This window comes from Cryptomeria japonica, chromosome 9 (assembly GCF_030272615.1).
Source record: "Cryptomeria japonica chromosome 9, Sugi_1.0, whole genome shotgun sequence".
Lineage (NCBI taxonomy): Eukaryota > Viridiplantae > Streptophyta > Pinopsida > Cupressales > Cupressaceae > Cryptomeria > Cryptomeria japonica.
In genome coordinates this window covers 477,974,064-478,118,242 of record NC_081413.1, presented here as the reverse complement: position 1 = coordinate 478,118,242, position 144,179 = coordinate 477,974,064, and the positions used below count along the sequence as shown (strand labels likewise).

The 144,179-nt window shown below is 35.7% G+C and overlaps 1 protein-coding gene across 1 annotated transcript; it reads left to right on the top strand.

Annotated features, from left to right (window-relative positions):
• Positions 1-23,626: 23,626 nt before the first annotated feature.
• LOC131075977 (uncharacterized) lies at positions 23,627-77,378 on the top strand. The gene is made up of 8 exons (XM_058012988.2): positions 23,627-24,025; positions 25,028-25,966; positions 26,163-26,466; positions 26,622-26,901; positions 38,033-38,140; positions 38,363-38,641; positions 46,133-46,276; positions 76,864-77,378. The coding sequence occupies exons 1-8, from the start codon at positions 23,731-23,733 to the stop codon at positions 77,050-77,052; spliced, it is 2,538 nt and encodes an 845-aa protein (XP_057868971.2). The 5' UTR covers positions 23,627-23,730; the 3' UTR covers positions 77,053-77,378.
• Positions 77,379-144,179: the final 66,801 nt, after the last annotated feature.

The following is a 144,179-nucleotide window of genomic DNA, read 5'->3' as shown; positions in this document are numbered from 1 at the left end:
AAGTCGTCTAAAGATTAAACAAAAAGAGCCTATTGCTCAAGACACAAAAGACACTGGTTCAATTTTAGTGCACCAATTTAAGTGTTTGCTAGTCTATGAAAACAAGGCACACAATAAAGATAAAAAAACCCTTGCCAAGGTCCTGCAACAAAGATTTATTAGTAGTTTGGATTGTTTCAAATGATCACCCCTTCCTGCAAGCACACAAGTTAGGTAAATTTTAGATCCAAAGGACTTTGTGAAATAGGGACCTTCAACAATGCGTTTTTTTTTTACCAATTCAAAGATCTGATTCATCACAAAAAAAGACCACCTATAAAATTTCCAGAAATGTAAGAAAATCCAAAAAAATTGCTAATTTTCTCCAAAAATTATTTTTTTATGAAAAATCATAAAAAATTCATATAAAATGCAAAATTGATCCAAAAAATCTGAAATTTTTACTGGACACTCCTAATGACCTTCCAAACCTGCATAAAACAATTCCTGAAAAATTTCCAAGCAGTTTGTGAGATATGAGCGAAATAATGTGAAACCCTAATGTTCAAAGATCCAATTTTTTAGGAATGATTTTGCATCATTTTTAAAATCACAAAGAACATATCGTGTGTACAATTTTGAGAGATTTCCAAAAATGTAAGAAAATCTGAAAAAATTCGCTAATTTTCTCTCAATTTTTTTTTTTATGAAAATACATAAAAAATTCATAGAAACTTCAAATATGCTCCAAAAAATCTAAAATTTTTATTGAGCACCTCTGATAATGTTCTTGACCTTAAAAAAAATTTGATGTCATAATTCAAAGCCGTTTGTGAGATATGATCAAAATAATGAAAAAACCCTAATTTTTAAAGATCCAATTTTTTAGGAAATATTTTGCATGAAAATTAAAATCACAAAGAACAGATCCTATGTATAATTATGATAGATTTCCAAAAATGCAAGAAAAATAAAAAAAATTCGCTCATTTGCTCTCAAAATTAATTTTTTTATGAAAAATCATAAAAAAATCATAGAAAATGAAAATGTGCTCCAAAAATTCTAAATTTTGGATTGAGATCTCTTGATACTGTCTTCAACCTATCAACAAAATTTTGTGCAAAAATTCCAAGACGTTTATAAGATCAGATCAAATCTCTCTAAGATCTTGATTTTGTGTCCTAAACTCTAACTGCACAAGGTTATTCTCCAAATTGTTTTACAAAACAACAATATAGGGTTAGAAAAATCTGCAAAAAACATATATCTAACAAAAATCCATGTCCCACGGGGCGTGCCAAAATGTTTATGGTGAAAATGGATAACAACAATAATATTGAAAGACTAAATGAATTCAACCACAAAACCCTAGCCTAACAACAACAAAGATCCACCATAACATATGAAGATTACCTAAGACAATGAAAATTAAATGAAATCACAAAGATTATACCATCACATGTCCAATAGGGTTTGGATCTCCATTCTTCCTATCTCCATTGATCTTACTTGATATATTTGCTCTCAAATTTTATGTGTGCACAAGAGCTCAACAAAGAACGGAAATGTGGTTGCAAGTAGGCTTGATCGCATATGCAAGTTTGAAAGTGTAATGTAGTCAAGAAGTCAACTGATCGGGGGGTTGATAATGAAGGAAGCATCTCCTTATATAGAAGACACTATAAGAAATGGAGGGATAAGATTGAGAGGTGTAAAAGATAAATGGTTGGCTATGATTAGAGGTTAGGTAGAGAAAATAAGAAAATAATGAGAGGGTGGGTAGTGTAGGAATTAAGAGATGAATGACATGTGTCATGGGTAGAAAAAGGCTAATGAATAAATTAAATAAATAAAGATTTATTTAATTAATAGAAGAAGTGGGATCAATTAAATAAATAAAAGTATTTATTTAATTTAGGAAAAGGATAATTTAAATAAATAAATGCATTTAGTTAAATGAGAAATAAGGCTAGAAGACGATAAATGAATTAATTAAATAAATAAAGATTTATTCAATTAATAGAAGAGTTAGGCTAAAATAATTAAATAAATAAAATATTTATTTAATTAGACATGACATTTTTAGGTGTCTACACCAACAATTGGCATCAAAGCAACATATATTTTTGAAAAATTGATGCCCTCATTTCAAAAGGATACTTCAGACACTCCATCTGGGCAGTTAAAAAGTTTGATCAATTTTGTAGATACACATTTTGAGTCTTTTGAAAAGTTTGCCGAGGAGAAAGTCCTAAATAAGTTCAATGCAAATAGGCTCTGAAATTTGAAAAAGATGATTGCCAAAGATAGAGTAACTTTAGATGCCTATGTGAAGAGCATGAAGGATGCATTGTTCAAGGGTGGAAACTTGTACAAATCATGCTTATCTCTGTCCAAGTTCACTGCGAACATTGAAAAGAAGTCTAAGGTACATGAGGATGAGCTTGAACACATATCTCAGTCAGTTGATCCCCTGTCACTATCATTGAGCAGCCATGAAAATCAAGTAATATCATTACTTGAGAAAATAAGAAGTCTGAGCCATGACTAAGAGAGAATAATTGGCAGAGTTGGATAAATTAGGAGTCTCATTACTCCTAAGCTGGGCATTATGCTGAGTGCTCTTAAGGATACTCAAGATGCTCTGGGCAGTAGTGATTTGGAAGATGTAAAAAACAACAGAGGCACAAGCTTACTTGTTTAGTGGACTCATAACAATGTTGGAGAACCTGCAGAAGGGTTGGGACAATCACTTGGACACATTGAATAATTCTTATGCATACATATTCAAATTCTTGTGAGTGTGTAAGGACTGTGTGTACATATATAAATAACATTTTTAGCTTAAATTTTTGGTTTTCGGAACTCTACCTTTGCCATTGATGTCAAAGAGGGAGTGTATAGTAGTGAAAAATGTTGATCTTAGAGGGAGTCTTGATTTTTGGGAAGTCTGACAGTTATATTTTTGTTACAATATGCATCATTTTGGTTTTGGTCCGACACTTAGTCATTTTTCACTAAGTGTTGCCATCAATGCCAAAGGGGGAGATTATTGGAAAGAGATACTGCATTGATGATCAAATGTTGTCATTGATGGCAACTTGAGTTAGATATTCAATCCGCAATTCATGATTCATTCATACTGAAAGATTGATTGAGGTTCGGTGAGGTCCGGTGAGAAGAACAAGTCATCTGACAGAGTGTACAGTGTTCAGTTGCGTTGAGTATTTGATGTTAGGAATCTCAGAGATGCATTGTGGTTGTGTAAATTGCCTTATTCCAGGTTTGTGTTCTTCGATGTTGAGTCTTGTGTAAGTTGGAAGATCTGGTAGACATGTTTTATGTTAGAACAATGCTTATCAATAGTAATGCGTGGAGATCCCTTGTATGAATCATGTGAAGTGATTTTGGCTATTGTTTGTGTGTTCGAAGATTTTGAGATGACATGTGGAAACTATGTGGACAATTTTTTTTGGTCCACGTGATGGTTTTGGATTGGATTGAGCTGACTTAAGCAACACGTTTCATTTGTGTGCTATGCAGCTTTTGGGCCGACATGAAATAAACCTAAATTGATGTTGCAGATATATTAGACCGATTGATTTAGTCATTGTTAATATGGGTAGATATGTGTGAAGTATCTATGAGAGATTGTGTGCAATTGAAGGCTTTGTGCTCCAAAATACAACAAAATATCATAACAGAGTAGTGTTGCAAAACAGAGTAATTTGTGCTTAACCAAAACTGTTTTTGGAATTTTTAGATGTTGTTTATTAGTTCAGACATTCCAATTATTATGTAATTATTTTGTATGGCAGTGAACCTTCCAGAGTTGCAACCCTTATTGTGATTTGAGCAGTGAGATCTAGGTAGTGTGCCTAAATGCATGTGCATTCCCCTCATGTAATATTATTATACTTCTAACAAGGTATATTAATATTGTGGATCTCAATCCCACTGTGGTTTTTCCCTTAACTGGCTTTCCACGTAAAACTCTTGGTGTTATGGTGTTATTGTTATTTGCTTTGTGTTTATGCACTCTACTTTTATTCATTTGCATTAAGTGATTTAGAGGATAGATTAAGAATGTTAAAAATTGCAGAACACTAATTAAACCCCCCTCTCAGTGTTCCTTGATTCCAACATCAATAACATGTAAAATTGAAACATAAAAGAGGACAACATGTAGATTTCAAGACTCAAACACCAAATCGCCAACATATCTGATTTGCCAAACAAATTCACAACAGAGCACCATAGTCAAAGAATAAGAAGCATTTCTGCAAATCTAAAATTTTCTCCATTCAAAAATCTCTAAGAGTTGGAACATAACAATTTTCCACATATCTAAAACCATAGATATTTGTTAACATGCAAAACCTACAAAACCATCTTTGTGCAAATTTGAATCCACCAAGAATGCTCCAAATCTACACAAAGTCACAACGTTTAGTAGAACATAAAAAGTGCAAAACCTTTAAAGGAGATAGGTTGTCCAGAAGATTTTAAAAAATATAAAGGAAATACCATCTTCAAAACCATATACAAAAGATCACCCCACTGAGTAAGCCACAAACCTCCTCACACCATGCAAAAAAACATACATGCAAATCTCTCAACTATCTTGCAACTAGAAATACCACAAGGGAAACATAATATGAAAGATAGCTTGTACAGATCTACAAAACCACAAGTTTTGAATAATCATGTAAAACCTATGAAACCACTGTGTACATGAACATGCATGCAAATTGATATCCACTTATCATCTAGAAGACTGACAAGTTTGAGAAACACCAAAATAGCTAAACTAGAATAATGGAATAACATAGATAAGCATAACCATAGATTTCAAACAAAAAATCTATAAAATCCTCAAATCCAACCAACATGAAGTTGTGGCGTACAAGTATGATCAACCAAGAAAGGAAGAAGAGGTCGAGGAACTCTGGGCCCATTTGTAGGCCAACTCCATAACCACCATCATGTATATGCATATAAAAGAGCTAGGCTATTCCAGAAGCTTTCAGATTATCCAATGATCAACTTCATAGCCTATATGCATTCAAGGGTAATAAAATAGTGCCTTCCAATGCAAGGGACTTAAACTAAGCACCCAACATAAGCACATCATACCATAGTCATCACAATCCAAGTTTCCCCATGTCACCAAAGAGACAAAAAAAGACACTCAACATGAGAAAACCACCATGCATCAAGGTTATTATACACTGCCAAATAGGAGCTCCATATTAATGTCATAATGAAAGAAAGAACATGACCAACTCCATAAAATTCCAACTTCTCCATCTTTCAAATGCCTGTTGTAACCCGAAAACAAGATCAACTGCAATACTTCCACTCAAACAAGGATTATTAATATGTCAATTCCTTCACAACAAATTCCCTCAAGATTTCTAAGCTAAGAAACCTTAACATAAGAAATACCCAAAACCGTAAGCAACATGTAAACTTCACATACAATATGTGCAAGCATAAAAGAAAGCAAGTTTGTAAATCATGGAACTATTGATACCAACCTAATGGAAAATGTAATCCCATAAACACCACTAAGAATTAGTATGAACCTTTAGTATCCTTGATTTATTTTAATTAAATGTTTAATGTCATGATACAAGAACATACTAATATGCCTTTAAAGTGAAAACAAATATAGTTAATTTATTATTGCATTAACCCTTTGAGAAAAGATAATTCAACTCACATCTATCTATGTAAATTTCAACAACATAATGACATGTAATTTAATACTTTAATGTATGAAAGAAAGAAGAATTAGACAAAAGAGGAGAAAAATAAATATCCATGGGGAAAACCTTTTTAGGTAAAAGACCCCACACTCTGAAGCGTCAAACCAATGTATTAATCTACAACAAATAAGTTACAATACACTTTCAAGCTCATAGCCTTAACATACAGACTACATAGATTGCTCTTCGCTGGAGAAAATATGATAGCATAATGGTAGCTTTATAATAATCACCATGTCATCCTTGGACAATAATGAAATACATATCAAACATGTAATGCTTTATAAGCTAGGGGACAAAGAAAGCAACTTTATCTTCAACAAAGCAAAAAAGTTGAATAAAGCACATCATCAATGACTCTAACTTCATCTAGCATGTACAAACAAAGCTATCCTCTTCCTTGGATGTAAATCTTCAAGGAAAACATTTAAATCCTTAACTTAGTCTCCAAGAAAATATAAAAGCAAAAAAAATCTAATTTCTTTTCTTTCCCCATTTAGGAACAAAAAATTGCAAAACAAGTCTCTCTTCTAAACTCAGGAGATTGTCGAATATTTATTTATTTATTTAAAATAAAGTATTTGACTTCAGTCCCCTAAAAACAAGAACTCCAAAATGGGCACCCATTTCCTAAAAAGATAGAGATTAAACCATATCTACTATCCTACACAATAGGAAACATGCCATTGACTTCACCTACAATTTAGGATGCCACCTCTCCAAGAGAACTCACAATATGAATGAAAAATCTAGGAAATAATCAAATTAGAATAAATAAATATGCACCAAAATAATTAATTAAATGCTATAAACTAAATCACAAACCTATGTGAATGGAATACTGCTATTATATATTCAATATTATAAAACAATTCACAAAAAGTAGCATACAAATATATAGACCTTTCAAATGCACGCATGAAGGAGATTACAAGTCCACTTATAAGTTAACTCTCAATCACTTTAAATTGAGAGATGAGTTAATTTAGTTTAATTGAGAAGTCGAGAATTGAACTACTAATTGGTAGATTAGTTCACTGAACCTTACTAAGATTTAGTTTAATTGAGAAGTTAAGAGTTGAATTGCTAATCAATATATTAGTTCAGTCAACTTGGCTAAGATAGACATGTGACCTTGATTAAACAAAGGTAGCATCTAACTACCATCATTCATGAGTTGACGAGGTAGTGGGGGTATTTATGTACCTTAAGTCAAGATGTACTCATGTCATTATTAGCTACCTATGTGAGAATAAACAAATACTTTGATTATCTTAAGTAAACTTATTAAATAGGCAAAATATCACACTTGAGATATAATATATTCAAAGTGAATAAAATATTACACCACCAAGATATATCTATGCTAGGAAAAAGTGCCAATAGACTAGAATACAAGCATAACTTGGTCCCCGACACCATAAATATATAATCAATTTTGTCTCAAATCCTTAATCATTGATCATTTACTAATTTCTAACTTTCATTTATTTACCACATCTTAAGATGTCAAAGTAATTGGCATTAACATGATGTTGGTTGAAAATTTTGTAATAAAAGGATGATTACAAAGTGGTGGTTTCAACCACAATACGTGAGATTAAATCTCTCCTATTTGTAAGGGAAGGTTTCCCCTTTTCTTATTACTCTAACTATCTTAAAAAAACACTAATTATTAATCCTATTCTAAGCTTTGGTGTTACACCATCTCATTCTCTCTTTTTCAGAATAGATGTTTATCCTTTTCTCTCTTTTTAGAAAAGATATTACAATTTAGAGCAATGATAATTTAAACAACTACTAAGTTCCTTAGAAATAACCTAGTAGCATATATATGAAATTTATAAGTAAAGAAACAAAGTTTCTATGAAAGCAGAAAGTCTTTCGTTGCTTCTCGGGATGAGAAAATAGTATTGAAGCCCAGAGTCTTCAGCACACTATTATCCTTCCAACCTTTTTATGAATAACTTCTATAACCCACTATGAAGTCTCTTCAAAATGACACAAAATAAAGCTCAAAGTCTTCAAATTGTTACCCACCTACAAATTTTACTTTGCAAAATCTGAATTGTAACACAAAGTTTACAAAATTGAATTTACTCTACTTTCCAGCAACACTTCTACACATTTCTTTTAATCAATCAAATTAGATTCTATAATAAGAATGACATAAGAACACTCTCACCAAGAAACATAATGAATTCAACTCGAAGTTTTTGATAAGGTGAAACAAGTTTTGAGGGGACTCAAAACCCCTTACAAAAGGATTTTATGAGGATCCAGAACCCAGAAATAGAACATTGTTGCAACAAGAAATGACATAGACCACCAAAAATCAACTAAGAGCCCAACAATAAAGAATGAACATCAAAGACCAAGCTTAACCATCAAAGAAGTCAAAGTCATCAAACAAGAGACCTCAGAGGTACATAGACAAATGGTTTTGCCAGGTACCCATAACCTGAATCAAGGGTTTTTCAAGGCTCCCATAACCTAAAACCATGGGTTTTGACAAGGCTCCCATAACCTAGAGATACATAGACAAAGGGTTTTGAAAATCTCCCACAACTTGAAACATGGGTTTTGACAAGGCTCCCATAGTCACAAGACCCAGAAAAAACTAGTATCATTTACAAAACATCTGGGTGACTAGGTTTTGGAAAGGCTCTCATAACCTTTGAAGTAAAGATAACACCTAATCCTCAAGAATAGACATAAAAATATGGAAGAGAAACAACATAGGGTTTTGACAGGTACCGCAAACCATCATAATGGATTTTAGAGTGGATCCCAAAACCAACACACAAACAACCAAACCCTGCACAATCTGAGAGCTCCACCTCCATATGAACAACAAGGACATAAAAGAGTAGCCAACCTTGAAGCACATCACCAAGCACCACCTCCCAAAATCAATTACAAAACCCATCTCCACCTCAATAGACATTGCATAAGAGCACCAGGGAGGTAGAGGGAACAAAAAAACCCACTCCATCCAAAAGTTCTCCATGTCAATAGGAGAAACCACAGCTGAGAGATAGGAAATGACCAAAAAATCCACCATGAAGAAGTGTCAAAATGAAGGAGAGAGGACAACCGAGGGAGCCCATAAAAAGAATTCAAAAGAGGCCTTCAAGAAAGAAAAACCCACCAAAAAACAACCAACAAAGTAGCCACACCAAACAAAATAGGGCTAGGGGAGGTAGCAAAAGACACAACCTCCACAAAAATGGCAACCAGATCCAACCTAGAGACCCCAAGAAACCATTTATCAACACCACACTAACAAGAAATAGTATAAGAAGAAAAGGGGAGGGTCAACAAGAAATCAGGCCTCCACCAAGAAGGCTCAACACATTGCACCACCAAACGAAAAATCCCACCTCCACACCAAAGAAAGCCTCACACAACAAGAAGAGAGCATGATTAAGAACAAGGTCGAGAGGGGCAAAAGCCACCCAAAAAAGGGCTAGAAGAATTGACAAAGCCAAACCCTAGAACACCTCCACAAGGGTAGGAAGCCACACAAACCCCAAGAGGAGAATGACACCCAGAGCAACAGATGCTAGAGCAAAACAAAACAACACCCAAACCACAGAGTATCCATCATCATCTTCTCAGGCCCCGTCTTTTGAAGCCTCAGATCTAGTAGCACTTTTCTCAGAAACCCTTATGCCACTCACGCTCAGACTCCCACCCATTTGATCCTCTAGTTTCCCCTCTATCCATATGTAAGTTTGAATGCCAAAGATGATTTCCCTTTTTTGATTGAATTTGCAAAAAATACAAATGAACTCAAATTTTCAATTTGCTCTTCACTTCAACGGAGTCTAGTTGCATAAAGTCAAAAGATACCATTTACAAAGAGCACCCTCATATTTATAGAAGAGGGGCTAAGAGAAAAACTAGGAAAAAATAAACTAATTACGACTAAGTCAAAAGTAGAGTTTCATTTGACTTAGGACTTGTGCAACCCTACATGCAAAAATGTATATACAAAATAACACCCGAAGTGTCAATTGAAACCACATAATGCCACTAAACTAGAGATGCATAAAAATGACTAAGTGTTTGGAACCTTATCTTGCACATCATCATCTCCATTTTTCTTCAATAAATCTTCAAACTTCTAGAGAGAAGCCTGTAATTTTGAGTCCTCTGGTTCATCAGCATGGCGTGAGATAACTTTATCTCATGTGATTGAGTCTACCAAGTTAGAGTAATTTTCTTTAGATTTCTTCAAGATAGATCCCAGACTATCCAAGATAACTTAGATTTTTATCAATTTATCAATTGATGAAAGAGTGCAATCTTCTCTCTCAACTTTGACCTAAATAAGAAAATTGAACTCTTGTATGGCCAGATCTAGGGGTAGTAACATGTGATCCTAATCAAGTAAATCACAAGGAAGTTCATCAACCTTGTCAGTAATCCTTTTCATTGTCCTCTCACCCAAGCCTTTTGCTTCCTCTAGATCTTCAATTAGTTGCTCTATAAATTCCATACGATGCTTTAGCAATTCCTTCTACTAAACATACATTTTTGTAAAAGGAATCATATCATTGTCAAAAAAAACATCTAAAGAAAAATCCTTGAGCTTTGACTAGGAATCAAAATTCTTTTTATGTGTAGTCATTTCCTGTAAGAAGACATTCAATGTCACATCCAATTCAGATTTAACACTTTCCATATTGTTGATCAACTTGGAATCAGAGCTCATAGGGTGTGTTCCTTGACTAAGCATCCTATCCATACATTCACCCATTTCTCTACCTCGTGAGGTAACTCGCTCATCTTGTTTTATGACCTACTCATCAACCAATGAAGTCATTGGCTCGATTCCTTATGAAGATTTTGTTATAGTGGTAAGTTGTTCTACTTGTGCCTTAAGCTTATCTTTCTTGATCTTGTCTTCCTGATATCTTGCCACAAGAGCATCATAAGCTAACTGAGCATCTTCCATTGTACCTTCATGGGTTTGTTTCCCAAGTTCAATCATTTTTAATTATGTAGTCCTCTGCTTGGACATCATTTTTATTTTTACCAAGAGGAGGCTCTGCCACTTTTGCATATTTATTCTTAGCATTATCCACCCTAATCCTTGAGATAGTTTTAGCTTTCTTAGCGGCCTTTGGTTTGACAGACACTAGTTGACCAAAATCAAAGTCATCGGGAGAAATAGCTTGCTTCTTCCTCTTGGGAGTGTTAGAAATCAACAAGGGTGGGAGGATGGAGTCATCTTCGGTACCTATGACCAATGTTTGGGAAGTAGTTCCTTGGCCTTGAATAACAATGGTTACAATAGGAGGAGTGGAAGTCATAACAAAAGATGGATTTTCTACAGTTGACACATTGGGTAAGGGCCCCATATCTAACATAAATTTGTCAAAGTCCGCAAGTATGGTTGTAGACACTTCAGACAAATTTGGAAAAGTGGAAAACACATTTTCAATGTTATCTCAAGGAGTATCCAAGACAACTTCATAAGTAGCAGAAGAAGGGACAATAGGAACAGTCACACTAGGAGTATTTAACACATATGAAATAGTGGAATCAAATGGTACGGACTAAGAAACATGAACTTTTGAAGATGTAGAAACTAAGACATGACTTGATACTTGAGAAACATGCTCCTCTGTGTCTTTAGGTTCAGTGCCCCTTGGGATCTCTGGTAGACCTTTCTCATCAAATTCTTCTTCTTCTTGCTCCCCATGATGTTGTTGTTCCTCTTCTAGCTGGTCTACATCAATATGCTCATCATCATACTCCCCTTCTTCTTCTTCTTCTAGTTCCTATTATTTCTCTTGCTGGGCACTTAAGTAGAAGATTTTTACAACTCCTCCCCTTTACTCGTTCCTATAGTGAACTTGTATTTGGGAGCTTTGGGCGAAGCAATAGGATCCTACCTATTCTTTGTTCTTAGCTCCAACCTTTTTCCAATAGGTCCAACAATATCATCCTCTAATCCGGTGGTAAATGGCTTCAATTGGATTACTTTCTATGTTAGCCAAACATTTGTATTTGCAAGAATCCTTTAAAATTTGGTTCTTATGGAAACCACCTCCTTTTGGGATCATTGGATAAGAGGAAGAGGAGTATTAGCAATCTTCCTTCTTTCATACATAGGATCTAGGACATTACCATCATCGACCGATTCATCTGGAACATCTGCCAAGTTGAGATTTATTATTTGATCTTTGGTGAGGCGAGAGTAATCACTTTCCTGATATCTTCGTTAGTCCTGCAATCTACCCAGATATCCTCAATTTTGTGAACATGAGTATATCTCTTTTTTAGCTTATTCTTCATACCTCTATAGTCAAACTCACTCCTAGATTTGAATTGTTTCATTGTCACTCTCCTCATTTCATCTTCCATAGCTCTTGCCTTGAAAATTAAATTGATAGAGTACCTTCCAATAGATAGTGAAAATTTCAAACCTGCTTTATGAGAGCCTGATTGTTTCTCATGTATTACCACCATTTGTTGTGCCAACTCCATTAGAATAATCTTGTCATATGGATATCTTGGGAGCATGAAGGGTTGATCATCATATCATCCCATCCTTAGATAGGCGAAGGTAGGAAATTGCAAGAACATACATCCATACTCATTGATGACCTCCCAAGCTTCATTAGATACTCTATTCTTTTCAAGTCCCTTATCAAACATGCACATATAATAGCCAAAGAAAGAATCATTAACTCATCTGAAATGATGTAAACTTTCCTTAAGAGTTAATTCGGAATAATGTTTCCAAACTACAACATACATTTTGTCTCCATTTGTAGATAAACCTACAAAATTCCTCATAGAAGCAACAACATACACTAGATAAGAAGTCATATAAAACTTCAAGGTGGTAGGTACCTTAGCGAGTTATTCACACAAGACATCACTAATATGCTTTCCCCATAAGATCTTCTTGTTGTTCTATCTAATGATATGAACATACTAATACATCCATTCATAATAGGTATTGGAAGTAGGAAACCCTTTTACCTTGCTAAGAAGAGTAATCAAATCATTCACTTCCTCCTCAAAATCACTTTGAGGGAAGGTCTTGGGCCATCTAGCAATTGTAGGCTTGGGAGTCTTCAACCAGTTATCATTAATGTTACTCTTGCAATTATCTAAATGTTTCTCATAATAGGCCTCAACATATTTTATATCTATGCCTGCATATTGCCCTATACTTGGAGACTTGAACAAAGAATTAGAGAAATCTTCATTCAATATGATCACCTTCTTATCGTCTACATCTTTCACACTTCAACTTATAGGATCAAAATGATCAACCACTGCAAGAATGAACTTTGGATTATGAGTGGACATAGGAAATGCTACAATCAAATTAATGCTACTATTGATGGTAGGTTCCATTAAATAGTAGTGTGGAGGATTCTCAACTCGCCTTAGAAACTCATCAATGTCCACGTAGCTTGTTTCAGTGTCTCTGATGTTTGCAATGTTTGACACCATTTTAGATGGTGGAAAGAGTGGATAGGGGTCTTATTTTTTGAACTTCATCTTCTTCTTCTTTCTTGGAGATGGCTTTGACATTTGTAAATAGTTTGAATTGCAATAGAGTTCAAAGAGGTCCTCTAGAATTAGATGAAATCACCATCATGAGAAAAAACATCTTCAATACTGATAGATCTTCAACAATGGTACATTCTTTATACTTAGATTTTTTTTAATTATTAGTTGTAAATCAGGTCTATAGACCTGATTTGCACCTTGGACAAACTAGGGCAAACAAATGATTAAGTGCAAATCGGGTTCACAAACTTGATTTACACCTATAATGAAAAGGTGTATACTTTGTGTAAATCAAGTATGTGAACCTGATTCACACCTTTGGAGATCAATCAATGAACTGAATTTGTGTGGTTCGGATCCATAGATCCGAACTACACATGGAAAAACATATGATTGAGTGTAGTTCAAGTATGTGGACCTGAACTATACCATTTTAGGTTTAAACTTGGTGAAAACTTGACTTGTGTAGTTCAGATCCATAAGTCCAAAATACACAAGAAAGCATGAAGCTAAGGTGTAGTTTGGGTTTGTGGACCCAAACCACACCAACTGGTTTAAAGGTAAGATTGTGGTGTAGGTCGGGTCAACAAACTCGAACCACACCACATGACATTTGTTAGTCACGTAGTTCGGGTTCGTTGGCTCGAACCACACCTTTGTATAGTGGTGTGATGGAATATGGTGTAAGTAGGGCTTGCAGACCCGAACTACACCATTGACAGTGATCTATCATGTAGTTTGGGTCAACAAGCCTGAACTACACTTTTTGATCGAGTGCAAAGAATAGTAAAACAATAATGGTTCAGATCGATGGACCTGAATCTACACCATTCGAAGAAATCATCGCAGAGAATAAAAAGAGTAAAGTTTAAGGCCACGGGCCCGAACTATACACAAACAAAAACCCTAAAACAAAAACAAAGACTGAAACAAAAGAAAATACCAAAAAAGAGAGAGACAACGACATACTTGGAAAAAACGACTTGAGAATGGTGAGAAGATGAGAAAACCCTATGAACTCCGCCTCTCAATCAGAAAGATACAATGGAAAATGAAACAATAAAGCCCTAGAAATAAATCGAAAGGGATAAAAAGTCCTATTATAAAACAAACTTCAAAACATAAATGCCTCAAATGTGTGCATTAAATATGGGTATTTTGGGTTCACAGGCTCGATTTACACATAGATGTGTATTTTGGGTTCGTAAGCCCAAAATGCACAATATCCCAACCCCTAGGTGTATAGTCGGGTTTAAAACCTGACAATACACTTAGACAACCAAATAATAATTAACTCTAAAAATGATCCATAAATGAATCAATCACTTAGAATAAAAAATGAGCTTAAAGTTAATGGGCTACAATTTGAACAAAAAATATGAAAACTATCCCAAAATTTCGCCAAACTGAAATTGAGATAACACATCACACCACAAACCAAAATAAATTTATTTTCATCTTAACATTTTAATTCTCTCTACCTCACTTTGCTCAAATTTCTATTTACATTTATCTTTCTCAACTTCCTTATAAAATATATGAGTTGACTCAATTTTTATAGATTGTAATTATTTCTTAATTATATTTGAAATATTCTTTTTGTTTCTTAAATTAGATAGCACTTTTGTTGCTTCTTTCATAGATCACCATATGTATTTATTTATTTAATTAAAATAACAAAGTGGTTAGTATTTTGGCACGATTTTGTTTTTTAAGCTTTTGTTGCTTTTGTTCCTTCATGAAATCCGGCTCACCAATGTTTTTTCCCTTAATTCGAGTTGATATTATACTATCATACATTTACTATAATATTAAAGGATGATAATGAATTGGATGCGTGTCCATTGCCCAAATGATACTTTGAAAAGAGAATATATTTGATAATCTTAATTTAAAACATTACATTTAAAAATATTTATTCTATTATTACTTTAATGGCAAAGTTGCTATCATGACAATCTTTCTTCCAAAAAAATTTATTCTTGTTTCCAAAGGTTAAGACATCTTAGCCTTCATTAAAACATTTTTTAAGCATTCGTTTGCAAATGAAGGCACCCATCAATTGAATTCTAATACACCCTATAATTTACCCAAAATTATAGCAAACTACCCACTTAAAATCATTTTCTTTGGATGACTTTCTTCTTACTCCAATTAGCTTGTAAGACAATGGCCATAATGGGATGTTTTTAGACCCTAATGAGGTCAATGAAGTGGAAAAATAAAAACTTGACCATAGTTAATTACAAATCTAGGATTAAATAGATTTGCGATTGAATAATTTATGGCATTAAGGATGGTAATTATATTGTTTTTTTATATTATTTTTTTAAAATTTTGAATCTTTAATTATCAATCTTGATCACAAGTCTATTGTTTTTGTTAGTCTGGTCTTTTCAAGTAGAGTAGTCAAGGAGTCAACTTTCAAAATGTTGGTTTAGTTGAAAGAACTATCCTTATAAACCAACATTCCATAATATAGTGTCATTTTGTTTTCTCTAACCTTACTTAACATACAACAATGATACAATCTATCTACCCAGTTTTCTTTAGATGTTGTCCATCTAGTTTTATCAATCTTGATCAAAAGTCTCTTCTTTTAAATAGAGTAGTTGTCAATGGACCCTTGGTTTGCTGGTGATGTTCACCGACTCCAAATGATCCCATCAGGGATCAAGTTTTGCGGAGTGCAAGGCTTCAACATCATAAGAGATGAGATCGAGATCGTGCCCGAGGCAAATTTGGCAGAATGAAGGTTTCACCCTATAGGCTTGTGCTCTCATATCGAGTGGCTAAAACTATTTTATGAAGGCCTTCGCTACGCTAGTGGAGTCAACTTTCACAATGTTGGTATATTTGATTAATATCATTTCGTTTTCCTTAACCTTAAAGTGCAATAATGATAGAATCTAACTACCTAACATTCTTTAGGTGTTGTCCACCTTCTATTGTCATATCTAAGAAAATGTGAACTAATTCATAACTAAACTATAAACATTTCACTTTTCGTAATTTTACTTTTATGTTTACTTTTATTTATAATCATAATCAAAATCAAATTTCATACATAATTTGCTCTAACTACTTTGTCCACATAATTGTCTTGACTTTTTGTGACATATTTTGATTTATAATTGGAAGTTGGGGAATAGAGATTTGTATTTAGGATTATTCTTAATGCGTGCCATGATTGAAAAACATGTAATGATCAGTTTAGGTGTTGACATGACAAATGAGCTGAATTGCAACCAAGTAGAATGAATGGTGGGGGTGTGAGCTGAATTGCAACCAAGTAGAATGAATGGTGGGGGTGCCCCACACAAGCATATCTTTGGTATCTGCTCTAATGTGCCTCTCAATTCAGGTTAACGGTCAAACATCAAACCTCTGCAATTGCACTGCAATTTTACATCGGTTGGACCAAAAAAGAAAAAGGAAGAATAAAGAAAAGGCTTTTCCTTTCAGATAGGGATTCGATCCTGGGATAAACTTTGAGGGCGGTCCCATAACTTTTTAAAAAGAAGGCTTAAAGACCGTCAAATAATGTCCATAGTTCAGGTTGATTGTCAAATCTTAGAGTAGATGGTTAAACATATTTCTTGTTCCTCTCAAACGCCATGGCTTTTAATAGCAAAAGTGAATACAATATTATGTTTGAAGAGATTCCATACAAACACTTAATTAATAAAGAAGGTCGGATGTATGTTTGGAATGATAGATGTTAATGTGTAATGGTGAGAAGTGTATATTTGATGTATGTTTTTTTTTAATGTGAAAAAGAGATTCGAAAGAAAGGGATAGAGAGGTTGGTTGGTTAATTTGATGTGAGATTTTTTAATTTCGTTTATTTTTTAAGATTTTTTCGTTTCTAAAGTGGTTAACTGATTTTTTTTGTTTTTGAGATGGACAATTAGTGAAAGAGAGAATTTGGTTTTACATGTACAATAAGTTAGACTTTTTAAGATCCCAATCTTGTCCACCAAAATGCCTCTTTAGTTTAGTACATATGGTCCAACTAGCATAGTGGTTCTAAGAGTATAATAAAGCTTCTTGATTGTGCTATAATGTCAATTCAACCATACTTCCCTTTTGTCGAGTGTTATTCCCAAGATTATGTCTTCTTTGACCACTCGCTAATCTAATTTTAACTTGAATAGTGTACTTTAAAACCTAAATTGGAGAGGACTCAATTCTTCTTCTTTTATCAACTTCTTGATTGCAAAGCCACAATGGCCCATATTAAACATGTCTAGAATCATGTTCCATGTCTAAAATATCAATACTAGGTGAATCACATGAAGAAATGATGCCATTGGTAGGATTCCCACAGATACTGAGAGGGGGGGAGGGGGGGTGAATCAGTATCTAACCGGTTAAGAGATTTTCTTAACTTAAAACATGTAGAGCATATTAATACTATATACTGGTAAACAAGAAACAATGCAATAAACAGATATAACAACAACCACATGAAAAATACACCATAACACAGTAGTTTAACGAGGAAACCCGATGTGGGAAAAACCTCGGTGGGATTTGTGACCCACAATATTTACTTACTGGCCAATAAGAGAATATGATTGCTACAAGAGGGGCCTGCACATGCAGGAAGGCCAAGTGCCTAGAGCTCACTGCTCAATTACAAAATGGGAAGTCTCACCGACTTACAAAATGGATTATATAAATCCAATGTATTGTACTGCTTCAAAATAGCATCTACTATGCCAGATCTAGTACCGGTTTATAGCTCTGCTTCATACATAAACCCTTAACCTATAATTCGCATAATAGGTCTGCCTTATTTCACCTATATATTTTCTTCCTTCTACAAAATGTTCTACAATGATCTCTTATATATATGAGTCATTTTACAACTTGCCAAGTCGGCTTACAATGATTTTACAATAATTAACAAAATATATTACAAACAAAATTCCTGTCGGCTTCTGTGCCGGTATGCTTCCTTTTATTGCCGGTGCCGGTGGTCTGTGTGCCGGTGTAAAGTCTGATCTTGCTAGTGCCAGTAAATTGTCTTGCCGATGTCATAGGATTGTAAGGTTGCCATCAATGACAAAACCTTCAATCACCTACAATATCTCATTGGAGTGTGCATTTGCCAACAACCATCACTTGCACCACATGCTTTCTCAAGATTTCTCTGCTATTATCGACCAAGGATATGTTGCAAGTCCTACATGGTCATATCCTTGGTGCTCAATATGCTCTCTAATTAGTGAGAGGTGGAGACTAAGTTTTATAAACTATTGCAAGGCTAGGTGGCTAATCTTCACCACTATATGTAGGCAGCCAATGCATATGTTGTTGAAAGAGCTAAAATCAAATCATTCGATAGATAGAGATTGGAAATGGATTTTCCAAGGAGGCCTTGCAAGTGAGAAGCACTTCCCAAAAAATAAAAATAGTCAAAGAGGCTAGTCAATGCATCTTTGAACTTCCTAAAGTTCTAAAGGCTTTTGTGCAACATCATATGAAGGTCTTTAAAGCTCAAGAATCCTTTCTTGAATGGGAAGAATTGCTCAAAGCATGCATGGATGCAATCTCTTATTATCTCTCCATGACCCAAGTTGTGGCATGCGACACTCCCTTCTTAAGAGGACCTATAGGAAATAACTCTAAGCAAAAATAATAATAAATCTCTTGCTTGTGATGGCTTTCCTTGTGAATTCTATAGACTCCTTCGAGATGATGTTGGCTTAGAATTACATTAAGTTTATCTTGAAGCCTTTCATACCCATTCTTTAGGTTTATAATTAATAAAGGAAGCATTAAATTCATACCAAAAGTTTGAGATCTCAAGTTCATATGCAATTGGAGATCCATCACCTTGTTGAATAACTCCTATAAGATTATTACCAAAGCTACTACCCTACAAATTTAGCACCTCTCAACTAGTTGTTTGGCTTGAGTAAACTAACTTTGTCCAAAGTAGTTGCATCATTGATAAAGTCATTGTGATTTGGGATGGTATAAAATGGGCTAGATAATATAACTAGAAATCATTGTTGATAAAGATTGATTTTGAGGAAGCCTATGAAAAAATCGAATGACATTTCATTCTAACCATGTGTGTACAAATGTCTTGGCTCTAATTCTAACTTTATTCAATCTATTCAAATGCTTTTTGTGGATGCTTATGCCTACCTTATAGTTAATGACATCTTATTTGAACAATTTGGCCCCTTTTGGTCAATTAGGCAAGGGTACCCTCGTGTTCATTCTCTCTATGTTTTAATGACTAAAGAACTTGGTCATTCTCTCGCCAACGCCATTTTACATTACAAAGTCACAGGGAAATATATTTTGAACAATAACAAAATTTTTTTATGCTTTCCTTACTTTGCTCAGGGATGAAGAAAATAAAATTTCATGTGTATTAACACTTTCTACTTCGCTTATGACTTTAGCATTCAATAGGACATGGCACAATTTTACGATCAAAACCTAGCTTAATTCTTTTGGTTGGAAGCCCATTGGTCATGGAAATATCTTCAAATTTATTAGCCCCTCTACTTTCAAAGCATACCAAGCTAAATTATGCTAATTTTATTAACAACGTTGAGAAAAAGTTATCATGTTGGAGTAACAAGCTATTGGTAGGTAAAATTCAAATATGCTCTAAAATATTAAATATCATGTATGTATATTATTATTCTTGCCAAGTTCCTTCCAAAGCTTCACACTTCAAGATTGGTAAGTACTATGAGAATTTTTTTGGACCAATTTAGACCACAACAAAGGATTTCATGAAGTTTCCTGGGATATTTGTTGTCTTTTCAAAGGCTCTAAAGGATTAAGCCTTACTGATGTTACCATGCAACCATGGTATTGTGCTTTGCTCTAAATGAATTATTTGAGCTTTCAGTGAAAATGAGTCTTGCAAAGTTCTATCACACAATTGTATTGCATTTAGCTCCCTCTATGGAAGAACTCCTTGAATGATCTTGGCTTTCACTCTCCTATGATATATTTGGTTCCTATCAAAATCACTATCATTTTTGTTGCCAAAAACATTTGGAAACATTTTAATCCTTAGTTACTTTAGAATAGTGATTGTTTTTGCTTTGGTATATTCATCAACTGATAGTTTATATGTAGTTTCCTACCATCTTATTTCAAGAATTCTTTTTCTTATCCATTGGATACATCCCCTTGAGTTCTATATAAGAAGAGTTTCACACATACAAGATTTGTACTCGAAGGAGATTCCATCTAGCTTGCTTAGTCATAGGCTACGACCAAGTTCAAATCATATTTTTTGGACATGGACACTATTGGAAATATGTCAAGTATGTTTTTCATGTCTCCACTTAGAGTGCAAGTGTTGTATCTAACCATTAAAATTGGGCTTCAACCTTGTTACAATTTAGGGTTCTAGAGGGAATAGACCCTTAGTTGAGGGTTTGGGGATGGGTAACCCCTTAAAAAAATGATTTTTTGGGGAATTAGGGACAAAAGCCTCAGGTAAAAATTGTGGCTTCTTTTTATGGGTGGCTTTCTTTGCCCATAGTTTGGGTGCCCATGGTATTGTAAAATGGATACCAATGTGCATCTATATATTTTCACAAGCATGGGGTCAATAGAGATATTTATTATTGTATTGCAAACGATTAAGTTGATGCAATAATAAAGAAGGTTATTTTGTCAAAAAAATTATCCAAAAGGGCTATCCTAAGTGCATTCTCAGGTATTGCATACATATGTTATCTTTCATTTTGTAATAGCTTAAATATTATATTAGTACTACTTCTATTGTCTAATATTATCAAGTTGTTATTCTCTTCAAACATTTTTCAGATCAGAATTGAGGCAGTGCCACCACAATCTTGCACAAAATTTTTATGTGCTTTACTAAGCACTAGTGGAAGGACTAGAAGTGGTATATTAATTATCACTTTTGTAATTATACTCTTGAATAAGGTTATAAGTGGTTGTTGTCACACCTTCCTATAATTTAAAAGATTGTTTCTAAATGATCTTTACAATCTCTTTCTTTTACATGGGACAAGCATTGCCAAACTATTTGAAAAGCACTATTGGAGCCCAAAGTTGGGCATTTTTACTTGGCTTTTGATAAACTAGGGCCTTCCTATAGGCACTTGCCTTCTTCATTTAGGGGTTTGCAATCACATGTGTGCATTTTAGGGTAAACAAAAACTCTTCTTCATATTTTCTAGTTTTATGCCCTTGCATAAAATGATTGGAAATGGATTCATGACTTCATTCAATTGTGTTGAATTGAGATATTTTTGCATGATATAATATATTGTAAGGAGATAACACCAAGTTTCAAATTGATTTTTTTGAACTATGGTATATTTTTAGACTACAAAATCTTTTTAACATATGGAAAGATGTAATTTTTTCTATATTTAATAATTTTGATGGTGATTTTGATTTTGCTCCTTGTAAAGTTTTAAGAATGCCAGCCTCATCACCCACTTATACTAAATCGTTAAGCATTAAGAGAAATGATGTGATCACTCAAACTCTTCTAAACATTTTTCTCATAGTTGATGAAGATGTTCTACTTAGCCTTTGGTTGGATTCCACATAGTTGTCAAAGTGGATGGTACTACTTTTTGACAATCTCTCAAAGGAATAGGTGGCCCCTTGATGATTAAATGACAAACTCTCTTATTTAAAACTTGTCATTTCCTCACAAAGAAATACTCAACTAGGTGTGCTAGTTTTAAAAAGACCTAGATCAATAATAATGAGATGGATAGGATGAGAGAAAAGGCACCACTCTCCATAGTTGAGAACCTATAAATGAAGGAAAACACCTATTTATGGAGGGGTGGGGTGACCTTGATGATAGAGATCCTCTCTTGTTGCTAGCTTTATATCTATTACTGCCTAATTTTATTTAAATACTTGTTTTGTTATAAACATACAACTTAGTGATTATTTTCTTTTTGGGGTCATTGTTTTGTTGTTGTTTCCATTTTTGGAGGACCATGTTAATACTTGATGATCTATTTGCCAACCAGGCTAGTTTGGATGGTTTTTGAGGCTTGATTACATGCTAGTCATTGTTTTAAAGGAAAGATTATACGTTTTATCCTTGACATCAATATATACCTCTAACTCATGAAACTAGTGCATACCTTCATTTTTATTAGTTGTTTTATGCCATTTTATTAGAGTGCCTCGAGGGTTAGGTCTTGGTATACGATTTTAGTGTTTTGGAACTCGTTGACCCAAATCTTTAGCTTAACTCTCTAAAATAAATTCCTAAGCCTATTTAGACATATTGTAGTCATTAATTTATTCATTTACCTCTTTAGATCATTTTCATGCCATAATTTAAACCCTTGGATGACATCTCAATGTGAAATCAATCCCCATCTTTTTTATATCCAAGTTTTTGAACAAGGCCTATGTTACCCCCTTCCAACCGGTCACTGTGCATTATGTCTTACACCAAAGCATTCAAATTGTGTGTCCAAGACAAGTATAAAAAAATATACCATCCCTACCTCATTTGATTACTAGGAATTCATCTTCCTCCATCAACTTTCCACCAAGTTAGTAGCTTTCCAACACTATAGCTATCATTCCTTGCCACAAGAGGATCTATTTCCACATATAACAACTCTCCAAATCACAATTATAAGTCGACCAATCACAAATATAAATTAGGTTAATTAGAAAAATGGATGAAGAATGTTGTACTAGGCAAAATAACATTAAATGAGTTGAATCCAAGTTTTATAATTTAAGGTGTGGAATTACCCAACTAATGAGTCAATTGTAAGTTTTATAATTTAAGGCATGGAATTACCCAATTGATGAGTCAATTGTAAGTTTTATAATTTTGGGTGTGGAGTTCCCCAACTAATGAGCCAAACATAAGTTATATAATTTTGAGTCTGGAATTCCTCAAGTAATGAATTGAGGTGTAGATTTTATAATTTTAAGTATAATATATCCTATGAATATGGGTAATACTAGTCTTGTAAATAACATGATCTCAACTTCATTCTTTATATTTTTCTTCCAAAAAAATTCAACGACCTAGAACTTCATCTCTTTATCTCTTACACCTTAAGAAAGAAATTGAGTCTTAATAAATGACATAATCATATCCCATATTATAAGCCAATTAAATTACAATCCTTTAATGGCTATTCAATTTTAAAAGGAGCCTGTCAACCCGTCATGGAAATCTTGGGTAGGTGTGAGCCAGCCGAGGTGACTGTTAATATTGACAGTTGACAGCACCAAACAAATAAAGTCAATTTTCATCACGAGGTGGGAAAAATGGTGACGAGCGTATTTGAAAAAGAAATCATGACGGTAGTTTTAGCCTTTTGCTTTTCCTCTTTTCCGTTCTGTATACCACCTACTCAACCGCTGTGGATTGCTTTGGAAACCATATCAAAAACCATTTCAATTGTTATGAGGGGAAGCCTCGATGGAAACCACAGTGGATGTGATTTTGGAATTCTTGCAGGCACACAATTTGAGCGATGCAGAGTCCGCTTTACGAGCGGAGCTGCAGGAAATGAAGGCTTTGACACCTCCGCTTGTTGATGAACTTCCAAGACTGCCACCAGTTCGCCTTCAATTAACGGGAAATAATCGCAACGGATTGGATTCATGCAAGGAGGAGAATTCTACCACAAGCTTCGATTCAGCCATATTTCTGAGCTTGGCAAATACTCCACAAGGCTTTTTCCCGTTAGATGTTCAACATGGATTTTGCACAGGTACTGGCACAAAGTCTCTTTTTATTTTCTTTTCAATGCAATTTATCAGGTACGGTGAAAGCATAATAACATCTTCTAATTTCCATGTAAGAATGGGTGAAAATTCTGTTCTGTTTCATTTTTTGATGTGCAATTTTATCATCCATGGCTGAAAGCGTAATATGGATGGTATTCTGTTCCACTTTTTAATAAGGAGTTTATAAACCTTTAATTCTGGACATAACAAATTTGCCTCATAACCTGCCCAACACAACTTTTTAAGAACTAATTCTGCATGCCTTAGAGAATCTTCAATTGCTCGGGCTTTTTGATTTCTGATGTGATGCTGTTGATAAAATACTCGTCGTGGCTTGGTAGAATGAGTTGCTTTTATCACAATGACATCGAATTCTCTCGTCTATTCGTGTGTCCAAATTGAGTGAAATCGTTCGACCAAACTAGTTAACAGACTGCATTGATGACATATAACTGTAGTATTGATTACATAGAACTGTATGAGATTGATCTTCAATACAGATAGTTAAAGCTAAATTAAACCCCTTTCTGTGTAGGATTCACAAGAGGATGCATTTTGTTTGGGCTTTTTTTTCTTTTTGCAAATTTGGCTCGCCGAATAAGTCAATTTTCGGAAAAAGTATTCCTCTAAGGACTGGAAGTCGAAATGGTAAGGAAAAGTGCAGTTCTACCCAGAGAACAATTAATAAAAAAAACACTAATTAACATATGAATTTGACCCAAGTTATAAAACTTATCCAATGCATACAAGTTTTAATAGCAAATCCTATGTTATACCTCTAGATTTTTCCGTTGTGATATTTATAAAAAAAATATTTAACTGGAAGAATTTGACAACCATAACATGCTAAAGAATTCCGATCCCTTACAATTTTCCCTGGTTGACAGCTTGTATATAGATTTTTTTAGTAGAGATCACTTCTGAAGGCAAGATGATGATGACTATTGGTCTCTGGGCGCTTATTTCAAATGCCTAAATGTTTTCAGGGATGAAATATCCATGCGGAAAGTCATCAACAAGTCCGGGAATATCAGAAGATTCATCAGATCGACTATCAGGATTTACAACAGCCCGTGATGATGATTGTTTGAGTGAATCTGCAATTGATTATCCTAGGCAACATTGGGATTCTGATACATATGAAAATGATGATGATCTCGGATACCACAGACAGCCAATTGAAGATAAAGCATGGTTTTTGACCCACGAAATTCATCATCCTAGTGATGATGAACGGGAAAAGTTGCAGAATTGCTTTAGCCTAGATGAGAATCTTGGAAACCTGGATGGAGATATCAAGTCTGTTGTGGAAGAAGAACTTTGTCTCCCCACGGAGGAGAATCTGCGGAAAGAAAGAGCACAGCCTGATGATATGACTATCCTTGAGAACAATAGTTTGCAGTTTCATAAAAGAGAGTTCACAAATCCAGAAGCTATGGAAGTGTTAACGATGAGTGATCCCTTGCAGCATCTGAGCAAGGAAAAGCAGGTGAAATTTAGTGATAAAGTTTTGGTTGATTGTGGCAAAGGACAGTATCATCGCTCAATAGAACATTATGGTACATTTTTTGAATCAGCAAGACCAGAGAGTATATTAATCAGCAGTGATGCGGTAGTTTCAGGAAATGAATGCATCGGACCCAAAATTATTGGAGATATGGAAAATCCAACAAGGAAAGAGTTAGATATGGAAGAATCTACACATGATTTGTACTTTCAAAGGTCAAGTTTTAAGGAGTGTTTGTATGCATCTGGAATACGACATCTTGTCTCAGAGAACACAACTGTAAGGCCTAGTGCAGATGGCGATACAGATCAACATGGGGATCATGCACGCCATAAAAAGTCATCAAAGCATATTTTGGAAATGCAACCGCCCAGGCAAGATTTGCATGAACCATTGGTTGAACTGGATTTAAGTACAAGTAAGAGAAATATTCATTTTTTGTTTATTCAGCTAATTGTATATGTTTTAGTTTCTTTGAATTATTTTGAGTTTTGACTCTTGACAAACCCTTCTGAATCATAAAGAATGCAACCCCTATCTCTGATTTTCTCTAGAAATACTAAATAATATTGATGAGCCAAGCACTGATACTGCAACTTCTGTTCAAAATGTAGCCAATCAGAAATTCAAGGGTGACGAGTCTCCATGTAGCAGCAGCGCAAGTAGCAAAGAAACTCTCAGTATGGGTCTTTTTGAACATTCAAATTTGTCTTCCCAGAGCATAAATCACTATCTTTGCATGGAAACAAAAGGGGAAGACGAAATGGAAGAGGATTTACCTAAAGAGTCAGCCTATGAAGAATTTGTAGTTGATGAGGAAGAGGAAGTAGAAACTATGCAAGACCAAATTCAGAACACAGAAAGTGAAGAAGAAGAATACGAAGAATTTGATCTGACAATTATACATAGGAAAAACAGGTCTGGCAGCTCATTTTTTACTGTGCTAGATAAAAGATTTTATTGTCTTTATTACTGTTTGATCAAATTCATAGTGTATTTTTGCACATTATGTTTTAACCAATTTAATATTCCTAACCTTTTAATGTTCTTCTCTTTTGTTCATATTTTGACAGGACTGGATTTGAAGAGGATAAAGATCTTACTGTTGTGATAGGTTCTATCATAGCTGGTCGATATCATGTGAGTGAATACCTGGGGTCAGCTGCATTCAGTAAAGCCATACAGGCACATGACTTGCACAGTGGAATAGATGTTTGCATGAAAATAATAAAAAACAATAAAGATTTTTTTGACCAGAGCCTGGACGAAATCAAAATTCTTAAATATGTCAATAAACATGATCCTGCAGACAAATACCACATACTGCGTCTATATGATTACTTCTATCACAAGGTAAGCTTCTTTTGAGGCCTCTTTATATTTATGTTTTCCTAAATGATCAAGTTATGTATTATTGTAATGTGGGTAATCAATTACTTTATAATACGTATAATTGATGTGAGGTTTACATCCTTAGAGAAAAAATTGGAACCATTATTTGGACTTTTGTTGATAGAAGAAATTCTTATGAAATTTTCTGCTGAACATGAAAAAATATCTTTTGTACCGAACCACAACAATGACCTTGATGAGCACAATACCTGAATGGACAGTAATACAATAAACTTAATATTGTTAACATTGTGGTTGGAGTGCATATGTAGTCTGGATCTTTGTAATGTGGGTCAGATCAGTAGAGCAACTACCTTTTTTTGGAAGGAATAGAACATAATGCCCAATGGGAATCAAGAACGGGCAGTGTATGGGAATTAGTTACATCATGTGGTGACCTTTGGCTTTGGCTGCTAAGATACACTGTAATGTCCCCATTTTGAAATAGGGTTTAATAATAAATAATAATAATAAATTAAAATATAACATAATAAAAATTAATATAATATAATTGAAATGTAATTAAGTTAATGAATGGTCAAAATGCATGGAATGAAGAGTTGCGACTCTCTCAAAATGAGATATAAGAGGGGGAAGAGATCATTTGAATGGCATAAGGAGGAGGGAAGAAATGAATTAAGTATGTGAATCAAGGAAGGATTAATAAAGGAAGAAGGAATGGGAAGTAGATAAGGTTGTGCCTCTTTCAAAGGGCAAGAATTATGAAGGGTTGTACTATTTCAAAGGATGCTAATTGGGAAAGGTTGTGTCTCTTGCCAAGGGGCAGGCATGATGAAGAGATGTGACCTCTCCCTCACATGGGAAGGTATAAAGGGGAGAAGGTTTCATTTGAGGAGGACATCCAAAGGAGATCAACTTGGGGAATGATTTATTATTCTCAAAGGTGGCAATGAAGGGTGGTGACTCAAGTCTTATGAAAGGTGGTGACCCTTTCACCAATGAAGTATAAAAGAGATCATTCCAAATCATTCAAGGATCACTTATCAATCATCATTCCAATCATTCCAATCTCAACATATCATTCTATCAGATTAGCATTCATTCAATCACCATTCCCCAATATATCAAACTAGTGCATCATTACATTATCACTCACCAATACCTCAAATCATAATGTAGTGTCGTAAATTGTACACCCCTAATTAGGGTTGTCCAATTCCACACTTAGGATAGCACCCGCCTTAGTGTGTCCCATTGCATCTCGCATTTATAGGGCTTCTTTAGGCATTTAATTATTAATTTAATTAAATCTAAAGTCCTCTTTCATTAATTCACACATTATAAAATTGGGCCTCAACCCTAGGTGCACCCCTTTTTATTTTATTTTAAATTAATCCTAATAATGTCCTAATTTCAATTTTCAAGGCACATTTTCGCATATTTACACATCTTGAATTGACCTACCGTGCTGGATTTGACTTTATAATTGCGATATCTTGCATCCCTAGAAATTTAGAAATAAGTTGATAGGACTGCGGTGGTCACCAGTACCACCACGGTTCCAAACCTTTTTCCTTGAATTTTGGGAGCTTTAATTTGGCAGTATTATAATGTTCAAATCCTACTTTGTGTCAATTTTTATCAATTCTAAGTCGGCCTATTATTAAATTTAAAATTAGGGTTTCATATATAAAGCCTTTCTTTCCCCCATTTGAGGATCCTAATCTAGAAATTTGAAAGGAGATCCTTGTGAAGTGAAAGGGAAGCTTTTGTGTGAAGTTTAAATCAGCAAATTCATTCATCAATCAAGTCTTCATCAACATGTTTATCAACCATGGAAGCTTTAGGAGATATCGAAGAATAATAAGGTGATCACCAATTGTTGATTGACTTGTACCTCTTCCTTAGGATTTGGTATGGTTTCATGTTATTTTCATATCTCTATTTGAGTTTCAGATCTATACATCATTGACTTTCAGATTTAAATTATTGCTTTAGATTGCATTTGTGATTTGAAGCATTTACATTACACTCATTTTAGGGTTTTTACTCAAAACATGGGGTAGAACTCTAGTTGGCATTTAGCTCATAGGAATCTTACAAACACATGAGATTCTAGGGCACACACACTTTTCAATACAATATCGGCTATTTGTGGAGGTGGAAATCACCAAAACAAGGGGTTTGACTAAGGCAAAATCCTATATAGCGACAAACATACCAATTTCTAGCTTGCAAGTGCAATTATAGGTTTTCATTGGAGTGGTCAATTTCCTAGAGATCTTAGTAGACAGGCACAAACCTAGTATTAGAATTTGGATCTGGATTTCAGGGACCAGGGTGCCCAACGCCCACAAGGGCACTCCATGCCTTGGTCCTCCTCAGTCAGCCTCAGATTTTGCAGGAAGTTCTCAGATAGGCTCAAATTTCATCCCTCCAGTCATAGTTACAAGACTCAGACTTAGCTTGGACTCGACAAGCTGATTTTTGACTTGGACTCGGACTCGGACTTGGCGCTCGGACTCGATGGAAATTCGACAAATTGAAAAACCAAGAAATTCAAAGATTTTTAAGGATTTAAAACCTGTTTCATTTATCTTATAGTAAATAAACCTTAAAGACACAATAATCTCATCAAATAGAACCTACTTTGAACACATACACAAGTTTACATTGATCACATAAGTATAAATGCAAATTTTAGGCTTGAGCTGAAGGAAATAAGCTAAACTAAATAACACATTAGAAAAATAAATAGTGTCAAATGTCTACAAAATTCATGGAATATGAAATCCATGGCATCAAAAGTTCAAAACATATATCAACATAAAAGCTAGAGCTTAGAAGTCTAAGGCTCAAAGGAACTAATATCAGTGATCACTTGACCTTGCAACCGTCCTACGTGTGCGCCTAAGATAGGTCCTAGAACGTTTTGCAGCCATGATATCTACCTGTGTCTCAGGCTCAGCCTCAATGACATCAACACCTCATCCACATCATCCTCGGGCTCGGGGTCCTCCAATGGGTCTCCTCATGCAAACAACCCTCTACCTTCCTCTATGGTGCTAATAACTACATCTTTTGGCTGAGATAAATGTTTGAGTTTACCTTTCACATTAAAAAATTTATTGACCAACTCTTCTTCACTAAATGATGCCATGCTTACAACTTAAATAGGCTGGCAGGATACTCTGCCCTGATATCATTGTAAAAAGCCTACCAAATTTTGACCCAACTTTTTGCTTCAACTCAAAGCAATTTATCAAATGTTTTCTAGTTCTTACAATGTATTTTCTGATTGGAAATGGTTTGCTCATAAACCTAAATGATTTGAAATTTGTTTACATCATAATAACATGTCATTGCTTTCAAACACAAAGATACAACAATAATTTATTAAAACAAACATTTTTTAATTTTTTTTTCTTTATGGGTCTTGCTCGGCGTTGAGCCCCAGGCTCAGGACTTGGCGAGTTTGCCAAGTCTGAGAGACTCTGCGAGTCTGAGCACATCCGACCAGACTCGGCCGAGCCTGAGTCCATAGTTCTCTGGACTCTACAGAGTCGACCCACCTCTAGACTCATAGAGCTTGGGCCAGACTCGCAGAGTCCTGCAACTTTGCCTCTAGTTTGCAGTTTAGTCTGGTCTTTGAGACCCAACACCCTAGTCCTATCAAATCAAGCTCAGTTTTGTGTCATAGGTGCATATCAGATCCCTATTCTGAGATTTGTACTTTTTGTCTTGATTATGCTTCTATGTTAGATTGTCATCATTGTTATAGATGTTTTCATTTATTTTACTTGCTTAAGCTTCGCATTCTCCTACATTTAGCACATTCCCTTTCATATCAACGAAGGAATAGAAACCCTAAAAGTATCCATTGACTCTCTATTGCAAGAGTTAGTCAAAGAGGATCACTTCCTTAGGTGCTTTCGTATTCCAATGTATGAATGAAAGTCGGATTAGGCCCTAAACTACCTGATTCCATTTTGATCCATCACACATACAATCAAACGAATTCATCCAATCAATCAATCACTTGATATTTGATAAGACATTAAACATTCAACAGTTCAATTGAGTATTACTGTTTGGTATGAGTTTCCCTATGCATAACAGAATAAATGCTGCATTAATAAATATACCTTTGCACTCTAATGATTGAATAATACAATGTTGTTTTTTTAATTTTATTTTAAAACTATGCCTGGTAAACTTTTTAACGTGACTGGTGACGCTGGCACGACACGCCCTCCGGCTCCACGTGAACGCTTTTTGACCTGGAGCTATGAACCAGTGAGGCCACAAATGGGGGACCTCATCCCCACACTTCACTTGTTCAAATCCACGAGCACAACGACCCAACGAAGGCACAATGCCTTGCGAGCACAATGGCCCAGCAGGGATTTGAACCTTGGTGGCCGCTTCACCAATGAAGTGTTTTAACCGCGACACTACATGTCCGAAGACAATAGAATGTTGTTATACATATAACATAGTAAACATTAATTATCATCTGATTTATGATTTTTTGCAATTTATTTATTATATGTAAAATATATGCATGATATTGGAATCTTTCATATGTTTTGAATGTTACCAACCATGGTAGAGGATATAAGGATTGCAAGAGGGGTACGGTGATGGGGCACTCTCCTAGGTAAGCCACCTCAAGGTGGCGACTAGATAGTCCCATGAGGCCAAGGGGGTATAAAGGGTACTGCCTTTGGGCTTAGGAGAGATGGGCTTTCAGGGCACCCTGTTGTAAGTTTGTAACCTCATCCCCCTATTATGGTGAATCAACACAAGAAGTCCAATCATAGGGAGAGGGAAATGGTTGGCAAGATGAGGGAGAATGAAAAGTGGACACCTCACTAGGTAGACCACCTCATATGGATGGCATGGGCCACATGAGGCCAAGAGGGATGGTATATCCACTCTTGGGCCTAGGGTAGAGGATCCGAGACACCCCATTGAAGTCACTTTCTCCCATGCTTTCTTATTGTTGTGCCTTCCAAATATATTTAAATGCTTTATGATAGAATTGATAATTTTGCCATAAATTTAAGAATGCTTAATTATGATAATCTGCTTATTGAAATTATTGTTGTAAATGGTTTCTAATCTGTTTGCAGGGTTTCCATTAGGTGAAAGGTATTTTCTAACCCTGTTTATTTATTTGGAAATAGAGAATTATGGCAAATTTAGGGTATTCACAATTAGGGGACATTACATATACACAGTCACAACTAAATGCACTCTTATTACTCAGTACCCTTATGAAACAGAGAATTGAACAGTTGAGCAATTTTAGCTATCAAATTGGTGTTCTATAATTCAGATCTGAAAAAAGATGCCGAGGAAAGATGACTCAACAAGACTACTATATATTTTAAATTTGCAATAGAATTTTAGGTACACAATTGGAACTGAATTTTAGTGATCTGGTAGTGAATCCACCCTTACAAACTGATGAATGACTGTAGGAAAATCTAGGGTTTACAACGAAAATAAACATTTACAGATTTGAGCTCTCCTTTCAGCGATGAGGGCACTATCCTATCCAATGGTGGATTTGGGTTTGAATGGTGATTGGCTAGTGTTAAAACTGAGTGCAAGTGTCGTTAATCTAGATAGATTAATCCTTTCTCAAAATTTTGATCTTGTTCCCTTTCAGATCGCCCTGTGCTGATGTAAATGCAACCCTATCTTTTGCTTACCCCATCCTTCACTTGTTCAACTGGCTCTAAAGGATGTAAATATCTGTCTATTTGGTGTGATCTATGAACAAATTTGAAAGTTTTTGCTCCTTTGATCTGAAGACTCCACATCTTGGAAGGAAAGTCTAAACAGTTGTAGTGAGGTGTGTTGGAAACTTGAGTTGCTGTGCTTTGTTGTCATTGATGTTAACCAGTCCTATGTTGCCATTGATGTCAACTTATCCTATGTTGTTGATGTTGAAGTAAGAATGGTGTAGTGGAAGTTCCAATATGCAAGAAAGAGTATTTATGTGTTTTGGTATTGATACTTGTGTTGTCGTTGATGTTGAAGTAAGGATGGTGTAGGATGGTGTAGTGGAAGTTCCAATATGTAGGAAAGAGTATTTATGTGTTCTTATATTGCTGAATTGTCTTGTGAAAATGTTGTAGTATTTCCAGAAGGGTGGTACAGTAGAAGTTTCAATATGCAAGAAACAATATTTAATGTCTTATTGGAAGAATGCTTTGCATTCATCCAATATGTGAAGATTATGTGCTATGGTCGTGAATATGATGTCCATGTTCTTTATATATTGCACTATCAAATTTGCAGGTCCTGTACTGCTCAGTTGGCAGAGTTGGTTGGTGCTATTTCTAATAGTAAGGCTATCTATTAGAACAGGTCTGGAGAATGCCTGGTGGCTTTTAGATATGTGGATTCGTGTGTTGCGGTTTGAAGGATTTGTTCATGTCATCCGTGCAGTGTTCCACTTCAATTTCTAGGTGATAATTTGATTGGCAAATGGAGTTATGATGTTTTGAGTTCTGTGTTGTCAACTAGTCTAGTTTTTGACTGACTGTGATATTGTATCCTACTTGGATCATATTCTTTTGGTTCGGATTTTATTTGGAGGATGAGTATGGTTAATGTTTTAGGTCTCACCATGGCATGTGTAGATCTGCATTGGAGATTTTTTTTTGGCTGACTAGCTAATGTGCTTTAATGCTTATCTACACATTTCATTTGATGCCGACCTTGGCAGATGTATTATTGTGTGCAGTTCATTGGAATTGTTTGAAAGAGATGTGTTATGATATTTTGGTTCCTCTTTATCTCTTGGACTGGACTGCAATGGCTGTTATTGGTCCGGGTGGCCAAATATATGTAATATTGTTTATTCTATTTGTGGCAAACCTAGTTAAGGGTTTTGATAATTATCTTGTATATAAAGGAGTGCAAATGTATAAGTGAAGGTGTGGAATGTGTGTGAATTGATGTGCAATGGGTGTGAATGATTTGCAAGCTGATTTGGTAGTGGAGATGTGCGAAAGACTGTTGTGAAGAGCTTTGATGATGATATCTTCAGTGTGATAGTGTTTAGTGATAGTACTTGATGTCAAATGTGTTTGCCATGATATTGGTCGCTTGACTCAGTAGCTCAAGGACAATTTCATGATCAAGAGATCTTGTTCATTTCAACTCAGGTATTCCTTTCTTTGTCGGAAGACAGTGACTCTCTTGGCAACTTTCTGTATCTTGCCTGAAAACAATGTGTTTCAGCTTTGCAAGACAATTGTATCTTGCCCGAAAACAATGTGTTTCAGCTTTGCAAGTCAATTGTAGCTTGCCCTAAGGTTGTGCGCCTTAGCTCTGCAAGTCCTCTCAGGACTAGTAGGTTCCAGAGGCAACATTGTAACAAATTATTTTTATAGTGAGTTTGATTCTCATTGTGGTTTTTCCTTGCTTGGGTTTTCCACATAAATCTGGTGGTCATGTGTTTGTTGTGCTTTATGCTTTCATGTTTTATTTCTGTTGTAATTATATGCTTGTGGTTTTAATTTTGAAGATAAAAAATTAAGTACTTTTGAGGTCCTGACTGATTCACCCCCCCTCTCAATCCTTTGGTGTGTTCAATAGTTGGTATCAGAGCTAAGTTCCTCTTAAGAAGCTTAACTGCTTGAGGAAGGTTCAAGATGGCATAGGACTACACATTCAAGGCTCCAAAGTTTGATGGCACAAATTATGCTTATTGGAGAGAAAGGATGGAATATCATTTGGTTGCTATGTCGGTTGAGATTTGGGAAAGCATTAAGGGTTATATTACTCCTCAGAATGGTCCTACAATCAAAGCATATGAGAGTAATGCAAAGGCTATAGTTGCAATTGTCACTTTCTTGAATGATGCAGTGTTCAGCAAAGTCACAGGGGCCAAGTCAGCCAAAGAAATTTGGGATAAGTTAAAGAGTGTATTTGAAGGTGATGAGAAGACAAAGCAAGCCAAGATTACAAATCTAAAGCACAAGTTCGAGAATGTGAGAATGTTTGATGATGAAAACATTGAAGGCTATATTCATTGAGTAAATGAAATTGTAAATGCTCTTAGAAGTGTTGGTGGATCGGTAAAAGAAAGTGAAATAGGAAGTCAGCAAAACATATTGAAATTTTTTTAAGGCTATGAGAATCCAACAACTGGTATAGATATTGATAAAGATATGAATAAGAAATGAAAATGCAAAGTATAGATATAGGCTGCTAGGGGATATAATGGAAGATGTAGTATTTGGTCAAAGAACAATTTGAGTAAAAATTTGTTCAATAAGGAGAGCGCTGCTAAAAAGAACAGTTACTTTTGAGTTCTATTCAATTTCTATCTCCCTTTCATAAGTGGTTATACCTTCAATAATTGAAAAACTTGGACTTGGCAACAATTCAACAGACCCAAAATGTTTTAAAACTCGGGATTTGGTAAAAACTTAGGAAAAACTCGACAAATTTATTGAACATTTGAAAATATTTACTTTTTTAAATACATTCTTCAAAAACACAAATATTACTGATTTCCATCATATATAAATCAAAATTAGAGTTTAATACATATCATAGTCCAAAAAAAAAATTCAACCTTTGAAAACATATGAGCTTCTATGCTGAATGTGTTGATTTAGAGATCAATAGAATGTCAGACGTGGAAATTATATGAATCTTTGAAATTTTGTTCACAGTGCAAGGTTAAATGACCTGTAGGATTGAATTTTTCTAGTCATGACTCTGAAAATTCAAGCTTGCAACTCATTTAATTGAAATTTTGTTCATATTGCAATTTAAATGAGCTGCCAGCTTGAATTTTCCATAGTTATAACTGTGAAAATTCAAGCTTTTAGGTCATTTAAACTTGCAATATATATTATGAACAAAACTTTAAAATTCATATAATTTCCACTCTATTGATCTTTGAAATTTTGAATCAATACTTTCAGGATTGAGCATAGAAAGGAATCAAAGGATATTAAATTGTGAAAATTATAGCTTGCAGGTCATATTAACTTTTGACATGTATCAATCTATCAACACTTTCAGCATAGAAACGATTTATCCATTATGGTCTCTTGTCTTGGTTGGTCATTTAATTTTAACTTCAAATGAAAGGATGTTAAACTATGAAAATTACATCTCATGGGTTGTTTAAACTTTCAGCATGTATCGATATATCAACATTTTCAACATAGAAAGGATTTATCCATTATTGTCTCTTGTCTTGGCTGATCGTTGAGCTTCAATTTTTTTAAAAGATTTAATTTTTAAACTACGGAATTTCAAGCCTACAGGGACATTCCCTCAATTTATTTGCAAGCAAAGGAAGGACAAAGTGAAAGTCAAAATTGGGAAAGTGAAAGGGAAAAAAAATGATTTGCTAGGCACCAATCCTAAGCTCACTGCGCCATCCATTCCATAAAATGTGAAAATGAAAATCGACTAAATTTTTTAACTCTAGGCTATAAAAAAAAGCATTATAGTCTTTTGGGTGAGTTTTTATTGAAAAATTGTAGGGTTCTGGTGAGTTATGAGGGAAATGCTGTGAGGTTTTAGAAAAACTCGGCAGCAAGTTATTGGGCAAGTCACTCATACCAATATTTGGCTTGTCAGTACTCACACCAATATTTGGCTTGTAAGTACTTACACAAGTTTCACGATTTTTTCACAAGTTTTGCTTCAATTACTATGAGCTTAATTTGGTCATCTGTGCAAATTAATGTAATTTTCCTTTTTTTCTTTTCTTTTTAGATGACCTATTCTAATAACTGATGCAAAATACCAGCTACTATTCAAGCACAAGAGATCTGTTGCAAAGAAGAGTTTTGGTATATGGATGATACCTTATTTGATATGGAAGGTTTCATATTGAAAGAAAATTATTTTGTACAATGGACTAAGAGGGTAATACTCTTGAAAATTTATATGTCTACAAAACTTTAAAAGTCTATCTTCTTATCCTTCCAAACAAGCAAATCTACTAACCTAGATTCGTTTCCTTTTACTAATATGAGAGCTATATTAGGTAATTCACATTAGATTTGTAATGTTCTATATGGTTTGATTCATAAACAATCAATATAGAAAAAGATGGAAATTTAGACAATCAATGGTTTGCTGTTGTTTGTGATTTTCTGTTCAAAACCAAGAATTCTGAAGAAAGTAGGTGAAAACAATGTGCATGATTAGGTTGAGAAAAACAAGCGACATATTTTTAAGTTCTATCCATGCTCATATGGTAAGGTTTCAATATCCCAACAAGTTGATCTCACATCATATCAAGCTTAGATGTCAATAACAGTAAAGTACAGCAATGATCTCATTAGATTACAAAAATTGTTGATGGTTCAATGCCAAATGTAGGAAAAGCAAGCTTCTTATTGTGGTTGAAATCTGATCTGTAAATTTTGAGAAGACTTTGCTACAAGAAATTTAGAAGATGAGCCATGTTGCTGATTCATCAAATTGCTACTGAAACCCAACATAATTAGCTTCCCCATACATCCACACCTATATGGATTACAATTTCATCCATTATTTCCTGTGCAAATGCTTAAAGTGCTGTTCTATTCCACGAGACCTTTCATTCCATGAGAATGACCATGAAGAACATGAAAGGAAGTGAGTTTAGATACACATACATATAAGAATACTGGCAATTCAAAAATTTACCCCGGCAAAATCCATTATGGGAGAATTCCACTATGGAAATGGTTTCCTCTGGGGATTAGTACTAAAAGAACTCAATACAGTCACAAAATGGGAATGGCTCTAATGGAGTATGATACAAGTGGAACTGGTCAATGGAATCAACCTCTGACTATCCTACTACGGAGTTCAGCTCTTCCTTTGTATAACACTCCTAGTTCATTCTTCCTTTCAGCTCTTATAAACCTTGTATTTTTGCTTTTATCTTGATGATTGTGCCTTGGAACCGAGCAGACATCTCTTACTATTTCTTTTCAGTACCTAAACAACTTTCCTTTAGGAATGTAAGGCTGATTTGTTTTTTTCTTAAGTCTTTTTTATCATGGTGTTTTATTGACCTTGGAGACCCCAATGAGCTAGCATATTTTCTGATCAAAATCTTACACAGCTGGTGAACTCTCAACATGTGCAGGAACATCTTTTCATTGTATGTGAATTGCTACGAGCTAATTTGTATGAATTTCAAAAATTCAATAAAGAATCGGAAGGGGAAGCTTATTTTACCATGGCCCGTTTACAGGTGTGTTCTGTTAATATCTTATTTTTCTCTGAATGCATATCTAATATTATTAAATGTTTTTTCTTTGCTGCTCAAATGTGTCCCAAATATTAGCTTTCTGAAGGCCTATTATATGCTTGCACATCTCCCTTCCCATATGCAGTTTGGAATTTTGTTATTATGTATATTGAGTCTATTCTGGAGGGCTTCTCTGAAAATGTTCATGTACATTTCCATGTGCAGTTAATAGCTCGCCAGTGCTTGGAGGCTTTGGAGTTCTTGCATGGTTTGGGACTTATTCATTGTGACCTGAAGCCTGAAAACATTCTTGTAAAGAGTTACAGTCGGTGTGAAATAAAAGTTATAGATCTGGGAAGCAGCTGTTTTCAAACAGATAATTTATGTTCATACGTACAATCACGTTCTTACCGTGCCCCAGAAGTTATTCTGGGTCTCCCATATGATCAAAAAATTGACATCTGGTCGCTTGGCTGTATCTTGGCTGAACTTTGCTCTGGAAATGTAAGTTTTGATTTCATGTCTTGAGAAATCTTTAATGATTTATTCATGATGTTTGCAATAGATAACATAGACAAAAAAATTCTTACATATCTTTCTTATTGCAATTTGGAATTGTCTGGCACTTGTTTGTCCTTTGCACGAGAAGGAATTGTTTTGACAGCCCTGTATCTAGTAGTTGTCAGTATATGCATCAGACTTATTCCCACTTATCTGTTTGCCACAGTAAATCACCATATAGTGAAAATTTTAGTGTTTATTGGCATCCAATGGTTAGAATGCTAGTATTTCTTGAGCAAGGAGTACATGCTCCAGGATAATAGAAGAAAACAAGTAAACACATAATGTTAACAACCAGAGATGACCAAAATATTTCATTGTGCTAGGATAAAGATGAAAAGTAAGCTCTGGAGTTGAAAACAACTTAATAAAGGACTATGTTGGATTTCAGGATTGGTCTCCGGTAGTTCTCCAGCTGTACAGCTTCTCTTAGCTCTTAAATCTCTAATACAGCTTCTCTTAGCTCTTAAATCTCTAACATTGGTACCAGCCTTAATGAATACAATGCAGAAGGCTCAAGCTTGAGCATAAAACTGAATCTTAGTGGGAGAGCTTACTTTATCCTCCATTTTTTAGGATGGCTTGGTATGTGAGCCATTTGTTTACAATGAATCTGCAATTAGAGGAATTACTAATCACCAACAAAATGAGGTTCATTGTCAAGTTACTCCTAATCTCATTTATGCATTATTGATGTGACAAGCAGAGTAATGTGTCCACATTCAATCATTGTATTTACAGTGAATGAAATTTTTTAGCAGTTGCTCCTGATGGTTGTGTTTTTTCATGTTGTATAAATAATAAAACCTTCAAGTCTACAATGAAGGTTTTATGAATTGAATTTAGCATGTTAAGGACAATTACAGACAAAGTGACCAATTGCATTTTGGAGACGAAGGAAGGAAGTATCAATCCTATGCATAGAAGATTTTCAAATTAAAGCATAGAAGGATTAACTTCATTGACAGACGCTCAATGTCAGACAGGTAGGAAGCGTCTTAATCCTTTAGTCTAAAGGATTTAGCCTAGAGATCAAGGTCAACTGTGTGATTAAATAGTGACACACATGATAACACCCTGGATGAAAGTGATGATATATCTTTAAATGTTCAGAGGTTCTTCATAACAAAACAGTTTCATTCATTGAATATTTTGTATAGGCTCTATATCTTCTCAATAAGAGCCTCAAGGCACTGTTCGTACTTCCCTATGAAATCAGTTTTGATTTGAAATAATTAGTACATCCTGTTTTTTATTTTCTATCATCCAGATGACTAGCCCAGCCAGAATTTGTGTATTCAGCCAACCTGAAATCACTGCCTTCTAGAAACACAATGTCACAATGCAAAGGCTCATTTATATGTGCCAGAAACTTAGAAATTTCTTATTGCATTCCAATTACAAACTTTGATGAAGTAAAAAATGGAGAATCAAATGCCCATCGCATAGTTTATCTAAGGACTAGTAAAAGTGAGACAAATAAAGTTCTCTACCTACTGCCCATGCAAAGTTTCATCTACCTTTTTCACATATTTATCAGTTGGTAGCTTTACCTTGGTTTTTATATGTGTAGATTATTCACATTCTACCATCCTGAATCCAACAACATGGAATCTGTTGAAGTTCCTTTTGTTAACACATGAAAGTGATTAAATCATGCAAGTTGCTAAAACAGGCTGTCTTCGGCAACAAAGATTTTTTTCCCTTGTTATGAAAGACACTTACTGTCTTCAATTCCGCAATCATATTATACTAAATACCATAGGTACAAGACTTGGACTCGGCTTGGATTTGACAAGCTGTTTTTTGACTTGGTTTTGACACTCAGATTTGACAAATTCAAATTCTTAGGATTTAAAGTTTTTAAGCACCCTTCATTATATCAACTTTGAAGACAAAATAAACTTATCAATTAGAAGCTAATTTAATTGCATACTCAAGTATCCATTGATCAACAAGTACAAGTATGCATTGATCAATGAGTACAACAATAGGGGCGTTACTTAGGTTAGGGATTGATGTGGAAAATTTATATTATAAAGTAATTCATTTACTTGGGATTTAATAGGGAAGAAGTTGAAAGAATATTGTTTTTTCATCTAACATGGCCCAGTTTTTCTTTTTATTTTGTTGTTTTTTCAAAACTAGAGTGGGGGTTTGGGTGTGACACAACCAATGGGGTCACATATACCTTTATGGTGGATGCCATTTTTTATAATAGTATTATTATTAATAAGCTCTGCGAGTCCTCCAAACCCTTTAAAAAACACCCAACTATCACAAATTTAGGTATGAGTGTTTTCAATTTATTTTTCACTCTTAACTTGATCGAGTCTTAATGCTAGGACTTGTTGGGTACTTATGTCCTTATTCTTTAAGCCTTAGTTCACTTTGCCAACTTAGGGATTTGCTGAGTTTGGATGAGTCTTGTAACTATACTAAATACAACCATGTTCTTGTTATATTGGAGATTCCCTATTACAAACTTACATTTTTTAATTCTTGATATAACATAAGACCAACTTTTAACACAAAAAGAGTCAGCAAAGAAACCTAGTCAAACCATAGTAGCATTCCATCAACACAACATTGCAAACAACTAAATGGAATTCATTATCTAGTTTGAAAATAGGGAAAATTTGGGAAAAAATTGGAAGCTAAACAACAATGCAATGATTTTAAAAATAGAGGATAAATGTTAATTTTGTTATTTCATGTCAAGTAAAGTGTGTATAAATAAAAACATACTCTATACCAGTGTTACAAGACTCGGACTTGCCCAAAACTCAGCAAGCCAATATTTGACCTAGACTCAAACTCGACACCTAGACTAGACAAACACTCAACAAATTAAAAAACCCATGAAATTAAGAGATTTTTGAGGATTTAAAACTTGTTTCATGCACTCTGTAATAAATAAACCTTAAAGACACAACAAACTCATCAATAGAAGCTACTTTGATCACAAACACAAGAATACATCGATCACATAAGTACAAGCACAAATTTTAGCTAAATGAAATAACACATTTAGATATATAAATATTGTTAAATGTTTACAAAACTTATGGAATATGAAATCCATGGCATCCAAAAGAAATATCAAAACAAAGACTAGAAGTCGATGGCTCATAGGAGCCTACATCACTCGACAGTTGGCCCAATATTACGAAAATCTTGTGTGGGCGTCTAAGATAGGTCGTGGATGATATGATGTAGCCATGATATCTACCTATGTCTCAGTGACACTCACACCAACATCCAAGGTTTTTGCTTGTGCTCTCTCCTCCTCCCCTGCCATGGCTACTGTCTCTACCTCTCTAGCCAGTTGATCAACCCAATTAAGGTCCTCATCACTAAAGATAGGATCCTCAACTTCACTGATCCAACCTGATTCCGAATAAACCTCCTCTAGTATGGTGGGTAATAAGTGATTGCCCAAAATCTATTTGTGGCAAAGGGGATGGTCGTAATGAACATAAACTAGATTATTCAACTTCTTCATTGACAATCTATTATGCTTCTTGGAATGTGCTCAAACATACTCCAATTTTGCTCATAACCTAAAGCATTGCATGGTTGGCTTAAGATTCAAGCTACAATCCTCTGAATATTTTGTACCTTAGCACCAAATCTTTCCCACCATGCATCTGAGATTAGGAAAAAAATCAATCTCATCCAACTTTAAGTTTCCATAATAATAATGTAAAAAAAAAGAAAAAATATTAATTTTTAAACTCAAGTTATACCCTTAATAGATTTTTACCTGGTTGCAATGTTAATTGAGTTGCCTTGCATAAATGTTGTTCAAATAGATTTCCTTGTGTAAGTCTAAAGATATCAATCTCAGTGACTATTTGTGCTCCAACAACAGAATCAAGCACTATCTGCTCTATATGACTATGTAGAGCACACTCAAAACTTCCTCATTCGTCTTAAAATCAAGGTGTAATTGGATTGTTTGATTGAGAAAATAAGAAACTGCATGTAGGGGCTTGTGAAGTTGGAGGTGCCATCGTCCATCAATGATTTCCCAAATGGAGTGATACTTATCCTTAACTCTTGCATAAATGAATCTAATGGCCTCCTTGGCCCTATCTATGCCCTCATATATGTAGTCCATTGCAGGCTTCTTTCCATCAACTCATAAGAGAACCACTAAAGTATCTGTGAATTGCAATTATTGTGAAACATTAACATAAGTATGTGTGAAAAAAAAGAAGAAAATAATATAAAAATATGAATAAAATTATAACGTAGATTTACCTCTATGATCTCCGTAGTCGGTACCCAAAAGGTTTGCTCATCAAAAATCCATTTTGCCACATCAGTCCTTGCATTGGTTAGGATATGATGAGGAATTCCACTCCTTACTAAAAAACATGAACCTCAATGCTCCGTTTGCTTGAAGCAAGGATTGTAATGTGATAAAATTGGTTGCAAACCGGGTTATTCCAAGACGAGCCAACTTTTTCTTCCCTATGATACGTCTCATAAGGTTGAGGACCCAAGTATGAGTGCATGTATTTACAAATATTTTTGTCGATCTCCACACATGCTTTGATCCATAGAATCTTGCCTAGATCCTCTAATATGAAGTCAAGGCAGTGAGTAGCACAAGGAGTCCTCAATAGTAATGAGTGCCTATCCATGAGTATTCTACTAGCAACATAATTTTCTACATTATTTGTAACTACTTGCACCATTTTCTTCTCACCCACCTCATCTAAGATTCCCTCCAAATCTTCACAAAGGAATTCAAACACTTTTTGTGTTTCTCAAAGCATCAATAGATTTTATGAACACTGTGCCACCTAAGAAAGAAACAAAATCAATGATTTGATAAAGTATAAGCTAAAAATATTAATCACTAAACCAATGCATTTCAGGAAGTACAATCACCTAAGGAAGAAGCAAGAAAATTTAGCAATATTCTATTTCTTATTTCCATCCAACCATTGGTCATGATGGTGCAACCCTTCTTCCTCCATATCTCTTGTTGCTCGTCAATTTTGGCTTCCACATCAACCACCTTTTGAGACAAAATTTATCTCCATGCCATTAGGGGCTTTGAACCCTACCGCACAAAAAATAATGGCATCCACCATGTTGCGAATAAGGAGACCTAACACAAATGAATTAAATTAAATAATTATTGTAAAATTGAGAGTTTAAATTTGAATTTGACATACCTCTAAAATTATAAATTCAAGAGACAAGGAATCAAACCATATATTTTAAAACAACAAAAGAATTACTTGGCTGCATGGAATGGAATGGTGCAATAGAACCAAAAGTCTCCAATTGCATTTTTAGTTACATCATGATTATCTTTGTTCCAACCATGCTCTCAAGTGACGGTTGGGAACCCAAAGTAGTGTGTGGCAAAATATATGAATCTAACCTGGATGCGTGAACTTTAGGCCCAATGCTAACATTGCCACTGCGACTACCACTACCACTACCACCACCACTACCACTACCTGAAGATGGGCAAAGTGGTGGAATAGAAGAAGAAGACTCTCCAATTTCACCAATGGCTGCCATCTCCTCTCTTTGCCTGGTTTTTTACTTTTACTGCTCAAAGGTTTCCAATTGAATTTGCACTTCATGCATTACATCAACAAACATTGTTGAGCATGTTTTAGCATCTCGATATGGTATATGTGCTAGATGGTATTTTAATATGTTAATGCCTCGCATAACATCAACAGCCATTGTTGAGCATGGTTTAGCATCTCAATATGGTATATGTGCTAGATGGTATTTTAATATGTTAATGCCTCCCCCATGTAAAGTTTGTTTATAATGAATACAAGCTAACTCTCCTTTTTTTCCCCAACAATGGCATGTTTCCAACAAGGATCCCTTCTAATTGGGGTTCTGGACATTGTGATAAAGGCAATTTATAAATTTAAAAAATGTTGCAATAACATATACATAGAAAAAAATAACATTTATGGTTTATAATTAAACTAATATAAAAATTTAGAGTTTGCAACTATAAAACTAATTTTTTTTATAAAAACAAATAGGGTTTGTTCTTTGGTCCACTAAAACAAAATAGAAAAAAAAAGAAATGTAAGAGAGTAATAGATTTTTTATTTAAAAAACTAAAAAAAACCTTCAAAATACAAACTTGCCTCTTAAATCTTTCTTGAAATCAATGGTGAGCTTTTCCCAATACTTTGTAGACTCCTCTAGATGCACCAAAAATAGCTACAAATCTGCCCAAATGTAATTCAGCCACCAATTGTCATTCAATATCCTTGCTAGTTACACTTCAATGCAATCCAATTTTGGCTCAAAAATAATTTTTTCTTTCTTTCTCCTTTGGCCTGAAAATGAAATTAAGTTGCTTTAGGGTGAAGGATACAAATATAAGACACTTTGTTTTGCATGAATTGCTTATTCCCCCCCCACACCCCCCTAATTTTCACTTAATTGCAGCTAGGTTTTCCCTACGGGACTCACTGATTCTGGCAAGTCTATCGAGTACCTAGCTGCCCAGTCTCCCAGACCTGTTTAGGGTCTCTTGCCTCGTGACTTACCAAGTCTGGTAACTATGATTTATACACTATAAAAAGTGACATAGGACTTTAAATATAGATATTTTTTACTTTCACCTAAGAGAGTTTATATAAAATATAAAAAACCTATGGCTACCCCTAAAATAGTAGGTTGTTTTGTTATGAAGCATCACCCACTATATTAGGGACAGCTCTGTCTTTTTTACCTAACACCTTGTCAAATTAAAAGGAAAATCCTCATTGTGGTTTAAAATTTAATTTCTAAAAGAGACATATTCAAAGTAGTGTAACTTAAAGAAAATATAAACTACTCTAACCATATACCAAAAGTATTAAATCTTCCTTTACTATGTACTTTATTCTCTAACACTAAGTTTTAAAAAATTATATATATATATATATATAGAAAATAAAGGTTAATCGTGTGATTTCTGAGTGAAATCCTACTTTAAGTTGAATTGTAAACTGAAATGCAAGACAGTTTTGTGTATGGTGGTTGCACTTGATGGATACTTTAACATCGTGTTATACTTTGGTGTTACTTTATTCACTTCTTTTATCTATTAATTCTGTGCAATGAAAAGGTTAAAAATAAATAGAAGTATTGATTATACTTATTAAACCTGTAATTTAAATATTTGGTAAGTTATTCAATATTTTTTCAACATGAAAAATTAGTGTGTTGTAAATAAAGTGACCACAAGTTAGCAATATCTATCCCATTTATTGTTTCAACTTTCATGTACTACAAGTAAATGATAGAGATCCTTCTTTTAGTTTATTTTCTAGATTTTTGTGCATGTGGGTTTGTATCATGATTAGTATCCATGACACTTTCTTAACACAGTTTTATTTTCAACTTGGTATAGTATTTGTGTCTGACTGAAATGATTTCTCACTGTAGGTTCTATTTCAAAATGATTCCCTGGCAACATTGCTTGCACGCATGATAGGTATACTTGGTCCTATAGATCCTGAGATGCTTGCACAAGGACGAGATACACACATGTATTTCACTAAGAACCATGTGTTGTATGAACGGATTGAGGTTTGTATATGTGACCGAGATAACTTTTTATTTGCAATGAATCTTATGTTTTGCAAAAAGAAATTCTGAGTCTGAATAGAAGAATTAAGTTTGTATGGACCAGTATGATGAACTTCAGTATTTGTGTCTTTCATGCTTATTAAAGAGTTAACCTAAGCATCAATATGTGCCATAGAATGGTGATGAGAATCATTTTTCTAAACCCTGTTCCTTCACGAGTTTCACCTGTGATGGGAAATGTATGAATTCCTTCTCAAGGCTTGTTTCTTCCATTAAGTTGATCTCTTAGCAAAGTGCTTTCTCTTCTTTCTTAATTAGAGAGATTTTCAGGCAGAACTTTATATAGGGTGCCATGCAACTCTTTACAAATTTGTATTTCTGCAATTTGCTGCACTGCGTACTCTAGAAAATGTTCTAGGATGTGATCTTTACTTCAAAGTTTCAATATTGTTTTGTTGTAGAAAAAAATCTGTAAGGACAACAAGTGGACCTCATTTTTTTTATCAGCAATTTACTGAACTGTATTGGTTTAGAGAAAAGTCTCAGAAGTGAATCTGAATCAGCAGCAACAAAAATTTATTGTCATGCATGAGTTCCAAGCACGAACCCAATTAGGGCCATGAGAAATTGTTGCTGATGTAATAAAGAATTTGATGAAATGAACTTTATTAAATAATAAAATCTAACAGTTTTGTAGAGATAACCCATAAGCAAAAATCTTAAAATACAAATTTCTGGAAGTGAAAACCTTATTGATGAATGAAATCTGCACTGCAAAAACAATACTATGCTTGGACACCAACAGCAGACCAATTGTGAATATTATCCAGTCTTCTAGTTAGGCTGCACAATTGTGCATAAAGGAAAGACCTCCTATCACAATAGATCTTGCATACTTTTTCCTGGGGAAGTTATGCTGTCCTTTCTTTATCCTTGTAAAATAATTAGCATTTGCATGGCTTTGTTTGCTTTGTTATCCTAAAGTAAGCTTTAGCCTTACATGGATTTATTTGTTTTATTCTATCTTCATACTATAAGCTTATAATTTATTCAATTATTAGCTATGGAAATAGGTTTTCTGTGAGTCCTGCACCCTTCATTGATAAAAATAAAAGAGGCTTAAGTTCAGTTCCCACCATTACCATCTTTACAATAACAAGTTTATCCAAAAAACTCACCGAACTGGTGTCAAAGCTACAAGAGACCAAACTAGAGTTCTAATCCAACTGATGAAACACGCATGATCACTTCAAAGAAAAGCCGATAGGTACCACATGTAGGACAGAAACAAATGAGATAGGGCCATTAACCATAATATAATAAGCAACATCCCAGACTTGAACTGCACAAAGCTTCTGAAGCTAACATTCAGCTTAAGCTTCTGAAGGGCCACTGTCTGCATTGCCTTTATAGTAGATACTAGATATTTATAGGGAACATCAGTTCTGCTAACATCAACCTGAACTTGATAACATGAGTGCATGGGTGGCCTTTCTCCTTATATGACAAAATTAAAAAAGGTTGGTTGTTGCTACTAGAAAAAGAAACGAGGGTGGGTGCAGGCATGTTTAGTGAAACCAAAACAATATGCTCATTGATAAAATCAAACATTTCACCCATTGCTGATTTCCATATCCCCAGATGCACTTTGATTGCAATCTTTTGTGCTTTCAGGAGGGCATTTGAATTATCGATTACAGCATTCCTCAAAGCTTGCCATCATCCTGCTTCAACAACACATGCTATAGAAAATCATTGATAGCATGCTTGGCTGCCACCGTTTCTTTTGAATGTGTAAGATTTAGCTATGAAGGTAGCCACCCAAGATCTAGAGGCCAAATGGAAAGCACAATAACAAGAGAGAAACAAAGTGACAAGAATAAACTGTATTCCTATCAATGATGCAATAGAATCAATCAACTAGATTGAATGGAATGAATTGGAATGAATGAAAGTACACAGGAGACCCCTTGGTTAAATAGGCCAAGGTGAAACATAGAAGTGCATAAGTGTCATAATCTTATGACATGAGACAAAAAAGGATAAGCTATCATCCCACCTAAAGTGGAAAAGTAATAGTGTGATAACACCACTAAAGGTGGATCACCCACCTAAGGTGGAAAAGTGAAACCACAAAGGGTGGATGTGATAATATGATAAAAGCACTAAAGGTGGAGACACCACATAAAGTGGAAATGATAACATGATAACACCACCTAAAGTGGAGATTCCAACAAGCTCCTATGTGGCCCCTGTTGTGACATTTTCACACATCACCCCATTGCAAATGGGGATCCCCACTTTTTTTTCACTTTCTAGGTTAGTTGTCTTAGCTTAGTCGTTTGGTAGTGTCTTTAGCTATTAACCTTTTACTTGAGGAGGCGCAATGTCTTAGGTTGTCAGGAAGTGATCAAGTCATGTCTCTCTCTTTAAGTGGAATTAAGGCCAGTTTAGCTCTCGGGGCCTTAAGAAATGAACAATTTGTGATGATCATTTCATTTGATCGTCATCATCATACACCTTCAAGATCATAGATGGAATGTTGAGTCTAAGTGTGGAGAACTGTCCAAGAAAGTGAAATGCTTGAGGAGAAGGTAGTTAGGGCACAAAGTTCAAACAATGATGAACAAACCTTGTTAATGAAGGAAAAGCCCTTGAAATGGATGAAGTGAGTGAAGTGGCAGAATGGAGCAAATCTGGTCACTTACAGTGACCCCTCAAATCTATGCCTTACTTCATTGTCACTTCTAGTTGATGTCAAAATCTCCGATCTTCCTTAGCATCAACTTCCACTTGACCCTAAAAACCCCGACCAGCTCACAAGTACTTCCAATTGCTTGTCAAAAGTCCGATCAGACTGAATAAGTCCTTATACTTGGTGAGTTGATGCTGATTGAGGTGAATCCTTAAGGTTTTGAAGGTTAATGATGTTGCTTAAGGTTGGTAAGTTTGCTGAAAGTAGAAAACACATTGAAATGCTGATTGAGAAGGTTACATGCATGCTTTAGAGGTCAGTTCCAGTTGACCCTCAAATATCCAACCTGCTGGATGCCACTTCCAGTTGGAGGTGAAATCCACAATCACCTTGTGCTACTTCCAGTTGCTAGTGAAATCTCCAATCTGCATGAAGTTACGTCCACTTGCAGCTAAAAATCACGACCTACTGCTTGATCACTTCTAGTGGATAGTGAAATCTCTGACCTGCCTTAGTGACTTCTAGTTAGTACCCAAATTCCCACCTAAGGTCATAAACATAATGTTTACGCTGCTAGAGATGGGTGATTTCAGTGTTCAAGCAAGTAGGTGATCAAAATTGACGGAGAGATGCAAATGAATAAGGATAAATATAGCCACTTCCAATTAGCATCCAAATCCCCGACCAAGCTTAGTGCACTTCTAGTGGGACTTGAAAAGTCCGACTTTGGTGTAGAAGAGGGCAATTTCAAGATGATCAAATTTGTAATCAAAGGTTGTAGATGACAAAAGTTGGAAGTCTTTACTTCCACTTGAAAATGAAATCCATGACCTCCTATCACCATTGCCAGTGCCCCCTAAAAAGTCCGATCACTATGCTATGTCACTTTCAATGCCACACCAAATCCCCAACTTGCTTATAGTCACTATTAGTGACACTTCAAAAACCCAACCTACTCTAAGTGACTTCCAGTAGGAGCTGAAAAGTCCGACCTGCTGTAGAACACTTCCACTTGCTCCAAGAATCTGCGATCAGGCCTAGAAGAATAAAATCAGCAAGTCAAATCTATAAGCAACTAAATCATACCAGCAAATACTTTGAATCAGACCTTGAAAGTTAAAGATCAGACCTGAAAACATAGAGAATTAGATCAGATTTATTGATTTTCATTGTTTTTAAGGTCATGGGGACTTCACTGGATACATCAACCCATTGAGTGTAGTATATCAGAGCAGCAGGTCAAGAGAGTGAACTTGCTCATTTCAGCATTATTAGGGCAATTCAAACCATGAACAAGCAGATTCAGGCATGACTGAAGAAAGGGATAAAGGAGCAGACTACATTTCAACATCAAGGCCCACCAGCAAGGGAATCAAGGAATCAAGGTCAAGAGTATTCCAAGGATGTAGATGAAGGACTCAGCAATGTACAAGGTGAACATCAAGACATACAAAGCCAAGCATGGATGCAGGACCCTACAGTGTAGTGAAGAATAGTACAATCACATAGAAGATTAAATTACACAAAGTGGCATTTTCAAGAATTAAGACATGAAGAGATGCTGAAGCAATCTTGAATTTCCTCCGGAAATCCAAGAATCATTGCCAATACATGAAGTATTCAAGTTAGAGCTACGAAGAAGGGATCATGATTAGGACCGTTGTGAACAAAGGAAGGATCAAGCATAAGCATCACAAGGTCTACATCAAATGCAGCACTAAGGCGGAATTCTCAAACAAGAAGATGAAAAGTGAGATGATCAAGAAGAATTGCAATTACCTACACATGTGATGAGTTACAAGGATCAAGTGGCTGAGGTGGTGCCTAGTCATCTTCAAGCCAATCACATAATTCTAATTCAAGGTGTCTAGATTCAATGCACTTGACTCATCCAATGAGGCAGATAACTACCATATGTGGGCACAAAGTTCGATGTACCTACCCTCACCATCTACTGGTCGAAATTCAAAGGATGTGTCCCAAATATTTTAATTTTATCGTTGGTCAAGCATTAAATGCTATGTAATGGGTTTAACTAACCCTAATTAGGGTTTTCATCTTTCAATCTTGGCCATTGATTGTGAATCAATCTGAGCCACTCATTGTAAAGAGCTATCTATATAAGGCTCAGTTTTCTCATTTGAAAAGGTTAGTAGTTTAATAGTTAATAGTTAGATAGTAGCTAGAGTAGAGTAGGAGAAAAAGAGATTGTTGTCAAGACTTTGTTGCAAGAAGCATATTATTTTCATTGAAGATATGGTTAATTTCATGTGTTGATTTGACATATGTAGGATCTCTACTTCTCATTTATTTTCATGTTGATTAGATGGATGGAAGCTATTGTGGATGATTGATGGTGAAGTTCTTATGTTCACACTACTAGTATTTCATTGATTGTGAAGTATCTTGCATAGTCAACTAAACTCATTTAGCCAAGCTTAAATTCAATTGCTACTTCTTCATTGATATGCATCCTCTTGATGGTGTCTATGTCCTTGGTAGTGATTTGAACATCATTTTTCTCTCTTTAGAAGATCGCACCAGCTTTGCCTAGTTGTTCCTTGCATGGCGAAACAACATGGTTGAATTTCACTAAGTCATTCATAGTCTCTTACATTCTTAGGATCTTAGATTAACTTTCTCAACCCTTTATCCTTTTGCTATTTTTTAAAGTCAAATAAATTCCTATGTTCTAGTAGCATTCAAGTATCAGCGTAAGTCCCCCTTGTGATTCCAGCAAAATCACATCATACACATTGAGTCTATCCAAGAGAACGTCAAGACTTGACATTCAGAACCTTGGAGTCACCTCGTATGATCACATAGCTTAGCATTTGAGAGGATTTTGTTCAAGAGAGGATAAGATACCTTGGTATTTTATTTTGTGTTGAAGTGCATAAAAAACACATCAACAGTCCCTAAGTAAGCTTAAGTGACATGTAATTAGGACGTAGAACAAGGTATAACAACTTAATTACACCAATAGAGTGGACCAACAATGCCACACTTAAGGGATATCCAAAAGAGAAAAAATTGGATAGGGAGATTATGCCATAGGAGGACCCAATATTATGGTAGACTATGCACGGGCCTCATTCATTGACAACCACACTAACCATTTTCATTTTGTCTCCTTTCTATAGCTCTTTTGTTGTTGAGAGGAATTGGTCTTTATACTACTTCCACTCTATCAATAGTAATAAGCTTACCTCTAGGGAGTAGAGAAGCTTGTGTCTTGATGTAGTGTCTTGCATTTTATGGACCACAAGACACTTATATACAAGGAGAGTCAAATAACATGATGGAATATAGACCCAAAGGAGTCGACACATATTGATCAGGATTAGGCACAAATAGGGTTTGTTGTGTCCATTTGGAGGAGCTTGAGCTAGATAGGTTCAATGGTTTCAATTGTGAAGAGTTTTCCATGATGTTTGGGGATGATGATTAGAGTTTTTACCCCGAGAGGTGTATTACACTCACATAATGAATTGAAAACCTTTCGTAAATAAAAACTCATGCAATATAAATTGCTGCCCGTTTGCTTTTTATATATAAATAATTTGTCTTTTTTCTTTTTTTTATAATGCCTGGTAAACTTTTTAATGTGACTGGCGACATTGGCATGACACGCCCTCCGGCTCCACGTGAAACGCTTTTGACTCGGAGCTATGAACCGGTGAGGCCACAATAGGGGACCTCATCCCCACACTTCACTTGTTCAAATCTGCGAGCACAACGACCCAGCGAAGACACAAGGCCTGTAAACACAATGGCCCAACAAGGGTTTGAACCTTGGTGGCCACTTTACCAACGAAGTATTTTAACCGCAACACTACACGTCCGAAGTCTTTAAATAATTTTTTTTAATTTTTAATTTTAAATATTTCATCAATCTTTTAAAACCTATGTTATATTAAAAAGAAATATCTATTTGAAATGGTTTTTTTTCATTTTTTATTTATAATATTGTAAATAAAGTAATTTTTCTATATAGCTATATAATTTTTTTTTAAATATAAAATCAATTAATTATTTTATAGGGGATTTGATTCACACTATTTAAATAAAATAAAATAAAAACTTAAATAAAAAATTAAGCCATGAAAAATAATTTAATAAATTTTAATCATAAATTTCAATATTTTTCATTTAGCCATTAAAAAATGCCTATTTTTTTGGTAATCATTATTTCATATCACCATATAGAAATAAAGTGAGCAAATACCCATAGGGCAATTTTGGATGATGAGAAGTACATGAGGCATTTAATTTGGCAAGTGGATGAATCTAGCAAAGATTGAGTGAGGTATGCAGAGGTGCAGAGGATGATGGCATGTTGGTCATTGCATTGGTCAACACACAATATATATCGAATATGCTAGGTGACTCTCGTGTGAAAAGGCATTTTAGGGGCTTAGGAAGTAATTCTCCAGTAATGTCAGGTGATTGAGGGATGGATGGTATAGTGTGTGATTATGAGATTGAGTCTCTTGGAAAATGAAGCGCATTATCATGTGACAAATTGAAGGTGGTTATTTAGGCAATGGGCTGGTGACTATCCATTCATTCACTAACATCTCAAGAAATAAGGTTGCACAAAATGGATACACCCATGAGATTGCTCTACCGAAAAAGATAAATGTCCTTCCTTAGGGACATCTTTGAGAAGAGATTGAAGCGGGTTTTCAAAACAGGCCATGGAATGGTGATACATGTGGTATAGAATATTCTTGGGCACAAGTTCCTGAAGGCGAAACATAGATATGGGATGAACATAGACATTTATGCTATGTTTTTTGCAATGCTTTTGGATTCTAGGGAGTCAAAGGAGATGGTGAGTGCCATTTATAGGAAATTGGTGAAGAAATATTATTTAGATGATCTAGATGATGTAATGGAGAACATAGATGATAAGAATATGATCCCCCCACCGAAATAAATCTATGTTGTCGGTCGGTGAGGTAAAGAAGTGGCAAAGTTTCCCCATCTCTTTTCGGAGGAAGCCTCGACAAACCTATAGAGGCAGGAGGTGGTGGCAAGAAATGTACTATTCCTCAAGAAGTTGTTGGAATTGACATAGGAGGTTGGTGCAGGGTGGCCACAACTATATCTGGTTGGTTAGCGACATAGAGGATGATGAACCAATTGAGGTAGAAGAAAAGGACATATAAATTATGACGGGAATGGACTTGCTAAGGGAGGCGCTGAACATGGCGATTGTGACCCTGACTGCCCAGTGAAGGCTAGAGTGATAGAGGAGGCACGCGATCTGGTGAAGATGGCCCTCTGATATGTCAGGTCTTGTTTATGTTTATTAGATATAAAAATGTATATTTGAATAGACAATAGATGGACGAGACTATGTTGGTCCCTAATTTTGGGCTTAATAGCCATATTGGAGCAAGGGTTTGTAGTATGGACTAGTAGGGATGTAGTAGGTAGATATTATATGTTTGAGGGGCATTTTGATTAGTAGGTTTATGGTCCCATAATGCAGATGTAAAAACTCTTTTTTGATATAATATATGGGTGTAGCCCCCATACGCTGCTGTTTAATGATTAAAACATGTCTATTTTTACTCTAATGTATATATTATACAATTTTAAAATTATTAATAGTTGTTTTAATGAGATGAATTATAATTAATATTACATAAGTATAATTAAAATGATATAATCTTAAACTAATAATTAACAATTAAGTTTTAGATTAATTTTATTATTATAAATATAATTGTATAGACATTTTAATTGAATTAGGATTATGTTTTAAAGAAAACTGTACATTTCCACTATAATGTTTATATTATATTATAATCATTAATACTATTTGGTTCAAGTGAAAGTTACATTTAATATTGCATAAATATAATTAAAATAATATAATATTAAAATAACAATAATTCAAAATTATATCAATTAAGAATTACAACAAATGTTTTTATTACAATACTATGAAGACAAGTACTCGCCACCACATGGCTCTTGTTTAATTATGTAATTTTCTACTTATTTATTATAATTCATCCAATTAATTATATTTCTTCTTATTCATCCAAATTTTATATATAGATAAAACTTTCATAATTTGAATTATATTTATTTAAATTTTTCTTAATTTTATTTTATGAAGTCTTTCCACTTACACAATTTTTTGCTTTTAATTTTTTAGTTTTAGTTTTTTTTCTTTATCTCTAATAATGCGATTTTTTGCATGATAAGTTTCTACAAGTCTTTATATGTATCTAAGACCTCTATATAATGAGGCAATTGTAATTCATTCATTTCATTGTTTGTGATAACTTAATCAATTTTTGCCTAATAACATTCTTAAATTGACACTCGTCTCTTTTTTATATATAAATAATTTTATTCATCTATTTATTTTAAATTAATTTTTTAATTTTTAAAATAAAAAATATATTATCAATATTTAAAAACCATGTTATATTTAAAAAGCATAAGAATGATATGGATAAAGATATCCTTCCAAAAAATAGAATTTTCTTTAAAATATTAAATAATAAATTGTTTGAGGATATCCTTCACAAAAATAGATTTTATGTACATCCACTTTGTGTTGCCAATGTAGATGTCTCTCATAATTAAAGTACCTTCTAAATACACATTTAAAAAAATATTTATGATCATTTAAAAAAAATATTTATTACTATCTTTGAATTTAGATTTGCAGAAAAAATTTAAAGCTTTCAAAAAGACTCTCTCAAATTAATTAAAATAAAATAAAAAATATTTAACTAATTATAGAGATAAGATTAAAAAAATCCAATAAAATTATGATTGTTTTTAAATAAAAAATCTATAAAACTAAAATCTTCAAAATAATATTATTTAATTATGTCATTTTCTAGTTATTTGATTATTATTCATCCAATTTATTATATTTCTTCTAATTCATTTAAATTTTATATATAGATTAAAATTTCATAATTGTAATTATATTTATTTAAATAATTTTCTTAATTTTATTTATAAATTTCTTCCACTTGTATAGTTTTTTGCTTTTAATTTTTTAGTTCTAGTTTTTCTCTGTATTTCTAATAATACGAATTTTCACATATAAGTTTCTAGAAGTCTTTGGATTTATTTAAGACCTCTATATAATGAAGCAACTATAATTCATTCATCTTCATTATTACTGGTAACTTGATCAATTTTTGCCAGCTAATAACATTCTCAACCACAAGATTGAATCAGAACAATAGCTTTCTCAAGCCAAGCCATGGTCCTTTGAGAAGCCAAGCCATGGCGCCTTGAACAACTAGATCAGACTCTGGCAGGGACTATTCAATGCCATAAACAACAAACTCATAATACTTTTCTTCCATAGGGACGTCTAGAGTTTGTTCCTAAATTCTCTATGCAATTTCTTAGTTCTTATTTCATATATTCTTGAGATAATGTAGTACGTAGTGATTCACCTGTAATGAAAATGAAATACTTGTGATGGAACCTACTTATTGGGGTAGCTGTGGGTAATTTTTTAAGTTGCTCTTGAGAAAATTTAAAGAATACTAACATTTTGGTTGCGTTATTTGTTTCACTGCAAATCTAGGTGTTATTCATTTCACTCCTCTTTGCCTCTTATTGAAAAAATATAACAATTTTGATTTTGGTTTGGCTGCTTTGGTGATGTCACAATGTATGGGACAAATTCAATTTTCATTCCAGACCAATGAGGGTTGAATCTACTGATATTAGATGGGAAGTAATGTAGTGGAGAAGAATGCGGAGTATTATTATTATGTCAAGACTATGGCCCCTAAATGGAAGATTTCATGTTCCAACTTCCACAACTATTTCACAGATATAAATTATTTATCTAATTATATTAACTGTCTTCCATGAAAGAACATTGATAAATTATTTCTGGTATATCTTGTTTTACTGCACTACCAATTTGAGTTTCTAGAATCCAGCTTTGTTGTTGGTTGGTACCAAATATGAAAGTGAAAGTTCATGTAAAAATATTATATAGTATATTGTATTATTGATTGTATTGATCATGGTACAGTTATAAAAAGATTTGATTTTATGACTAATTAATTTTGATATGGTAATATAATTAATTCTCTTGTACATATGCATGTGTCTGTGAATGACGGTACTTTTTACAGTATCAAAATTATATAACCTACCAACAACTAAATTTAAGAATCCAACTTCTTTGATGATGAGCATTAAATAAAAAAGTGAAAAACATCTTTCTTTATATTTCATTAAAAATAACTATTTAATGGATTGTAGTGTATAAAATTGTTATTGATTTTAAAAGAAGTTAAAAATGGTATTCTTCATCATGATCAGTTATATAAATGATTTGATTTTACATCGACAATATAATCAATTTTATCATGCATATATTTGTAAATGACTTTTACTTGATATTATTATGACTTAAATCAAAATTATAAGATTTGACTATGTTTGTAAATGAGTTTTAATCTATATAAATTTGACTCTTATGGAAATTATAACATGCCAACAACTTAAATTGAACTATAGAACTTTCATCATTGTGGCCACTAAATGAATATGTGAAAAAGCCAGTGTTCCACGGGGACGCGCCCCCCCCCTTTTTGGGCGCGTCCCCCCGTCAAAGACGTCTTGGGGACGGGGGGACGGGGACGCGACGTCCCTCGCCGTCCCGCCACCGCCACCCAAACGCCGCCGGGACGTGGAGACATCCCCGCGTCTCCGCGTCTCCCAGGGAGACGTGGAGACGTCTGGGCGTCTCCGTGGGAGACGCCTGGGCGTCTCCCCATCCCTCAAGAGACGTCTAGGCGTCTCTCGAAGGATGGGGAGACGCCCAGGCGTCTCCCGCGTTCCCACGCGAAAAAAGACACTTTTTAAAGTTTTTTTAAAACATGTGCCTTTTGGGGGGGTTTAAGGGGTAACCCTAATTGGACGTGGGCCCCACCCTACCCCCCAAAACAACACAAAAGCATGTTTATTTTGGATTTCACTCTCATTTTGGAAAACTGATTTTTTTTCCAGCAACTTGAAGAGGAGGAAATACTTGAAGAAGATTGATTGAAGGGGTGAGAAAAGTGACTGCAAGCGTGATAGGAGCTAGAAGAAGCAAGAAGAAAAGGAAGAAGAAGATTCTTCTACATTTTGGAGAGATTTTTCAAGCACAAGGTAGGGTTTTTCAACTTCTTGTTTTTTTTTTGTTTTACTTTCTGATTTTCATTGTTCTATGTCATTTTTGGTTTTTTTTTCCCTATTCATCTCAAGACTCAAAATGAGATTTGATGTTGAATCTTGAGGGCAAAATGATGAATCATTTTGCCCTCAAGATTCAACATCAAATCTCATTTTGAGATGAATAGGAAAAAAATTTAAAAATATATTGTTAAACAAGGCTGATTTTATTTTTATTTTTATTTTGTGAAATGCAGTGTCAATTTCACAATGAGCTCCCAAGGCACGAGTGAAGATGACATGGAAATCCATTCTCATAGTGAGAATGATTCAGAATATGAACCTGAAAATGAGGGGGGTGACCATGGGGCTGATCCTGGAGCCCAATCTAGTTCTATGGCAAGTGCACCAGCTAGTACAGGTTGCCCTTCAGAGTTGTTGGCACCATATGCTATGGGTCATTTTGATCCTAAGTCTCCTCTAAAACAGTTTGCTTCACAAATATCAGTACAAGGCACTACATCACATTCAAGTGGGGGAACAAGGAAGTGGAAGTGCAATATTTGTGACAGAGAATGGTTTGGTAGCATTAGCAGGGTGAATGCACACTTTCTGTTTTGGAGAGAAAAAGGCGTGAAACATTGTAAGTTTTTGGAGGAACCCAAAAATATACAGTACAGAATTGAGTTTAACAGGCTTTGGGGGGTTCCAGATGACACAAATATTTCAATGCCACTACTTTGTCTGCTAGGGCATCACTTCACGACAACCAGAATGTGCCAGTGCCACATACTTCTCATGCTTCGCAGGCGGGAGGAATGATGTTTGGATCTCCATCTACTTCCACTTCTACTGCTGCCAGGGCTGGGAAACGTAGGTTGCATACACCACAGAGCAACCCCATTGCTGATATGTTTAATGTGCAGCTGAGAGATGAGATAGATGAATCCATTGGCAATTTCTTCTTTGCCAATGGCATTCCATTTCATGTTACACGGTCTCCTTATTATAGGAAGATGATGGATATGGTGGCCAAGGGAGGACCTTCTTATGTGCCACCAGGGGAGACGAAAATGAGGACCTCGATCTTGGATAAAAGCTATTCCAAGATCAATATTTTGATGGAGAAGATGAAGGCATGTTGGGCGGCATCGGGGTGCAGCATAGTTATGGATGGGTGGACGAACATTAGCCATCGTCCACTCATCAACATCATGGTCACATGTGCAAAGGGCCCATACTTCCTTAGAGCAGTTGATTATACAGGGCATCGTAAAGATGCTGATTTCTAGTTTCAGGTCCTTAGGGAGGCTATTGAGGAGGTTGGGCCACAAAATGTGGTCCAAGTAGTGACAAATGCAGCCTATGTGTGTAGAGCAGCAGGGAGACTCGTTGAGGCAGCCTATAGACACATTTGGTGGACCCCATGTTGTGTACATGCCATGAACAATGCACTCAAGGACATGGGGAAGATTGACTGGATTAGAGGAGTGGTCACCGATGTGAGAGATGTGCAGATGTTTATCTGCAACCACCGCACTTCACATGCACTCTTCAGGACCTTCGCGAAGAAGGAGTTCTTGAAACCAGTTGAGACTAGATATGCATCCTATTTCATTCTCTTGGAGAGAATGATTGAGTTGCAAGAGGCATTGCAACTCATGGTTATGACTAATGAGTGGAATAGGTGGGCCGAGGCCAAGACAGAGCAGGGGAGAAGGGTGAAGGAGATAGTGAAGAGTGATGTGTTTTGGACTGATGCGAAATACATTCTCTCCATCATTTCTCCAGTATTCCAGGTGATCAGATATGGGGATGGGGATGCACCTAACCTTGGAGAGGTGTATGAGTGCATTGACTCTATGCTTGACCAGATGAGGGCTGCTGTGCGAGTGAAGGACCCCTCTCTAGCATTCTACAATGAGCAAATCCGGCCTATCATTCAGAGTAGATGGGACAAGTTGAACACTCCTTTGCATATGGCTGCCTTTGCCTTGAATCCTAAGTGGTACAAGGCTACACCGGGTAGAATGACACCGATTGAGGATGATGAGGTGAAGGCGGGTTTCTTTAGGTGCATAGAGAAGATGTTTGATTCCAGAGATGCCGGCACAATGCGCACTGAGTGGGGAAGATTTGCCACTCTTAGAGGTTATTTAGATGCGGCAAAGATTGATATAGACACTATGGCACAGGAGGACCCACTTTTGTGGTGGACTTGTCATGGCCCGAAATCTTTGACCACCACTCTAGCCATCCATCTGCTATCCCAGGTTTCCAGTTCTTCAGCTGCTGAGAGGAACTGGTCTACATATAGCTTCATCCACTCTCTTAAGAGGAACAAACTTACCTCTAAGAGAGCAGAGAAGCTTGTGGCTATACACAGTGCTTTGCGTCTCATAGACCGCAAGACACTCGTGTACAAGGAGAGTCCAGCGGCACGATGAGATGTAGAGCCAGAGGAGCCTTCACAGATTGATGAGGATGATCCTACCACTTCAGATACAGGGCTAGTTGGTGTGAGCTTGAGGGACCTTGATCTTTAAGAGTCCAACAGTTCCAGTGAGGAGGAGTTCGCAGATGATTAGAGGCCTCCATTAGCTACATTTTGAGTTTTGTCATTTTGTCTTTGACTCGAGTCTCTTTTGTAATGCTATTGCTACACGTATTTGTATTTGGCTACTCATTGTAATGATGAATTATGTAATCATCTTTATTATTATAGACTTTGCAATGGCATCAGATATTCATATTTTCATTTTCCTTTTTCGATATTCATATGATAGAAATGAGAAATCTCCAATTTGACAATTTCATTTTTCAAATTTTATTTAGCATTTAGCAATTAGTATTACTAATCTAAGTAATCTTGGTATTTCCTATAGTTTCATTTGAAATCTAATTCTTATACTGTTATACATCTTTTCAAAACTAGTTTTTCAAGTACTATATGTATATATATGAGCACCACCACCTCGCCACCCCCCCCGCCGCCGTCCCCCCGCCATCCCCCCGCCGTCCTCAAATTTAGGCCCTTGGTCCCCCCGTCCCGGAAACGCGTCCCCCCGTCCCCCCGTCCCCAACGCCCGTGGAACACTGGAAAAAGCTTTTTCTTTTATTTTACTAGAAGATTTTATCTAAAAAATTGTAATGTACAAATTTGATGTAGACACCTTCCATTTGCTTCCAAAACACACATTAACATAGGCAATTCACTAGCTACAAACTCAAATAACAATGGCACAAAGATTGCAAACTAAATTTTATTCAATTTCACTTCAAAGCAAACTATACATCTGAAACAAATTATTTACAAAGTTTGACTTTCAATATCTCTCTCTCTCTCTCTACATAGTATCCTTTTGTATAAATTTCAACTATGAAAACTCCAATCTGCACCTGTCCTCACATAAGCCTCAATCGACTCTTGATCGATCGACTTCCCATTTTTCCTAATCAATGGTTGCGTCTTTTCAATTTTATAACTTCTCATCTACATCAGCCTTTTGTCTTCACTCTATGTTATTCATCTTATGGGCTTTGAAACCATATTTATTTTTAAACTACCCATATTTGATTTCAAAATTATTTCAAATGACAAATTGGCACCGGTCAATTGCATTTGTTCGAAAGTTTCTAAGCTTTTCTTACAATCATTATTTTCCATATCTGTGGTGATCAAGACTTGAGCTGTACCAGCATGAAATTCAGGCATAATTGCATCATGCCACAAGACCAAACACCAACACTAGGTTTGGATTTTTCTCCATGCCCAAAACAACCAAGTCGACCTTGCTTACCTAATGATGTGCATCAATAAGGAATTTAAAACAATTCATAAGCCTTGTCTATGATTCCACATTTTGCATGCATATCCACCAAGACAATTGCAATTCGAACATTTGACACAATTTCTCATCTCTTATGCTTCAATGGATAAGTTTTACCCTACTCCAAGACTCCCAAATGCTTCGATGGATAATTTGTACCCTACTCAAAAACTCCCACATGCTTCAATGGATAATTGTACCCTACTCAAAGACTCCCACAAGCTGCAAGGATGCTGGAAAAAGTTGTGGAGACTGGTTTTACACCAGCCAATTGCATTTGCTTAACATTTTCTCATCATTGCTCTCTATGAGACAACATTTCTTTGATGTATCACTATGAAAAATATTTCAGCCTAATCGACCATGTTATGCATATCCTAAAAATATTTTTGGGTGATGTCGATTACTTGTCCGCCCGGTTGCTCCTGCATCAAAATTTCTTATCGATTGTTTAACTTCTAAACATTTATTGTTTAAATAAACTTATTCCATAAATAATTTCAAAACAAAAAATTTCATGCAATGTAAATTTTTCTAATTATGAAACCTCCATTTCCAAACTATTTTTCTATTAAAATATTGTTTGCATGGTTTTTGGGTATGTTTTTTTAACTTTTTTGATTATTTTGATTCAAAACCCATTTTGTAAAATCTGGTAGTAGTTGGATGTTGTCTTCTAACCATTGAAATTCTAACTGACAATTAGGTTGCATCCATAGTTTTTCATTTTTTTGAAGGGTACAATTAAATTTTTTGTGTCTTTGAAACTTTTTAGAAGGTTATTATTTGTTACAAAGCTTTCTTCCAATGTACAAAAATTTTTAATGCCTAAAGTATACATTGTTTTCATAACTATGTTGCGTGAATAATGAAGAAAGTGTGGGTTTTTCTACATGCATGGCTATCTAGAAGGTCCACCACTCTTTTTAGAATGGATATCTCTGTGCATTTTACCTAATTTTTTAAAAATGTAGGTATGCTAGTTGATAATTGAGGCACTAGGTCATTGCACTTAAATGTAATTATTATATTGACATTTTGAATATAATATGTTGATATTCAACATATTCAATGTATTTTGTTTTGTGGTTTATAGTTTCAATTGCTATTTACTATAGATTTTTATAAGTGCCTTTTCAAGTACCATATTATATTTGAATTGTTGTCCCCCAATTGCCCCTAAATTCGGGTTTAGGGTTAGAAGTTATTTCAATCCTAAAATCAAACGTCAAAAAGTAATTAACCCTAACATAAACTTAAATCCTATCCCTAACTAATCAAAGTTAAACTAAACCAAAAAAACACCTTATGGGCCTTAGCTCTTTCAGTCTCCAATGTGAAAATAAGTGGAAGGAATGTGTAAAGGTTGAAAACCAACAATGCCAAGGCATCCCATTATTTGTTGATCATTGATTTCTCTATTCACTTGTTTGTTGGTCTTGTAACGTCTCGCCAAGGAACCCTAGAGGATAAGAGCAAAATACACAAGGAATGCATGGAATTTTTTTTTGAAGTAATAAAGTGTCATCGTGTATAATGATACAAGTATAACGCTCACCTCAAGGTAACATTAATCTTGTCGATAACCGACAAGGCACAAGTGGAAGACTAAACACTCAAAACTTTAAATGAACAAGGGGAAAGGTCTCCCAAACATTATGACAAGGTCTAAGAGGTGTTTAGGATCACACATGACCATCCTTGAAGTTACCAAGTTCAATTCATTAAACAAGGCAAACCGCTAGGTCCTAGATGTCACGGAAGCGCTCTGGTGAAACCCTAAATGCAAACGGACGCCTCCAACACCATCCAAACTCACTCGAAACTAAATCAAGACCCCTCAATCTCAAAGGTTTCCCTTACATTGCTACCTTCGCAATGCATATGAAACTAGGTCAAACTAACATCTCTAGCCCCCAAAATCACCTTCGAATTGGACGGGCAAGTTTAGGCTCCCGAGCCAAAACTAGGTAGAACAACTAAACACTAGCGTGGCTCGTTGGTGTCCTCTACCTGCGCTGGTGTCCTTGGGCCATGCTGGAGTCCCAGACCCATGCTGGTGTCCTTCGAACTAGTGACCACGTGCTGACATCCCTGAGACGTGCATTTGTCCAAAACCAGTGAGCTTCTTGAACGGATTGTTCAAAGCCTCAAACACACTAAACCCCCTGGTGAAGTCGAAATGACCATCTAATTCTTGAGTTGAGAGAATTGGGCAAAATGGTGAGAAAATGGGTCAAGTCTTGAGACACCAGGTCACCGAATGACTCCTACAAGACAAGGTGGAGTCCAAAAGGACTCACTTTACTGCGCCACTCAACCCAATTCATCCACAACCGGCACAAAGGGACACTTTGGTGTCCAACACAACTAAAATACACAATAGGACATCATGAAACACACACCAGGTGGTTTTGGTTAAGCCCGAAGTGGCTCCCAAGGGTTCAATCCAACAAGGGCTTGGTCAACATCTCATGACCACAATAGGAGATGACTAATTCAATCTACGATACAATAAGAATCAAATCTACATTTATTTTAAGTACCAAACCAAGTGTTCCTATGATAACATCATAATACTCATCAAATGAAAAGCATACAAGAACATGCTTGGTGGTTGGTTCCAACACCGGAACACGTAAAGATACCTCAATTCATTCTTATAAGATATATTAAAATTACATACATCTCCTCTTGGAGTGTTTCATATACAAATCATCAATGAATACAATTCTTACATCTAATATACATAGCTAACAACTTACATGAAAATAGTGAAAGAGAAGAGCAAGTGTTGAGGAAGGAGAAGGAACTCTCTAACGGCACACGATCCAAGTCCTCTGGTCCCCAATGATGGTTGGCAATGCCACCCAACCATGTGGAACCCGTAGGTCCCAACCCCACTGTGCTTGTGGAGAAAGTCACATGGCCCAAACAGTCACACACTCAAGAAAGGGAGGCAAATAGGCTCACACAAGAGCAAACATGGAGTAACACTCAACATGCACATACAATCAACCAAGAACATAGTGCCATATCAATAAATGAACAAAAAGAGAGGCATAATTTCAATGCAATTCAATTGCATACCAAATATGAAAATACTCAACAAGGAGTAATCAACACCAACACATAACGTATATTTTAATCTCGTAAACCAATTACCAAAAGATAACAAGACCAAGAAGCCCATCAATGAGGATACCTCTAGAATCCATCAATAAGCACAATCACATGGAAGGCAAATCCTCTTCTGGATGCTACTCATAACTATAGGGCTAGGTACATAGGAGACAAGAGAGGGGAGTGCCACATATAGCTCGAAGAGATGGCTCACGTAGAATCAAGTAGTCCTCTCATACGAACGAGGAGACTCAATCTTGCTAGAACAATGCCCCATGAACGACCAGGCCTTCCCAATTCATCCTTGGTCTCAACAAGCACTCAAGGCCATGAGAGGGGCATCCACTTTATCTTGGTTCATTTTATTAATGTGTCATTAGTTTTCACTTGATTACAAAATGTTCAATGGTTATTCCAGTAGTCCCTTTGTACCCCGACCCCCATTGGACACCACTCCTATCATTGGTCCTATTACCTACCCTAGGCACAAGTAAATCAAAACATGAAACTCATGACAAAATATTAATATGCTAGACCATATATGGCCACAATTGAGCCCAAAAATTTCAAAATCCATCAAATAAACACAATATGCATTAACATATTGACATGCATCCAAAACATACTCGATTGACCCTAATGCCAAGAGAACATATCCGAATCGATCCAACAATTAAATTTATATATATAATACGATAACTCCACATAATAATATCACATTAAAATCATCCAATTCGCATTTTTATCAAGTGGCCAAATTGACAAAAAACCAGTCATGGAAGCTATCCACCATTGATGGATCTCCAAAAAACTTAAATTTTCAAACTTGCCCAATCAAAATTCTGAAAAACCCATTGATCCATAGGTGAACAACAACCCAAAAATGCATTAAAATCAATGATCCGAGCATCCAATAAAAATTGGGCAGAGTTTCCTTTTGTAAAACCATGATTTTAAATTTAAACACAACAAATTCACTTCTTTACTAAAAATCCAATTTCAAATTGGAAAGAGCATATAAATCCATTTGGTAACTAATAGCAACAAGAATCACACAATTCCATTGAAAATCAAGAGAGAAATTTAAGAAACATACCTTCAAGTTTGATAAAACTTTGAAATTGAAAAGAAAACTAAATTCACTAAGAGAGCTCACGAAAAACTGGGTATTATAAAGAATCCGCCCTCACAACTCCAAAGAGCTCCTACCCACAAAATTTCTCCAAGAAATTCCCTCCCATTCAACAAATCAAAATCCCCATTGTACGGTTTGAGAGCTCCAAATTTGAAAATAAAACTAATTTAAAAAAAAAATGAACTTCAAAATACAATATAAACCCACTTTGGAGCAAAAATATAAAAACATAAAAAATCAAATTGGACAAATAAATCCAATTACTCTCAAAATACCCCCAAAACATCAAATTGAAAACATATAAGCCACATTACACAATTAAACATTAAATTGGCACTATATTATTTAAATATCATTAATATATGCACTATAACAACGACAATCCACATATGATCAACTATGCACAAATAGTCTTTACTAGTCATTCACAAATATTGGGGTAACCGGACATTACCAAATTGGTACCGGAGGTATAATTAAAGAAAATTAAGGAATATCGTCCAAATTAGGAATGATGGCTATGGCTGGGTAACATTAATGGCCAGTGTGCTATCTCCTATAACCATCGTCAAAGATATGAGGATGCTCAGACCTATGGAGCCAAGTGGAGTCGATGCTCTTTACCTGCACCAACTAAAACATACAAACACTTGTGCATACATTTACGTATACATATAATACAATTGAAAGCATCATTAACATTCCCCAATTGGGGTCGCATAATAACATTGTTAGTAACATGATATCTCACCAAATCAATATAGCATCATCCAATGGAATATACAGCTAAGCATTTAATCTCTTAAAAGAAATACAATAACATAAAATATGATTTATTACTTTTAAATCACTCAACTAGATTAACATCACTTGTCACATTCCAGTTATTAATAGAATCGGCCTTAACATTAAAACATCATAACTATGATAACGACCCTCAATGAATCTAGTATCCAAACAAATATGCAATAAACAATAACACCATGGTCCTCACAACCAGGCACAAGAAGAAAGCATGCATCCCAAAGCAGGAGCATAATCATGATCATTATGAAGTAATCCAAAACATCAATGGTCCAACACAAACATAGAACATATATCCTATCAAGGCATAAGCTAGGCATTGAAGGCCTTACACTAAAATCAAATGCAACATCCAGAATAATAGCAAAGCACCACAGAAAGGTTAACATCCAAGAGCCAAAAGGCACAATCATAGGCTCATGGCCAAATCCACATCGAGAAGAAAAATACAGAAGAACAACAAGAGGGGCATTACAAGTCCTATAAGTCTAAAAAATTTGTTCCTGGAGTGTGAAGCTAAACAATGATGTAAAAATTAACAAAATTGGATTCTTAGAGAAAACAATAGAGATTTTTAGAATAACTTTCCAAAAATACACGGTTTATTCAATTACCTACTTTTTTTGCTGGTTATTGAATAACCTGTGGCTATTTGGTGGATTATTAAAAAAGGTAGTATTTTGACTGAAAAATTGGTCAATGGAAAAACTCAGATTGAATTGGCATGGCTCGACCAATAGACAATGATCGGCTATAGTTTTTTGTTAGATTTTGCTTCTATGATTTTCTATGCCAATGCTTTCTCCTCTGTTGCATCACTTTTTCAATTTCTCATTTTGTCATTATTCTCTATTCATTTAACTTGTTGAGATACAATAGCCTTTCTTTTAATCTTTTTCACTCTGTAGTCTTTTTTCCATTATGTTGTTTAGACTAGTTACTAGGTACTTCATTGGTACAACATCTTCTTGAGCATACAACAAAAAGAAAGTTGTATGCCCAACTCCACACCAGTGTTCCTCCCAATCTGTGCCTTTGACCCCTCATAAATTTTGAATCACTTTTAAGAACTCTATTGATGGCCTCAACTTGGCTATTTGCACATGGATATTATGGGCTAGAGAGGGAGTGGAAGATCTAGACATTTTCTATTGGTGATTGGATAACATGAATAATGAAGTGCTCCACAATGTTTCTAGTTATTTGTATTGGAATTCCAAATCCAGTAACCACTTTGCTCACAAATGAATTGGGCTGTGCTATGAGCCTTTTTTTCTGACAAGGCCCTTGCTTTAGCTCACTTGGTCAAGTACTTTATGGAAACCACATTGTAATTATACTAATGCACAATACTAACCTTTAAGGGATTGATGAAGGCCAAAGCTACTTGAAGTTCCATTTGAGTGGTTTGATAACTCTCTAACATGGACATCATATAACCCATAATTTTGAATCATGGTGAATGTTAGCCACCAGGCCCACTAAAGGTACCTTTTGTGTTGCAACGTCAGGCCCCACATGGCCTTCGACAAAACTTCATGTGTTTCTTGAAAAGTATACATCTAATCTTCTCTTGTGTCACACCTTAATATTTGTTTGGCTCCCATCTTGTACAACTATACATTGACTAGCAAGACCTTCATGCGCTTCTTGAAGTGTGCATCTTATCTCCTCTTGTATAATGCACTTTAATATTTGGTCAAGTCTCATCCTGTTCGATTATTCGTTGACCAATTGCAAACTTCTCTCCTTCAATGCTAACCTTCTTCACTTTACTAGTTGCAAGTTGCTTTGGAAAGAGGATGACCAAGTAAGTGTTGGAAGGTTGGTACCTTCGTCCCCTTGGTTGTTTAGCGCCACCCTCCAGGATTCGCCTCCCATGGTTTGCTTATCTTTGGTGTTTGTATCGGGCGTTAATAGGTCAATCTTTTGGTGCAATGGCAAAACTTGGGCCAACAAGTGGTATCAGAGCTCAGTTCATGGGTTCAAATCCCTTGCTCGCGCTAGGGGGGGGATAGTTGGAAGGTCAGTGCCTTCGTCCCCTCCAGGATTCGTGCCATGGTTTAACCACCTCCCATGGTTTGTTTATCTCTGGTGTTTGTATCGAGCGTTAATAGGTCGATATTTTGGCACAATGGCAAACCTTGGGCCAACGATAAGTACCATGACAATCTAAAACAAGTGTGTGTGTGTGTGAAAAGTCCTCATTCATCCATTTAGATGGTTCACTAGATCTATAATCTTGGAGAGTTGAACTATTATGATAGGATTCTTCATATGTTTGACAATAACTCTATCTAAATTCTTGTAGTAGTATTAGTCATCTACTAACTTAACCTTGAATGATGTGCTTGACTTGATGATCTACATCAAATGTGAAAAACTTTTCTGGATGGTGCATTCTACGTTGTTGTGCCTCTAACCTAACATCCTAACAAACTAAGAACAATAACCAAATATGATATTTGGAGCAACAATTAGATTAAGGTTCATTGAAATGGAAAATTAGGTCTTTAATGACTTACAGACATGTTGAGAACGAAGACCCAAGTTATTACAAATGAGAAATGACAAATCTATTTTGTGCATGAATGGATGAACTTTTTTTTTCTTTTATTGCTGGTTTTTCTCTTTCTCCCTACTTTCCAATTGTTAACCCAATGGCCTTTATTCAGAATGGTTGGTCTCTTTCCACAAATTGGTAGTGACATTTTGCCTTTCTTGTGTAGATATTCCTTGTTTCTCACAAACTAGGGCACATTTTCTGTCAAGAATGGGCTGTCTGCGTTTCTTTTGCTCACAATTTTAGTTTGCATAGAGTTTTGGTTTAATTAAACTATCCAATCACCACATGGTGATTACATATGATTTTGGTTGCCAAAAATAACAATGATGAGTTCTTGGTGGGCCATTTTTTGTTTCAAAATGTCGTTCATCACTCAATTTGAATGCTTGGCAAGTGTTTGACGAATGTCTGTAGAAGAAAAATGCCCACCAATAAAACTATGCAATCCATTTGATAGTTGGAGGTTTGAAAGAGATTGATTTGGACCTAAGTTGTTGGTTCTGGTATGGGGTAGGTACGAGTACGGAGTTTTGGTTTGTTGGTATGGCCAAAAAAATTCCTTGGGTACAATATGGCTATTTCACCCAAAAAATGCAAAATCAAAATTTCATTTTGGCCTACCTTTTTTTGTTTTTTGGTGATGTAGGATTGCTTGTGAATTTGGATGCTCTTGCATTAGACACATTAAGTACAATGTACTATGAGCTTGAGGCTTATTAATATCTTATGAAACTTTAAGTCAAGATTGCATATATTAGCATTGGATGCACTCATCCTTGTTGCTTCTTCAGCAATTTTGTTCTACCATTTTTCCAAGTAATCATTGTGCTTTCTTCCTTTATCATTTTTTATCACTTGTGAGTCTATCATGACTTCAACTTTATTCCATTCTTTCTTAGACAATTATTGCATCCATTCATCCTTTGAAAGATCTGAAACTATGCCTTCCTCTTCACTTGTTTACCCTGCTAGTAATGTTACAAATTTGACACACTAAAATTGGAGATATATCCACTTCTTTTGGAAGCTCTACTTAATAAGCATTCACTCTAAATTTTCGCAATTTCCTGAAGGTCCAATTTTCTTCCATTTCAGTTTATTGTAGATTCCTTGGGAAAACCTTTCCTCACTCAACTGAGCCAAAGTCAAATTGTATCTAATTGTATTCTTCTCCAAATTTCTTCTTACTTCTTTGTGCAACTTATGCATGTACTTAGTAAAATTATAAGCTATGACACTTTTATTTTCCCAAATCTACAATACTTCATAGGTCATCTGCCCCTCTAGGGCTGTAACCATACACAATCTAAAAAGAGCTTTTGTTGTACTCCTAGTAATTGAGTTGGTATTAGCAAACTCAACTTGTGCCAATATTGTATCTCATTGATTTGGCTTCTTTCCAAACAAGCATCTCAATGAATTTCCAAAGCTTCTACTAATAACCTCTATTTGCCCATCCATTTGTTGATGATAGGTCGAGCTAAAATTCAACTTCATGTTCAACTCCCTCCACAAGGTATGCACAAAATGGCCTAAAAAATTTGTAATCTAACTACCTTTCTAAAGAACCATGTAGCAACATGTGTGGCATAACTTGACTTCTTACAAGTTATAAAGTGTGTCATTTTTGAAAATCTACCAACAATAACAAAAATAGAATCATTACCTTGCTTTGTTCTTGGCAGCCCAAGAATGAAGTCTGTACTTACGTTTTCCCATAGTCTCTGAAATATAGGCAATGGTTGATATAAACCTGTATTTTGACTCCCCTTTGACATGCTGATAAACTCCACAACTCCACACAATATTCTTTACATTTGTACTCATCCTTGGCCAATAATAACTATCACACAATTGTGCCAATGTTTTATCTATCCAAAAATGTTCGGCAAGATCTCTGCTATGCTTGTCTCTTATGAAATTCTCCCTCATTGAATCTTGAGGTACCTTTTGGACAACCTTTTCAAATAAAATACTCTAGCCATGGAGTTCTATCTATGTCACTTGGGCTCTTGCATGCTGCCAATGCTTATATAAAATTTTATTCATCTTCATATAATTCTTACATGGAGTCAAACCCAACAACTTCTATAAATTTTGACCAGGGCTTTGGCAGACAAAAAAAAAATTTAATGAATGCTTTTAAGTTTCATCCTTTTCTTCTTTAAAGGCATGCAATTGATTTCAATAGTTCATATTTTCTGCAGTAAGTGTAGGCCAAGTGAAGGCATCTTCCTTCTCATGCAGACAATGGGTATTAAATTTGTATTGGCTGCTGAATTTTCCTTGCAACTTGCCAACAGATCCTCAGCTGACACACCAAGATGTTGTAATTAAGTGGAAACAACATCAACTTCTGTTGTCATTCTTTGGCCGATAATTATATCAACAGTCTTATTTTTCCTCATAAGCGAACTGATTGCCCTACTTCCCTTGCTTTCTTCTGCTTAGTTTGCTGTCTTTTGCTAGCAGGTTTGAATCTCTTGATTAAAATTTGTAATTGCTGATATGATTTACACCATCTCAATCTGTTATGCTGGGTTCACTAATGACAACATGTGTTGGGTCTGAAGGTGTGCCTTTTGAATTCTTTTTTGCAGACCCTTGTCTCTCTTGTTTCTCACACTTTCCTCGGCTCCTCTTGACCACTCCAAGTCTCCAACTATTTGGAGAGCTTTTTCTTGAATCCAACACATCTTTCTTCCTCTTCTTGGATGTTAGACTATGGAGGATGATCCGAAACATCAATGTAAAAACCATTGACACAGTTATTATGAAATCATTTACATGGACTTTGGAAACATCATTTCTACTATTACATTGACTAATAATTGAAAACTGAAAGGTACGCCTCAATTTCCAGCCCAGCTTTCGTAGACCATAAAATAAAAGCGGAGCAAAAAGATGTAAACAGCCCATATAAGGATAGAGAATTGACTGCAGATATAAGACTGATGATATATTGATCCAGATGATTACATATTTCATCCTTTCATTCTATACATTCATGCATATTTATGTATATATCTATGTATATATATGGTTCATGGTGTGTAAAACATCTCAAGGTAAATGTGCACCACATCTACACCCTCACATAATTGGCTGGTTGCAGCAGGACAAAGAAATGTGCCTTAATAATCAATGCAACTTTGTAGGATGATGATTTTTTTGTGATGTTGTGCCTCTAGATATATTTGAGATACTTGTAGGCACATTATTCATGTATAATCTAGTCATGTTCACAAATATCTTGAGAATTGGTTATCAGAAATCTTGAGTGCTTGATCTTCTGCCAAAGATCAAATTTTCTTATTTGTAAAATAGACCCAAAGGTTGATCAGATATACCTAGAAAGTTTGCGGTCTCATTTTAAGGATGTAAAATGATTTTGAACTCCAATTGAAGTCTTCGCACAATCTCATGTCTTGTTCATGTGGAATCTACACAGTACAAGCAGCTTGAGCCTTGTTATAATGATAAGATGATGTTTTCATGGACCTGGATGGAGTACCTTTACCCTTCCAAGAGCATTTGATTAGTTGAATTTCAAGAGCATTGTTCCCAATAATACTTTTTTAAAAACCTATTCTAGAGAGAGATGAAAACAAGTACAACATTTAAGAGCTGATCCAGAATGAACATATTAGATGCAGTTATTTTGGATGCAGAAGTCCCATAGTCCTTGCGTTATAGAAGGATGGTGCTTTGCTTATGTCTATGGAATAAAATGCATTCTATAATATTGATGTCAAAAATAGGCATCTGATACCCTTGGCTCAAAGCAAACTACAGAGTATGAGATTGATGCAGTTGATAATATATATGCAGTAGTTTCAATTAGGTTTCAAGCACAAGAATAATACTGTTAATGAAGGAAGATATGGACTGCCTTGCTCATCCAACATTCAGTTCCATGCAACAGTTTTGGGTGCATGCAATTATGAAAAACATCTCTTCCCACAGTTGTCAAAGCAGAATTGCATTATCCACCAGTCCTGGGAGCACAAGATGATTCCAAGTTTGCAAGACACTTGAAATTTATATGTCTCTTGCAGTTTTATTTCTAAAGGCCAACTTTCTAAGCTTATATACGCTTCCATTTCTGCTTGTTTTGTATATGCACTAGCAAAGGTTCTAAACACATGAGTTTTAGGATCCTTTTTTGCATATTTCAGTGTCTGTGGGATAATGTTGTATTGAAGTTCCTCACGAGGTTATCAACCACTGAAGATGATTTTGATAGAATGCTTGTCATAGTAGATACTGGGTGGAACTGTGCACTACGCACAGATTCCTACTCTGTTATTCACCCAAGTAATTATGGCCTGTGATAACTTAGAAATTACCTTCTTTGCAAGGAGAGAAAAAGGTATTTTTGCTACATTTAAAAAACGAGGAATTGTTACTTGCTTTGTCCTTGAGAGAATAATTAATAATCTTTGGCATTTACTATATCAACTATCAAGTACTCATACGTGGTGCTTTCTAACATCATTTATAACACCGATTACCTCATCATTGGAACAATGTCCCTCTTTTTGGTCGACATTGTTTCTTCAGGCCCTCTCCCTCACCCTTGTCCTCGCCCTCATCATCCCCTGCCCTCTCTCTCTCCCTCGACTTCTCCATCATATATATAGTTTAAAAATTTCTTAATCTAGACTAATTTTAAAAATTTATTAATTTGAACTTTTTCAAAAATGCAGGTTTAAAGTGGTCTTCATGATATGTAATTAGCATGCTTATATGGAATAAATATCACCAAAACTGATTCTAATTATGTATGACTGAATTCAATTTGAACTTTTGTTATTCTAAAGTACTTTGCTAATGAAATCAGCATTAAATAGAATTGCCTTATTTGCTGTACGTTAGAAATGAAGAAACAGAAAAGGAAATGAAGAATATGCATGCAAAAGAAGAATACAGCATCACATCACCTTTAACACAAGGTCGACTCTGGTGAAACCATTAGGAGTGAAAAATCCATGAAAGATGGGGTTTTCTCCTCACCAAATCACCAAAATTACAAGACCACAAGCCAAGCTGAACATTGGAGCATTGTATATGATTTTGTGGGATGACAATTTAATGATATAATGCATTCACTCTTGCTCTGCAATGGGATACTACTCACCTTGAGATAAACGCTTCCTCTTTTGCATATTTTAAAAAATAAAGACGTTTCCCATGGTTTTTTCATACATATTTATACTGGTTATAAGATGATAGCTGATCAGAGATACTTGGAGGGGAGATAATTCACTTGAAAGGCACCTTTGGAGACTCGCAAGTTAAGCCCATCTATCTGAATTCTGATGAATTTTGCACGGGCTGAACCCATTCCTTTTTGCTAATGGCTGCTTGGCAGACAAGCAGGATCACATAAGGGCTTTGCCTTGCCTGTTCAAAAGGCACAGTGCATACTGACGAGTTCAACAAGATGACAAGTCTAGCATGGGACAAACCAATCAAGACAAATTTGTTTGTCTATTCTGGAACTGCCAATTGGTTATTGGCTCTTTGACATTCCAAAAGGCCTTTGACTTGGTCCAATTCTCTGTGTGTGAATTTCTTGTCCCCCGCCTCTTGCCTTGCCATTCTTGATCTTTGTTGTCAATTTTGAGTCTCAAAGAACAAACTCATGTTTACACAAATAGAACAATTTCGGATCAATCAAGGTAAATTATTATGATCACCTTAATTATATTTATCCTTTTGATGGCATTGAAGGCCCTTCCTTTATCTTCTTAGCCTTTAGGTATTGGCATTCATTGTTTAAAAATCAAAGCACTTTTTCATTTAAAATGGATTTTGGGGCATAATAGTTCAGTATATACTCAGCAATGGCATGGAAATATTGACAGTTGGTTTAGCATTACCGGGTACGATGACACCAATCTAATCCTTCATGTCTTTTATAAGGCATCAATGAACGCATGGACTGTAATGATTAAGAGTGCATGTATAATGATTTTATGAGCCACAAAATCAAATCTCTAGGATTTGTAGCAATGTCTAACTACTATTGGCTTGAGCAAAGAACCTTGTCTGTTGGTTGGAAATTGGCCTAACCTAAACCTAGTGCATTAATGCTTGATGTTTGGTGTTTGATTCTTTTATTGCCTATTATTGGTTGATTGGCTTGTGGAGGTTTTTGTCTGGCAAAGGAGCTGAGATTGTTTCGATGCGTAGTATTCTTCCAATGATTTTGAATACAATGAGTCTTTTGATTGCTTAATGCTTACCATTGGAGAGTGGGCTCCGTGGGAGGTATAAGCCTTGCGGCTTGCCATATAGTATTGCACTAGAGGACCAGGTTTCCATTATGGCAATGATGAATAAAAAAATGATTGGTACATTCTTATATCCTTATGCTTAAGCAGATTTCTATGCCAATCCTGTAACCTTTCTTTTGCCAAGCTTTGTGAATGAGGTTTGAGAGAGCGCTGATCTTTAGCCAAACCCTTGCAAGCTCTCAATCTGTGGCTTAAAATGACAATAAACACTTTGGGGTTTTATGAAGTTGGCATTGAAGTAAACCAAGTTAAATTGTCAACATCAAACTCCTTAACACATCTATTTGTTCACTTCATATAGAATCTACTTCAAATCACTCAAGCAAGTTGAACCTAAATATTCTTATACATTAACTCAATGCAAACATTCCTTTATAAAATCCATAGTTTTACTACTATCTGTTATACTTCGAAAATCTTGGAGACTTCAATGATAATTTTCAAGTTTGTCTAGTTTCTTCACACTTTTGCATCCAGGGATATGGTTTGCTTAGGCACTGTGAATTTTACTTCCCATCGAGGTCTCCGAAATTGCATAAATTCTGTGGCTCTAAAAGTTAATTTGAAAACAACTTCTATCTGAACTTCTATGATTTAACTTCAAGAATTCTGTCATGAATTGAGGATCATTACTGGTTAGAATGTTTGTGGACTCCATGATCAGAAGTTTAGTTTCAAACATATGTTAGATATTAGAATATTAATTTATGTGGAATGATGAGTAGTCATTACACAAATGAATTTTTTCTTCATAAATGTTAACAGTATTTACAAGGTTCCCTTTTAGTACACAAATACCTCAAATATTTGTTAGCAGGGGTTGGAAAAGTAAATACAATCTCTTGATGACTCTTTCAACCTGGTGTTTACATTCATTTATATTCTTTTTTGTTTTGAGATATTGGATTTCTAATTTTGGTTTTTACAATCATTTATAATCTTCACTGTCTCATTGTGTCTTCAGGAGACTGAGCAACTGGGATACATCCTTCCAAAGAAAAGCTCCCTTAGACATCGTCTGCCCACAGGGGATGTTGGTTTTCTCGAGTTCGTTGGATACCTCCTTCAGATCAATCCACTGCACCGCCCAAGTGCAAGAGAAGCACTAAACCATCCATGGATTTCTTACCCTTATGACCCAATTTCATATTGACTTATTTTTTTGATGCCTCTCTTCCTCATTTGTTTCAGGAAATGATGCTTGTTAATTTCTAATCTTTTTATATTTCTATTTGAAATTGACAAGGCTTCTCACCTGGTCCTGAATGTATTTTTTAATAGGCTTAATGGCTGTTAGTGTAATTTAATGGCCTGGGTTATTCTTTGTTGTCAAATAATGCCCATTTTATTTCTCAGGAAGATTTCAATTGTTACAGTGAAATCTGTCAATATGTTAATCAGATGTGAGGGTTATAGTTTTCATTGCAACAACGTGGGGAGAAAATCCTTTTAATATAATTTGGGAAATGTTCTTTTGTATATAGTAACAAGTGTTGCATAGCGACTAGTCCCTACCATTGCAACGTGGTTGAAAGTGTAATGATTAATCAGTTAAGGACTAACAAATATTGGCTGTCACAGCTAGCTTGGTACGGCAGAGAATAAAAATGTTTATACTAAACAAGCCGTTAACTAGTATATTTAGAGTTGTGTTCAGATGAAAATTTTGTATTGCAATTGCAAGAGATATTTTAGTTATGCATTAGAAAGTATATGTAATTTTCTAATAATATAGTTTTGATAATTATCAAAATGTTCAAATTTATATTGTGTATTTCGATTATACATAATAACTATTCACATGACATGAGCATGAAATCTGCAGATGAAGCTTGATAAAGCTTGTTAGATAGGAATACAAAAGGAATTAAAATTTAGGTAAGACATTTACAATCCCCCTAGGCACTTTTAGAATGAATGAATGAATGAATGTTTTTAATAATGTTCACGAGGCCAAATGGCCTATGGGAACCACAGATAGCCAGCAAACAAATAAGCATGCAAAGCCCAAAACTCCACCCCAACTAAATCTCTTTTTCCTTCTGCTGTGTATCTTGATCAGAAAATCAGCAACCCTTGTTAAGGAGGGGATCTCAAACTCTTCTTGTTAAGGAGGGGATCTCAAACTCTTCTTGCCTGTGACCTAAAAATTACCTTTTCAATTGAAATATATTGTTATTCTGGCCTTCTGTGTTTCCTTTATCATTCACAAAACATTGATAGAAAGGTATCACAATGGTTAAAATTGATGTCCCTTTATCTATCTTATATTTTGGATGAAGTTCATACCTATTCATTATTTTGACAAATTGTTTAATGCAACTAAGAATGCTCATTGACACTGATATTTCTTTACTATCAACAAAGAGTAAAGATTGTTTAAAGAAAAAGACGTCATCCTTGGATTCATATTTTTGTAGAGTAGATCATACTTCCCACACCTTGCATCAAGACATTTAATTTTGCAAGTAGATGCATATATGAATTTTAACATATGAACAACAAATCAAAATATAGGCAATTGTATTAAATGAGGGAAAATTTATTATGAGCTGTGCTAGATTGTTTTAAAGCTTTGGCTTGGCTATTCTTAAATGTAACAAATTGTTCAATAGACAAAGGTAAATCGTTGTTAATTAAATAAGCACAATTTTTCATCACTTTTGTGAGTGGATGAGGTATAAAATTTTAAATGGATTGTTTCTTTAACCCATTTGATGTCGAGATGCTGAGTATGATTGGGACTCCTTTCCTTAAAATTTGGTCAAAGTTTCTTAGAATGTGTTAGTGTTTAATTCACACCTTTTAGTGCGACACAAAATGGAACAAACACACAATAGAATTGCTCTTCACATTAAAAGGGAAAATTTTCTATAAAATAAAAAATAACCTAAAACTACACAATAAGTATTACAATATTTGAAAATGACAATTTTGAGGGTGAAAATTAAGGACTCAAGGGATTGGCTTGCTACAGTGTTTTGGATGTGCCCATGTAATACTACTTCATAAAGCACAATTTTAGCACTCTTTTGCATTTATTATGGTACTTAATTGCCACATCCATAAATGATTTTTGGCCCTTTGAATGGGCTTGACCTTTCATATGTTTGGAGATGTTGGAGTTGAAGGTTTGCTGGTGATAAACAATGGTGCCCTCACTCAAGCATCCTCAAAAATTTGTTCTTAAGTTGTTTCATGAGGCATGTCCCTTAAAACACCCATGTATATTCTTCTAATTCTTGAATTTGATGATGCATGTCATTGGCTTGAGAATTTTCATTTTAATAGGATATTTTGTAGGAAGGGTCCCCCTTGAAAGCATGCTTAAAGATTGGGTCAATAAGGCTTGGGCCTTGCATGAGATTTGCTTAGATGATGTGCACAACCTCACCAAAGGTTTTTTTTTATTTTTCATTTTATTGAGTCCAACCATGATAAGGCTATTCTCAACCATGGCCTTCGACTTGTTTGGTCCTTATTGTTGGTTTTTAGACCTTGGACTCAAAACTTTTTGGTCTTGATGAAAAATCCCCCTAAAGTTTTTGTTTGGGTTAAATTCATTGAGCTATCTTTGCTATGTTGGAGCTTCCTACACTATATTACCTCTTCTTTACACATTATGGTTGGTGTTGAACTTGAACAATTCTATATAACTCATCCTCAATGGTGAGTTTGTGTTGAGGTGGATTCATCTAAGGTTTTTAAAGAAACTATTGATATTCAGATTGGGCAAATAAGATATGCTCAACACATTCTTCACATAACTTATTGAATACTTGTTATTGATGTTAGAAACACAAGATCCAAGATTGCCCTTTGGTTTCTCTCATCCAAAACCTCCACACGACCCATTTATGGGTTAACCGCTAGCAAAAAAGGATGAAGTTTGGTCTATAGTTGTCGATTACAAAGCCAAGAACTCTATAAATAATATTTTTGTCCTCAAGCCTTCCTATAGCTTTGGGGGTTGAGGTTCTATAATGATTTCTAAACCTCCTATACTAGAGAATTTTGGTCATTCCTACCCTTGTGAGATCTCTAGTGAGGTAAAATGTTTCAAACTCTATTAGAAAATTCTTCACTGACTCAATTGGCAAACTCCTTTGCTTGACACGCTTTGCCTCTTCCAATTGTGCAATGGAGATCTCACAACCCATTAGGGTGTTTGGAAGAAGGAGAATTTGTTTCAAAAAAGGTATTTATGCCAACTTAACTTGTGGTTAGTAAGTTTTGATTCAAGTGAGGTTATTCTTCAAAACAATCAATCTACTCTTGGCGAGTTGAATAATGTGATGAATTTGTATACTCATCTCTGAATTGTATCTCCTAGAGTGTTCGAAGTTTAATAGGACACCCAAAAATGTACTCCATTTGTCTCCAATTTTTAGGTCTAGACATTTTTTCAATGACAAGAGGTTAAGATTTTCAATTTCTTACTTATTGCAGCTTGCCATGTTATTTGACCTTCTAGTTAGTTTTTTTGTAGCATTGATGAAGCAAGTCAAGGTTGCATCCTCACCTTTCTCTCCCCTATGGCATCAATTCCTAGTTGTTTAGGGATGTGAAGTGCATTATGGGCTCTTTTCAACATTATTAATCGTTCATTTGGGATTTATTAATTTTTATAATTTTTATAATTTTATTCAAAGATCTACCATTTGAAGATGGATTGTCAATTCATTATTGTCGTCACTTGGGTTTTGTGTAGAGACTTTAATATGATAGGGATAAGATATGATAAATGTGGGGCTTTACCTACAGGTTAAACAAATGGAAAAATAGAAGCATGGTATTTTATGCATAATAAATTGAGGCTTTTTTATTCCAACCTTGGCCACCACTAGGATCATGTGTCATGGTATACTTGAAGTAATTTAAGAGTTGGACTTCATAGATTTTTCAAAGCTTGGAAAGTGCCACCTATCAATTGAAATTTTCTATTCTTTTGCCAACTATTACCCCATGTGGGTAAAGCTTCTTTTTGACATATTTCTTTCTAATCACTTTCAAATGTGATTTTGTATTGAGCGGCAAGTTGCCAAGCCCAAAGCAACAAGAACATTTTTTTCTCAACATGTCAATGCTCAATCACAAAGCCACATCAATATACATTCAACATGTCTATAATTTAGATTAATGTCTCGCACTGAGGTCAATTGGATTGGTTGATGGAATGAATATGTAACCCAAATTACTCAATTCCTCTACTTATTAATGACTATCAATTGACACATTTTTGTTGCCGCTCCTACAAGGCCACCACCTCATAGCTATACCAAGCCATTGTTGCTTTGGAGGTTGACACATTTGATTCCACTGCTTAGCTTTGAGTGGCTCAACTTCACCACTAGAAGTAGGTCATAGATGCACACTAACTAGGGGATCTCAAATCAAAGCTTGACTCCAATGGCTCAAATTGAAGAAAAGGCCTCTAAAGAATTTTTTCAAGCCCTTCGAGATTGTCACTCCTTTCAAGCCATCAAGCAAATCAAGGAAGGACAACTAGCTCTCAAACAAATCCCAGACATTCTCAAGAAATTTGTTTGACGCTATGTAGATTCCGATGCTCAAATGTAAACTCTAATGTGGTCTAGTACACTTTAGCAATGCCTCAAGGAGATCACTTTAGAGAAGTAGATAGATGAGAGATCTCATTAAACATAATTGATGAATGAATCATTATTACTTGAGTAAGGTAATTGTTGAAATGATTGAATCCTCAAAGATATAGCAACCTGATTGAATCTTTCTTGAGGTAACCATATGGTCTTCCAAATTGATGGCATCATCTTGAGAATCCATCAATTTTATAGTTTTTTCTTCCTTGAGAAAGAACACAACTTCGGAAGATAAAGCATTTATGAGATAACTTTGAAGAATCTCAGATGAAAGATTTAGAATGTTAGCGAGCCTAACAATCAAATGATTGAATCTTACAAACTCTCATTTGATTCGATTTCATCTTTCTTGGCATTTGAAAGTTGTGTATTTACAATATATGATTTTTTGTAGCCAACTTGAAATATGCAAGAAACTTATCACTCATTGACTCCTAGCTCATGATTGAAACGACAAGAAGGTGGTAAAACCAATTAGTTGTTGTGCCTTGTAAGATTTTCACAAACAAGTGAACTATGATCTTCATGTGTAAAATTAAAAATTCCACATGCTATGGCGAAGACTAAGATATGCTTATTGAGATATTATTTTCTATCACCATAAAACTAAAAAAATCTTCCTTGATTTTTGAGGAAGTTCATGATGAATTTGGTTTCCCCATGGTAATAGTGGAGGTGGATGATTGTTTTTGATGTAGTTGTAATACCCTAAAAATGGTCATCTAAACCATGGGCCCCTAATCTCGACAACATCACCAAGGTCCTAACCAAAGGCAATTAAATCAATCTTGAGCACATTATTAATTCTTTAATCATCAAATATCACATGGCAAATCAATTACTCGATATTATATAAATATTTATTTAATTAATTGAATCATTTCTAAGAATATCATTTTGATCAATTATCCCATTTTAATTTATTAAATATCCTTGCATATTTAATTAATTAATTAATTGCCATTTAATCATGCAAAAGGAATTAATTTATTACAAAAGAGGAATTAATTACAAAACAAGAGTTGAATTGAAATTAAAATAAAAGAATAGAATTGAGAGAGAAATCAAACTTGAAATATTATTTCTTTTTCTAAATTTAGAACTTGAAATCAGAAAAGCAATTTAATTGAATTATTGAATTATTCTCTAAAATTGGAACTCAAAGCTTTTCAGAAAAAGAAGTTCAGTTGCATTGAAAAGACTCTTTTCTTGAATAAATAAAAGAATTATCTATTTTTATCACAAATGCATGGAATTAATTTATTATTATTTCCAATGCAACTTGGACTTCTAATTTGAATGCATTTCAATTAAACTATAATTGGAATCTATCTCAAGGTTAACTTAACCTGATTTCTCAATTATTTTCAATTAATCCTAAATTGAGCTTTTCTCTTTTGTGATTCTCTATAAATTCAGTCTTCAACTCTCATTTCAATTGACCCCAGAGATTTTTGAGAACACGCTTGGAGATTATTATTATCACACTAATTTCGCTCTGGAGTCATTGAAGATTATTGTGCCTTTTTAGATTATTTGCATCCATTTTTCATCCATTATTGCCTGAAATGATTATTTTGCTTGAATTATTCATCCATCTTGCATCCATATAGTTAATATCATATAGATTAAATCCTTCGTCTTGGTGTAGTCTAATCACTGGTATTGCTCATAAAAATATACTTGCATCTTTTAGAAGGCAATTAGTCGCTTTGTTATGGTTTTATACTTATTGATTATTGATTATTAACCATGCATATAATGACTTAATTGAAGTGTTGTGCTTGCAACTACAGACCACTTTTTCACACACACATATTATGGTGCCCACCGTGGGGCAGAAGACTACATTATTCGCCCTCCAAGACTGACTGCTTCTTTTTTTGTTATTTTCCAGATTTCAGATTTTTTTATTTTTCGTCTGTACATCTCGTACGACAATTCCCACAGGCTTAAACGATAAACTGCAAGTGTCGTACGAACTGGAATCCTGTCTCGTACGAGTTGGGATCCTGTATCGTACGAGTTTTCATACTGTTGTACGACTCTGTATTTTCTGGTAAAAAAAAAATTAAAAAAAAGAGGCAAATTTTCATGATTTTTTTTTATTATTTTGACGACTAACCCTGACTGTTTATCTGTCTATCTCAGAATTTTTCACAACCTAATTAGTTTTTTGCAGAACGCTTGTCAAAGAATATGCTTGTCGCACAAAGACAATATGACTACTGATTCGTTGTCTTTGCAGGTTGCCTAAGGAGAATCGACTAAACATCGTGTATTCTTTAAATTCATTTTTAGGAACCTAACTTGCTATCTGGTTAAAGAACAAATCTGTATTTTGTGTTTTTAGAAGATTTTGAGAGGTAGGAGAGTATGCTCTTGTCTTTTTCTAGACAATCAAAAATCCAGACCCTTGAGGCTTTTTATTTGTTTGAGATTTGTACATCTTTAGCAGGCCTGCCCTCTTGAGGGGTTGAAAAAATCTTAAAGTCGTTACGACTGATGTGAGGGGAACGACCTAAGTGGGAATGACTAAATGCCAAGTACTCCAACCCACTATAAAATAAACGTGATTTGATGAAAATCAAGTCAGGTATATTAAACCTTGGTTTTCAAGGCTGGGAGACCTCTTAATTGAGTTTATACCTCGACGCGCCAAATGGATCCCTCACTAAATCCAATTCAAAATTAGAAGCTACCCGGTTCACCTCCGAAAGGGAGATAATCTTTGTGCAAGAGAGATAGTAACTCTCCTAAGATACTTGTCATTTCGTGCCCCCATTAGCGCTTGGAGTCAGATAATACGACGTTGAGAATCCATTGCGTGAGACTCAGCGGCTGTATTCTGATTAGCTATTGGGTGTGTACCTGAATCTACAAGCAAAGGTTTTCTTTCCTCACTAAATTCCTTAGGGTTTGCATGTTGTGATTGGAGTCACTATTTATACTACGTGTTTTCTGTGTTTTCATCCTTGAAACAAAAACTGAAATACCAAAAATTGGAGAAGACAAGAAACAACTCAGTGATTTGAAACTCTGTCCGTGTCAGAAACTAGTCCATCCTAAGTTGAAACTCTGCCTGTGTTAGAAACTAGTCCATCCTGAGTCGAAACTCTGTCCGTGTCAAAAACTAGTCCGTCCTAAGTCGAAAACTCTGTCCGTGTCAGAAACTAGTTCATCTTAAGTCGAAACTCTGTCTGTGTCAGGAACTAGTCCATCCTAAGTTGAAACTCTATCCGTGTCAGAAACTTGTTTATCCTAAATCAAAATTCTGTCCAAAACTAGTCTATCCTGGTCCAAAATCAGTCCATCTCATAATTGGTCATACTCAGTTATCATACTCAGGAATAAAAAAAACTCAGAATTTCTAGGCTCTGTCCTGTGAATAGTCATACGAGTCTAATAATTTATCATGCTACATCTGATCCTGTGTCGTACGAGTCTTCTAATTTGTCGTCCTAGACCTAATCCTGTGTCATACAAGTCATTTTAATCTGTTGTCTGGTTCTGTATCCCGTGTCGTACGAAACAAAACTGCTCTGAGTATTTTGTCATCCTGCACATACCCATCTGTCGTATGGTAAGAGACAGCAACTCATATGAAACATAACTTTTGTCGTCCTATAGCTAATAAATTGTCGTCTGGTTCAGAAAATCCTGTCGTACGAGTCTCTGGTTTTGTCAGAACAAAACAGTCAAATTTGCCTAAAAACAACTTACAACGAACATAATACTGGTTATCAATTTTCCTGAGCATAAACAGATCAAGACAGTGTACCTCTGCCATTTGCATTGCACGATTTGGTTGATCATCTTTCAGCTAGTTCAATCAACTACCTATCAAATTTTAGTCACTTAGATAACTTCTTATACAAGATAGATCGTTCCTGAAAACAGACTGAATCTTACACTATGCTTAGAATCAACTTAGATAAACGTCTTATACAGGATAGATCGTTCCTGAAATCAGACTCAATCTTAGTTGTTTCTCCCAAACAATACATTAACTGAACAACTAGCTCTGAAATTGATCTTGACCTCTGCATCACAAACATCTTTAGGTTGCACTAATCCATAAGAATGCCTACACAAACCAGGAGTTCTCATAAGAAAGAAGCCAAAGGCAAAGGAATACCCTTTTCATACACCAACAATCCATTTTATGAAAAGGATCCACTCACTGACATACCATCATCATCAGGCGAACCATTTTTTGATAAGCCTAAATCTCCCACTATATATGAGACGGAACACAATGATGGAAACAAGGATGATAATAACATTCCCAGAAATGATAATGATTCCTCATCATCAATTGAGACTGACGAAGACACTGAACCTCCAGAAAAAGAGATCCTTGGCTGTCAAAAGGACAAAGACTTTAGAAAAATGATGAAAGCTATCATGACCCGAGAGAAGGAAGACTATTTCTTAGAACTAGAAAAACAAGGTGCCAAACTTCCTACTGGATATGATGTCCAGACACTCGTTACTAAAAAGGAAGACTCACCTATACTCATGGTACACAAACAATTACTAGCCTTACGGATGGAAGTCACAGAACTAAAGAATAAGGACAAGTCCCCAAAACAATATTCTCTGGAAACAATATGTCCCTTTCCATTTGACAAGAATCTATACATGCCTCCATTTCCTTCACGAGTGGAGATCCCAAAATTTGACAAATATGATGGTACCTCAGACCCTCAAGATCATGTCAGGGAATTTTGTGTTGTCTGTATGGAGTTCATGCACGATCAAACTTACCTCATGTGCCTCTTCCCAAGGAGTTTAGGGGGTCAAGCAATGGAATGGTTCTCAAGTCTACCCAAGGGAATAAAAATGGTTGAAGAACTAATCCAACTATTTTTACAACAGTACTCATACAACATTCGACATCCTGTGACTATGATCGATCTTTTTAATACTCAATAGAAAACAAGGGAACCTCTTCTTACTTTCCTTCAACGCTGGAGAAAGATGTTCTCTAGGTATCCATGACCTATCCCAGACTCTGAGAAAATGGATATATTTGTCAATAACTTGGTCCCTGAACTGAAATATACTATACAAATGCAAGTACACCCATCATTTGACAAAATGGTAGATAATGTCATTCAAATGGAAGGTGTTCTCATAAAGAAGGGGGATATCACACCTTGGAAAGAAACACAACCAGGATCTAGCTCTAAAGAGAAGAACAAGTATTGGAAATTTGGCAAAGACAACAACAAGAATGTTGTTAATGATGGAGTAGTAGACATTGTGAAAACCAACTCAAAGCCCACAATATTCAACTTGGCTAGTGGTACACAAGAACTTAAAGTTGCTGAGGCTGCAACAAAAAATCCGCCAAAGAAAGCAAAGGAATGGTTCAAAGAAAATCCTTGGCTTTCCAAACATAAGCATGATTTTACTCCTCTCGAATAATCGTATGAATCCGCTTTCAAAACTCTGTTGGCAAACAACTTGATAACACTGCCAGATAACTCCAAACCATATGATCTAGAAGTCAAATCGAGATGGTGGAGAGAAAATGAATACTGTGACTTCCATCGGAATAAAGGTCATAACATAAACAATTGTATGAAGCTAAAACATGAGATTCAAGGTCTCATAGACGCTGGTAAAGTCGTTGTTGGGAATCACTTGACCAATGCAGATCATAAATCATTTAAAGACCCTTTGCCTGTTTACGAACAAGGCGATTCCTCAAAGACCAAAGGAGGTGCCAAGGTAAATTATACTTATGCCAGTCAGGACAACGTTATCAACATGATTGAGCCTTCCCACTCAGAATATTGCAATGTGATTATAGTGCAAGATAAACCAAATAAATCACGCTATGCAAGAGCTCTCAGCCGTTCTCAAAAGAAAGTCACCCTCCAAGGAGCTAGTTCTTTTGACCCGGCTCAAGCAACATCAAACCCATCAGCCTTGCCAAACAAACAAAAAGAATCAACCTTGGACAAATTTAAAAGGTTAACCTCATCATCATCCTCTGGATACAGTGTAGTTGAATAGTTGAAAAGAACAAATGCTCAAATCTCAATCTTTGAATTACTAAAACTCTCATCTGCTCACAAAGAGATCTTAGACAAAGCATTGCTCACCACTAACATTCCAAAAGATTTAGACATTGATCAGTTTCAGTCTATGGTGGGTCATCTGACTTCACCTCACTATCTGACCTTCTCAGAAGAAGATGACAACTCACTAAATCATCCACATAACCAGCCATTGCATATTGAAGCCATGATCCACAAACATAGAGTCAAACGTGTTTTGATAGATGGAGGTGCGGGGTTGAATATCTGTACTTACAGTCTGCTTACACAACTAGGATTCTCTGAAAATGTCATTGATCTTGGCAAGAAAATAACAATAAAAGCCTATGATGAAGAAGAAAGGACTTCTGAAGGTCTGGTGTCATTACCAATCAGAGTGGGACCTGTAGAAAGAGATGTCCTTTTCCAAGTACTTGATATTCCATTGTCATATAATATATTACTGGGCTGGATTCATGAAATGAAGACAATACTGTCAACATACCATCAATGCTTAAAGTTTCCTTATAACGGAACTAAAGTCAATATTCCTGCTTATACAAATGTCGTCTGTAATGCATTGACAAAAGGTGCAGATACTTTTGTGCCTCATAATAGGGCAGCCTCTCCAAATGCATATCCAGAAGCACTAATGAAAGACTTAGAAAAGAGATTGAAGAATACAAATACCGGCATGGATGGCTACAAGATAGAACCGGTACTTTCATTAGTTTCTCTCCCTCCATCACCAAAACAGTTGGGCAAGCCATCAAAGGCTATGAGAAACAAACTTCAGCTCCGAATACCATATATGATGGTCTCTTTGTACAGTCTTCTACCTCCTTGGCGGATGAAATAGAAGAAGATGTTGTTCTTAACTGGATCTTTAAGGAAGATAGTCAAAATGAGGAGGTACGACATTGTGAGATTTCCTCAAATCAATATGGTCCCGGCTACAAAATGATTCAATGCATGGGGTACTTAGGTATTGGTCCTTTGGGCAAACAAAAGGAAGGTATTACTAAACCAATTCAGTTACAAACCAAATCCACAAATGATAAGGCTGGACTGGGATACGATCCAAAAAAGACATCAGACCAAAAACATGTTTCTAAGTCTAAGTGGCAGAAAAGAATATTGCCTTTAACATTATAGGAAGTAGACACTAAACAAACAAAAGCAGAGTGTAGAAAAGAGAAAGAGGAATTAGCAATCAAGAAAGAAGAAACAGTCAGTGCTCAAGATTCAATGGTATGAGCTACAATAATACAAGAAGTTGAGGTCCCAGAAGATATAAGAGATGAAGTAGTAAGAATCAGAAAATTGTTTGCACCACTAAAAGTTCCAGTCACATATACTGGCAGACAACAAGTAGATGATTCAGAGACTGATTCAAATGAGTATGAATGGGGTCCTGACCACCTCTTAGACACATCCACTACAGAAACTCTAGAAGAGTCTAGTGATGTCATAGATGATACTCAAGAGCTGATGCGCATAAAACTAGAGAAAGAAATATAGGAAATTAGACAAAAGAGACAAGCAAATTATGAACAAGGACTGGAAGAAGGAAGAATACCAGAAAGCTTCTCATCTATGTGCCCTTATCCTAAAACAGAACAAATTAGGTATAGCACTACACAAGAAGAGTTGGAAGCTATAGAACAAGAACCAGTTATCAGTCCAGAAGAAGCTAAATGGAGTAGAAGACATCAAATCATAGAAACATCAAGATCATGTCAACAGGTGTGTTAGATACAAGTGACAAATGAACCACAACATGAAGGAACTTGCAAAATTAAAGATGTTGGTATTGATACCATACATATGCTTACTAAATCACCTGAAGAAGACTCAGAAAATTCATCCGATGACTTTGACGACTCTGATGACAGTCTTATTCAAGACAATATCTACTTAGCCTCAAATTATGAATCATCTGATACAAATAATAAAAATTTGTCTACTGGTCTTATTGATGTTAAACCATGATATGAAGTCCAGTTTGGCGTAGTGAACGACGTTACAAGTATATCTATAGGATTAGATCGATTAAATATTAACGTGAACTTTAATAATTATGATCCAACTCTTCCTGGTCTCGAGACACTTACGCAAGGTATCATTCTGGAACTCGACTTTTCGATCCGCGACTCTGATAACAATATCATGAATGCTCTTGAACCTATCCAAAATTTATCCTTAGTACATCCCAAATTGATTGACTGCACGTTACAGAATCAACCGATGAATATACCTACTTTTGCCAATGACTATATGTTAGCCTATTATCTCAACGCAGTCGAACCTATAGACTCTTCCACCAGTGAACAAAGTGAAAATATGACTGAAGCAGATATCAAGTATCTTAGTCGCAAAAACAAGAAAAATAAAAAATAAAAGATTTGATGGCAAAAACCACATTGTGGCGGTGTCAGAATCTAAAAGAGAGAAAATAAAGGATGTAGCTAAAGGTGAAAACTTCTCTAAGGTGCCTGAAGGTGAGATACTTGATATACTACCAAGTCATTTCCAAGAAAGGTCCTCCATATTGATCGAGCCAACTCAGCCAGTGAACATTGGGAGTCAAGAGACACCACACATCATTCATGTAGCTCAATCACTATCAGCAGAAGAATTGAAGGAGTTCACTTAGCTATTCTTAGAAAAGAAAATAAACTTTGCATGGACATACTCTGATATGCCAGGCTTGGATCCTGATCTCATTATGCACCATCTTTCAATTACACCAGGAGTAAAACCAGTTAAGTAAAAACTCCGTAAGATGCACCCGCATGTAGCACTATTAGTCAAGGTTGAGCTAGAAAAACTGCTCAAAGCTGGATTCATTAGAGCTATAGATTATGCCGATTGGATTTCAAACATAGTACCTGTGTCAAAGGTAGACAAGTCTATCAGAGTTTGTATTGACTTTAGAGATCTTAACAAAGCATGTTCGAAGGACGACTTTCCATTACCAAATATTGATATGATAGTCGACATGACTGCTTGGGTATGAAATGTACTCACTAATGGACGGATTCTCCGGATACAATCAAATCAAAATAGCTTCGGGAGATCAAGAAAAGACAGCTTTCACCTGTGCATGGGGAACCTGTTGCTGGAACGTCATGCCATTTGGACTAAAGAACGCAGGAGCAACCTATCAAAGAGCAGTTACAACTATTTTTCATGACATGATGCATAAGAATATGGAAGATTATGTTGATGACACCTTAGTGAAGACTATGAAAAGATCAACGCATATTCAAGAGTTAGGTCCTATACTCGACATAATGGAAAAGTTCAAACTCTGGTTAAATCCAAAGAAGTGTGCATTTAGAGTGACATCTGGTAAACTACTTGGCTACATCATTTCAAAAAAGGGAATCGAGGTTGATCCTGAGAAGGTTCAAGCTATAATGGAAATGCCGCCTCCAAAGAACATCGGTCAAATGAGAAGTCTACAAGGACATCTCCAATCCATTAGATGATTCATTTCTCAGCTAGCAGACAAAGCTCAACCTTTCACAAAGGTATTGAGAAAAGGAGTAATATAGAACTGGGATCAGTAGTGCAAACAACATCTTCAGTAGATAAAAGAGTACCTGCCAAATCCATCGATATTGATGCCACCGATTCAGGGTACACCACTAATCTTATATATATCAGCAACTAATTCATCACTGGGGGCACTTCTGGTGCAACAGGATGACAATAAAAAGGAACGAGCTATTTATTACATCAGTAGGACATTGGTGTCTTATGAAATGAACTACACTATAATAGAAAAAGCATGCTTGGCATTAGTCTTTGCATCACAAAAACTGAGACACTATATGCTAGCACATTCAGTCAAGCTAGTGGCCAAAATTGATCCACTCAAGTATCTTCTCAATAAGGCAACACTTACAGGAAGATTAGCAAAATGGGTCATGATCCTTACAGAGTTTGACATTGAATATGTGGAGCGCAAAGCCATAAAAGGATAGGTAATTGTTGATCAACTTGTTGAAGCTCCACTTGAGGACACTCAACCGCTACACATAGAGTTCCCAGATGAATCTACAATGCACCTTACTCAACAACCCTAGAAAATGTTCTTTGATGGGTCCTTTACTCAAATGGTTCAGGTGCTAGCATATTATTCATTACTCCTCAGAAGTATTCAATCCCAAAGTCTTATAAGATTCTATTTCCTTGCACAAACAACATTGCAGAATATGAAGCTTTGGTGAATGGGATAAAACTAGCTATTGAATGGAAGGTTGCAGAATTGCAAATCTATGGAGATTCTCAGCTGGTGGTTAATCAAATCAACAATACATATCAGAATTGAGATGAGAAATTGATGCCTTACAAGAGAATGGTTGATGATCTTAAGAAGTATTTTGCTTTTGTATCATTCCAACAAATTCCTAGATCAGTGAATAGAGAAGCAGATGCTATGGCTACCTTGGCATCTATACCTGAGTTATAGGAGTCCAATTTTCACTTTGATTTCCTGGTGGAAGAGTTATATTACCCTGCTTATGATTCTCCTGAGACCCAAATAGTCTGTTCTATTATTGGACACGACTCATCCCGATACAACCACATCTATTCCTATCTACAAGACCAAATTATCCCTGGAAATCTTACCCGAAATGAGAAAAGAAACCTAGCTCAAAATGCTTCACGATATGTTATCATTGCTAACGATTTATTTAGACGAGGTTTGGATGGTACATTGCTTAGATATCTAGAAACTGAAGAATCTAAATGTGCATTATCAGAAGTTTATGAAGTATTTGTGGATCTCATTCGAATGGTCTTACTTTAACTCAGAAACTATTACGGGCTGCTACTACTGGCCAGACATGGAAAAAGATGCTATAAAATTTGCTAAGACTTGTGAGAAATGTCAGCTTCATGGAAATCTCATACATGCCCTGGCAAGGGACCTCATAACATTTATAACACACTAGCCTTTTCAGCAATGGGCCTTTGATCTCATTGGTCAGGTATATCCTGCTTCATCCAAGGGACATAAATTCATCATAACTGCCATTGAGTATTTCACCAAGTGGGTAGAAGGGGTTCCGCTCATCAAAGCAACCGGTAAACAAGTTGCCTTGTTCATCATAAATTATATGATCTGCAGGTATGGGATACCTTCATCAATTGTGACTGATAATGGATGACAGTTTAAGAATAAAGATCTGGATGAGCTTTGTGAGAAATTCAAAATAAAGCAACACTAGTCATCAGTATATTACCCTCAAGGTAATGGACAAGCTGAGGCATCTAACAAAAACCTACTGACTATCTTGCATAGAACAGTGAACAAATCCGGGAAGGATTGGCATCTGCAGCTAAATCCTACACTATGGGCTTACAGAACAAGTATCAGAACACCTATTGGGGCTACCCCTTCTCTTTGGTGTATGAGTCCGAAGCAGTACTACCTATTGAAGTAGAAATACCATCTCTAAGAGTTTCTTTGCAAGGTCTTGTTACTGATGAAGATCATAGGATATCTAGATTGCAAGAACTCGAATTGCTGGATGAGCATCGTCAAGTGGCGTTTGATCATCTCAGAGTGTATCAGAAGAGAATATCCAGAGGATATAACAAGAAAGTTAGACAAAGAGAATTTCAAGTTGGTGACCTAGTTCTGAGAGAAAATCCAAAAAATCAATAGTTTCGCGACAATAAAGGGAAGTTCGAACCCAACTGGCTAGATCCCTACATTGTTACTGCAACATTCGACTCTGGTGCCTATCAACTCCTAAACTCGGAAGGAGAACAACTCCGTGAACCGATTAACACCATCCACTTGAAGAAATTCTTCACTTAGCATTCTTTGTACCACCAACTTGTACAGCTAGAAAAAGTCCTAAATTTTTTTTTAAAAAAATCAAAAAAAATCAAAAAATACAAAAAAAAAGAAAAGAAAAATCATCAAAAGAAAAAAAAATAAAAAGAAAGAAAATGCCTTGGTGAAAACCTGGTAAAACCTTGGTAAAAAAATAAAAATGAATCTCTGCCAAGCAGGTGAAAACCTGGTAAATAGGCGCATCTTGTACTCAAGCGCTCCATCTATCAATGCAACATTGGCATTTCCCGCTTTCATGCATCTTTTGCTTTCGCTTGTACATATTTTTTTGTCACTTTCGTGACATCCTGGTTTGTTGGAACCCTCATGACTTGAAACTGATAAGCGTCCTAGTCTTAGGTTAATCGACAGAGCACATTACATATCCTAAGTAGTGTCAACCAAGTCATTTTTCCGTCAGTGAAACCTGGTTGTCCACTCTGAGTCAGTCACCTGTCTCCTAACTACCAAAGAGTTTTTATCACTAAGTAAACAAGCAAAACAACATAAAGGAAAACAATCACTAAATAGTTTGAGCTATGAATGAAAATTTTATTTGTGTGTTGTCTTTTATATTGGTTTTCGATTATTATCCCTCTAAGTAACTCGAGGAAGTCTATTGTGACTAAGAGGAGCAAGGATTGGGGGCATAATATTTTCTTTGTTTTCTGCTTGTAGGAATGATCCCAATGATCTAGAAACATATAAATTAGCTGGGTGTCTGTGATAAGAGCCTTCACAACAAGGTGAAATCGCCTCACATACCTCGACTCCGCTTATTTGTATGCTACAGGGAGGTCCATATCATTTATTTGTCTGTTTTGAGGGAATTTCTTTATGATGCAATTCGGGTCCCTGCAAAATCTGTCCAAGGATATAAATGAAAAAAGGGTCATTGCGGACAAGATAATACATATTGCACATTGAAAAAGAAAGGAACTCTAACCTACCTGTTGTGTTCGTTATGCTCAGTGATGAATCTTAAGTATTTTAAATTCAGTGACTAGGTTTAGGATGCATTTTACATATCATTTTGCATATCATTTTGCATATCATTTCGGATATCATTTTGCATATCATTCTGCATTTTTGTGAATTTAGAGTGATTTCGGTATGATAATAATCTCTTTATCTTCTGAATGAGAGCTGAAAGCATCATCATTTCTTACGCTAAGTGGTCTATTTATCATCATTTCTTCAATCGAGTACTTGTGTTTTGAGATGTTTAGCTGCATACATAACATTTAATGTAGATTCATACATTTCATTATTTACTCATCTGCATTCATCTTATTGCATAGAAAAATTAAAACATTGCATTACTCATATTACTCATTACACATTTATTCATTTGCATATGAAAAGACACAAAAATAGACATCTATAATCATTTGCATTACATACATTCATATTGAAAAAAAATGCATACATATAGAATAAAGCATATAAAAGACATCTCATAAGCGAATCAACACAAGTATGATGAAGTCAAATCGGATCTTGTATATATATCATGTCAATTCTAAAGGTACAAAATAATGTCGAATGACATATACAAACTCCCATTGGAGCAAGAATCATATAGGCTACAAAAAATGGGTGTGTCTACAAAAAATATCCGAGCTACAAAAAGAAATAATCTAGCTAGCACCCTCTCCCTCATCGCCTGGTGGAGGAGGAGTAGCCTGATGCCCAGGAGCTTGATGAGGTGCTCGAGCTCCCTCTGATCATGCCATATATTGTGAGTAGGGTATCACCCTTTTGCGCAATAGGAACTGCGACACTATATGTTGCCACACAGTAGGTTGCCCTACTACTCTGGAGAAGGACCTCTTGTCATAAAGCCTCTATCTCTGCTCTAGACTCTGCCCTCAATGATGTGACCTGGCGATCACGCTCAGCCCTCACCTCGACAAGCTGTCGATCTCGCTCCGCTAGCTAAGTCTGAGCCATTGTCAATTGTGACTGCAGCTCTGCAAGACGTGCTCTCATCGACCGCCTTGCATCAGTCCCCTACTCTCTCATAGGCTCCCCACCCCCATCTCCACTTGTAGCTCCACCCTGCTCATCCTGCCATTGCCAGACCTATCTCGGAGCTATTCTCTCCTCCTCAATCCCACCCAATCTCACTCCTACATGCCCTAGGGATCCGCCCTCACCCCTCTGCTATCCAACATCAGCTGGCACCCTGCTGCTGCTTGCACCAGAATCACCACCACTCTGTTGTGGAGCCTCGACTCTCTATGCCTGTCCCTACTTGTGGCCCTATCCCTGTCCCTGTGTCGGTGCGGGAGCATCATCCTTAATATGAGGAGCCTGCTTTGCTAGATCTATGAATTGAGGGAACAGATGTTGCTGAAACCAATCTCTATACTGGGGCAATACCCCCGCATCTGCCACATCATCCATATAATCCCACCTCAGGTGATGTAAAACAATCAACTCCTGCATCGCCAAAGCATAGGACAACCGTGGAGACCATCCCTATCTCTCCTCATCTGCGTAACGCACATACACTGTAAACTCCTATGATATCCCCTGAGGCCGGCCATACTACCTCATCACTCAAGAAATGACGAATCGCTCCACAATAGTTTGTGATCTCCTGATGAGAGGGCGCATAATAAAAAGGTCCCTGCGGACTAGTCGCCAGTCATCCCATGGCTTTAAGCCTCTGTACGGTCTCCATACAACGACTATCAGGTCATCTAGCTGTCGTCTCCAAAAAATTGTCTTGCCTAGATGGGGCTGCGTAATGTATCTGGCATACCTGTATATAATCGGCTGCTTGAGATCTCTACTGTCATCTACTATGGGCTGACAAATGGGAAGGTGCTCCTAAGCCCACACCTGCAAAATATATACACCAACGGCCATGCTCTGCCCATCTCTATACACGATCTCATGCATCTCTCGATACATGTAGGCCAATAAACACAAACCCCAACCAAGTCTTTGAGGGGTCTCTATCAATCTCTCTAGCATCCGACCCCATCCGCACTGGAAACCCTGCTGCCCTCTGTCTGGCATCAAAAAATAGCCTATGAACCCTGCTAGAACACATGCCAAAGGAAACTCCTCGTTGTACCTGCTCATCAATAGGTCCCAACTAATGGAACGAGTCAAAATGTCAGGATCACTGAAGACATGCTTCACTGCCTGTAATCCTGGAAGGTGCCCTGAATCATAATCCACCTTATCCCCAACAAAAGGTATACGAAGGATCCTATATACATCCTCGGGAGTGATAGTCAACTCCCCCACCGGTAGATGAAATGTGTTATGCTCTGAGTGAAAACGCTCAACCAACGCCATGAGGATTCCGTGATTCACACGGATATTAGGTAATCTCAATAGATGAGTCAAGCCGCACAAGTCAATATGAGCCTGCTCAACCTCAGATAAATGTCGAACTAATGCCATAGTAGGAGGATAAGTGCAACTAAATAGCATAGGAGGTAATCGAACCTGCAAAAACCCAACAACGAAGCATCAAAAAACATTCCAAATGAGCCTACAAGAGAAGTAAAACATCATGCAAATCCAACTAAGTCAAATGCAAAATCAAAATTTCATGTTTAGACCTTCAAAAATGCTCACTGTCTCTCGAATGACAAAACACAAAGAAGAAGAATCTCGTACGAGTCAAGAATAGCTATCGTATGATAAAATAACCCCAAACGACAAATTATTGGACTCTGCACGACAAAATGGTCTTTTTACAGACCTGTCGTACGATACAAGGGTGTGTCCCGAATGACAATTCTAATGACCCTAAACGACAAAAGAAAATTTATTAGTTACTCGTATGAGACAAAATCCTGTCTTGCATGATAAAATGTGAAACCCGACCCCACACATGCAAAAAACTTGAAAAATGAGCAAAAAAATTCAAAATTAGAAACTTAAAGAGGCTTAAGATCGATCACTTACCGCTGGCTCATAGTTTCAGGGTCGATTATGACATCTCTGGCGCTCGAATTAGTGTTGATGAGTAGGGACCACCATTTTCTTCGCAGAAGGATATTTGAATTTTCAAACTTGGAGGGTTAAAATGATTTGAAAATGACACTTTCGTCCCATATATAGCTAAAAACTGAATTTTTCAACTTGCTCCGATGGACATGAAAATTGTACCCTTAGCTAATTTTCCCATTCTCATTCCATTTTTGGGATCGAAATCGAAATGAGAGATCATTTTGCTAGTCAATTTCACAATTTGGATCACTTAGCGCTCTTTTCATCAAAAAGCTCATTCTTTCTTCCAATTGCACTCAATTTCAACGCTGAATATCAATTTCAATTCTACACATCAACTTTACGATCAACTATGCACTTAACTCATCAATCAACACTGAATTTTTCAAATATTCCTCAGAGTCAATTTGCGCTCAAATAACTTATTATCGCCAACAATTGCCTATCATGTACTCTCGCTATCTTTCGATTTCGTTCCTGAGGGGGCATACTCACAACCTTATGACTTCACATCTTCGAAGTCGAGAACTTTTTTTTTCAAATCTTCATCAAAAGTCGAGAAAAATCTTTTTTAACTAAAGAAAATCAATTCTTATTGCTAAGGGGCATCTCGGCTTCATTGCTTCACATCAAGTTGAGATCTCTCAATTATCTAGATTGAATCAATCACTAGGGGCATATCAGTTTCATCGCTTCAAATCAAACTGATATTTGTCTTTCATCTGAATCAATCTCTTAATGTCAATCAGTTTCATCGCTTCAAATCAAGCTGATTATTCGTTTAGACTTAATCAAAAGTTTAAAGAGTATCTTTGATCACACTCAATCTAAGCAGGTGTTCAGTATTCATTTCTTGATCAAGCTGAACATTTTATCTTCATTGTATCTTGATCAATCAAGTTCAAGATCGATTTTTATCATCACTCACTGTATCTAAGTTCAATCAAGTTCTAGATCAGTAAGATCCACTTCTTGATCAATCAAGTTCAAGTTCGATATCTTTGGTTTCTATAGTTCCTCACTTCAATCAAGTTCGGGAACGGTATCACTTTAATTAGACTTCATTCAGCTTTGTCGCTTCGAATCAAGCTAAACACCTTGCTCTTCATCTAGTTCGTGATCATTCAAGTTCAGAACTGGTATCTCCTAGACATCACACATTCTTTGAACCAACGCGCTGCTCGCACATTAATTCAAAGAGGGGCAAATGTAATACCCTAAAAATGGTCATCTAAACCATGGGCCCCTAATCTCGACAACATCACCAAGGTCCTAACCAAAGGCAATTAAATCAATCTTGAGCACATTATTAATTCTTTAATCATCAAATATCACATTGCAAATCAATTGCTCAATATTAATTAAATATTTATTTAATTAATTGAATCATTTCCAAGAATATCATTTTGATCAATTATCCCATTTTAATTTATTAAATATCCTTGCGTATTTAATTAATTAATAAATTATCATTTAATCATGCAAAAGGAATTAATTTATTACAAAAGAGGAATTAATTACAAAACAAGAGTTGAATTGAAATTAAAATAAAAGAATTGAATTGAGAGAGAAATCAAACTTGAGATATTATTTCTTTTTCTAAATTTAGAACTTGAAATCAGAAAAGCAATTTAATTGAATTATTGAATTATTCTCTAAAACTGGAACTCAAAGCTTTTCAGAAAAAGAAGTTTAGTTGCATTGAAAAGACTCTTTTCTTGAATAAATAAAAGAATTATCTATTTTTATCACAAATGCATGGAATTAATTTATTATTATTTCCAATGCAACTTGGACTTCTAATTTGAATGCATTTCAATTAAACTATAATTGGAATCTATCTCAAGGTTAACTTAACCTGATTTCTCAATTATTTTCAATTAATCCTAAATTGAGCTTTTCTCTTTCGTGATTCTCTATAAATTCAGTCTTCAGCTCTCATTTCAATTGACCCCAAAGATTTTTGAGAACACGCTTGGAGATTATTATCATTCTATTTTCACTCTAGAGTCATTGAAGATTATTGTGCCTTTTTAGATTATTTGCATCCATTTTTCATCCATTATTGCTTACATCCATTATTGCTTGAAATGATTATTTTACTTGAATTATTCATCCATCTTGCATCCATATAGTTAATATCATATAGATTAAATCCTTCATCTTGGTGTAGTCTAGTCACTGGTATTACTCATAAAAATATGAGAGCAATCTTATACTCACATCTTTTAGAAGGCAATTAGTCGCTTTGTTATGGTTTTTTACTTATTGATTATTGATTATTAACCATGCATATAATGACTTAATTGAAGTGTTGTGCTTGCAGCTATAGGGCACTTTTTCACACAGAGAGTAGTACCCTTCAATTAATCTCTGAGAGTAGGAAGTGTTCTTTTGAGTATAAAAAAATATTTGTGAGCTATGAAGCCTATATGAATGTTATAATGGATAGTCTTTTGCCATTCCCAACAGATTTTAATTCACATCTTTCTATGTTGACATAAAAAAGAATTAGATGTGTGGTAGAATCACTCTTTGAATTAAAAGGGGTAATTTCTTATAAATTAAAAACTAACCTAAAACTAGATAATATATACTTACAATTTACAATGTTTTTCTAAAGGTTTTGCAATCAAGTTGAATAAACTTTGAATGTGTATTTCTTTGGGTTTTCCTAGGATAAAATGCCAAGATATTCTTTCAATATTAGAGAAATAATTTTATACTTAAAAAACTTAAAATAAATTCTATGGCTTCACACTTAGATTGTTCAATTAAAAATAGAGGTTGATGTAATGCCCGCCAAAATACCCAAGAGAAATAAACATAAACTAACCACAAAAAGAGTAAAAAAAATTATAGACAACTAATAATGCAACATGAACATCTACCATATATCAAATGCATCATCCAATGTCTACAAGAACGCATAAAACATCATGAATATATCCAAATCCATTTATACACAAACAGAAATTATAAATTAACATCTCAATACATTCATCCATTCCCTAAGGTATGTCAACGTCACTACTAATAACAACATTTACATACTATCGCATTCCCAATTAATCCTAAATCTCTAAGTTCATTTCAAAGCACCAAATCCAAATGTTCCTAAATCCCATTTTTATATTTTTCATCTAACGCATTAGGAATCCTTATAACCATCTTCTACGATTAGAACTAGAACCTTTAATCAAGAATCATAATACATTCCATCAATATAAAAAATCACGTACATATGCAACATTTATAACAATGAGTACTAAAACTTCTTTCCAATTAGGATTACATATAACAAGACTATCTCATGATCTCGATTACCACAAGGATACATATAAACTATTCATCCATTACTTAAACCAACATAGAATCTCAATCTCTTATTTAATATAATGACCACACATATGCAACATAAGCCATATAATGATTACATCATCTTTTCATTACAAGATCATAGTCTCAATTACTACATCTTATCCTAATACATAAGAATCCATGCACAAGTACATAATCTCTATTGTATTTACAATGTCATCATGATACACATGCCACCTCAAATAAATAGAAATCAGCTCCATAAACCATCTACAAAATGAAGACCCATAGAGTCCATAACCATGCATGCTAGCATCCAATGAAGAACATCCCAATGGAATAAGGTATCAAACCACTCGACCATGTGGAACCAAAAATGAACCACCCCCCATGCTAGGAGATGGCATGGGGTTCCAACTCATACTCAAGACCTAGGCTGACACCTAACAACCAAGGGACTCAACATGACATCCACAAAGACAACAATCAAGAATACAATAATGAAAATACATCATGAGGCCGACACAAAAAGAAATAAACACCCAGAGGCATAATCAACAATCAAGGCATAAGGATAATTGACACATGTAGGGAAAGAATGTCATCACATGCTAGCCTCATGTGGAATCTATATCAACCTTGGAGCCAAACAAGGGAGATCAGTTCACCATACCAACGGTATTCTCAATCTTAGATCCGAAAATAACCTCCTTGGAACACTCCATTGAGGTACAAACTCAAATTCATTATCTTGATTAAGTGAAACCTAATTACCCAACCCACTAATAAATTTATATAGGTTATCACTTGCAATTACAAAGGAAAACTCTTCATGTGCTTTCATCCGGTCTAGACCCCCTCCTAGAGGTCCATTGCTCAATGACCCTAGTCCTACACATGCAAGAGCCTACTCCCCCTATCCATGGACCAAAAAATTTGGGTGAAACATAAACACTATGACAACATCTCAAAGCTACATCATGAAGGCTCAACACGAATTAAAATCAACATCATAACACCACTAATACAAACTGAGCACAATAAGAAGCTTTAAGCTAACATATGAAGCAAGAGTCTTCACCAACAAAATAAAAGCAATACACATGAGTAAGGTATGCATTACTCATAATCAAGAAATCCAAGAACATCCTCAACAATGAGGCACAATCCTCTCATTGGATCCAACAAAATATATCCCTCAATAGCAAGGCTTTCATCCTCTTGCTTCATATAAGCATCACATATGCACAACCCTTAATGGTAAGGTACAAATCATCCTATTGGAGCCATTAAAAATCATGAAATGATCAATATAAAATCAAAACTAACTCCGATAACATCAACAATAAGCACAAAAGGCTCTGGTAAAAGCCTGACATCTGAAAACTACCCCACTCAAAAATACCCAATAGAAATAAGGGGTAGGTAACTATATAATATATATCCGGTAATCAATAACAAGATAATAATAATATAAAAACTAATAAGCATATAGTAAATCAAACCCAATAATAATTAAATAAATGAAAGCCAACACAATTAAAATCCCATTAAATATAAAATCAAATCAACATAGGAAAAATAACATTAACTATAAATAATTAATAAATAATCAATTTAAACAATAAATCAACAAATCAAACTCAAAAACGTTAATCAAGCCATATAAATAAATATTAAATAATCAAACAATAATATTAATACGATATAATAAATTGATTTAAACATTAATAAATTACATTAACCAATTATTAATTAAATAATAACCACATGCTCACAGCACCTCAAGCAATTCGACATAGGGCTGTGCAACAATACAAGACTCTAGCCACGACCAAAATTGACAAGGTAGACAACTTAAGCCTGGAGTATGAAGAGGGAAACACGTGCCATCTTTGACAACTTGACATTGGGATAGAACACACTTTGAGTGTGAGACCAGGTGGAGTCAATGTCCGGTACCTGCAATCTTGCAACCACCACCAAACACAATACAACACATATACAACATATATACATCATAAATGATCAGACAAGTGAAAAGGGAATCCCAACACCATATTGTGCTCTTATTGAGTGATAAGGTATCATCCCTTTTATGAAGACAGTCACACAATAATAGCATCAATTTATCTCATGGAACCATAACCACAAAATAGGGCTAGTACCATCATAACATCATCATCATGAGTAATATAGTCCACATATAAATATCAAGTGCATATAATCCATCCATCAAAGTAATCCAGAATGTATCATCAACCATATAAATCATCAAGTACCATGAGTCATCTCAAATGTCTAACATCATCAGCAAGCATCTAGAATGTAGATAGAGTATTAAGTATCAATCAAATATCATCAAAACATCAACCATAAGTCTAAAGAGGTCTATCAAAGCATAAATCAAAAGATGAGTCTAGGAGGGACACTACAATTGATTAGAGTAAGTACACATGGAGTTGAATAGCCTAACACATAAACATGAATGCTATAGTTAAATCAAATTGAAGATGATACAAATTATGAGCTACAACTTTGAGCTCGCCTACAATACAAAGCTTGAAAATTCATTGAAGTAATTCAACCCTTAGCAAACATAATCAAGCATCTTAATAAATATTTACAAGCAAGATAGCCATAATAAATGTCATTGAGTGAATAAAGAATTTTGGGTCTAGCACTAAATACTTGATGTAAAGCAATTCCAACAATATGTAGGCATGAGAGCTACCATTAATTATCAAGTAGAAATGACACTCATATTATTTACAAATTGCATGAAAATAGATTAAATAAATTGATTTGACTTCAACTCTAGTTATGATTTCTTTCATATTATGTAAGTTATATTATAAATTATCGCATTCATTAATTCTAATATGTGACTACAAGTTCAATTGATGATTGAAATTTATTACGATTTATCTTGCAATGCTTATCCTTTTTACATGATTACATAGATGATTTAACAATAGTTAAGGACAAGGTATAAATAGAAGATGCTAAAAATAGAAAAATATATATAAATAATTGGAGCTCTAGTTAAAAAAAATTGAAAACTATGAATATACTCTTTTATTCATTCTAGCTTTATTATAAATTATGTCATCCATTAATTCTAATGTGATTGCTCCACTTCAACTAATGATTGGTATATTATAGCTTATATTTTAGTGCTCTTTTTTTGCATGATTTGGTAGACAATTTAACAATGTCAATGCTAGGCTAAAAATAGAGTACACTAAAAATAACAAAATTGCGATAAATAACGTGAGCTCTAGTTAAAAATTGAAAGCTCAAAATATATTCTTTTCTTTGAAAATGGCGGGAAGCTATTTTTAGTGCAAGTTAAAATAAACTTTTCTAACAATGTGATTTTGGACTATTTGAGTTAAATATTTTCCTTTGTTATGATGAAGTCTAGAAAACCCCTTTTATAAAACTCAAACTCTTGACAATTTATCAACTTAGAAATTTAAATAGGAAACTTTTTGACAAAGCTCTAAAAATTTACTTTGACTCTTTCATGTATTGTCAAAGTTTGGTAAATTTTGATTATTCAATGAAGAAACCTCTTGAATTTAAGCATTCCTTCATTTACTCTTCATTGAAATCCAAACTCTTAATTTCATCAAATATCAACTAAAAATTACAACTAATACTATTATCGGCCCAAGAAATCAGTAGTCATACTTCTTTCAACACATTGTTCATCATTTTTTATCTCTAGGTGACTTAAAAATACCTTCCCCAAAATCATTTCCTACACATGCTTTTTCTTTGATTTCCTTTTTATTTAATCAATTTTCTAGCCACCAACCTTGTTTACTAATTATGCATATTTTTCAACTTGATGATTTCTTTTTCTATTTTTGAGTTGATTGAATGTTGATTTTATTTCTTTTTTTGATTGGATTGCAACTTCAATTTTTTGGTTGGCCATACTTTTCACATGCTAGAGATTTTCTCTTATTTGATCTATTTCTCTTCATCCAAATCTTTACTTATTTTGTCACTCCTACTTATTGCATTATTTCTATGTTTTCCTACATGTATGCTTTAGGTCGTACTTTATTTTGTTCTCCATCAAAGGTCTTGAAATGTCCAACAATGACAACAACATATCCTAGCAGCGACAAAGACAACAACATATCCTAGCAGCGACAAAGACAACAACATATCCTAGCAGCAGCAATGTCCAACAATCTTCCCCTTTGGCATTGATGGCAACATATGGATGTGAAAAAAAATCAATGCAAAGAAAGAAAACATCTCCAACAAACTCCCCCTAAGATTAGGCTTACCAATAGTAGATAAGACAATTTTTCACATGCTTCTCTCCCCCTTTGAAATCAATGACAAAGGTTCTCATAATAGAAAACCAAACTCTCCCCCTTAGATAAACAAATCACCACAAACATACTTCACTGGAGGAGCAACATAAACTCATCAATCCAAACAAGAAGATAAAGACTGTGAAGTCCACCAGATTGATGCAACTCAATGCATCTAGTTCTCATTAGGAGGGGTAGATACTGTAGTACCCCTGCCCTAATCAGGTTTTTTAAACTGGTTTGACCTTGGTTGAATTTTTAAGTGGAATTCTTGAATGGTTGATTTACCAGGTTGTAATGTATAAGTCAGGTATTGTGATTATTGTGTGTACCTGTAAATGTTGGTTTCACATCAATTATTATGTATGATTAGTTGTTCTCCTGATTCGTGTTATTAATCTCGGGCTAACACTTCCATTCGATATATATATATATATGTGTGTGTGTGTGTGTGTGTGTGTGTGTGTGTGTGGTTCATGGTTGCAGGAGATTGCAGGTACAGTATCGCATAGGTACAAGGTTCGTCTCCACTTGGATTCGCAGGTTTGAGTGTATCTCATTGGTCCTAAGAGATTGGATTAGGTAGTCATAAGACCCTCGTTTTACCCTAGTCGTGCTCAAGTGAGCATTGTCAATCGTCCGTCAGTTTCCCCTTTGGTTGGGTATGCAGATCATGTGTCTGGTTGGCTTTCTTGGGTTGCATGTTTTGCATGTGGTAAAATTGAGTATTTAATCCTAAGTATTTAATTTGATTAAATGTGTTCTTTTACGCATTAGTAAATTAAGGGACTAAATTAAATAAGATCCCTTTGTGCCGTTAATCAATAATTAGAATCGCTCAATTCATGTTTGTAGCAAGTTTGATTAAATGGTTATTTTTAAATGATGAATTAATTAAGTTTATGCATTTTGAAAGGAAAGGTTAAATAGTATTGGAAAATTAATATTTACCCTCCTTGACATTTTGAAATAGAAATGTTTGTTTTAATTAAATTAAGAAAATCATTTTTTAGAAGAAAAGCAAGTTTAGCATATTTGATTTGTTTGAAAAGAATGATTTTCATGCTAATTTGGAAGAAAATATTTTAAATCACCAAAAAATGAATTTTGGTCAAAACATTTTCCTTTTAACCTAGGTTTGGAAAATATTTTTGGGAGAATATTTTTTGGGATTCAAATTTTGGGCATTTAGGGGAGAAGGATTTTCTTGAGCTTGCAAGTTGGGCTCTTCATCAAATCTTTCCCAGGATTGTTGAATAAGGTAGGATTCTTGTTTATCTCTCTGGTCTCATTGTTTAATAGAGATTGTTTTGATTTTGAAGAAATCTGGTTGTGTTTGTTGATAATCTCATATATTTTGTGGATTATGGAAGAGTTGTAGTTAAATCTTGTTTTGATTTTGAAGAAATCTTGTTGTGTTTGTTGATAATCTCATATATTTTGTGGATTATGGAAGAGTTGTAGTTAAATCTGTAATTCAAACCCTCCTTGCTTTCTTTCCCAACCTCCAGATTACATTTTGGTTGCTCAAATTGAATTTTTTTAATCAAAAATTGGGGTTGGTTGTTCCTAATAAGTTTTTGTTTAAAACTCCATATGAATGTTTTCTGATTCAAGTTTTTAATTGGGAAATTAGTTTGTCTTTGGCAGATTAGTTGGATGAATGTATGTAAATCGATTTTATTTGCCCAAATATGGTATTTGGATGGAGAGATTTGTCCAATTTAACTATTCTGGGACTGGTTGTTCAACAAATTTTATTATATGAAACCCCCTTGTATTCAAGAAATTTAATTTTGGGTCTCAGTCTAAGACCAACAGTGAATTGGGGTTTTCTGCATATAAAAATTTATTTATTTAAATAAATAAATAAATAAAAATTAATTTGGAACTGCGTGTGCGGGCGTGGGGAGCCATGGCTCTACCCATAGCCCCCGTGGAATTCCACTCCATGGTTGTGGAAACCACAGAACGTGGAGACCACGACCTGTGGCTCCACATCGTGGAAACCACAGCTTGTGGTTCCATGGCTGTGGAGACCACAACCCGTGGTAACCACGGGTGTGGGGGCCAATTAAGTTTTGTTTTTAAATATTTTTTTTGTTTATTTATTATTCATTTATAAATTAATATATATTATTAATTATATATTAATTACTAATTATTAATTAATGTATATTATTAAATAGATACCAATTGCTGTAATTTATAAATTAATGTATATTATTAATTATATATTAATTGCCATTATTAATTAATGTATATTTTTAAATATATATTAATTGATGTTTAATTATGAATTTATTAATTAAGGTATATATATATATATATATATAATTAATATCTTTGGTTTGTATATTTGTTTAAATATATGCAAGGAAAATTTATTTCATTGGAAAAATGAATATCTATTTTAGTTTCCCTTTTAAATGAATATTTCCAATTTTGGAAAGTATATGCTTGTTTTGTAGATATGAGAGTGGTTTATTTAATTCGAAAAAGGAATGAGAATGATATGTTATTTTGAAAAATAAATATCATGTTTTAGTTGATTAATGTATATTTGATTATATCTTTGTATGATTATGCATATAATTACAATCATATTAATGTGATTTTGGTTTGAAAACTCATGAGGAAGTATTTATATTATTTTATGATGCAAAATGAATTATAGTGAGTTAGTAAACTATGAGTGACTTGTACCTAGACAAGGTAAACAAATTGCAATCTAATTAGATCTATTAGAAAACTGGATCAATTGTAATAGTTAAATGATATGGAAGAAGAGTGTCTTTTCTGAATTATGCCTATGCATGTTTAATTTTTTGTATTCGCATTTGATTAAGAAATGGAAAGTCCTTGATTGTGATTGGTGGATATTTTTTTAGATTGTGATTGTGATTGGTGGATATTGCCCTATGCTTATTTTAGAATATTCTTATGTTCTTGGTCTTGAATTTTGGACTGTTTAATTGTGATTGTTTGTATATGGTCATGTCTTTTATGCGAGTGTTGGGTTTCGTTATGGGTTTGACTGTAGTTGGTCATGTCTCTAGTCAGAGAACCATCAGTCAGTGCACCTCATATGAAGACTTGTTTGGCCAAGTGAGTATTCCTACCATAGTGAACTTTGTATGATTGTCTTGGTGTATTCCTTGGTTTAGGAGTTCGTTGGTTTATGGTTTAGTGTCATATGGGAAAGTGTCTTTCGAGCCCAAAGTGGTTGTAGGGTAACCCATCGAAAGTGTGTCTAAATAAGTGATAACCTAATATCCTATTAGAGAATTTAGTTAATGAAAACACTAAGTAAGATAATTGTACCTTATGCATGGGATGAGGGCTAGTACAGACTCGACATGCAGTGAGAAGGCTTGAAATGGAAAACCAACAACCTTGTCTCCACGAAAGGATGTGTTGGGTCCACATGGGACTTGGATGAGCCGGAGGTTTGAGAAAGGTTGCTAGGGTAACCCAGTAGATGGGGTCGGAACCTATGGAGGCCTGCCAGGGTAACCATACCAAGTTATGTGATGACACTTGTCCCTTATGTTCACTAGTGTGCAGTTGTGTTGTCGTTGTTAGGAACATTGTTGTGGAGTCATATCTAGTTGTTTATGACCTTGTGAGAACCTCTTATTGATGTTAGACTATAGGTTGTTTATGATGGGTTGCGAGGACTTAGTTTTATGGGTGCTCTAGTTGTTCTTTTGAGACTACTTCTTATCATGTTCAGTTGGATCTTTTTCCTTTCTTTGGGATCATTCATGTATCTATTGGACCGATGTGGTCATATGTATTATTGGTTTATGTATGCCTTGATGGCAGGATGTAAATGATGTGAACCTTATGTATTCTTCACCCTATTATTTATTAGAGGGGTCTTGCAGTTGAGAAGACCCAGAGATGTAGCCCACTAGGGGTGAACTTCGATATCAATTCGGTGTTATGTGATGTTTGTGTTATTTCATTTCCTTTTTATTTAGCATGTGTGTATGGCATTATGGTTAAAATGTATAATGTGGATTAGATGATGTCAATCTTAAATGCATGTTTGTAGTTATCTTATTAAATGCAGTAATATGGGTCATGAAGAATGTAGGTTGGTTTAATGAAAAGTATTCATTAGTTTTTAATGCAATTAAAGTATGCATTGAAATTAGATGCATGACATATGTTTTAATGTAATATTGGATGTAATGTATGGTTAAATTGTAATGGATGAACTTAATCATGTTATTTATATTTTTAACCTACCGAACGAATTTATCCTTTGTTTAAGTATTATCATGTCATTAAGTTAATCAACTTAATTGGATTTATTAGCATGAGTTGAGTTAAGTGTTGAATCAAGTAATCATGTTGGGAAACTCTTTAGGTGTTAGTTAAGTCTTCCGTTGTGTAATCTGAAAATGATAATTCAATGTATCATTATTATGTTTTAACTTTAAAAAAATATTATTTTCACTCTATTCTTGTGTTTTAGCTTTATCCCTTCGGGGTTTCCTGGCGGGGCATTACAATACCCCTAACTTGTCTCTCAAATAGACAAATGTATCTGTAGGCAAAGGCTTAGTGAAAATATCAGCAATTTGTTCCTTTGTAGATAATTACTCTAGCTTCACTTCCTCTTCACTAACTTTTTCTCTCAAGAAATGATACTTGATTGATACATGTTTAATATTTGAATGTTTCACCGGGTTCTTTGACATATTAATAGCACTAGAATTATCACAGTATATGACAGTAGGCTCATCATAGATAACTTTGGTATCCTTCAACATTTGTTTCATCCAAACTACCTAAGTGCAGCTACTGGCAGCAATAATGTACTCAACTTCAGCAGTAGATAGGGAAACTGAATCTTATTTCTTACTTTCCCATGAAACCAATTTCTTACCCCAAAAAAATGTACCACCGAAGGTACTCTTTCGGTCATCAATATCACCAGCCCAATCAACATCAGTGTAAGCACATAACACAAAATCATCATTCCTTGGATACCATAAACCATAATCCATAGTTACTTTTAGATATCTGAATATCCTCTTTACAATAGTGACATGACTCTCTTTCGGATCAGCTTGATATCTAGCAACCATGCACTCATCATGCATAATGTCAGGTCTAGTCTGAGTTAGGTATACCAGTCCATGAACCATAGATTTGTACAAGGACTGATTAGCTTTTGAAGATTCATCATTTTTAGATAATTTGCAGCCAGTCACCATAGGAGTTCCAACTGGTTTAGAATATTCTAACCCAAATTTCTTGAGTAATTCCATCACATATTTAACTTGAGAAATAAAAATACCTTTTCCAGTCTGTAAAATCTGTAATCCTAAGAAAAATTTCATTTCTCCTATCATAGACATCTCAAATTCTTTTTGCATCATTGAAAAACTTCATACTCAAGTTATCATCTCCTCCAAAGATAATGTCATCAACAAAAACTTCAACAATCAAAATATTGCCATTCTCAATCTTGAGATATAGATTACTATTAGCAGTACCTTTATTAAATCCCAATTTTAGTAAATAATCATCCAATCTAGCATACCAGCCTCTAGGGGCTTCTTTCAGTCCTTAGAGAGATTTCTTCAGTTTGCATACCATGTCTCCATCATCTAATAATGAAAATCCATCAAGTTGCTCAATGTAGACTTCTTTCTCAAGATCACCATTCAGAAAAGTTGACTTGACATCCATTTGATATACCTTGAAATCCTTATAGGAAATATATGCAAGCAATAGTCTAACAACTTCAAGTCTAGCTACCAGAGAAAATGTCTCTTCATAATCAATTCCTTCTTTTTGTGAATATCCTTTGCATACCAATCTTGCTTTATTTATGACAACTTCACCTGCTTCATTCAATTTGTTCCCGAATACCCATTTAGTACCAATCACATTATTGTCTTTAGGTCTAGGCACAAGCTCCCATGTGTTATTATTTTCAATCTGATTCAATTCTTCTTCCATATCCTTTATCCAATTTTCATCTTTGAAAGCCTCAACAACATCTTTAGGTTCAATTTTAGAAATCAAACATACCTCTTCAGCAGCTAGCCTTCTCCTAGTCATCACACCTTTATTTTTATCACCAATGATCTGATTTTCAGAATGATTTAATCTCACATACCTTAGAGTCTTCTGATTATTCTGATTTTTAGGTTCCTGCACATCTTTGCCAGCAACTGCAACATCCGGATTAACTGTCTCTACCGAATCATTCTGTTTTAATCCTTCAGTCTGTTTTAGTGTTAAAACGACATTCTAATCATCATCATATCCGCATGCTCTGATCTCTTTTCCACAGTTCTCATAAACCTTCACAATTGCACTTTCCACTATCTTTCTCAGTCTCTTATTGTAGCACCGGTAGGCTTTTCTCTTTGTAGAGTATCCTAAGAAAATTCCTTCATCACTTCTTGCATCAAACTTTCCTATATCCTCATCTCTCTTGATATAACACTTGCTTCCAAAAATTCTGAAATATCTCATAGTAGGAACATGACCAAACCATAGCTCATAAGGATTCTTACCACTATCACCTTTTATATGAACTTGGTTGAATGTGTAAACAACAGTGCTAACAACTTCTCTCCAATAGATCTTTGGAACATTTCCTTCAATCAACATAGTCGTTGCAACATCCAAGATAGTTATGTTCTTCCTTTCAACAACTCCATTCTGTTGTGGGTTTATAGGAGTAGATAATTGTCTTCTAATTCCATGCTTCTCATAGAATAAATTAAACTCACTGAAACAGAATTCTCCTCCTCTGTCAGATCTCAAACATTTCAGCCTCAATCATGTCTCAGTCTCAACCTTTGCTTTGAATAACTTGAATTTGTCCAATGTTTCTGATTTCTCCCTCAAAAGGCAATGCACATCATCCTGGAATAATCATCAATAAATAACTTGCACCTGTACACTTCTTATTACAATAGGTTCACATATGAAGAAGTCGCCAATGAGGAGGGACCTCAAGAAGATTATTTCAGACCGGTCAGCAAGAGTAAACACAACGGAAACACACAGATATGATGGAGGCAATACAGAACAGATAGTTTTATTGCATGAAATTTGATTACATCCAACTGGTAACAACTGGGTTACAACATACTGGCACACAGACCTGGTAGAATAGGTCACAACCGGGACCTTGAATCGAAAGATCTATCTTCTAGGCACAGTCTATCTATCTGATACTCTGATTGATTCTAATTGATTACATTCTAAAGCATGATTAAAAATATATATATTGATCCAAAGGATCCAGTTAGCCCAAAAGATCAAAACCCAAATAACAAGACCTAACATGCAAAAATGAATAAGGTCGGTCTTCGCCAAGAGATTCCTCCAAAAAATCCAAATGATGAAATGAAGAAGGTCAGCCACACGCCAAGAAAAATCAAGATCAACGCTCAAGGCTCCACAAGCTTTGGAATGGGTTCTAGCAGATCACCATAATAGGTCTTAGGCAACCGGTAACAAAGGAACAACCAATAACAAGAAACTGTCATGGAAACCGGTAGTGATATCTTGTCGATAAGTGATCCAAATGAGATGCGGTTTGAAAGCAAGAAAGATGATCAATTCTTCAAGTAAAATCCAACTCCACGGGATCTGGTGAGCCAAAATCGAGACACACAGAAAGGAAAACTGAAACAACAAACAAAAAACAAAGCATAAAAGAAAATGTTTTTGGTTGATGTAAGATTGCTATGAACCGGGGATGCTCCTGCATCAAAAATACGGGATTAATGAAAAAGTGAACCTCAAAATTTATTGGGGTCAGAAGGAAACCAAGACAGTCTACCTCTGCCTGAGAAATCCAAGATGAATCTTTGACTAGTCTGCTCTTCCACTTCATAAGATATTATTTTTACTAATTGTTCTGGGTACTAAGGCCAATCCTACTGTCCAAAATCTCTTCAATTTGATCTGGTTCCTTTTGGGGCAATTGTTTCTCAAGGTCTGCAACACTGTCCTCATTGAATTCTAGTTCATGGTACTCATGAAGATCTACAATGTTGAATATAGGTGAAATACTTAGACTATCTGGTAGCCCTACTTCATATGCATTTCCAGAACTAAACTTCCTCAAAATCTTATTAGGTCCAAACTTCTTCATCTACAACTTGTTATAAATTCCAACCGGGAATCTCTCTTTTCTCAAGTATATCATCACTTCATCACCAACTTCAAATTCCTTATGTCTCCTCTTCTCATCAACCTTCTCCTTATATTTGCTATTCATGTCTTCCAAATGTTGTTTAATCTGAATATGTAATGTTGCCATGTGATCTGCAAATTCCTCTGCTTCTGAACTCTTCCGGTCTTCACTGCTAATGTCTCTTAATTCTACTATTCCTCTAAATGCACTTCGATAACAATCTCAAAAGGTTTTTTTCTGGTACTTATAATCACTTAATTGTTATTGGCAAACTTTGCTTGTGCAAGGATCAAATCCCAAATTCCGGTTTTATCTCCCGCTAAACATCTCAACAAGTTTCTCAAACTCTGATTAACTGTTTTTGTTTGTCCATCAGTCTGTGGATGAAAAGTAGAACTGAACTTCAAATCTATCTTCATCTTCCAAACTGTTCTCTAAAAATAGCCAACAAACTTAGTATCTCTGTCTAAAACTATGCTCTTAGGTAATCGCAATCTCACCACTTATTTGAAAAATAGGCCTACTACATGTAATGCATCTGATGTCTTCTTACAAGGTATGAAATGAGCCATCTTTAAAAATCTATCCACTACCATAAATATATAATCATTCCCTCTTTGTGTCTTAGGCAATCCAAGTTCAAAATCCATGCTTATATCCTCCCAAGGTCTTACCAGTACTGTCAAAGGTTTATACAATCCCACATTCTGACTACTACATTTTGCAACTTGACAAACTATACAACTATGCACATATCTCTTAACATCCTTATGAATCTAAGGCCAAAAGTATTGTTCACTCACCAATGCAACTGTTTTATCAATGCCAAAATGTCTGGCTTAACCTCCACTATGTTTCTATTTGATTAGGTTCTCTCTCATGGAACTTTTAGGTACGCATAACTGAACTCCCTTGAATAACATCCCATCCTGAATGAAATAATCCAACCATTTTCTCCTACCAACCATAACTGGTTCTCTACATGCTTTCCAAGGTTTTGCAAAATCTGGGTCTTCATCATACAAGGTCTTCAAATCTTCAAAACCTAACACTCTCACTCTCATCTCTGTCAGCAAATTTCTTCTCCTATTCAATGCATCAACAACTTTGTTAGATTTCCCACTTCTATGCTTCAACACAAAGGTGTAACTCTGCAAGAATTCTGCCCATCTAATATGTCTTTGATTCAATTTACTCTGACTGTTCAAACACTGCAAAGCTTGATGATCTGTATACAACACAAACTCCTTAGGCAACAAGCAATGTCTCCATTTCTTCAAAGCTTGAACTATGGCATAAAATTCCTGATCATACATTGAATATATCTTTCGGGCACCATTCAATTTCTCACTAAAATAGGCTACTGCTCTCCCTTCTTGACTCAAAATTGCTCCTATTGTTGTTCCACTTGCATCATCGTCCACTTGAAATACCTTATTAAAATCCGGTAAAGCCAACACAGGCTGCTCAGTCACTTTCTGCTTCAACAATTCAAAACTTTTGTTTGCTCCGGTGGTCCACTTGAATTCCTTCCAATCTCCTCTCATGGTCTCAGTCATAGGGTTACAAATTGAACTGAATTTTTTAATGAACTTTCGGTAAAAACTAGCCAATCCATGAAATGATCTTATCTCTCCAATTCTTTCCAGTGTAGGCCACTCAACAATGGATTTCACTTTCTCAGGGTCCATCTACAAACCATTCTCTGATATCACAAATCCTAAATAGACTAACTCATCCTTCATGAAAGTACACTTATTGATATTGATCAACAACTTTTCTTCTCTCAACCTCTGCAAAGCTTGTCTTAACTGCAACAAATGCTCCTCTTTTGTTCTACTAAAAATTAGAATGCTATCCAGATACACTATAACAAACTTACCCAAGAATTTCTTCAATAAGTGCTCGGTGCAATAGTAAATCCAAAAGGCATCACCAACCATTCATATAGTCCTTCGTTTGTTTTAAATGTTGTCTTCCACTCATCACCTTCTTTGATCCTGCTTTGATGATATCTACTCTTCAAATCTATCTTTGTAAAGTATTTTGCTCCACTAAAATAGTCCATTATATCATCCATCCTAGGCAAAGGAAATCGGTATTTCACTATGATCTTGTTCATTTCTCTTGAATCGGTACACATCCTCCATTCTCTATTCTTCTTAGGTTCTAATATTGTTGGTACTGCACAAGGGCTTAGACTTTCCCTTATCAAACCTTTCTTCAACAACTCCTGCTCTTGTCTATTCAGTTCTTCATTTTCTGTCGATGTCAACCGGTGTGCAACTTTGTTAGGAAAACTAGCCCTAGGAACCAAGTCCATGCAATGACTAATACTTCTAATAGGTGGCAATCCATCAGGTACATTATCTGAAATGTTGTCCTCATATTCTACCAGCAAATCTCTTATCTCTGTCGGGTGTTCTCATTCCGGTTCCAGTCTCTCAGTCTTCTTAGGAATTAAGGTAAAACACACATTCTCATGTCTCAGTCCATCCATGAATTTCCTTCCATCTACTAAATAGATTATGGTATCCATACAAACTTCACTCTTCAAAGGTTCCTCCAAAGGTAACAAGGTTTGCTTCATCCCATTGGCTACAATAGTGTATGTATTCTTCCTCCCATCATGTATTGCCTCTCTACCAAGCTGCCAATGTCTTCCCAACAAAAGATGACAAATATCCATAGGCATAATATGACACAAAACTTCATCATTGTAATTCCTAATTTTCCATTTTACCAAACACTATTCACTTACTAACAACTTATGTTCATCCTGAATCCATGCTATCTGATAAGGCTTAGGGTGTTTCAATCTCTCCAATTTTAACTTATTCACCATCTCTTTTGAAACCAGATTATCTAAACTACCACTATCAATAATAACTTTACAACACTTACCAGATACCTTACATCTGGTCTTGAATAGGTTCTTCCTCTGCAAGGGTTCTTCATCTCCTCTGGTATGACACAAAGCTCTCCTCATCATCAATAGTTCTCCATCTTCCAGTTTATTGTCTGATCTGGTGGGGTTTTCTTCCACCACTGTTGCTCTTCTGGTAGCCTGTGTCTTCTTACATTCAAATGCATGGTGTCTTTCTCCTCCACATTTAAAGCAGGTTCTTCTAAATGTCCTCCTCTCTTGTCTTCCAGAGTTCTCATTTCGGTAACCATTCGATTCTCTCCTCTAGTAGAAATTTATATCATCCTTTCGGTATGAATTACCTTCTTTGCTCACTTCCTTGTCCTTGTTCTGATATGTACTAGTTGCTCTTCCTCTGGTAAATCCTCTTCCTCAAAATATTCCTCTGGTAAACCTTCCACCTCTATCTTGATGGTATGATAAGTATTCGGTAGATTATTGAGAGAGCGGGGGGAGAATCAGTAAACTGAAAAACTGATACAAACTTCCCAATCTCAAATTCAAACTCACAAAGTAAACTTTCACTATCAAGATCAATACTCATAAGAATACTCAACATCAACCAGTTAACTATTATAACAAATTAACAGTAAACAACTTCAATCTTATAAACATCAAAATGCTTAATCATATATTAACATATTCCATCTCTCAATGCTTCCAATTATGATGCCTTATCAGAGTTAATCAAATCAACAAATAAGATCATAATCACAAAAACATGTCTGAATAGCACTACATTTGCTTGATTAGATCCTTCTAAGCTTCAATCTGCTTTACTCAAATTGTAGATCCATTCTTCGATTAGTTAAACACACACTCAACTGATTTCTGCCAACACTTTGCCAACAACTTTACAAACAACTTCATCGACCTTAAATACAAATCACTTAGGTCGATAACATAACAAAAACCTAATTCTCTCATAGAGATTACAAACAAATTGGTTCAAGAGTGACCGTTGGATTTACATAGCAATCTATACACATTCTTCAAGAAAATTTAAACTACTCCATGATCATTGCTTCATCGGACTTGTAACTCATCATGCATTATGCATTAGATGCAATCCACTTTGCTCATTCCCTAGACAATCAAACAAACGAACAAACACGCCAAAGCAATCTGAACTAATCCTCATACAATGATCACACGTGTTGCCACCATTACCGTTCATCATTAGATCTTAAACCAACAAATTTGATCAGTTAGGGTTTAACAAAAATAACTGGTAGGGTTTATCGGTTACATTGCATAGAAAGGGTTTTAACCTTATACACCGGTTTACCAGTTCAACTCACAAACTTACATATCAGTTTACAACATCTTCCTCAAAGCTCTTCCTATCGATTACAAGACCATATCAATAACAACAATAATATCAACAATATCATAAATACCATCACCAATTCAATTGACATCAATGACAACATAGCATATCACTAATGCAATCTTTATGCAAATGCCAACAATCTCCCCCTTTGGCATTGATGGCAATACAAATATCAACGTCTCTGATTGTTGTTGTGATTGGTGAATAGGAATCATGGTTTACATTACCAGGTATTCACCATGCTTTGTTTGTCTTCAGCCTGTCGTTGGTTTCCCTTTACCAATCACATAATTCTCCTCCTAATCACATAATTCTTCTCCCCCTTTGACAACAATTCCAAATTGAAAGTAAAACATGTAATTGCAAATTTTCGTTGTGCATCAACAACATATTTCAACTTGATGCTCCCCCTGTGGAATACATCCACTTCTTCATCAATCCTTCTAAGATTTTGCAAGTGATTCAGGGACTGATACAATCGACATCATGCTCAACTAACTTCATGGAGAGGGACAACCCCCAATTGACTGATGAATACTAAGAGGGGGGGTGAATTAGTATACCAAAAAATACTGAACTCAAACTCTTAAACAGTTTAGCAGATAACCGATATAACAGATTCACTAATAAATCGGTTAAGATAAATGCAAACCAAATAGAAAATAAAGCATTCACCCACAAAAGCACAAGCACCATAACATAAGATATTTTGACGTGGAAACTCAACTGGGAAAAACCACGGTGAGCAGAAACTCACAAGTAACTATCTACAGAATAGAAACCAGACCAGTTAAGGTCATACAATGTTCTTCACTAGAATAGATCCTGTTAGGAATCTAGATCTTTGTTAGGAGATAAGTCCTATTAAAGACTACCTTGCTAAAGGATTTCAGATCCACAGTTGTGAACCACCTTGTTAGAGGATTTACAAAGGCTTTGCTGGGCCTACCCGGTTAAGGGTTTCAGACTTGTCGAAGATGTAAGTAATCAACAAGTGAGTGATCTAGATACTAGCACAGAATGCTTGGTTAGATCCTTGATAGCTCATTGTTAATGCATTTCAGCATTACTTTAGTATTCAATATCTCCACACTCTAACTCTTCACACAGACCTAATCTTCTTTGCAAAGATCGCACATAACCATCTCATACATCATACATCTCTCATCTTCTCAAACCCTAGACATGATGTCCTTATAAAGGAAATTGATTTCATGTTGGTCCAATAGGATTAAACTAGAAGTTCCTAGGTTTAGTGCATCTAGACACATTTGGTAACAAGGCACAAAATCACTGCCAAAGTGTCAGTGGATGATAACTCATCACAGAAATATTGGTTAGTAACTCATCACAGAGTAATACTAGTTAATACAATATATTGATTATCGGTTGTCAAAAATGAAGTCTGGAAAGTGTTAACTACCGCTTTGTTCCTTTGTACTGCTTGAGATCCTCAAACCGCTTGAGGTCTTCATATTGCTTGGGTTATCCATACCGCTTGAGATCTTCAGTCAATTTGTGACCGATAAACATCTTCTGCAAAACATTGATAGTCTAAAGACTATAATACATAATACCGGTTGGAACAATTACCGGTTGAGCATAACTCATACATCAAGAAAGTTTGTGTCCATCAATGACGATAAAAACATCATCAAAATGCCAACAATCTCCCCCTTTGGCATTGATGGCAACACTTAGGAAAATTTTGACATCTAAGTGTTTTTACAACAAAAATATGCCATAATCAAAATTACTCCCCTTAAGCATATATACTATCCCTTCGGCAGAAATTACAATGTATACTACTCCCCCAGAGTGGTAACATGAAAGTATACATAACATTCACCAAAATTTTAAATACTACTCCCCCTTTGCCAACAATGACAAAGTAATGTAGAATAACCCCTGTTTCCTTATATATAAAAATAGAGTAAATGTTTATGACAATAAGGAATAAAACTTATCAAAAATAGATTTAAAATCCTGCATAAAAGTTTTCATGGCCAATGACCATGACTCAAGTAATGAGGTAGCAACCTCACTTTCTGTCTGCATCTGGAATACCATTTCTTCCATAGCATCAATGGTACTCATCTCTTGAGTTACTGTGATGTCTTCTAGATTGAGAAAACATTTTTGAAGAATTTGCAGTCTGGGTAATAAGACCAGTTGAAGCTCCTAAAAATCTTTTGTCCGGTTGTAGATTTTTAATTCCACCCTGGCAGTCTGCAACTGATAATGATGGACCCTTTTCCCATATGTAGTAAATGAATCATATGGCATCTTGAAGGTGTTGATCTATGCCTAGAACTCCGATTGGATTTTATCTTTCTCCTTAAGCACATCATCACAAAATAGATGGGGTTGGCAGATTTTACTCAACAGTAATTTGCCCTCATCCATAGCACCACTGATATCCTTCTGCTACTTCAGAAGTTGTGACCGGGGCTTATTCAATTTCTTGACTAAGGCAGTGTTGAGTGCCTTTTCATGATTCTTCTTCGCAGTGGCTATAGAAACATCTTCCAAGCATTGTACTTGGTCCTCTACTATAGTACAAAGGAGTTTCAGCATGGACAGAGTGGAATCGGTATTGGGGAGGTTAGTACCAGGAATCAGATGGGTAAGGGTGTCAACAATAGTTTGTATGACATCCCTTTCCTTCTTCCTCTACAACTCTTCAAGTCTTTCTTGTGCCAGTTTGATTCCTTGCAGCAGCTTGGACTCATTTGTTGATTGAAGGTCAATCGGACTGGTGGTGTCAACCAGTTTGGCTTGACCACCGGTTGCCTTGGGAGTCTCTGCTTGTTTGGTTTTCTCTGCTTCCTTCTCCTCTGCTGCTCTTTTCTTTTCCTCTTCTTTCTTCTTTAGTTCTTCCTCCTTTTTCTCCTCTTCTTTCCTCTTCTCCTCTTTTTTCTCTTCTTCTCTTCTTTTTTCTTTTCTTCTTCTTGTTTCCTCTTCTCCTCCTCTTTCTTTTTCTCTTCCTCCTTCCTCTTGTCTTCCTCTTTCTTTTTCTCTACCTCTTTCCTCTTGTCTTCCTCTTTCTTTTCTTTTTCTGCTTGCTCTTTCTTCATTTGTTCTTTGTTCTACTTCTCTTTCTCAGCTTTTTCCTTGTCTTGTTTCTCTTTCTCTAGTTTTTCTTTGTCTTGTTTCTCCTTCTCTGTGTCCAGAGTGATATCCTCAACATCTAATGCATCCACATCAATGGGATCATTTTTCTTTATCACTCTTTCCCCTTCACTACCAAATTCTTCATCCAGTTTGCCTGATGTTAGATCAGGTGCTTGTTCAGCCTTCAGATTGGCCTCAGACACTTGGTGTAACCAAACAACAACTTTGGCATGTAAATGTGTGTCCTTCTCCACTTTAGAAGCTTTACCTTCTAATAGCTTGAGTCTTCTTCTTCTCATGAAGAAGAGGCCTTTGTTCTTATCCATTATCTCAAATAATTCAAAATTAGAGGCATCGGGAAAGTATTGTGCAAAGACTCTCTCCCTTATTTCCTATTCCTTTTCAATGGAAATGTGCTATTTGTTATCTAAAGAATTATATAAAGAATCAGGTGTCACCGATCTAATTTTTGATGGTGACCGGTCATTAACACATAAATATTTAATAATTTCCTTCTCTACTTCTTCTTTCTCACTATTAGTAAAATCATCAAAATATTTTTTTAAATCAACAAGAACCTTCCTCTTAAAATTCTTAATAGTCCTCTGACAATGTGTCATCGGCTTGTAAGAGGAAATATCTATATTTACCGGTGTTGACATTGCAGGTGCATTACCAGTAGATATGCCTTCTTGTTTGATTGCTTGGTCTTTTTTAGTTGTACATCCGGTTCAGTATCCTCTGACTCTGGTGAGCTATTTTTGGTTTTTCGCTTCCTCTAAAATACTTTAGCAGGAGCAACCTCGAGTTTCTTCTTGGCAGATGACCGCTTGGTCACTTTTGGACTGGCTGAGGTAACCGGTGCCGATATCGTTGGCACTGCCTTGCCCTTTTTCTGCGTAGGATCTTCAACCAGTGTTACCCTCTCTAAGTAGGTTTTGGTTCTCTTTTTCTTGGCATCTAGTGGTGAGGCAAGCAGGGTAGAGGCATACCCAATCAACATATCATACATCACCTCATACCCCATTGGTTCAACTGCTTCCTTTCTCGGTTCCAACTTTATTGTGAAGTAGATGTCATCTTCATACTTCTTTACAATATCACCAGATATCCTCATTCATGGCTTATTTTCTGCTTGAATTCATCAAAATATTTATTAAGAACCTTAGGATATCCAGTTCCCACTGCTTGAAGACTTTCCCTAATTTGCTTTGAGACCGGTTGGTCAGCAGACCATTGAACATCACCTACTCCAGGGAAATAGCCTTGAACGTAGAAAAATAGGCCGACCAAAAGTTGTCCAAACCTTTAGAGCATTGTCTTGTTTAATTGACTTTAGGTTTAGTAGCAATTGCTTCTGCAAACAGGTACACAAATCAAATGAGGCATCTTCCTTAATCATTATGTAGGAAGCATTCACTGCAGTAGCAGCAGGGACAGAGTTCATTTTGTTGGCATAAAATATCTGGTCGCTCAAAGAACCGGTGAGCTTAGTCATTTTACTCTTGGTGACCTTCCTTAGAGATGGCACCTCTCCAATGTTACAGAAACTGGTGACGGCATGAATTGCTTCTAGTGTGATGTCATGTGTCCACTCAAGATACATTTTATCACTGTGCACTCTACTCAGGATGATGTGGATGTGATCTTCAGTGAATTCTTCTAGAAAATAAATCGCATTGTGCAGTTTCTTCCTCTCTAGGATGCTATATTCAGGTTTGATTTTCTTGTCATCCCCAAAGAACAGACCTAGTTGGGAATGGATCACTAGGGATCCTAGGTCTTCCAATTTACAATCAATATATCTTGAAATATCTTCCTCAACTATAACTCTGACAGGTATCAGGGATAGGGCATTGTATTTCATCTTCTTTTGAAAAAACTCAGCTGAATCCATAGGTGCACTAGAACTGGAATGCGATGCAGACGCCATGATTGAATGATAAACAAGAATTTTGAGAAACACCTACACAATTCAAAATTTAGGGTTTGTCAATGTCGCTCACAATACACCACTTTGGTTGCTTGGAATATCGCTTAGTGTTCTTCATCGATAGATTGAAAGTCTGTTGGATTCCTCTGCAAGATTTTTGAATTCGCTTTGAATCGCTAGACGAATCACTCTTTGTCACTCTGCTCTTGAAAGTTCTTCGCTCGAAAATAGATAAGTGAAAATGACGACAAAAATCCCTTTTAAATAATCTTTCACCTACCATAATAAATGCATCTCCGTTAGGGTACAAACCCTAATTTTACCTTTTACCATTTCAAGTCTCCTGCTGATTTACAGGTAACGTATACCAGTTAAGGTCTTTATCGATATAAATTGGGGGTTCAAATATTTCACCGATATGCTCCCCCTAAGCTTTTCTGAAGCTCAGTTTGCCATTTTAGAGACTTCCACACTAGGTGAAGAAACCGGTTCATCCTGTGACACTTCTTCGGGTTTCTTTTTCCAAGTTTTATTCATTCCCGCTTGAATGGTTTCAACATCAATCTTCCCTTCTGGAGTGATCATTATATCATCGGATAGGTTCTTTCTCATTCTATAGGTTCTGGCAATGTGTCCCGATTTGTTGCAATGATAGCATACCATTCCAGGTGATCTCCATGCTCCATTATTCATACTACCATTCTTCCTCCTGCATGTTGCAGTAGTGTGATTGCTACCATGACAGATCAAATAGGTTTCTCTCCAACCAGTTGCCTCTTGATAGCCACCTTACCGATGGTCATAGGTATTATACTGGTTGGGATTCCAGTTTATAGAGGGTTCTGGGATAACTCCTTGATTCCTTGGAGGGTATCTCCCAGTGTTGTGTAAAATAGACCTGCATTCAAATGCTCTATGCTCTATGCTCAAACTTGTTGCTTGCATAGCAGTTTCCATTGAATCTATTAGATCTAGGCTTATTGTTTAGAAAATAAGGAAAATTATTGTAAGCCTTGCTTCTACACACATTAGCAGTATGTCCTTCCTTGAGAAAATTGAAGCAAACAAGTTTAAACTTTTGCTTACCTTTATCCTTGAATGTTGGTTGCTTCTTTGATGCTTCAACTTTTGTTCCAGAGGTCTCACCTTCCTCATACCCAGAGAAACCAGTTCCAGTGGTATTCTTTACCGGTTTTGTCGATTCAAGCTTTTGATCTAGCTTAGCAGTACTCTGGTTGAATTTGGCAAGTATCTTCTTTGACTCAGTAAGTTCCTTGGAAATAGAAGCTTTGGATTCCTTCAAGGTTGCATTCTCAGAAATAGCCATGTTTAGTTCACCTTGCATTTCTTCTTTTTCCACTTTACTCTCTTGGAGATGAGTGGTAAGCGCACTGATTTCTTGCTCCAGCTTGGAGATCTCATGATCTTTGTCTTTTACCAGATCTTCAGCTTTCCTTTGGTTTTCAAGCTCTTGACACATTCTGATAGTCAGTCCTTCCAACTCCTTTCTCAGGTTGGCTTTAGATTCATTCAATTTTTCAACTTCTTCAACTAGGTCATCCATGTCAGCTTCATTAGAAGAGCTATTGTCAGTAAGTTCCATCAGTTTCTCAGCATACTCTCTTCTCTTGGCCAAAGAGGCTTTATACTTGACTTTGAGTTTATCATAGGCTCTCTCAGTCTGAGTGAGAGGATGAGTAAGTTCCCTCACAGTGTATTCCCCCATATCTCCTTCCAAGTGGTTAGATTTATAGAAAGGTTGGCTCTTATACCAATTGATGAATACTAAGAGGGGGGGATGAATTAGTATACCAAAAAATACTAAACTCAAACTCTTAAACAATTTAGCAGATAACCGGTATAACAGATTCAATAATAAATCGGTTAAGATAAATGCAAACCAAATAGAAAATAAAGCATTCACCCACAAAAGCACAATCACCATAACACAAGATATTTTGACATGGAAACCCAAAAGGGAAAAATCATGGTGAGCAGAAACTCACAAGTAACTATCTACAGAATAGAAACCAACCCGGTTAAGCTCAGACCAGTTAAGGTCATACAATGTTCTTCACCAAAACAGATCTTGTTAGGAATCTAGATCTCTATTAGGAGATAAGTTCTTTTAAAGACTACCTTGCTAAAGGATTTCAGATCCACAGTTGTGAACCACCTTGTTAGAGGATTTACAAAGGCTTTGTTGGGCCTACCCGGTTAAGGGTTTCAAACTTGTTGAAGATGTGAGTAATCAACAAGTGAGTGATCTAGATACTAGCATAGTATGCTTGGTTAGATCCTTGATAGCTCATTGTTAATGCATTTCAGCATTACTTCAATCTTCAATATCTCCACACTCTAACTCTTCACAAAGACCTAATCTTCTCTATAGAGATCGCACATAACCATCTTATACATCATACATCTCTCATCTTCTCAAACCCTAGACATGATGTCCTTATAAAGGAAACTAATTTCATGTCGGTCCAATAGGATTAAACTAGAAGTTCCTAGGTTTAGTGCATCTAGACAAATTTGGTAACATGACACAAAATCACCGCCAAAGTGTCGGTGGATGATAACTCATCATAGAAATACCGGTTGATAACTCATCATAGAGTAATACTGGTTCATACAATATACCGATTACTGGTTGTCAAAAATGGAGACTGGAAAGTGTTAACTACCGCTTTATTCCTTTGTACCGCTTGAGGTCTTCATACCACTTGGGTTCTCCATACCACTTGAGATCTTTAGTCAATTTATGACTGGTAAACATCTTCTGGAAAACACCGATAGTCTAAAGACTATAATATAGAATACCGGTTGGAACAATTACCGGTTGAGCATAACTCATACATCAAGAAAGTGTGTGTCCATCAATGACAATCAAAACATCATCAAAATGCCAACATTGACTTCTAAGATACTCAAAAGTGGTCTTAGGCAGAGGTTTGGTAAAGATATCTGCAAGCTGCTTCTTGGTAGAAACATGCTCTAAGATAACATCTTTACTTTGAACTTTTTCCCTCAAAAAGTGATACTTCAATTCAATGTTCTTGGTGCCAGCATGCAAAATAGGATTCTTAGCAATATTTTTGGCACTTGTATTATCACATAAAATCTTTATAGGTTCTGAGATATTCATCTTAAAACCTTCCAAAATGTGCCTCATCCAAATAGCCTATGTGCAATTCATATAAGTTGCAGCATACTCAGCTTCAACAGTAGATTGTGAAGTACAACTATGCTTCTTACTACTCCATGAAACAAGCCTTCTTCCTAGAAAGAATGCCCCATCGGTATTACTTTTTCGGTCATCAATATTTCCTGCCCAATCAGCATTTGTATATGCCTTCAAGTCAAAGTTTCCTCCATATGGATACCATAATCCATAGTCAACAGTACCTTTTAGATACCTAAAAATTATATTTGTTGCTATCAGGTGCTATCAGGTGTGCTTCCTTTCAATTCTTCTGAAATCTAGCAACTATACCAATCGCATGGGCAATATCCAGTCTGCTATGAACAACATAGTGTAATTCACCAATCATTGACCTGTATTCCTTTTCATCAACAAACTAGATTCATCTTCCTTGGATAACTTACAACCTGTAACCATTGGTGTTCCAACTGGTTTACAGTCACTCATGCCAAAAGTCTTCAAAATCTCTTTCACATACTTAGATTGAGTAATGAAAATACCATTCTTCTTTTGATGTATCTGCAAGCCTATGAAAATTTTATTTCCCCTACTAAAGACATTTCAAACTCATTTTTCATTTCATCTGCAAAATTTTTGCTCATGACGTCATTACCTCCAAAAATAATATCATCAACAAATACTTCATTGTTTAGTATTTCATCTCCTTCAGACTTGAGATAAATATTACTATCATCATTGGTTCTTGCAAAGCTTATCTTCATCAAATGTGTATGAAGTCATTCATACTATGCTCTAGGTGCCTACTTTAATCCATACAAATCTTTATGCAATCTGCATACCACATCTTTCTCATCAGTCAATGCATAACCATCTGGTTGCTCTATGTATACCTCTTCTTCCAATATCCCATTCAAAAATGTAGACTTAACATCCATTTGGTATACCTTGAACTTCTTATGGGTTGCAAATGCAAGTAAAGTTCTAACACCTTCTAGTCTTGCTACTGGTGCCAAAGTTTTGCCATAATCTTCTCCTTCTTCTTGAGCATAACCCTTGCAAACTAATCTTGCCTTGTTGCGAACTACAACACCATGTTCATTTAACTTGTTTCTGAATACCCATTTAGTACCTATAACGTTCTTGTTTACCGGTCGGGGTACCAGGGTCCAATTGTTGTAGTTCTTAATTTGATCTAATTCCTCCTCCATAGATTTAACCCAATAATCATCACCAAATGCCTCCTTAGTACTTCTAGGTTCAATGGTGGAGATCATGCAAGAGTTCTCTCTTATTCACCTTCTAGTTAGTAATCTAGCATCCTTATCTCCAATAATCTTCTCAGGGCTGTGATTCAGTCTTAATACCTAGGAATAACATGTTCATTCTCTTTAGGTTCAGCTTCTTCATTATCATCTTCTTTTGAATTTATTTGTTCCGGTTGAACAAGTACATCACGATTTTCTTTATCAGTTTCTGATTTAACAGTTTTAGGTTCCAAAAGTAAAAGGCAAGGATCTTCATTCTTTTTCTTTGAAATGGTTCCTTCTGAGACTTCAAGACATTCATCTACCCGAACATCAACACTCTCAACAATTCTTTGTGTCCGATTGTTGAAGCATTCATAGGCCTTACTCTTGGTGCAATAGCCAAGAAATATGCCATCATCACTCTTAGCTTCAAACTTGCTTATGTAATCATCTCTTTTAATAAAACATTTTCTACCAAATATCTTAAAATAGCTAACATTAGGTGATCTTCCATACCAATATTCATAAGGGGTCTTGTCCTTACCTCTTTTCATCAAAACTCGGTTCATAGTGTAGAGAGTTGTACTTACAGATTCTTTCCAAAATGTTCTTGCTACACCTCCTTGTATCAACATTGTCCTGGCAGCTTCAACCACTGACCGGTTGTTCCTCTCTGCTATACCATTCTGCTGTGGTGTCCTTGGTGCAGAAAGTTGTCATTTGATACCATTCTCATCATAGTACTTAGTGAATTCCTCAAAAGTAAATTCACCGCCTTGATTTGTTCTCGGACATTTTATCTTTTTGCCACTCTCTTTCTCAGCTAAAGCCCTGAATGCCTTTCAATTACCAAAAGCTTCATTCTTATCCTTCAATAATGTGACCCACATCATCTTTGAACAATCATCAATGAAGATCATGAAATATCTATCACCTTGAATGCTTCTTGTTCTTATTGGTCCACATAGATCTTAATGAACCAAATCTAACAATTGCTCTGCTGAGAAGGACTTGCTCTTGAAAGTTGAAGAAGTCATCTTGTTGGCATTTTTGATGATTATGTTGTGATTGTTATTGATGGACACACACTTGCTATGAGATCACTTTTTGAATGTATGAATTATGCTCAACTAATATTTTTTCCAAACCGGTATTATGTTGTAGTCTTTAGACTATCGTTGTTTTGCAGAAAGTGTTTACCGATCTCAAGCGGCATGAAGATCTCAAGCGGCATGATGACCTCAAGCGGTTCAAGGATCTCAAGCGGAACGTAGCAAAGGAACTAGAAGTGGTAGTTATCATTTTCTCAGTCTTCATTTTTGGCAAACCGGTAATCTGTTTAATAGTTAAACTGGTATTACTCTGAGTTATCAACCGGTAATCGGTAAAGTTGTATAAACCTGTAATACTCTGTGATGAGTTACCAACCGGTATATTTTTGTGATGAGTTACCATCCACCGACACTTTGATGGTGATTTTGTGTCATGTTACCAAATGTGTCTAGATACAATGAACCTAGGAACTTGCATTGTAATCCTATTGGACCGACATGAAATCAGATTCCTTTTAAGGACATCATGTTTAGGGTTTTAGTGTGTGTAGTTGTTAAGGGTTTTGGTGGTTGATGAGGTCTTGTATGTGTGATCTTAATAGAGAAGATCAAGTCTGTGTGCTGTAATAGAGTGTGGATTTAGTGAAGACTGAAGTAATGCTGAAATGCATTAGCAATGAGCTACCAAGGATCTAATCAAGTAGATGGTGCCATTTGCTAGATCATTTACTTGTTGATTACTCACATCTTTGACAAGTCAGAAACCCTTAACTGGGTAGGCCCAAAAAAGCCTTTATAAATCCTATAACAAGGTGATTCACATATGTGGATCTGAAATCCTCTCACAAGGTAGTCTTTAATCGGACTTATCTCCTAACAGAGATTGAGATTCCTAACAGGATCTGTTCTGGTAAAGAACATTGTATGACCTTAACCGGTCTGGTTACTATTCTGCAGATAGTTACTTGTGAGTTTCATCTCGCCATGGTTTTTCCCATTTGGGTTTCCACGTCAAAATCTCTTGTGTTATGGTGATTGTGCTTCTGTGGGTGAATGCCTTACTTTCTGTTTGGTTTGCATTTGTGTTAACCAGTTTGTTAGTTAAATTGTTATATCGGTTTGCTGCTAGACTGATAATGTGTTTGAGTTTAGTAATTTTTGGTATACTAATTCACCCCCCCCTCTTAGTATTCATCAATTGGTATCAGAGCCAACCTTTCTATAAGTCTAACCACTTGGAGAGAGATATGGGGGAATACATGGTGAGGGAACTTACTCATCGGCTCACTCAGACTGAGAAAGCCTATGATGAACTTAAAGTCAAATATAAGGCCTCTCAGGCAAAAAGAAGAGAGCATGCTAAAAAATTGATGGAGCTAACTGAAAATAGTTCTTCTGATGAAGCGGACATGGAAGCCCTAGTTCAAGAAGTTGAAAAACTGAATGAGTCCAATGCCAACCTAAGAAGGGAACTTGAAGGACTGGCTATCATAATGTGTCAAGAGCTTGAGAACTGGAGGAAAGCTGAAGATCTGGTAAAAGACAAAGATCATGAGATCTCCAACTTGAAGCAAGAGATTAGTGCATTTACCGCTTATCTTCATAAAAATAAAATGGAAAAGGAAGAAATGCAAGGTGAACTACACATGGTTGTTTTTGAGAATGCAACCTCAAAGGAATCCAATGCTTCTATTACCAAAGAACTTACTGAGTCAAAGGAAATACTTGCCAAATTCAATAAGAGCACTGTCAAGCTAGAGCAGAAGCTTGAATCAGCTAAACCGGTAAAGAATACCAATGGACTTGGTTTCTCTGATTATGAGGAAGGTGAGACCTCTGGAACAAAATATGGAGCATCAAAGAAACAACCAGCACCAAAGGATAAAGGTAAGCAAAAGTTCTAACCTGTTTGCTTTAATTGTCTCAAGGAAAGACACATTGCTAATGTATGTAGAAGTAAGGCTTACAATAATTTTCCTTATTTTCTAAATGATAAGCCTAGACCCAATAGATTCAATGGTAATTGTTATGCATGCAAAACATTTGGGCATAGAGCATTTGAATGTAGGTCTATCATGCACAACACCAGAAGGTGTCCTCAAAGGAGCCAAGGATTTTTTCCTGAACCCTCTGGGAACCGGAACCCAAACTGGTTTAATACCTATAATTATCAGTCAGGAAGCAGTGGCTATCAAGCGGCAACCGGATGGAGAGCAACCTATTTGATCTGTCATGGTAGTGGTAACAAGGCTACAACATGCAGAAGGAAGAATGGAAACATGAACAATGGACCTTGGAGATCACCTGGAATGATTTGCTATCATTGCAACAAACTGGTTCATACAGCAAGATTCTATAGAACGAGAAAGAATATATCAGATGATATACCGGTCACTCCGGAAGGAAAGATAGATGTTGAAATTGTTCAAGCGGATATGAAGAAAACCTAGAAGAAGAAGCCAGAAGAAGTGATTCAAGAAGAACCGGTTTCTGCACCTAGTGTGGAAGTCACTGAACCGACAAACTAAGCATCAGAAAAGCTTAGGGGGAGCAAACGGTGAAATGTTTCAAACCCCCGGTTTACACCAGTAAAAGACCTTAACTGGTATGTGATACCCATCAACTGGCAAAAGACTGGAAATGGTAAAAGGCAAATCAAGGTTTACGCCCTAATAGTGGAGCATTTATTATGGTAGGTGAAGAAATTGTTTAAAAGGATTTTTCAAGTTTTTTTTCACTTATTAGTTCTTGAGCAAAGAAGTTTTTTTAAGCACTGAGCGACGAAAAGTGATTTGGATTGCGATTCAAAGAATTTTCAAAACCTTGAAGAAGAATCTGAAGCTAATATCAATCGATCAAGTGTAGAACACAAAGCGGTATTTCAGCAACAGAAGGAGTGTGTGGTGAAGTGTAATTTGCAAGCCCTAGATTTTGAATTACGAAGGTATTTCTCAAATTTCTCTATTTATCATGGCTTCCACATCACACTCTAGCTCTAGTGTACCCATTGATTCAGTAGACTTCATTCAAAGAAAGGCAAAATACAATGCCCTATCTCAATTACCTGCTAGTGTTATAGTGGAGGAATGCATTTCCAATTGCATTGACTGTAAAATTGAAGACTTAGGATCTCTTGTAATCCATTTCCAGTTGAGTTTGTTCTGTGGAAAGGACAAGAAGATTAAACCTGAATTTAGTATCCTGGAAAAGAAGAAGCTTCACAATGCAGTCTATTTCCTTGAAGAGTTTTCAGATGATCCCATCTGCATCATTCTGAGCAGAGTGCACGGTGATAAAATGTACTTAGAGCAGATGCATGACATCACACCGGAAGTGATTCATGCCATCACCGGTTTCCATAACGTCGGTGAAGTGCCAGCCCTAAGGAAGATCAGCAAGACATAAATGACCAAGCTCACTGGTTCTATGAGCGACCAATGGGGAATGACCATCAGTCCCATCAAGGATGATCTGGTCAAATATGCCTCCATGGTAAAAGGTTACCGGACATTTTATGCTAGCAGAATCAACTCTGTCTCTACTGCAGTGGTAAATGCTACCTACCAGATGATCATGGAAGATGAATCATTTAACTTATGCACCTGTATGCAAAGGAAACTTTTGGTGAACCTAAAGTCGATTAAACAGGACAATGCCTTGAGACTTAAGTTTGGACAACTATTGGCTGGGTTGTTCTTCTACTTCCAAGGTTACTTCCCAAGAGTCAGAGATATTCAGTGGTCTGTCGACCAACCAGTTACAAAGAAAATCAAGGAAAGTCTTCAAGCGGTTGGAACCTGTTATCTAGAAGTTTTGAACAAATACTTTGATGAGTTCAGACACAAAATGAGCCAAGGAGTGAGAATATCAGGTGACATTGTCAAGAAATATGAAGATGACATCTGCTTCACCATCAAAGTTGATGAGTGCATAATGGAGGCGGTTGAGCCTAGACAGGAAGAAGTGGAACCGATGGGATATGAGGTAATGTATGACATGATAGATGGGTATGCCTCTACCCTATTTGCCTCGCCCCTTGATCCAAAGGCAAAGAGAACCGGCACCTATTTGGAAAGGGTTACACCGGTTGAAGAACCATCAGTAAATAAGGGAAAGGCAATGCCTTCAGTATCAGCATCGGTTACCATAGCAAGTCCCAAAGTGACCAAGCAGTCACCAGCAAAGAAGAAACGTGAAGATGCTCCTGCCAAAGTCTTTGAGAGAAAGCGGAAGACAAAAGACAATACATCGAACTCAGAGGACACTGTGTCTGAAGAGCAGCCTAAGAAGACTAGACAAATGAGGAAAAAGACAAAGAATGAACCGACAACATCTGCACCGGTAAATATTGATATTTCCTCCTACAAACCTTTGACACATTGTCAAAGAACTATTAAGAATATTAGAAGAAAAGTGCTTGGTGATTTGAAAGAGTGCTTTGATGATTTTAATGATGATGAAAAGAAAGAAGTTGAATAGGAAGTCATTAATTATTTATGTATTAATGACCGGTGACCATCAAAAATTAAATCTGAGACACCTGATTCTTTATATAATTCTTTAGATAACAAATGGCGCGTTACCATAGAGAAGGAACAGGAAATAAGAGAGGAAGTATTTGCACAATACTTTCCTGATGTGCCTAAAACAAAACTTTATGAAGTGGTAAAAGATACCCACTCCCTTGCTCAATCCGCTCTAAAGTTTCACCAAATGGCAGAACCCAACAGGAAAGATGAGCAAGAACCGGAAATCAGTCAGCCAAATGAAGTGTATGATAGTGAAGGAGTACTGGTCACTGATCAAATGGAACCCATTGATGTTGATGCCTTGAATGGTGAAGATGTTACTCCAAGTACACCAACTGAAATGGGAGGACAAGAAAAAAAGGCAGAGGAAGAGAAGAAGCAACAGGAAGAAGGAAAGAAGAAACAAGCAGATGAAGAGGCAAAGAGAAAAGAAGAAGAAAAGAGGAAACGGGAAGAGGACAGGAGGAAAGAAGAGGAAAATAAGAGACAAGAGAAGGAAGTGGAAAAGAAATGGAAGGAAGAAGAAAAGAGACAAGAGGAAGAGAAAAAGAAGAAGGAAGCAGAGAAGGAAGAAGAAAAGAAACAGGCAGAGGAGAAGAGAAAGGAAGAGGAGAAGAGGAAGCAGGAAGAGGAGAAGAGAAAAGAAGAGGAGAAGAAGAAGAAGGATGAGGACGAAGAGAAGCGGAAAGAAGAAGAAGAGAAAAGAAAAACAGAGGAAGAGGCAAAAAAAGAGGCAGAAGAAGACAAGCTAAGAGAGAAAGAGAAGGAGGAAGCGGCTCAGAGCACTCAAGTGGAGACTCCAAAGGCAACCAGTAGTCAAGCCAAACCGGCTGACATTACCAGTCCCATTGATCTCCAATCTGAAAATGAATCGGAGCTGATGCAAAGCATTAAGCTTGCTCAAGAATGCCTGGAGGTGATAAGGAGGAAGAAGGAGCAAGGCATGGTCCAAGCTGTAGTGGACACTCTTACCGGTTCGATACCCGGTACCAACCTCCCTAGTACCGATTCCTCTTTGGCCCAACTGAAACTCTTATGCATGGTTGTGGAGGACCAGGTACACACAACCAGGTACAAATCCTGGAAGAGGTCATTGAAACGAATGCCAAGAAGGAGCATCAAAAGGCTTTGAACACTGCCTTGGTGAAAAAGTTACATGAGCTCCAATTTGATCTGTAGAAGGCACAGAAGGACATCAAAGATGCAATGGATGAAGGGAAATTACTACTTAGTAAGATATGTCAACCCCATCTATTTTGATATGACAAACTGCAAACCAATTTGCAAACATTCATAAGCACCTTCAAGATGCCATATGATTCCTTTACCACTTATGGGCAAACCATTCACCGGTTTCAAATTCAGGCTGCAAGAATTGATTTGGAGATCAGCAACCGAACCAAGGATTTGCAGGAACTACAACTGGTTCTACTACCAAGACTGCAAATACTTCAGAAGTGCTATCTCAATCTGGATGCCTTGATGGTTACTCAAGAGATGAGTACCTTGGACGCCATGGAGGAACAGGTATCCCAGATGCAAATGGAGAGTGAGGTTGCTACCTCATTACTTGAGTCATGGTCCTTATCCATGAAGCAATTTATGCAAGACTTTAAATCTGTTTTTAACAAGTTTGACTCTTTATTGTCATAAACATTTATTTAGCTAATAGAAATAGGGGATTATTCAGCTATATTTGGTCATTGTTGGCAAAGGGGGAGAAGTATTCTGGTATTTAAAATTTTGATGCATGCTATGTATACATTGTATTTTCTGCAAAGGGATAGTGTATATGCTTAGGGGGAGTTATTTTGATTATGACATTTTTTTTGTAAAACACTTAGATGTCAAAAATTTTCCTAAGTGTTTCCATCAATGCCAAAGGGGGAGATTGTTGGCATTTTTTATTATTATGTTGTGATTGTCATTGATGGACACACACTTGTTATGAGATCATTTTTTGAATGTATGAATTATGCTCAACTGATACTTGTTCCAAACCGGTATTATGTTGTAGTCTTTAGACTATTGGTGTTTTGCAAAAAGTGTTTACTGATCTCAAGCGGCATGAAGATCTCAAGCGGCATGATGACCTCAAGCGGTTTGAGGATCTCAAGTGGAACGTAGCAAAGGAACTAGAAGCAACAGTTATCATTTTCCCAGTCTTCATTTTTGGCAAACCGGTAATCTGTTTAATAGTTAAACTGGTATTACTCTGAGTTATCAACTGGTAATCGATAAAGTTGTATAAACCGGTAATACTCTATGATGAGTTACCAACCGGTATATTTTTGTAATGAGTTACCATCCGCCGACACTTTGATGGTGATTTTGTGTCATGTTACCAAATGTGTCTAGATACAATGAACCTAGGAACTTGCATTATAATCCTATTGGACCGACATGAAATCAGATTCCTTTTAAGGACATCATGTTTAGGGTTTTAGTGTGTGTAGCTGTTAGGGTTTTTGGTGGTTGATGAGTTCTTGTATGTGCAATCTTAATAGAGAATATCAAGTTTGTGTTCTATAACAGAGTGTGGATTTACTGAAGACTGAATTAATGCTGAAATGCATTAGCAATGAGCTACCATGGATCTAATCAAGTAGACTATGCCATTTGCTAGATCATCCACTTGTTGATTACTCACATATTTGACAAGTCAGAAACCCTTAACTGTGTAGGCCCAGAGAAGCCTTTGTAAATCCTCTAACAAGGTGATCACATATGTGGATCTGAAATCCTCTCACAAGGTAGTCTTTAATCGGACTTATCTCCTAACAGAGATTGAGATTCCTAACAGGATCTATTCTGGTAAAGAACATTGTATGACCTTAACCGGTCTGGTTACTATTCTGCAGATAGTTACTTGTGAGTTTCATCTCACCGTGGTTTTTCCCATTTGGGTTTCCATGTCAAAATCTCTTGTGTTATGGTGATTGTGCTTCTGTGGGTGAATGCCTTACTTGCCATTTGGTTTACATTTGTGTTAACTGGTTTGTTAGTTAAATTGTTATACCGGTTTGCTGCTAGACTGATACAGTGTTTGAGTTCAGTAATTTTTGGTATACTAATTCACCCCCTGCCGCCCCTCTTAGTATTCATCACATCTTTCCTAACTGACATTCTTTACAAAGAGCATTAACCGGTTTGTCTAGCTAAGGAAGACCTCTTACTATCTTGGACTTACTCACTTTAACAATGTTATCAAAGTTCATATGAAAAAATCTCCTATGCCAAAGCTAGCTATCATATATCTTTGCAATCAAACAGTTGCTAACTTTAGGATTAAGATGTAATAGATTACCTCTGGTTTGTTTCTCGGTTGCAATCAATTCACCTTTGTTGTCAAAGATTTTGCACATACCATTTCTAAACTCCATTGGGTATCCTTTGTCATTAAGTTGTGCCACACTCAAAAGATTGTTCTTTAGGCCTTCAACCCAATAGACATCGTCAACACTGCTCTTCCCATTAAGAGAAATAACTCCCTTACCTTTAACCATACAGGGTGATTCATTGCCAAATCTGACAACACCATCATCAAATTCCTTCAGGGAAATAAATTTTCTCTAATCACCAGTCATATGATGTGAACAACCACTATCAATGATCCAATCATTAGAGTTATCCATCTTGGACACCAGTGCCTTCTAATCTGATATCTCATCCTTAATAGCTATAAACACAATATCCTCACTAGCATCATCATCAGATTCTTCATCAGTAATACCACTATCAATCGCTATAAGATAATCTCTCTTGCCTTTACCCTTATACTTCTTGAATTTGTCTCTCTGGTATTCATTTTCACCACTAGGATAGTTAGCTGCTATATGACCAATATTATTGCATGCAAAACATTTTAAAGGTAGTTTACCTCTATATTTACCAGTGCCTCTAGGCAATCATTTTGCCAACAATGCTTCAAGTTCCACTAAGCTATCTTCATCATCAACATCTATGTTGGATCTAGATTCATAACCATGACAAGTATCTCTACTTTTTCTCATAGATGGGTTAGAGATAGAAGCTCTTAATGCAGATTTTGATTTCTGTACACAACCATCATAGTCGTTTAATTCAAAAGTAGTAAGTTTGCCAATGATAGAGTCAAGAGTTACCTTAGTTTTGTCAATGGACTTCAGCTCCTAAATAGCTGCAACTCGGATAGCATAGACCGGTAGCAAGGTTCTCAGTACCTTATTGATCATTGTGGCATCTTCCACTTTCCCTCTTGCACTTTTTATTTCACCAACTATTTCTTTTATCCTTTGACCATACTACTGGATATTCTCACCTTCAGACATTCTCATGTCATCAAACTTTCCTCTTAGGCTCTCCTCTTTATCAATCTTGACATTTTCATCATCGCTATAAAAATCTTCAAGTTTTTCCTATACTTCATATGCAGTTTCAAAACCATGAACATCTACATATTCAACATCACACAGGGAACTGATAATAGCCTCCAATGCTTGATGATTTTCTTGATGTTCTTTCTTCTGATCATCAATTAGAGTTCCAGTAGGTGTAACATACAGAGTTTCTACATGATCCCAATACTGACTTCCCAGAATCTTAATGTAAATCTTCATTCTGTCGCTACATATCCTATAGTTATCTTTGTTGAACTTCGGACCTTCCTTCTTCATCATGATCTACAAGAGATTTTCCTCAAGCTGTTAGGATTTTATATTTAGGAGGACCTGAGACGCTCTGATACCAATTGATTGTATGATGAAATAATAAGTATCTGGTAGATTAGTGAGGGGGGGGGGGGGGGTGAATCAATAAACTGAAAAAAATGATACAAACTTCCCAATCTCAAATTCAAACTCACAAAGTAAATTTTCACTATCAAGATCAATACTCATAAGAATACTCAACATCATTCGGTTAACAGTTATAACAACTTAACAATAAACAATTTCAATCTTGTAAACATCAAAATGCTTAATTATATATCAACATACTTCATCTCTCAATGCTTCCAATAATCATGGCTTATTAGAAGTTAATCAAATCAACAAATAAGATCATAATCACAAAAACATTCACCACATGACATAAATGTTTATACGTTGAAAACCCAAATAGGTAAAAACCATGGTGAGATGAGACTCACAAGATAGCTATTTGAACTCTTCTAAAGTTTTCCCCATTAGGAGCCAAGCCTGTTAAAGCTTTTACAATGTCCTCTTAAGAACTAATCTTGTTAGGAATCACCCGGTTAAGGGATTTACAAAATGGCTTGATGAAAAGAAAATACCCTGTTAGGAGTAACCTCAATAGAGGATTTGAGAATCCAAGCTAATGGATCACCTTGTTAGAGGATTTAAGAAGTAACCAAGCTTGTTAAAGCTTACCCGGTTAGGGGATTTCAGTTTTGTTGTAATTGTTAGAAAACAACAGGTTTTCTTGATCTATCTGAATAATACTACGTTTGCTTGATCAGATCCTTCTAAGCTTCAATTTGCTTTACTCAAACTGCAGATCCATTCTCCAGTTAGTCAACCACACACTCAACTGATTTCTACCAACACTTTGTCAACAACTTTACAAACAAATTCATCGCTTCATTGGACTTGTAACTCATCATGTGCTATGCATTAGATGCAAACCACTTTGCTCATTCCCTAGACAATCAAACAAACAAACAAATGCTCCAAAACAATCTGAACTAATCCTCATACAATGATCACACGTGTTGTGACCATTACCACTCATCATTAGATCTTAAACCAATAAACTTGATCAGTTAGGGTTCAACAAAAACAATTGGTAGGGTTTACCGGTTACATTGCATAGAAAAGGTTTTAACCTTATACACTGGTTTACTGGTTCAACTCACAAACTTACATACCAGTTTACAACATTTTCCTCAAATCTCTTCCTTCCAGTTACAAGACAATATCAATAACAACAATAATATTAGCAATATCATAAATACCATCACCGGTTAAATTGACATCAATTCCAACATAACATATCATTAATGCAATCTTAATGCAAATGCCAACATACCCCTTTGTCTCTGCTCATGTCTTTTATTCAATTTCTCTTCAGCCTTTAGTGCATACTAGTAAGCTCCTTCAACACTCTCCAATTTAATCATACTGAGTTCATCTTGTATAGACATCTGCAATTTGTTCAAATATCTTAGAATCTATTAAACTTCATTATCAACATGTACAGATTTGATGTTCAATTTGTAAAATGCTTCGGTGTACTCATTCACACTTGATTCCTTCTTTCTCAGGTTCTACAATTTCCAGAACAAATCCACATGATAATTCATCGGGACAAACTTTGATTTTAACTTAGCAATCATCCTATCCCATGTCTTAATCTTTTATTTGCCTCTTTTTTCCCTATCAACATGCAAATCCTCCCACCAAAGAGATGCATGACCTTTCAACTGGGTACAAGCATATTTTACCTTCCTCTATTGTGCAGTGTTTTCAAAATCAAAATACTTCTCCATCTCGGAGATCCAATCCATCAATTCATCTAAATCTAACTTCCCATCATATTCTGGTGGGGTAAAATAATGTTTATTGTTCACCCTCCTCTAAACCCTTACAAACCTTTCTTCATCTAGATCAATTGTCGATAGGTTCACTTGTTCTATCGAGGCTTCTTCTCCTTCATCTTCGCTTACATCTTCAATATGGCGGCCTCTTCTCTGGGTTGTCTCCACGGCTTCTAGCTGGGTTGCTATTCCTCACAACATCTCCATCACATTAGGGCCTGAATTCCCACGCGCTCCACCATTCCTAGTTCATCTTTGCGCCATTGATTCATGCTAGTCCTCTGCAATTGCAAGTTGGATAAGGAATTTGCCACCCTACAACAAAAATTCAGGACATGCAACCTCTAGAATAAAACTTTGCTTTGATACCACTTGAAGCAGTAACCAGTGAGGAGGGACCTCAAGGAGATCAATCTAGACCGGCCAGCAAGAGTAAACACAACGGAAACACACAGATATGATGGAGGCAATGCAGATGAGATAGTTTTATTGCATGAAATTTGATTACATCCAACCGATAACAACCGAGTTACAACATACTAGCACAGAGGCCTTGTAGAATAGGTCACAATCGAGACCTTGAATCGAAAGATCTATCTTCTAGGCACAGTCTATCTATGTGATACTCTAATTGATTCTAATTGATTACATTCTAAAGCATTATTACAAATATATATATATATATATATATATATATATATATATATATATATCGATCCAAAGGATCTAGTCGACCCAAAAGGATCAAAACCCAAAGAACAAGACCTAACGTGCAAAAATGAATAAGGTCAGCCTCCACCAAGAGATTCCTCTGAAAAATACAAAGGATGAAATGAAGAAGGTCGGCCACGTGCCAAGAAACATCCAGATCAACTCTCAAGGCTCCACAAGCTTTGGAATGGGTTTTGGTAGATCACCATAATAGGTCTCAAGCAACTGGTAACAAAGGAACAACCGGTAACAAGAAACTGTCATGGAAACTGGTAGCGATATCTTGTCGGTAAGTGATCCAAATGAGATGTGGTTTGAAAGAAAGAAATATGATCAAGTCTTCAAGTAGAATCCAACTCCATAAGATCTGGTGAGCCAAAACCGGGACACGGAAAGGAAAATTGAAACTGCAAATAGAAAACAAAACAGAAAAGAAAATGTTTTTCGTTGATGCAAGATTGTTGTGAACCGGGGATGCTCCTACATCAACATAGGTCAGTATGCACAAGATCTATCAATCCATCAAATGAATATTTCTTACTCTTGAAATGAATTCATTTTTGCTTTCCCATTTGACATTCCTTACATACCGGATTAGTAGTCTTGACAATTTTAGGCAAATCTCTAACAGCTTCAGTAGAACTGATCTTAATCATTGAGTCAAAATTAACATGACACATTCTCCTATGCCATAGCCAACTTTCATCAATTTGAGAAATCAAGCAACTTTTCTCAACACCATTTAAATGAAAGATATTACCTTCAGTCTTAGTTCTTGATGTAATCTCTATACCAGAGGTATTTAGGATCTTGGATTTTTCAAATTCTTGAATCGTAAGTCATAACGTTTGTCCACCATTTGTCCAACACTAAAAGGATTATGCTTCAAACCTTCAACATACAAGACATCATCTATGTTATGCTTACCATCAAAGGAAATAGAACCTCTACCATGGATCACACAGGCTTTGCCATCTCTGAATCTTACTATTCCACCATCATACTTTTCCATATTCACAAATTTTCTTTTCTCATCGGTCATATGATGTGAACAACCGCTATCAATCACCTATTCATCTTTCTCTTCAACTTTAGCAGCTAAATCTTTCTCCTCAATAGTGCAGCTTGTGGAATCAACAGGTACCGATTCATCTTCTTTAATAGCAATAAACACTATTTCATCTCCTTTTGATTCTTCATTTGTAACACCTTCATCAGTAGCATAATAACAGTTCTTCTAATGCTTTAACTCCTGGTTATACTTGTAGGGTGTATCATACTTCTCATGCTTCTCATATCTATCATTTCTATCATGCTTATCAAATTTATCATGCCTATCATACTTAGACATTCTCTCTAGGCACCTAGAAGCAAAACGTCCTATCTTATTGCAAGAAAAAAATTTCAAAGGCAATTTACCATCATACTTACTAGCTCCTTTAGGTAATCTCTGGGCAATCAATGCTCCAAGCGCATCAAATTCTCTTTCTTTCTCTTCCATTTCTCTTCTCTTTCTTTCATATCTATATATTCTACATTCATCAAGATCATACTTTTGCTTTCTGGATACAGATTCTCTAAATGTTTTCTTATACTTTCCATGTGATTCACCAAAATTCCTCAATTCAAATACAACATTCTTTCCAACCAACATATCTCTTGTCATAGTAGCTGCACTCCAGATCTCATCAATAGAGGCTACCTTATGTTTGTAAGGAGGAGGTAATGATCTTAGCGCCTTAGCAATAATTTCTTCTTCTTCAATGCTTCGTGTTTGTCATAAAAGTTTGTACCCTTGATGATCTAAGAAACCTTGATCATCAACCTTGTGAAACATGGAAACAACCTCTCAAGTGTGGGACTTGCAGAAGTGATGTTGAGTCTCTGGAGAAGGTTGACTTCCTTTCCAATCTGATGCAGGTGTTGGACCAGCCCAACACTGATAAAACTAACCTATGTTCAGATGGGGAAAAGGGAGAGAGAGAAGGGTTGCATGAAAGAAGGGAAATAAGGCTTTCACCAAGACTGAAAGTTGATCTACCCCTGCCTGTAATTGCACAAAATATCAATAAAACTACCCAAAAGATACACAAATTTATATTTAAGTCTATCTTTCTAAGACTAAGTCAAGGTTAGAATTCTTAACAATGATAGAGGAATGAACAATATTCTCATATGCCACTCTAAGAGGAGTCAACACTATCACAGATGCTGAGAAAGAAAGAAAAGAGGCATTCACACAAACAGGTAAAAGAGATACACAAATTTGCATAAAATAAAACTAGGTAAGGCAAGCAAATTTTATTAATGCAAAGACAAGGTGATTTTATAGTTGCTGAAATCATAGATTGCTGTAAGAGAAAAAGAGGGGAAGATCCAATGAAATGGTTACAAAATTGCCTTTATAGTTCAGGCATAACTAAGATGGTTACAATCAAGAAACCCTAACGCTAACCAGGGATGGGTTATAAAAATATGAGAGTGGAGAAGAAGATCAGATCGAGGATGATCTGATGGCATGCTAAATCTGGCCTTTGAACGTGTCCTCTACCTCTGGAAGAGCAAAAATCCCCATAAATTAGGGAAAACCCTGCATCTGAATGCATCTTTGTGTAATTGCAGAGCCCAAAAGTCTCTGAACTACATTGAAGAAGGCATGGGTGGCATCTGAAAATGACCTGTGGGGTCCAATCTGGAGTAAAGGTGAGCAAAACCAGTGGCTGGAGTGAGATTGGGTCCAAAATCGGCTGTCGACTGAGAGAAGAACATCCTCGACCATCAGGTCGGCAACCACCCTCCTGGAGAGCATTCAAAGCTCAATAGCCATCACAAATTCAAACGTCCACTGTCGATCTGAGATATTCACGTGAAAATGGACTCTTGAGATCTCTCCACATAGGCATCCAGCAGGCCCAATCTATGATTAAAATATGGTTGTTAGATCAGGCCTTTATGAAGATCCAACGGTTGCAACTGGCTGACGTGGCACCTCGGGTCCATATTCCACTCACTGTGTTTTACCGCTAAATGGCTCTGAGTTCTTATCCTGTGGCATCTTTGCGTGTCTATTTTTACCCCGCGAGATAAGCCTTTTTTTGTCTTTCCTTGTTTCCTTATCTCGTGGCATCTTCCTTGTCTTTGTTCTACTCCTTAAGATAAGGGTCACTGTGATTTACCCTTATTTTATTATCCTACAAGAACGCGCGGGATAAGAATGTCCTTTGTTCCACTTTTTTCTCTTGGCCCGCATGACCTTATGCATTATCTATTATCCTCACGGGATAAGCAAAAGCCTCCATATATTTTGATCGCTCTTATCCTACGAGACCACCTTGTTGACCTTTTCACCTTGTGGGATAAGAGAAAACACACATATGCCTTTGAATTTTCTTATACCATGACATCATCCTTGTCTCCATTATATTCTGCAAGTAAAGGGTCATTATGTTTCTACCTCACTTTCTTATCCCGTGGGCCTTATTGAGCCTTCATTTCACTCCACGGGATAAGGTTTCTTCTATTTTTACTTTGTTCACTTAGCCTATGACATCTTCCTTTACTCGACTTCACATCGCGGGATAATCGTTTCTTGTTTTTTCTTCCTTGCCTTATCTTGCAGGCCTCCTTGAATCTACAAAAATACTCGCAAGATAGCGGGGATGCTACCCGCTTGTTGCTTTTATCCCACGAGGCCAAAATGCTTCCCAAATATCCTCATGGGATAGTGGGGAGATCATTGATTTCTTTGTTTCTGGATTTCTTGTTTTCTTGTCCCATGGTATCATCTATGCGTTGTTCTAATCCCATGGGATCATAAGCCAGATCACCATCCCGCCATCTTGCGATAACATTTGTTGGCCTTATAAAATCCTGCAGGGTAGCAAGGGCCCTTCGAAGTGAGACAAAACCGCCATTGGTCTGTAAGAGGAAATAAAGGGGAACTGGCCTGCGAACAACAGGGAACCCTCCAGTCGGTAACCTTAAGTGAGTTGACCGCACAAGCCAGTAAACTCAAAAATAGAATTAGAGCCCCACTGCTGCTGCGTTTGAAAACATGTGGGGAAAGTGAAAACCCCCTTTTCTCCATCTTGCTCCTATCTCATGTGACCACATGACTGCTTCCAATGTATTGTGGGATAAGGGAGCAACCCTTAGCTGATTGAAATCCTTATCCCACGCTCTGCTAAGGTTGGCACAAAAATTGCCAACATTTTTGGCGACTCGACGGGGATGGTAAGCCTGCTTGGAACATTGATCAGTAGCCTTATGAAGTCCATTGGGCACAAAGTCCACACCTAAAGAAAAATATAATCTCATCCCCTGTAAATGTCAAAAATTCACCATTCTGGAGAATAGCCTGTGTGCACATACTTGTTGGAAAGCAGAAG

Coding starts and splice junctions, on each gene's coding strand:
- LOC131075977 (XM_058012988.2), top strand. CDS start 23,731: ATGGAAACCACAGTGGATGTGATTTTGGAATTCTTGCAGGCACACAAT. Junction 24,026..25,027: donor TCAACATGGATTTTGCACAG/GTACTGGCACAA, acceptor AAATGTTTTCAG/GGATGAAATATCCATGCGGA. Junction 38,642..46,132: donor CTGAACTTTGCTCTGGAAAT/GTAAGTTTTGAT, acceptor TTCTCACTGTAG/GTTCTATTTCAAAATGATTC.